We start from the raw sequence: 144,179 nt of genomic DNA on the forward strand, positions 1-144,179 counted from the left end.
CTCTCCTTTGCTTAGTGAACTTTTCCAGTTGTATTTCTTCGTAAACAACAGGATTCCAGAGTAACTTCAGCCTCTAGGTGGACATCAGCAACCTCCAACTGTATCCACGAACAGAAGGAAATGTGAAAGAAACACAATCATGGTGAAAAAGTATAGCACAGCTCTCTGAGGCCTGGGTGCGTCAATAACGATAGGAAGATTTAGTGACAGAATCAGTGGGATGACGAGGCTGATCAATCAAACTGTGTCCTGCAGACTGAGAACCCGTGTTCTTTCCAGTGCCCACGAGACACTTACAAAAATATTTCACTCATTAGGGAACAGGCAGAACAATTTTCCAGTAAACTCCTTCTAATAGAAATGGTGCTTTGACACAGAGCAGTGAAAATAAAGATGAATAAAAGTAAAAAGAAGAACCTCCATCCGTGTGAAAATGAAACATAAACACAAAACACTGCAATCATTTCCGAAGTAACTTTGGAATCAAAGAGAAATTCCAGATTATAATTGCTGATGCTAAAATAACCAGCAATCTGCCCTAGTCGGTTTGGTTACGTGGGTAGAGCTTTGGCCTGTGGACCGAAGTGTCCTGGGTTCAATTCCAGTCAAAGGCACGTACATCTGTTGCAGGCTCAATCCCCAGTCACTGGTCAGGGTGCGTGCAGGAGGCAGCCCATCGATATGTCTCTCTCACATGGATGCTTCTCTCTTTGTCTCTCCTCCCTTGCACTCTCTCTCTCTCTCTCTAAAAAAAGGATAAATATTCTCGGGTGCAGATTAACAACAACAACAAAAACCCCCAAACCCAGAAATCTGAAAACCCTATATATCAAGACTCAGGAGATCTCTCAAAGTTATAATTAAGCAACTTCATGATTCTAAATGCTTTCAATACTAGATAGAAAAGAGAAAGTAAGCTTTTCATTCAAGTTAAAAAGAGCCAAATAAAGTAAACTTAAGAAAAACAGAACAAAAGAATTAATATATAGGAATAAAAATTAATGAATTAAAAACCCTAAGCCCTACATACATCTTAGAACTGGTTCTTTGAAACCCCCAACTAAAGAGAGAACTCACTAGTTAGTCCTGCCGGCCCCGTCTGTTCCCCAGGATGCACATGATCTATGGCACTGCAGGCAGCACAGCCTGGCAGCCCGGGCAGCGCGCATGCTCACACTCCCTCAAGCACCCGGGAAACGCTCCTCAGATGCAAGTGAGTGGACTGGAATGGATTTGGACTAATTATTAAAAAGAAGCTAAACAGAAATTATGGAACTGAAAAGTATAATAGAATAAAAGATTCACTAGAGAGTTTCTACAAAGATTTGAGCAGGCAGAAGGAAATACCAGTGAACTTGAACATAGAGAAATTGGTATTTCCCAATCTGAGGATCAGAAAGAAAAAGGAATAAAGAAAAATGAACAGAGCCTAAGGAACCAATGAGACATCATCAAACAGGCCAAATCAACATACACATTTGAGAGTATCAGAGAAGAAGAGGAGAGGAAGGAAGGAGAGGAAGAGGATGAGGGAGACAGAGTGGGAGGGAGGGGGGAGGAAAGGAGTGAGGGAGGCAGGAAGAGAGAGAAATAATGTCTAGAAACTCTTCACATTTGAAGAAAGACCTGTACCTATAAATTTAAGGAAATTCAAGAGGGAGAAACTTCAAGAGAACCACACTGAGACACATTATAAAACTGTCAAAGGTTAAAGACAAAGAGAAAAGGAGCAAGAGAGAATCAACTTGTCAGATACAAAGAACAGTCAATAAGATTAACAACCAGCATCTTATCAGAAACCATGATGACTAGAAGGCAGTGGGATGACATTTAAAGTAGAGAGAGAGAAATTTATCTAAGATTTTTATATCTGATGAAATGATCCTTCAGAAATGAAAAAGTTAAGACATTTCTAGATAAACAGAATGTAAAAGAGTGTGTCACCATAGAGATGCTGAAGAGAGTGCTTCAGATTAAAATGAAAAAACACTGGCCCTGGCTGGTTTGCTCAGTGATTAGAGCAGTGATGGCGAACCTATGACACATGTGTCAGAGGTGACACGCGAACTCATTTTTTTGGTTGATTTTTCTTTGTTAAATGGCATTTAAATATGTAAAATAAATATCAAAAATATACATCTTTGTTTTACTGTGGTTGCAAAGATCAAAAAATTTCTCTATGTGACACGGCACCAGAGTTAAGTTAGGGTTTTTCATAACGCTGACACGCCGAGCTCAAAGGTTCGCCATCACTGGCCTAGAGCTTCAGCCTGTGGACCAAAGGGTCTCAGGTTCAATTGTGGTCAAGGGCACGCACCTCAGTCGCAGGCTCCTCCTGGCCCGGGCCCTGGTGCTGGCTCGTGCAGGGGGCAGCCCATAGATGTGTTTCTCTCCCATGGATGTTCTCTATGTCTTTCTCTCTCTTTCCCACTCTCTCTTAAAAAATCAGTGGAAAAATACTCTCTAGTAAGAATTAAAAAAAAAAAAATGAAAGAACACTGGAAGGTAACTGAAACTTTTTGAAACTAAAGATCTCCAGTAAATGTAACTATATAGATAAAAATAAAAATTAGTATTTTTATTGCACTTTTGGTGTGTGAATTCTCTATTTCCTATATGATTTAAAAGACGAATATATAAATAATCATAAATCTATATTAATTAGCACACAATGTATAAAGATGTAATTTATGACAATTTATATATAAAGCCTAAGCGACCATTACGACAGAATGACCAGTTGACCAGTTGCTGCCCCCTGGTTGTCAGTGTGCTCCTACAGCCAACCTCCTGTGGCCAGCCAACCTCCCACGGCCCATCCCCCTGTCCCTCCCCCCTTCCCCCTGGCTGGCAGGCCCTGATTGGCCTGGCCCCCATCTGGACTGGGTGCAATGGCCCCCATCGGCCCTGATGGCCCACCAGGTCTAGGGACCCCACCCATGCACGAATTCGTGCACTGGGCCTCTAGTAAGAACATAAAAGGAAGATGGAGTGGGAGAGGACTCGAGTATATATATATATATATATATATATATATATATATATATATATATTATTAAAACTGTCGTAAATTCAAACCAGATTGTTATATACTAAGGGTGTTAATTGTAATCTCGCTGCCAACCACGAAGAATGTAAATGAAAGCCCTGTCTGGGTGGCTCAGTTGGTTGGAGAGTTGTCCTGAGCATCAAAAGTTTGCCAGTTTGATTCCCCGTCAGGGCACACAGCCAGGTTTCGGGGTTCGATCCCTGGTTGGGGTGTGTGCGGGAGACAACCGACTAATTTCTCTCTCACATCAATTTTTCTTTTTCTCCCTCTCATTTCCTCTCTCTAAAATCAATAAAAACATATTTGAAAAGAAACTAAATAAAAACATGCAGAAAGTAAACAAGAGCAGGAAGAAGGTACACTTGAAAACAATCAAGCACAAAAGAAGGTGGTACTGGAGGGATTAAGAAAAATTATACACGACAGAAAAAAAGAGCAGCTTCCACTAAAGACAGTTTGTCAGCATATATAACCCCCAATGCGATCTAACTGTAAGCTGCTTACAATAGACTCCGCAGGCCCAAAGAACACAAATAGGTTAAGAGTGGAAGGAAGGGGGAAAGCTGAGGTGGCTAGACCCCAAACAAAATATATTTTAAATAAAAAATAATTACAAGGAGACAAATAGCAACATAGATCTATACTAACAAAAGGCCAGCCGTCACGACCGGAACGACCAATCGGCCGGTCCCCCCCAGCCCACAGGCTCACGGCTGGGCGGCCCACGGGGAAGCGCGGGCGGCGGGCTCCCAGCCGGCCGGTTCCGCCCAAAGGCACGCGGCGCCCCACTGCGCAGCCTCCGGGGAGCGGACTCGCCGCGGAGAGGCTGGGGGGGGACCCCAACGGGCGGGGACCCCAACGGGCGGGCGGGGACCCCAGCGAGGACCCAGCGCCGGCAGCGCCCTCCGCCTTCCCTGCGGGGAGGGGACGGAGAGCGTCAGCTTTAAAGACCAACGCCCGCCCCAGGGGCACCGCCACCTCCCCTCCACGCCGCTTCCGTCCGCAAGGAACTGCGCAGGCGCCGCCCTGAGCCGATCTGCGATGGGGGCGGGGCTGGGAGGGGCGGGGCGGGGCCTCTGCAGGGAGGGGGGCGGGGCGGGCCTCTGCAGGGAGGGGCGGGGCGGGGCGGGCCTCTGCAGGGGGCGGGGCGGGAAGGGGCGGGGAGGGGCGGGGCCTCTGCAGGGAGGGGGGCGGGGCGGGGCGGGGCGGGCCTCTGCAGGGAGGGGGGCGGGGCGGGCCTCTGCAGGGAGGGGGCGGGGCGGGGCGGGGCGGGGCGGGCCTCTGCAGGGGGGCGGGGCGGGGCGGGGAGGGGCGGGGCGGGCCTCTGCAGGGAGGGGGCGGGGCGGGGCGGGGGCCTCTGCAGGGAGGGGGCGGGGCGGGGCGGGCCTCTGCAGGGGGCGGGGCGGGGCGGGGCGGGGCGGGCCTCTGCAGGGAGGGGGCGGGGCGGGGCGGGGCGGGGCGGGGCGGGCCTCTGCAGGGAGGGGGCGGGGCGGGGCGGGGCGGGGCGGGGCGGGCCTCTGCAGGGAGGGGAGGGCAGGGGCCGGCAGAGCCCTTCCTGGTGGAGTTTCCCGCGTCATTGTTAGGGTTTTGGCTGGTGATGCCTTTGGCTTGAAAGGCGCGCCGCCCCCTCTCCGGGCGGTGCGGGGGGAGGAGTCTGACCGCCCGGCTCTGGAATCCCTCCGCGCCCGCTGTGGGGCCTGGCCTCCCCGGAGCGGGTCCGAGTGTCCGGACCGCTGCGTGGTGGCCGGCAGCGGACGGAGGGGTGGGTCCAGGTGGCGACCGACCACGGGGGAGGTCATGGGAGCGGAAGGCCTCACCGCCTGGCTCTTTCCTCCCTTCCCCGTGGTCGGCTACCCGCTTGCCCGCGCTGGGGCCGGGGGTCCATGCGGCCCTCGGGCCCGGTCAGGGGGGCCTGCGTGGGCTGGCCGCCGGGCCCCATGAAGCATGGCCTGGCCCTGCTGCTGGCGGCCTCGGGCATCGGCTCCCCGGCCCACAGCGGGAGCCCCGGGCCGGGCCCAGTGCAGCGGAGGCGGCAGAGTGGGGCGCGTGCCCTAGCCCGGGGAGGCCGTGTGCTGTAGTGTGCCAGCCTCATGGGCCGGGCCTGCTCCGAGCGGATGCTGCTCTTCCAGAGCCGGGCCGCTCCACCGGCCGCACCCCGTGTGCTGGGCCTGTGCCGCCCAGACGCGCCACTGCGGGAGTCCGGTCTGCCCGCAGGCCGGCTGCGGGTGCTGTGCGGGAGGGCCATCCTGCCTTGCGGCGTGTTCAAGCGGCAGCAGCGGGAGCCGGGCAAGGACTGCGCCCTCCATCTTGCCTTGGGTCCTCCATTTTGGGACAGAGCCATGTGCTTCTTCCCGGAAGATGCCGCTGCTAGCCACACCCAGGATTTCTCTGGACTAACCAATAATGATCAAGGGAAGTGCACGCCATCACTATGACCACATCCTGTACCGACTCGCACCTGGCCAATCGGCGGGGCCCTCAGTCCCCTCTCCGGCCCTCACTCCACCCCCCTATATAACCCCCTGTCCCATCAGGCCTCACTCTCTCGGCCACTGGACTTTCCGCTGTGTCGGTGGGTCTGGTGAACGGTGAGCGCAGGCCGGCTTGCATTAAAAGGACTCTTTGCTTTTGCATCGGACTGACTGGCTCCCTGGGGGTCTTGGGAACCTTGAAATCTGGGCACAACAGGCTGGTGATGCCGGGTGTGAAAGGATTCACAAGGGAGAGAAGAGACAGGTGCAGAGAGAGGGTATTTATTTTACTTCTTTAAGGGGAGCAAAGGGCCAGGTGCCCTTTGATGGCACAGGCACCCCAGGCAGAGCGGGCTGTTCTTTTGTTCGCTGGATGGCTAATGAGGAACCGGGGTGGGTGGCAGCGGCGGGCTGGATTGGGGACTGGCTAACGGGCAAAAGATGGCCCTGATCCCAGGGGCTAGGCCTGGGGACCCTACCTGCACCACTGGGCCAATATATATATTATTGTCTAAAGTTTTACATGTGCCCTTTTTCCCCGTTTGACCCACCCCCACCCCCCACCCCCGTTCAGCCATCCCCACCCTGGGCAAGCTCCATGCCCAGTGTTTGTGTCCATTGGTTATGCTAATAGAAATAGCATCATATATTTATAAAAGTTTTTATTCATCCAGAAGATAGAAAAATTATAAACGTACACACCAAACAACAGAGCCCCCAAATATATGAAAAATATTGACAAATTGAAGAGAGAAATACATAGTTCTACAATAATAACAGGAGGCTTCAATAGCCTACTTTTAATAATAGAACATGGAGGAAAAATAAGAAAATAGAGAACTTGAACAACACTACAAACCATTTAAACCTAATGGATACAACAGAACACTCCATTCAACAACAGAATATACATTCTTCTCAAGAGACCTTGAAACTGTCTCCAGAATAGACCATATTAAACTGTAAAACAATTCTCAATATATTTTAAAAGACTGAAATAATAAAAGTAACTTCTCTAACCACAATTAAATTGAGCTAAAAGTCAATAACAAAAGGAAAACTGAAAAAAAAATAACATAGAAATAACACACTCTTAAACAACCAATGTGTCAAAAAATCTACACTAATAAAAGAGAAAAAATGGTAATTGGCGTACGGCGCTACCCTTTTCATTGGCTAATCAGGGCTATATGCAAATTAACTGCCAACTAAGATTGGCAGTTAACTGCCAACAAAGATGGCGGCTAATTTGCATATGTAGGCACAATGCAGGGAGGTGAAAGGGAAAGCAGGAAGAAGCCCCCTGCCACTGACAGTGATCAGAAACCCAGGGGGGAGCTAAGAGCTGGGGGGCAGGGCAAAGGCGGCCCTGGGGCCCCCTTTGCCCTGCCCCTCAGCCATGATCGGAGAATCAGGCGCCTTTTCTGCCCTGGCCAGTGATAGCAGGAAGTAGGGGTGGAGCCAGCGATGGGAGCTGGGCACGGTCGAAGCTGGCAGTCCCGGGAGCTAGGGGTCCCTTGCCTGGGCCTAAAGCGGAGCCCACGATCGCGGGGCCGCTGCAGCTGCGGGTCCCCGCTGACTGGGCCGGACGCCTAGGCCAGAGGCGTCCTGCAGGGGCAGGGGCGGAGCCCGCGCGATTGCGGCGCCCCCTGCTGCCACTGCAGGTCCCCGCTGCCAGGGCCGGACGCCTAGGCCAGAGGCGTTAGGCCTGGGCAGGGGCAGAGCCTGCAACCGCGGGGAGCTGGGGGTCCCCTGCCCAGGCCTGACACCACTGCTGGAGGCCTCAGGCCTGGTCATGGGGCCGATCCGGTGATTGGTGATCGGAGGGTGATGAGGGTCAACTCCTCTGGCCGAAGCATCAGGCCTGGATGGGGGGCGGAGCCGGGGATTGGGGGGATATGATGGTCCCCTTGCCCAGGCCTGAAGCCTGGGTCAGAGGCGTCAGGCTTGGGCGGGGGGTGGAGCAAGCGATCAGAGGGAGATGGGGGTCTCCTGCCCAGGCATGATTCCTGGACCAGAGGCCTCAGGCCTGGGCGGGGGCCAGAGCCAGTGATCAGGGGGAGATGGGGGTCCCCTGTCCAAGCCTGACACCTCTGGCGGAGGCGTCAGGCCTGGGCAAGGGGCCGATCAGGCGATCGGAGGGTGATGGGGTTTTATGCCTCTGGCCGAGGCATCAGGCCTGGGCAAGGGGCAGAGCCAGCAATCGGAGGGGTCTGGGGGTCCCCTGCCCAGGCCTGATACCTGGGCCAGAGGCACCAGGCCTGGGCTGGGGGCAGAACCAGTGATGGGGGGAAATGAGGGTCCCCTGCCCAGGCCTGACGCCTCTGTCAGAGGCGTCAGGCCTGGGCAAGGGGCCGATCCTGCAATTGGAGGGTGATGGGGGTCAACGCCTGAGTGCTCCCAGTATGTGAGAGGGGGCAGGTTGGGCTGAGGGACACTCCCCCCCACACACACACCCAGTGCACGAATTTCGTGCACCGGGCCCCTAGTATATAATAAACCACTAGAGGAATTATAAAATATTTTGCCATGGATGAAAACAAAAGCACATTATACCAAAACTTATAGGGCATAGTGAAAGCAGGGCTCAGAGTGAAATTTATAGCTGTAAATGCATCCATTAAAAATTAAAAAAAACAAGATTTCAAATCAGCAACCTAAGTTTCCACCTGAAGTAACTATGAAAGTACAGTCAAACCTCGGTTCTTGAATCTCATACAATTCGGTTGTTCACAGAAGAAAATGTGTCCGTTTTCTAACAAAGCTTGAGTTCTTGACCTGACACCCTTTAGTGCTGATGCCTCATCATGGCAAAGAGTGTCTCCATGCCAAAATCAGGGGAGAGAACGTGAGTCAGTTTCCCTCACGTTGTTAACAACTCAGGAAATTGTGCTGTGAATATTTTTGTGTTTATTTCTTTTTTTGTGTGTTTGTTGTTGATGAAATGGACAATTTTAAAACATAAAGAGACCATTAAGTGTGGGTGTGGCTAAGGGTGTAAAAGTGCTCACAAAACAAAGCTCACAGGCAAATGGAAGTGGTAGGAACGCTTGTTTATTTGGATAATGGAATAGCAGCCAGTGACTGCATTTGGGAGGCAGCGATATGTGGGCAAGCTAAGATGCTGCACTCCTGGACTGAGGGCTGAAAGGGATCCATTTAAAGCTAGTAGGGGGTGGTTCCATAAATTTATAGATTAAACAGCACATTAGACATGTACTGTATATGAGAAAGGGTAAAATGGAATCATTTGGGGGTCTGGAATGGATTAATTCAATTTACATTGTTTCTAATGGGAAAAAAGATTCTGTTTTCAAACAAATCTCTTTGAGAACAGCCTTTGGTGATGAATTAAGCTGGAGAACCAGGTGTTCTGCATGGGACCTATCTCACCTGATGCCAGCCTCCACCTGAACCCAGAAGCGGGTGTTCATGTAAAAACATTTAAACCTGAAAGAATTTTTGTGAGTTTATTTGAGCCAAACTGTCAACAATCGCCAGGAAGCAGAATGTCAACAGATTGGAATAATGCTCCAGAGAATGGAGGTTTTTCACCTATTTTTATACATTACAATCAAAGGATGAGCCGTACGTGGGTTACATGAAATCCGCTGGTGATAGATTAGAGAGGCACAAAGCAAATTGGGGAAATCTCTGGGATTATCTAAAAAGTAAAATGATAGATACTTCTTCTACTTAGGTGGTTACAGGATAGTTAACAGTCAACAATTAACATGATAACAATAACAATGAGGGAATTTGTGGTATCTGTTGTGGCAACCAGGGCATTTGGTTGTGCCCTGAGGGGTCAGAAAAAAAGGGAAGTTACAAGTAACCTTGACATTTCAAGGATATGTTATCAAAGATGCAAAAAGACAATAGACTTAGTTAAGGTAAAGATTGACCTTTGTCAGGGAAGATACCAGCTTAGGACGTGACTACCCACCATAAACTGCTTTTAGTTAAAAGTTTTAATTTCAGACCATCCTTGTGGTTACTTTAGGTCTTGGAGTTTGCAAGACGACCACACAGGCCTCCCCTTAGCTGGTCAGGTTAGCATGTGGCCCCTTTTGTCCACACCGGGAAGGAATGCAAGGCTGAGACCCTCTGCCTCAGCCCTGGTCCCAGGAGGTTCACCAGGAGCCCGGCCTCACCACCCCTCTGCAGCTGCTCAGTATGATCTCTCTCCCATCCATCAGGTTGGGGAGATACTGATTCTGAAGGAAATCAGAAACCTTCAGAAGAGCACGTGCCTATTAGTAAGGAAGATGCCCCTCTACCGCCTGCTGAGCAAAATGTGTTAACTGCACTGGTGGCGTGGCCTGTGATTGGCAAGCCCAGGACCTGCTGGCCCTGCCAGGAGCAGCAGCAGCATTTCTGCACATCCCTCTGAAGATATTGTCTCCTCTCCCACATGCCAGCAGTCACTCTCCGTGAGGAGGGGCCAGCCTGGGAGGGTGGCAGGTCTGGGAAGCGCTGGGCTGAGCCATTGCCCGCATGATATCGGGGACTCTGCCTGGAGCTGGAACCAGGTTCATGGAGCCCAGGTGCTGCCTGGACTTGCTGCCTAAAACACAGTCACAAACCCAAACAGGCAGCCAAAATGAGGAGGCAAAGAAACAACCCTCAAATGAAAAAACAAGAGAATTCTCCAGAAGAATAGATAAATGAAATGGAGATAAGAAATTTATCTCATATAGAGTTCAGAATAATGATGGTAAAAATGCATGAGAAAAGAGGAAAACCAAGATGGCAGCATAGGTAAACACCGGAGATTACTGCCTCGAACAACCACTTCAAGAATACAACTAAAAGACGGAACGGACATCATCCAGAACAACAGGAAGGCTGGCTGAGTGGAAATTCTACAACTAGAAGGAAAGAGAAAAGCATACCGAGACTCAGAGGAGGTGCGGTGCGGAAGTAAAGTACAGAGGTACGGAGGCGCATGCGGAGAGGGCTGGCGGCTGAGGACACGGCTGTCTTTTTCAATCAGTAGGGAGTCTCAAGCTCTGAGCTCCAGTTCCGGGCGAGTCTCTGGGGACCCAGACTCATACGGGAGAAACTGGACTGTCTGGCATCAGTCGGAACTCGAGGGCAGCTTTCTCTTGGAGGTGCTTGCAGCAATTGCCGGGACACTGAGAAGCAGGGCCTCTGAGGGCAGCCATAGCTGCTTGCTCAGCCCTGTTGATCCCCTGGCACCCCCGCCCCACACAAGCCGTGTGCCAGCTTTTGCATATGAAAGGCCTGGCCTGGCCCTTTGCAATCTGAAAATTACCTAACAAACTGCAGCTGGCCCAAGGCCCCATGGCAACTTGCATTGCTTCACAGCTGAGCTCCTGCTGGGTAGCCTCAGGCAGAGGCTAGATTAGCACCTCCTTAGAGATCCAAGAGCCAGTGTGCCCGGTGGTCAGAGTGGGACCATCCAGATTACAGTTCCTCGGATCCATAAAGAACACACTCAGGGGCAGACTCAGTGAGCACAAAAGCCCCACTGAAGCAAGTCTTGCCCCGGAGGGGTGTCTCCAGCACAGAAGTTCTCCCACTGCAGACACAGCTGATTCTCACAGCCAATTGGCCTGGAGGTCAATCCCTCCCAGTGATACCTACAACAATCAAGGCTTAACTACAACAAGACTGTACACAAAGCCCACAAGGGGGTGCACCAAGAGTGTCCACCTCAGGTAATTGGGGAGGCTGAGCCACTGGGCCCTATAGGACACCTAGCACAGAAAACCACTCTATCAACACAAGGAAGCAAAAAAATGTGGAGACAAAGAAACAGGACACAAATGACAGAAATGGAGGAAAACAAACTACTGGATATAGAGTTCAAAACCACACTTTTAAGGTTTTTCAAGAACTTTCTAGAAACTGCCGATAAATTTAGTAAGACCCTCAAAAAGTCTGGTGAGACCACCGATAAATGTAGTGAGACCCTCAAGAAATCTAGTGAGATCCTCAAGGTTATGAAAAAGGACCAACTAGAAATTAAGCATACACTGACTGAAATAAAGGATATTATGCCGAGTTCCAACAGCAGACTAGAGGATTGCAAGAATCAAGTCAAAGATTTGAAATACAAAGAAGCAAAAAACACCCAACCAGAAAAGCAAAATGAAAAAAGAATCCAAAAATACGAAGATAGTGTAAGGAGCCTCTGGGACAACTTCAAGCATACCAACATCCAAATTATAGGGGTGCCAGAAGAAGAGAGAGAGCAAGATATTGAAAACCTATTTGAAGAAATAATGACAGAAAACTTCCCCTACCTGGTGAAAGAAATAGACTTACAAGTCCCAGAAGTGCAGAGAACCCCAAACCAAAGGAATCCAAAGAGGACCACACCAAGACACATCATAATTAAAATGCCAAGAGCAAAAGACAAAGAGAGAATCTTAAAAGCAGCAAGAGAAAGACAGTCAGTTATCTACAAGGGAGTACCCATACGACTGTCAGCTGATTTCTCAACAGAAACTTTGCAGGCCAGAAGGGAGTGGCAAGAAATATTCAAAGTGATGAATGCCAAGAACCTACAACCAAGGTTACTTTATTCAGCAAAGCTATCATTCAGAATTGAAGGTCAGATAAAGAGCTTCACAGATAAGGAAAAGCTAAAGGGGTTCATCACCACCAAACCAGTATTATATGAAATGCTGAAAGGTATCCTTTAAGAAGAGGAAGAAGAAGAAAAAGGTAAAGATACAAATTATGAACAACAAATACATATCTTTCAACAAGCGAATCTAAAAATCAAGTGAATAAAAATTCTGATGAACAGAATAAACTGGTGATTATAATAGAATCAGGGGCATAGAAAGGGAGTGGACACACTATTCTTGGGGGGGAAAGGGGTGAGGGGGATGCGGGAAGAGACTGGACAAAAATCGTGCACCTATGGATGAGGACAGTGGGTGAGTGGGGGGGGTGAGGGTGGGGGGGGAACCAGGTGGAGGGGAGCTATGGGGGAAAAAAAGAGGAACAACTGTAATAATCTGAATAATAAAGATTTAATTTAAAAAATGCATGAGAAAAGATATAGCAACTATGTAAACAGAAAAAAATGACATAGAATAAATAAGGAACACATTGGAAGGAATACAGAGCAGATGAGGGGAAGCTGAGGATCAAATCAGTGAATTAGAAGACAGGGTTGAAAAAATACCTCAGAGAACCAAAAAGAAGAAAACAATTAAAAAACAGGAGGATAGCTTAAGGGAGCTGTTGGACAACGTGAAACGTAACGATATTCGAAGAGCAGGAGTTCCAGAAGAGGCAGAAAGGGAGAAAGGAACAGAGAAGGTGTTTGAAGAAATAATGTAATAAAACATCCCTACCTGGTAAAGGAAAAAGTCACACAAGTTCAAGAGACACACAAAGTCCTAAGCAAGAACAACTCAAACAGGCCCACACCCAGACACATCAGAATTAAAATGCCAAAAACTAAAGGCAAAGAGAGAATCTTAAAGGCAGCAGGAGAAAAACAAACTATTACCTACAAAGGAGTTCTCATAAGGTTGACATCTGATTTCTCATCAGAAACTCTACAGGCCAGAAGGGAAAGGCATGAAGTACTCAAGGTAATGGAAAGCAAAAATCTGAGACCAAGTGTCAGGGCCAGCCTGACAGGTTGAGCTGGGCTGAGGCAGGGAGGTGGGAATTGAGAAAAGAAAGAAAGACAGGAAAGCGGGGTCGGGAGGGCTACAGCTCATCGAGGAACTGCAGCAAGTTTATTAACCACACAATGCTATTTATACACAGGACACTGAATAGGAGGTCTGTCAAGAGGAATGTATTCTTTGTTCCTCTTAATCTCTAAGGGAGAGACACAGCAGAAGGACAAATTCTCGGTACAGCAAATCTCAGTAAATAGTTACAGACTTCTTGGTAAGCCATGAAAGGCTATTCTCATTCTACAAAGGTTGCTCTCATTCTACTGATAATTGCCATCCAAACAAGTCTGGGAAAACTGTGTGGGTAAGGGTCCCAGCCTTGCTAGCTCCTTCAGGTGCAAGGACCTTGTCAGCTTACACCTGGTCTCCAACAACCAAGATTACTATATCCAGCAAGGTTATCATTCAAAATAGATGTTCAAATAAAGAGCTTCCCAGACAAAAAAAAGGCTACAGGAGTATATCACTACCAAGCCAGTTGTACAAGAAATGCTAAAGGGACTGCTGTAATGAGAAGAAGAAATAGAGAGAGAAACCTAGGCATAAAGAATTAAAATGGCAATAAATAAATATCTATCAATAATAACCTTAAATGTAAATTGATCAAATGCTCCAATCAAAAGATGTAGAGTAGCTGAATGGATACAAAAACATGACCCAACTACATGCTGTCTACAAGAGATGACCTCAGACCAAAAGACACACACAGGATGAGAGTGAAGGGATGGGCAAAAATTTTCCATGCAAATGGAGAAAGAAAAAAAGCTGGAGTAGCAATACTCATGTGAAAAAATAGACTTCAAAATGAAGGCCATCACAAGACACAACAAAGATCACTACATAATGCTAAAGGGATTGACCCAAATAGAAAATATAAACCTGGTAAACATATATGCACCCAATAAAGGAGCACCTAAATATATAAAAAGGCTTCTAGAGGACATTAAGAGAGAAATCAACAGCAATAGTCATAGTAGGTGACTTTACACTTGGTGACTTCACTGGGTGGATCTTCCAGAAAAAAAATTTAATAAGGAAACAGTGACTCTAAAGGACACACTGGATCAGATGGATTTAATTGACATTTATAGAACATTTCACCCCAAAGCAGCAGAATATACATTCTTTTCAAGTGCACTTGAGTCATTCACAAAGATACACCACATGTTAGGACACAAAACAAGTCTCTACAAGTTCAAGAAGACTGAATTCATATCAAACATCTTCTCAGATCACAGTGGAATGAAATTAGAAATCAACTACAGTAAAAACACCTCAAAACATTCAAGCACATGCAGGCTAAATAGCATGTTATTTTTTTTATTATTTTTTTTTTATTTTTTATTTTTTTATTTTTTTTTAATTAAATCTTTATTGTTCAGATTATTACATTTGTTCTTCTTTTTTTTCCCCCACATAACTCCCCTCCTCCCAGTTCCCGCCCCACCCTCCGCCCTCACTCCCCACCCACTGTCCTCATCCATAGGTGCACGATTTTTGTCCAGTCTCTTCCCACATCTCCCACACCCCTTTCCCCCCCAAGAACAGTCAGTCCATTCCCTTTCTATGTCCCTGATTCTATTATAATCAACAGTTCATTCTGTTCATCAGATTATTTATTCACTTGATTCTTAGATTCACTTGTTGATAGATGCATATTTGTTGTTCATAATTTGTATCTTTACCTTTTTCTTCCTCTTCCTCTTCTTAAAGGATACCTTTCAGCATTTCATATAATCCTGGTTTGGTGGTGATGAACTCCTTTAGCTTTTCCTTATCTGTGAAGCTCTTTATCTGACCTTCAATTCTGAATGATAGCTTTGCTGGATAAAGTAATCTTGGTTGTAGGTTCTTGGTATTCATCACTTTGAATATTTCTTGCCACTCCCTTCTGGCCTGCAAAGTTTCTGTTGAGAAATCAGCTGACAGTCGTATGGGTATTCCCTTGTAGGTAACTGGGTTTCTTTCTCTTGCTGTTTTTAAGATTCTCTCTTTATCTTTTGCTCTTGGCATTTTAATTATGATGTGTCTTGGTGTGGTCCTCTTTGGATTCCTTTTGTTTGGGGTTCTCGCGCTTCTTGGACTTGTAAGTCCATTTCTTTCACCAGGTGGGGGAAGTTTTCTGTCATTATTTCTTCAAATAGGTTTTCAATATCTTGCTCTCTCTCATCTTCTGGCACCCCTATAATTCTGATGTTGGTATGCTTGAAGCTGTCCCAGAGGCTCCTTACACTATCCTCGAAGTTTTGGATTCTTTTTTCATTTTGCTTTTCCGGTTGGATGTTTTTTGCTTCCTCGCATTTCAAATCATTGACTTGATTCTTGCGCTCCTCTGGTCTGCTGTCGGGCGTCTGTATAATATTCGTTATTTCAGTCCGTGTGTGCTTAATTTCTAGTTGGTTCCCCAATATAAGATCGAGGGTCTTATTAGTTTTCGTGTAGATCTCATTGAGTTTATCGGCAGCTTCTAAACAGTTCTTGAGAGACCTTAAAAGTGTGGTTCTGAACTCTATTTCTTCCATTGACAATTTTGTCCTGTTTCTTTGTCTCCGCATTTTGTTATGCTTCCTTGGTGCACCCCTTAGTGGTCTTTGTTTGCAGTCTTATAGATAAATCTTGATTGTTGTAGCTAATTCCAGGGAGGGTTTGACCTCCAGGCCAAGTGGCTATGAGAATCAGCTGTGTCAGCAGTCTAAATAGCATGTTATTAAGTAATGAATGGGTTTCCAATGAGATCAAGAAATAAATCAAATACTTCCTGGAAACAAATGAAAATGAACACACAACAACCCCAAATCTCTGGACACAGCAAAAGCAGTCCTGAGAGGGAAGTTCATAGCACTACAGGCATACCTCAAAAAAGAAGAAAAATCAATAATACGCCATTTAACTCTACAACTTAAAGAATTAGAAAGAGAACAACAAGAAAAGCTCAGAGTAAATAGAAGGAAGGAAATAATAAAAATCAGAGTGGAAATAAATGGCATAAAGACTAAAAAAAAACAAAGGAACACACACACACACACACACACACACACACACACACACAAAACAATACCAGTACAAAAGATGAGTGAAACGAAGAGCTGGTTCTTTGAAAGCATAAATAAGATTGATGAACGGTTAGCCAGATTCATCAAGAAATAGAGAGCACTCAAATAAAATAAACAACAAAAGTGGCAAAGTAACTACTGATGCCACAGAAATGCAAAGAATGGTAAGAAAACAATCATATGCCATCAAGCTGGACAATGTGGCCAAAATGGAAAAATACAACCTCCCAAAACTGAATCAGGAAGAATCTGAAAGCCTAAATACGCCAATAACAACTGATGAAATTAAAGCAATAATAAAAAAAAATCAATAAATCAACAAACAACAAGTGTTGGCGAGGATGTGGAGAAAACCTCATGGTGGGAAACCCATTCACTACACTGCTGGTGGGAATGCAGACTGGTGCAGCCACTGTGGAAAATAGTATGGAGTTTCCTTAAAAAATTAAAAATAGAACTCTCATTTGACTCAGTGATCCCACTTCTAGGAATATATTCCAAGAAATCAGAAACACCAATCAGAAAGAATATATGCACCCCTATGTTCATAGCAGCACAATTTACAATAGCTAAGATCTGGAAACTGCCTCAGTGCCCATCAACAGATGAGTGGATTAAAAAACCGTGGTACCACTACACAATGGAATACTACGCTGCTGTAAAAAAGAAGGAACTCTTGCCATTAGCAACAGCATACATGGGCCTGGAGAGCATTATGTTAAGTGAAATAAGCCAGTCAGAGAAAGGTAAATATCACATGATCTCACTCATTTGTGGATTATAATGAACAAGGTAAACTGATGAACAAAAATAGATACAGAGACAGAGAAGCATTGAACAGACTGACAAACCTAAGGGGAAAAGCAGGGGAGGGTAGGTGGGAAGTAAGAGATCAACCAAAGGACTTCTATGCATGCATATAAGCATAAAGCAATGGACACAGAGAGTAGGGGGGTGAGGGCATGTGCTGGGGGGCAGGAGAGGGTGGGGTGAGGTCAATGGGGGAAGGGGAAAGGAGACATATGTAACACTTTACACAATAAAGAATTTTTTATTTATTTAGTTTGTTTATTTCTTAAGATATATTTTATTGATATTTTACAGAGAGGAAGGGAGAGGAATAGAGAGTTAGAAACATCAATGAGAGAGAAACATCCATCAGCTGCCTCCTGCACACCTCCTACTGGGGATGTGCCCACAACCAAGGTACATGCCCCTGACCGGAATCCAACCTGGGACCTTTCAGTCCACTGGCCAATGCTCTATCCACTGAGCCGAACCACTTAGGGCATAATGAAGAATTTTTTTAATTATATTGGTTTTATTTATTTATTTACTGAAATATTTCTGAGTACTGCCAAGCTTGACCACCCAGTCTTGGTAACTGGAGCTCCTTAGACTGGGAGTCTTCTGGTTGCTTTTGCTTAGATCTTCTTTCTTTTTTTTAATATATTTTTTTTTAATATATTTTTTATTGATTAAGATATTACATATGTGTCCTTGTCCCCACGTTACCCTCTACCCCCCCCCGCCCCCCCCCCGCTCACGCCCTCACCCCCCCGTTGTCCGTGTCCATTGGTTAGGCCTATATGCTTGCATATAAGTCCTTTGGTTGATCTTTCCCCCTTACCCCCACCCTCCCCTACCTTCCCTCCAAGGCCCGACAGTCCAATCAATGCCTCTCCGTCTCTGGATCAGTCCTTGTTCATCAGTTTATGTTGTTCATTATATTCCACAAATAAGTGAGATCCTGTGGTATTTATCTGCTCTCCAGTTCCATCCATGCTGTGGCAAATGGTAAGAGTTCCTTTTTCTTCTTCCTCTTCTTAAAGAATACCTTTCAGCATTTCATATAATGCTGGTTTGGTGGTGATGAACTCCTTTAGCTTTTTCTTATCTGTGAAGCTCTTTATCTGACCTTCTATTCTAAATGATAGCTTTGCTGGATAAAGTAATCTTGGTTGCAGGTTCTTGCTATTCATCACTTTAAATATTTCTTGCCACTCTCTTCCGGCTTGCATGGTTTCTGTTGAGAAATCAGCTGACAGTCGTATGGGTGCTCCCTTGTAGGTAACTGACTGTCTTTCTCTTGCTGCTTTTAAGATTCTCTCTTTGTCTTTTGCTCTTGGCATTTTAATTATGATGTGTCTTGGTGTGGTCCTCTTTGGGTTCCTTTTGTTTGGGGATCTCTGCACTTCAGGGACTTGTAAGTCTATTTCTTTCACCAGGTAGGGGAAGTTTTCTGTCATTATTTCTTCAAATAGGTTTTCAATATCTTGCCCTCTCTCTTCTTCTGGTACCCCTATAATTCTAATGTTGGTACGCTTGAAGCTGTCCCAGAGGCTCCTTACACTATCTTCATATTTTTGGAATCTTTTTTCTTTTTTCTTTTTCGGTTGGGTCTTTTTTGTTTCTTTGTATTTCAAATCTTTGACTTGATTCTTGGGATCCTCTTTTCTGCTGTTGGATCTCTGTATATTATTCTTTATTTCAGTCAGTGTATGCTTAATTTCTAGTTGGTCCTTTTTCATATCCTCGAGAGTCTCACTAGATTTCTTGAGGGTATCACTAAAATTATCGGCGGTTTCCATAAAATTCTTGAAAAACCTTATAAATGTGGCCTTGAACTCTATATCCAGTCATTTGCTTTCCTCCATTTCTGTCATTTGTGACCTGTTTCTTTGTCTCCGCATTTTTTATGCTTCCCTGTGTTGGTAGAGTGGTTTTGTGTGCTAGGTGTCCTGTAGGGCCCAGTGGCTCAGCCTCCCCAGTTACCTGAGGTGGGCACTCTTGGTGCACTCTTGGTGCCTTGATTGTTGTAGGATCACTGGGAGGAATTGACCTCCAGTCCAATTGGCAGTGAGAATCAGCTGTGTCTGCAGTGGGAGAACTTCTGTGCTGAAGACATCCTTATAGGGCAAGACTTGCTTCAGTGGGGCTTTGGTGGTCACTGAGTCTGCCCCCTGAGTGTGTCCCTTATGGATCTGGGGAGTTGTAATCTGGATGGTCCCCCTCTGACCACTGGGTACACTGGCTCTTGGATCTAAGGAGCTGCTAATTTAGCCTCTGACTGAGGTTACACAGCAGGAGCTACCAAGAGAACTGCAGATTCCCCTTCCTTTTTTGGAGTTTGGAGGTGCCCAGATGAGGCCCAGCTGTGAAGCAATGCAAGCCGCTGTGGGGCCTTGGGCCTTCTCTTGGAAGTTCTGGGTCTGTCTGGCCCAGCTGCAGTTAGGTAATTTTCAGGTTGCAAAGCGCCGTGGCATTCATATGCAAAAAACCTCTGCAGCAGCCTGGGTGGGGCGGGGTCTCAGGGAATCAAAGGGCGGAGCAAGCAGCTATGGCTGATCCTCAACCCTGCCCTAAGGGGCCCCACGTCTCAGCGTGGGGGTAATTGCTGCAAGCACCTCTGAGGGAAAGCCCCCCTCAAGTTCCGAGTTCTGCCCGCTGCCAGACAGTCCAGTTTCTCCCCGTATGAGTCCAGCGGTTCCACCTGCATTAATTTATAATATATTTATTTATTTATTTATTTATTTATTTATTTATTTATTTATTTGATTATTTCTCGTAATCCTCGGCCAGGATATCTCTCCCTTGACTTTTAGGGAGACTGGAAAAAAAACGGGAGAGGCAGAGAGAAACATGGATGTGAGGGAGACACCTGGATTGGTTGCCTCCGGCAGGCGCCCCAAGGGGCCAGGGATCCAGCCTGCAAGGGAGGTAAGTGCCCTTGACCCCAATCGAACCCGAGACCCTTCCATCCACAGGCCTGCGCTCTGTCCACTGAGCCAAACCCGCTGGAGCCTCCTCCACTAGCGTCACAGACACATCCCTCCCATCCAGGGGTGCCCTCTGTCAGGCGGGAGACCCCTTTCCCTGATTGGGGGTGGAGGTCGTGGTGGCCGGGGGTGAGGGATCCAAGAGTAGCCCCAGGGGTCCCCCCACCAAACCCTCAACACCGCCAAGGCGAGGAGGGGAGTGGAGGAGGGGAGTGGCCCAGCCGCTCTCCTGGGCCCAGGGTGGGTGTTTGGGGGTGGGGAGGTGGAGTGCTGCAGAGTGGCAGGAAGGGGGGCGGGCGTCCTAGTGGACCTCAGGGCCGGCCCTGCCTTGGCCACGGGGCGGAGCTTGGGCAAGGAAAACAGAAACATCCCAAAGCCCTGTCCCCGCACCCCGCTCCCCGACCTGGTGCTCCGCCACCCGACTCCGCACACCCGCCGCCCCGGCCCGGCCCGGCCCAGATCTCTTTCTTGCACAGCCACCAGCTGTCTCTGGCCCGCCCATCTCCTGAGCTTCGACAAGACGCAGGAGGGCGCCCTCCTTTGGGGGTGCGATTGCCTGAAAGGCGGAAGGGGGTGTCCACCGCCACCGGGTAGGACGAAGCCCCCCGAGGGATGGCACAAAGCGAGGGGCGGCCTGGGCCTTTGGTGGGGCCCGCGGGGTTCCCTTAGCGGTTGGGGAGCTACCTCCGTCCGCAGCACCGGGGGTTCGCTGGGTTCCCCCGGGTGTGGGTGTGGGTGTGGGTGTGGGTGTGGGTCCCCTGTTGCCCCCGCAGAGCACGGAGCGCTTGGGGCTTGCGCGGGGGCGGGAGAAGGGAAGAGACACGCCCCTGCAACGCAGGGCTGCTGTCTGTTGGGCGCGAGACACCATCTCCTAAGTTTGGACGGCGGACGAGGGTGGGCGGGGGCGGGGGAGGGGGCGGGGGTCCAGCTCTGAGAGTAGCCCCGCGGGGGGGGGCGATGGGAGGGTCCCCCCACACCGCCCAAGGGCGGACGGGGCGGGCTCCAAAAAATGGCGATCAAAAGCCTACAGCACCCGGTATTCCCAGGCGGTCTCCCATCCAAGTACTAACCAGGCCCGACCCTGCTTAGCTTCCGAGATCAGACGAGATCGGGCGCGTTCAGGGTGGTATGGCCGTAGACGCGGGAGCCGGCCTCCGGGAGCCTCAAGAGCCCGCGGCGCCGGGGCTCCAGGCCCGCTGAGCCCTGGGCCCCCTGGCTGACCTGGTGCTCCGCTCCCCCCACCCTCTAGCCGGGACTAGATCTGTCCGTGCGGAGCCACCAGCTGCCTCTCATCCACCTTCTGAGCTTCCAGGTGATGCGAGACGCGGGAGAGCCGCTCCCGGGTGGGTGGGGGTGAGGGGGGCCGGGGCGGGGGAGGGAGTGCGATGTCCCGGTGAGCCCGGAAGGGGGCGCCCTCTCCATCTGGGCTCCGCTAGGGAGTCCACTTCACATCCCCATGGCAGCATTGTGTTGGGGAGAATCCAATGGCTAAACACGTCGTTGGGACCAAAGATGTGCATGTGCCTAGGCCGGGTCCAGGGGGAGTGGAGGTGGAGGCCGCCCACCATGTAGGCCCACAGCCAGCCCCAGGTCTGATGCGCCGTGTCCTGGGAGACCCTAGGAGGGGATATGGCCTGGGCGGTCACCCCTTCGTGTCCTCCGTTTCACCCTCTTCCCGGTGGAGACCTAGCCAGGTGGCCCAGGGCGGTGTGCCTCTCCCAGGACCGCAGTGCTGAAGCCCGGGCCTGTTGGAAGCGGCCCTCCAGGCCACATCCCACCCCGTCTAAGGATCTGGCCCTCTCTGAGTTTTTGCATCCGGCACAGGTCACAAGGCCCACGGGTGTGGCCGGTGTGATGTCATATGCAGCGGTCCGGGTCTCTAGAAGATTGTTTCCTGCATCATCCCTCGCGTGTGTGTCGGCGGGGTCCCTGGGAAGGCCCAGGAGGACACAGTGGCTTTGCCAGGACACTAAACCGATCGGACAACACAGGTCTCACTGGGCTCTCCTGAACGCTAGGCCCCTGGTGGCAAGAAGGGGGAGCTGGGGGAGGGGAAAGCTGAGTTGGAGAACTTGGAGTATTTCTGGGGGTGTCAGTCAAAAGCCCAGAGGGCTTTCCGGGCAAGTGTGCTTAAAGGAACACGTACAGGTAATGGAACCCTGCAAACTTGATGTCACTTCCTCAGTGACAGGACAATACAGAAGCTAGAACTCTGGTCCACCAGGCACCACATTGCTGAGACAGGCCCCTATCACCTCACTTGACTGGAGACCTGGGAGAGAGAGCAGGATGCTCTCCACTGGTCTCCAGATGTCCTTGGGGTGTGCCTCTGGAACAGCTGACAGCAAAACTGTTTCCCTCACGCAGACAGTGGCTCTAGTCTCCCTTCTGACGCCTGCTGACCTTGAGCGGTGTGTAGCCTCAGGTAACTTAGGACAGCCTAGCGTTGGCCAATCCCAGGTAGGCCACAACTGGGGGCACTTGAGGGCGTCATATCCGTCCTTGCCACTGTGTGTGCGTGTGTGTGTGTGTGTGTGTGTGTGTGTGTGTGTGTTTGTGCTGGAGTGGAAGAAACTGCAGGAGGGGTGGTTTGCTGGGTCTCTCAAGTGCCTACCTCAGGTCATGGGGGGCATAAGAGGAAGTGAGTGCTGGGGACCAAGGTCCCGTACCCTCTGGAAATCCTAGGGGTTGAGGGCTCATTTTATTCCTTCATGGCTGGAAGTCTATTCAGACAACCCTGTGCACCTGATCAGGGAAAATGACTTCATGGTGGGTTTCCCTACTGTGGTGAGACCCAGGCAATTTTCCAATGGCCCGGACTCCGGGCGTTGCCTTATCAGAGCTCCACCCAGGTGGTCATGGAGACTCAGTTGCACTCATACAACTTCTTCCAATCCTTGTCCGGGAGCTAGAGACCAGAGCACCGGCAGTCGGAGTGGGCCCAGAGTTAAGGGTGGGTACAGAGGGCGCTGTCCCCACGGGACTAAGAGGACCCAGGAGAGCCACATATCAGATCCCCCCCGAGAGTGTTTAGCGGTTCCACCTGCATTTCTTATTTATTTATTTATTTATTTATTTATTTATTTATTTATTTATTTATTTATTTGATTATTTCTCGTAATCCTCGGCCAGGATATCTCTCCCTTGACTTTTAGGGAGACTGGAAAAAAAACGGGAGAGGCAGAGAGAAACATGGATGTGAGGGAGACACCTGGATTGGTTGCCTCCGGCAGGCGCCCCAAGGGGCCAGGGATCCAGCCTGCAAGGGAGGTAAGTGCCCTTGACCCCAATCGAACCCGAGACCCTTCCATCCACAGGCCTGCGCTCTGTCCACTGAGCCAAACCCGCTGGAGCCTCCTCCACTAGCGTCACAGACACATCCCTCCCATCCAGGGGTGCCCTCTGTCAGGCGGGAGACCCCTTTCCCTGATTGGGGGTGGAGGTCGTGGTGGCCGGGGGTGAGGGATCCAAGAGTAGCCCCAGGGGTCCCCCCACCAAACCCTCAACACCGCCAAGGCGAGGAGGGGAGTGGAGGAGGGGAGTGGCCCAGCCGCTCTCCTGGGCCCAGGGTGGGTGTTTGGGGGTGGGGAGGTGGAGTGCTGCAGAGTGGCAGGAAGGGGGGCGGGCGTCCTAGTGGACCTCAGGGCCGGCCCTGCCTTGGCCACGGGGCGGAGCTTGGGCAAGGAAAACAGAAACATCCCAAAGCCCTGTCCCCGCACCCCGCTCCCCGACCTGGTGCTCCGCCACCCGACTCCGCACACCCGCCGCCCCGGCCCGGCCCGGCCCAGATCTCTTTCTTGCACAGCCACCAGCTGTCTCTGGCCCGCCCATCTCCTGAGCTTCGACAAGACGCAGGAGGGCGCCCTCCTTTGGGGGTGCGATTGCCTGAAAGGCGGAAGGGGGTGTCCACCGCCACCGGGTAGGACGAAGCCCCCCGAGGGATGGCACAAAGCGAGGGGCGGCCTGGGCCTTTGGTGGGGCCCGCGGGGTTCCCTTAGCGGTTGGGGAGCTACCTCCGTCCGCAGCACCGGGGGTTCGCTGGGTTCCCCCGGGTGTGGGTGTGGGTGTGGGTGTGGGTGTGGGTCCCCTGTTGCCCCCGCAGAGCACGGAGCGCTTGGGGCTTGCGCGGGGGCGGGAGAAGGGAAGAGACACGCCCCTGCAACGCAGGGCTGCTGTCTGTTGGGCGCGAGACACCATCTCCTAAGTTTGGACGGCGGACGAGGGTGGGCGGGGGCGGGGGAGGGGGCGGGGGTCCAGCTCTGAGAGTAGCCCCGCGGGGGGGGGCGATGGGAGGGTCCCCCCACACCGCCCAAGGGCGGACGGGGCGGGCTCCAAAAAATGGCGATCAAAAGCCTACAGCACCCGGTATTCCCAGGCGGTCTCCCATCCAAGTACTAACCAGGCCCGACCCTGCTTAGCTTCCGAGATCAGACGAGATCGGGCGCGTTCAGGGTGGTATGGCCGTAGACGCGGGAGCCGGCCTCCGGGAGCCTCAAGAGCCCGCGGCGCCGGGGCTCCAGGCCCGCTGAGCCCTGGGCCCCCTGGCTGACCTGGTGCTCCGCTCCCCCCACCCTCTAGCCGGGACTAGATCTGTCCGTGCGGAGCCACCAGCTGCCTCTCATCCACCTTCTGAGCTTCCAGGTGATGCGAGACGCGGGAGAGCCGCTCCCGGGTGGGTGGGGGTGAGGGGGGCCGGGGCGGGGGAGGGAGTGCGATGTCCCGGTGAGCCCGGAAGGGGGCGCCCTCTCCATCTGGGCTCCGCTAGGGAGTCCACTTCACATCCCCATGGCAGCATTGTGTTGGGGAGAATCCAATGGCTAAACACGTCGTTGGGACCAAAGATGTGCATGTGCCTAGGCCGGGTCCAGGGGGAGTGGAGGTGGAGGCCGCCCACCATGTAGGCCCACAGCCAGCCCCAGGTCTGATGCGCCGTGTCCTGGGAGACCCTAGGAGGGGATATGGCCTGGGCGGTCACCCCTTCGTGTCCTCCGTTTCACCCTCTTCCCGGTGGAGACCTAGCCAGGTGGCCCAGGGCGGTGTGCCTCTCCCAGGACCGCAGTGCTGAAGCCCGGGCCTGTTGGAAGCGGCCCTCCAGGCCACATCCCACCCCGTCTAAGGATCTGGCCCTCTCTGAGTTTTTGCATCCGGCACAGGTCACAAGGCCCACGGGTGTGGCCGGTGTGATGTCATATGCAGCGGTCCGGGTCTCTAGAAGATTGTTTCCTGCATCATCCCTCGCGTGTGTGTCGGCGGGGTCCCTGGGAAGGCCCAGGAGGACACAGTGGCTTTGCCAGGACACTAAACCGATCGGACAACACAGGTCTCACTGGGCTCTCCTGAACGCTAGGCCCCTGGTGGCAAGAAGGGGGAGCTGGGGGAGGGGAAAGCTGAGTTGGAGAACTTGGAGTATTTCTGGGGGTGTCAGTCAAAAGCCCAGAGGGCTTTCCGGGCAAGTGTGCTTAAAGGAACACGTACAGGTAATGGAACCCTGCAAACTTGATGTCACTTCCTCAGTGACAGGACAATACAGAAGCTAGAACTCTGGTCCACCAGGCACCACATTGCTGAGACAGGCCCCTATCACCTCACTTGACTGGAGACCTGGGAGAGAGAGCAGGATGCTCTCCACTGGTCTCCAGATGTCCTTGGGGTGTGCCTCTGGAACAGCTGACAGCAAAACTGTTTCCCTCACGCAGACAGTGGCTCTAGTCTCCCTTCTGACGCCTGCTGACCTTGAGCGGTGTGTAGCCTCAGGTAACTTAGGACAGCCTAGCGTTGGCCAATCCCAGGTAGGCCACAACTGGGGGCACTTGAGGGCGTCATATCCGTCCTTGCCACTGTGTGTGCGTGTGTGTGTGTGTGTGTGTGTGTGTGTGTGTGTGTTTGTGCTGGAGTGGAAGAAACTGCAGGAGGGGTGGTTTGCTGGGTCTCTCAAGTGCCTACCTCAGGTCATGGGGGGCATAAGAGGAAGTGAGTGCTGGGGACCAAGGTCCCGTACCCTCTGGAAATCCTAGGGGTTGAGGGCTCATTTTATTCCTTCATGGCTGGAAGTCTATTCAGACAACCCTGTGCACCTGATCAGGGAAAATGACTTCATGGTGGGTTTCCCTACTGTGGTGAGACCCAGGCAATTTTCCAATGGCCCGGACTCCGGGCGTTGCCTTATCAGAGCTCCACCCAGGTGGTCATGGAGACTCAGTTGCACTCATACAACTTCTTCCAATCCTTGTCCGGGAGCTAGAGACCAGAGCACCGGCAGTCGGAGTGGGCCCAGAGTTAAGGGTGGGTACAGAGGGCGCTGTCCCCACGGGACTAAGAGGACCCAGGAGAGCCACATATCAGATCCCCCCCGAGAGTGTTTAGCGGTTCCACCTGCATTTCTTATTTATTTATTTATTTATTTATTTATTTATTTATTTATTTATTTATTTATTTGATTATTTCTCGTAATCCTCGGCCAGGATATCTCTCCCTTGACTTTTAGGGAGACTGGAAAAAAAACGGGAGAGGCAGAGAGAAACATGGATGTGAGGGAGACACCTGGATTGGTTGCCTCCGGCAGGCGCCCCAAGGGGCCAGGGATCCAGCCTGCAAGGGAGGTAAGTGCCCTTGACCCCAATCGAACCCGAGACCCTTCCATCCACAGGCCTGCGCTCTGTCCACTGAGCCAAACCCGCTGGAGCCTCCTCCACTAGCGTCACAGACACATCCCTCCCATCCAGGGGTGCCCTCTGTCAGGCGGGAGACCCCTTTCCCTGATTGGGGGTGGAGGTCGTGGTGGCCGGGGGTGAGGGATCCAAGAGTAGCCCCAGGGGTCCCCCCACCAAACCCTCAACACCGCCAAGGCGAGGAGGGGAGTGGAGGAGGGGAGTGGCCCAGCCGCTCTCCTGGGCCCAGGGTGGGTGTTTGGGGGTGGGGAGGTGGAGTGCTGCAGAGTGGCAGGAAGGGGGGCGGGCGTCCTAGTGGACCTCAGGGCCGGCCCTGCCTTGGCCACGGGGCGGAGCTTGGGCAAGGAAAACAGAAACATCCCAAAGCCCTGTCCCCGCACCCCGCTCCCCGACCTGGTGCTCCGCCACCCGACTCCGCACACCCGCCGCCCCGGCCCGGCCCGGCCCAGATCTCTTTCTTGCACAGCCACCAGCTGTCTCTGGCCCGCCCATCTCCTGAGCTTCGACAAGACGCAGGAGGGCGCCCTCCTTTGGGGGTGCGATTGCCTGAAAGGCGGAAGGGGGTGTCCACCGCCACCGGGTAGGACGAAGCCCCCCGAGGGATGGCACAAAGCGAGGGGCGGCCTGGGCCTTTGGTGGGGCCCGCGGGGTTCCCTTAGCGGTTGGGGAGCTACCTCCGTCCGCAGCACCGGGGGTTCGCTGGGTTCCCCCGGGTGTGGGTGTGGGTGTGGGTGTGGGTGTGGGTCCCCTGTTGCCCCCGCAGAGCACGGAGCGCTTGGGGCTTGCGCGGGGGCGGGAGAAGGGAAGAGACACGCCCCTGCAACGCAGGGCTGCTGTCTGTTGGGCGCGAGACACCATCTCCTAAGTTTGGACGGCGGACGAGGGTGGGCGGGGGCGGGGGAGGGGGCGGGGGTCCAGCTCTGAGAGTAGCCCCGCGGGGGGGGGCGATGGGAGGGTCCCCCCACACCGCCCAAGGGCGGACGGGGCGGGCTCCAAAAAATGGCGATCAAAAGCCTACAGCACCCGGTATTCCCAGGCGGTCTCCCATCCAAGTACTAACCAGGCCCGACCCTGCTTAGCTTCCGAGATCAGACGAGATCGGGCGCGTTCAGGGTGGTATGGCCGTAGACGCGGGAGCCGGCCTCCGGGAGCCTCAAGAGCCCGCGGCGCCGGGGCTCCAGGCCCGCTGAGCCCTGGGCCCCCTGGCTGACCTGGTGCTCCGCTCCCCCCACCCTCTAGCCGGGACTAGATCTGTCCGTGCGGAGCCACCAGCTGCCTCTCATCCACCTTCTGAGCTTCCAGGTGATGCGAGACGCGGGAGAGCCGCTCCCGGGTGGGTGGGGGTGAGGGGGGCCGGGGCGGGGGAGGGAGTGCGATGTCCCGGTGAGCCCGGAAGGGGGCGCCCTCTCCATCTGGGCTCCGCTAGGGAGTCCACTTCACATCCCCATGGCAGCATTGTGTTGGGGAGAATCCAATGGCTAAACACGTCGTTGGGACCAAAGATGTGCATGTGCCTAGGCCGGGTCCAGGGGGAGTGGAGGTGGAGGCCGCCCACCATGTAGGCCCACAGCCAGCCCCAGGTCTGATGCGCCGTGTCCTGGGAGACCCTAGGAGGGGATATGGCCTGGGCGGTCACCCCTTCGTGTCCTCCGTTTCACCCTCTTCCCGGTGGAGACCTAGCCAGGTGGCCCAGGGCGGTGTGCCTCTCCCAGGACCGCAGTGCTGAAGCCCGGGCCTGTTGGAAGCGGCCCTCCAGGCCACATCCCACCCCGTCTAAGGATCTGGCCCTCTCTGAGTTTTTGCATCCGGCACAGGTCACAAGGCCCACGGGTGTGGCCGGTGTGATGTCATATGCAGCGGTCCGGGTCTCTAGAAGATTGTTTCCTGCATCATCCCTCGCGTGTGTGTCGGCGGGGTCCCTGGGAAGGCCCAGGAGGACACAGTGGCTTTGCCAGGACACTAAACCGATCGGACAACACAGGTCTCACTGGGCTCTCCTGAACGCTAGGCCCCTGGTGGCAAGAAGGGGGAGCTGGGGGAGGGGAAAGCTGAGTTGGAGAACTTGGAGTATTTCTGGGGGTGTCAGTCAAAAGCCCAGAGGGCTTTCCGGGCAAGTGTGCTTAAAGGAACACGTACAGGTAATGGAACCCTGCAAACTTGATGTCACTTCCTCAGTGACAGGACAATACAGAAGCTAGAACTCTGGTCCACCAGGCACCACATTGCTGAGACAGGCCCCTATCACCTCACTTGACTGGAGACCTGGGAGAGAGAGCAGGATGCTCTCCACTGGTCTCCAGATGTCCTTGGGGTGTGCCTCTGGAACAGCTGACAGCAAAACTGTTTCCCTCACGCAGACAGTGGCTCTAGTCTCCCTTCTGACGCCTGCTGACCTTGAGCGGTGTGTAGCCTCAGGTAACTTAGGACAGCCTAGCGTTGGCCAATCCCAGGTAGGCCACAACTGGGGGCACTTGAGGGCGTCATATCCGTCCTTGCCACTGTGTGTGCGTGTGTGTGTGTGTGTGTGTGTGTGTGTGTGTGTTTGTGCTGGAGTGGAAGAAACTGCAGGAGGGGTGGTTTGCTGGGTCTCTCAAGTGCCTACCTCAGGTCATGGGGGGCATAAGAGGAAGTGAGTGCTGGGGACCAAGGTCCCGTACCCTCTGGAAATCCTAGGGGTTGAGGGCTCATTTTATTCCTTCATGGCTGGAAGTCTATTCAGACAACCCTGTGCACCTGATCAGGGAAAATGACTTCATGGTGGGTTTCCCTACTGTGGTGAGACCCAGGCAATTTTCCAATGGCCCGGACTCCGGGCGTTGCCTTATCAGAGCTCCACCCAGGTGGTCATGGAGACTCAGTTGCACTCATACAACTTCTTCCAATCCTTGTCCGGGAGCTAGAGACCAGAGCACCGGCAGTCGGAGTGGGCCCAGAGTTAAGGGTGGGTACAGAGGGGGCGCTGTCCCCACCGGACTAAGAGGACCCAGGAGAGCCACATATCAGATCCCCCCCGAGAGTGTTTAGCGGTTCCACCTGCATTTATTTATTTATTTATTTATTTATTTATTTATTTATTTATTTATTTATTTATTTGATTATTTCTCGTAATCCTCGGCCAGGATATCTCTCCCTTGACTTTTAGGGAGACTGGAAAAAAAACGGGAGAGGCAGAGAGAAACATGGATGTGAGGGAGACACCTGGATTGGTTGCCTCCGGCAGGCGCCCCAAGGGGCCAGGGATCCAGCCTGCAAGGGAGGTAAGTGCCCTTGACCCCAATCGAACCCGAGACCCTTCCATCCACAGGCCTGCGCTCTGTCCACTGAGCCAAACCCGCTGGAGCCTCCTCCACTAGCGTCACAGACACATCCCTCCCATCCAGGGGTGCCCTCTGTCAGGCGGGAGACCCCTTTCCCTGATTGGGGGTGGAGGTCGTGGTGGCCGGGGGTGAGGGATCCAAGAGTAGCCCCAGGGGTCCCCCCACCAAACCCTCAACACCGCCAAGGCGAGGAGGGGAGTGGAGGAGGGGAGTGGCCCAGCCGCTCTCCTGGGCCCAGGGTGGGTGTTTGGGGGTGGGGAGGTGGAGTGCTGCAGAGTGGCAGGAAGGGGGGCGGGCGTCCTAGTGGACCTCAGGGCCGGCCCTGCCTTGGCCACGGGGCGGAGCTTGGGCAAGGAAAACAGAAACATCCCAAAGCCCTGTCCCCGCACCCCGCTCCCCGACCTGGTGCTCCGCCACCCGACTCCGCACACCCGCCGCCCCGGCCCGGCCCGGCCCAGATCTCTTTCTTGCACAGCCACCAGCTGTCTCTGGCCCGCCCATCTCCTGAGCTTCGACAAGACGCAGGAGGGCGCCCTCCTTTGGGGGTGCGATTGCCTGAAAGGCGGAAGGGGGTGTCCACCGCCACCGGGTAGGACGAAGCCCCCCGAGGGATGGCACAAAGCGAGGGGCGGCCTGGGCCTTTGGTGGGGCCCGCGGGGTTCCCTTAGCGGTTGGGGAGCTACCTCCGTCCGCAGCACCGGGGGTTCGCTGGGTTCCCCCGGGTGTGGGTGTGGGTGTGGGTGTGGGTGTGGGTCCCCTGTTGCCCCCGCAGAGCACGGAGCGCTTGGGGCTTGCGCGGGGGCGGGAGAAGGGAAGAGACACGCCCCTGCAACGCAGGGCTGCTGTCTGTTGGGCGCGAGACACCATCTCCTAAGTTTGGACGGCGGACGAGGGTGGGCGGGGGCGGGGGAGGGGGCGGGGGTCCAGCTCTGAGAGTAGCCCCGCGGGGGGGGGCGATGGGAGGGTCCCCCCACACCGCCCAAGGGCGGACGGGGCGGGCTCCAAAAAATGGCGATCAAAAGCCTACAGCACCCGGTATTCCCAGGCGGTCTCCCATCCAAGTACTAACCAGGCCCGACCCTGCTTAGCTTCCGAGATCAGACGAGATCGGGCGCGTTCAGGGTGGTATGGCCGTAGACGCGGGAGCCGGCCTCCGGGAGCCTCAAGAGCCCGCGGCGCCGGGGCTCCAGGCCCGCTGAGCCCTGGGCCCCCTGGCTGACCTGGTGCTCCGCTCCCCCCACCCTCTAGCCGGGACTAGATCTGTCCGTGCGGAGCCACCAGCTGCCTCTCATCCACCTTCTGAGCTTCCAGGTGATGCGAGACGCGGGAGAGCCGCTCCCGGGTGGGTGGGGGTGAGGGGGGCCGGGGCGGGGGAGGGAGTGCGATGTCCCGGTGAGCCCGGAAGGGGGCGCCCTCTCCATCTGGGCTCCGCTAGGGAGTCCACTTCACATCCCCATGGCAGCATTGTGTTGGGGAGAATCCAATGGCTAAACACGTCGTTGGGACCAAAGATGTGCATGTGCCTAGGCCGGGTCCAGGGGGAGTGGAGGTGGAGGCCGCCCACCATGTAGGCCCACAGCCAGCCCCAGGTCTGATGCGCCGTGTCCTGGGAGACCCTAGGAGGGGATATGGCCTGGGCGGTCACCCCTTCGTGTCCTCCGTTTCACCCTCTTCCCGGTGGAGACCTAGCCAGGTGGCCCAGGGCGGTGTGCCTCTCCCAGGACCGCAGTGCTGAAGCCCGGGCCTGTTGGAAGCGGCCCTCCAGGCCACATCCCACCCCGTCTAAGGATCTGGCCCTCTCTGAGTTTTTGCATCCGGCACAGGTCACAAGGCCCACGGGTGTGGCCGGTGTGATGTCATATGCAGCGGTCCGGGTCTCTAGAAGATTGTTTCCTGCATCATCCCTCGCGTGTGTGTCGGCGGGGTCCCTGGGAAGGCCCAGGAGGACACAGTGGCTTTGCCAGGACACTAAACCGATCGGACAACACAGGTCTCACTGGGCTCTCCTGCTGAACGCTAGGCCCCTGGTGGCAAGAAGGGGGAGCTGGGGGAGGGGAAAGCTGAGTTGGAGAACTTGGAGTATTTCTGGGGGTGTCAGTCAAAAGCCCAGAGGGCTTTCCGGGCAAGTGTGCTTAAAGGAACACGTACAGGTAATGGAACCCTGCAAACTTGATGTCACTTCCTCAGTGACAGGACAATACAGAAGCTAGAACTCTGGTCCACCAGGCACCACATTGCTGAGACAGGCCCCTATCACCTCACTTGACTGGAGACCTGGGAGAGAGAGCAGGATGCTCTCCACTGGTCTCCAGATGTCCTTGGGGTGTGCCTCTGGAACAGCTGACAGCAAAACTGTTTCCCTCACGCAGACAGTGGCTCTAGTCTCCCTTCTGACGCCTGCTGACCTTGAGCGGTGTGTAGCCTCAGGTAACTTAGGACAGCCTAGCGTTGGCCAATCCCAGGTAGGCCACAACTGGGGGCACTTGAGGGCGTCATATCCGTCCTTGCCACTGTGTGTGCGTGTGTGTGTGTGTGTGTGTGTGTGTGTGTGTGTGTTTGTGCTGGAGTGGAAGAAACTGCAGGAGGGGTGGTTTGCTGGGTCTCTCAAGTGCCTACCTCAGGTCATGGGGGGCATAAGAGGAAGTGAGTGCTGGGGACCAAGGTCCCGTACCCTCTGGAAATCCTAGGGGTTGAGGGCTCATTTTATTCCTTCATGGCTGGAAGTCTATTCAGACAACCCTGTGCACCTGATCAGGGAAAATGACTTCATGGTGGGTTTCCCTACTGTGGTGAGACCCAGGCAATTTTCCAATGGCCCGGACTCCGGGCGTTGCCTTATCAGAGCTCCACCCAGGTGGTCATGGAGACTCAGTTGCACTCATACAACTTCTTCCAATCCTTGTCCGGGAGCTAGAGACCAGAGCACCGGCAGTCGGAGTGGGCCCAGAGTTAAGGGTGGGTACAGAGGGCGCTGTCCCCACGGGACTAAGAGGACCCAGGAGAGCCACATATCAGATCCCCCCCGAGAGTGTTTAGCGGTTCCACCTGCATTTATTATTTATTTATTTATTTATTTATTTATTTATTTATTTATTTATTTATTTGATTATTTCTCGTAATCCTCGGCCAGGATATCTCTCCCTTGACTTTTAGGGAGACTGGAAAAAAAAGGGAGAGGCAGAGAGAAACATGGATGTGAGGGAGACACCTGGATTGGTTGCCTCCGGCAGGCGCCCCAAGGGGCCAGGGATCCAGCCTGCAAGGGAGGTAAGTGCCCTTGACCCCAATCGAACCCGAGACCCTTCCATCCACAGGCCTGCGCTCTGTCCACTGAGCCAAACCCGCTGGAGCCTCCTCCACTAGCGTCACAGACACATCCCTCCCATCCAGGGGTGCCCTCTGTCAGGCGGGAGACCCCTTTCCCTGATTGGGGGTGGAGGTCGTGGTGGCCGGGGGTGAGGGATCCAAGAGTAGCCCCAGGGGTCCCCCCACCAAACCCTCAACACCGCCAAGGCGAGGAGGGGAGTGGAGGAGGGGAGTGGCCCAGCCGCTCTCCTGGGCCCAGGGTGGGTGTTTGGGGGTGGGGAGGTGGAGTGCTGCAGAGTGGCAGGAAGGGGGGCGGGCGTCCTAGTGGACCTCAGGGCCGGCCCTGCCTTGGCCACGGGGCGGAGCTTGGGCAAGGAAAACAGAAACATCCCAAAGCCCTGTCCCCGCACCCCGCTCCCCGACCTGGTGCTCCGCCACCCGACTCCGCACACCCGCCGCCCCGGCCCGGCCCGGCCCAGATCTCTTTCTTGCACAGCCACCAGCTGTCTCTGGCCCGCCCATCTCCTGAGCTTCGACAAGACGCAGGAGGGCGCCCTCCTTTGGGGGTGCGATTGCCTGAAAGGCGGAAGGGGGTGTCCACCGCCACCGGGTAGGACGAAGCCCCCCGAGGGATGGCACAAAGCGAGGGGCGGCCTGGGCCTTTGGTGGGGCCCGCGGGGTTCCCTTAGCGGTTGGGGAGCTACCTCCGTCCGCAGCACCGGGGGTTCGCTGGGTTCCCCCGGGTGTGGGTGTGGGTGTGGGTGTGGGTCCCCTGTTGCCCCCGCAGAGCACGGAGCGCTTGGGGCTTGCGCGGGGGCGGGAGAAGGGAAGAGACACGCCCCTGCAACGCAGGGCTGCTGTCTGTTGGGCGCGAGACACCATCTCCTAAGTTTGGACGGCGGACGAGGGTGGGCGGGGGCGGGGGGCGGGGGTCCAGCTCTGAGAGTAGCCCCGCGGGGGGGGGGCGATGGGAGGGTCCCCCCACACCGCCCAAGGGCGGACGGGGCGGGCTCCAAAAAATGGCGATCAAAAGCCTACAGCACCCGGTATTCCCAGGCGGTCTCCCATCCAAGTACTAACCAGGCCCGACCCTGCTTAGCTTCCGAGATCAGACGAGATCGGGCGCGTTCAGGGTGGTATGGCCGTAGACGCGGGAGCCGGCCTCCGGGAGCCTCAAGAGCCCGCGGCGCCGGGGCTCCAGGCCCGCTGAGCCCTGGGCCCCCTGGCTGACCTGGTGCTCCGCTCCCCCCACCCTCTAGCCGGGACTAGATCTGTCCGTGCGGAGCCACCAGCTGCCTCTCATCCACCTTCTGAGCTTCCAGGTGATGCGAGACGCGGGAGAGCCGCTCCCGGGTGGGTGGGGGTGAGGGGGGCCGGGGCGGGGGAGGGAGTGCGATGTCCCGGTGAGCCCGGAAGGGGGCGCCCTCTCCATCTGGGCTCCGCTAGGGAGTCCACTTCACATCCCCATGGCAGCATTGTGTTGGGGAGAATCCAATGGCTAAACACGTCGTTGGGACCAAAGATGTGCATGTGCCTAGGCCGGGTCCAGGGGGAGTGGAGGTGGAGGCCGCCCACCATGTAGGCCCACAGCCAGCCCCAGGTCTGATGCGCCGTGTCCTGGGAGACCCTAGGAGGGGATATGGCCTGGGCGGTCACCCCTTCGTGTCCTCCGTTTCACCCTCTTCCCGGTGGAGACCTAGCCAGGTGGCCCAGGGCGGTGTGCCTCTCCCAGGACCGCAGTGCTGAAGCCCGGGCCTGTTGGAAGCGGCCCTCCAGGCCACATCCCACCCCGTCTAAGGATCTGGCCCTCTCTGAGTTTTTGCATCCGGCACAGGTCACAAGGCCCACGGGTGTGGCCGGTGTGATGTCATATGCAGCGGTCCGGGTCTCTAGAAGATTGTTTCCTGCATCATCCCTCGCGTGTGTGTCGGCGGGGTCCCTGGGAAGGCCCAGGAGGACACAGTGGCTTTGCCAGGACACTAAACCGATCGGACAACACAGGTCTCACTGGGCTCTCCTGAACGCTAGGCCCCTGGTGGCAAGAAGGGGGAGCTGGGGGAGGGGAAAGCTGAGTTGGAGAACTTGGAGTATTTCTGGGGGTGTCAGTCAAAAGCCCAGAGGGCTTTCCGGGCAAGTGTGCTTAAAGGAACACGTACAGGTAATGGAACCCTGCAAACTTGATGTCACTTCCTCAGTGACAGGACAATACAGAAGCTAGAACTCTGGTCCACCAGGCACCACATTGCTGAGACAGGCCCCTATCACCTCACTTGACTGGAGACCTGGGAGAGAGAGCAGGATGCTCTCCACTGGTCTCCAGATGTCCTTGGGGTGTGCCTCTGGAACAGCTGACAGCAAAACTGTTTCCCTCACGCAGACAGTGGCTCTAGTCTCCCTTCTGACGCCTGCTGACCTTGAGCGGTGTGTAGCCTCAGGTAACTTAGGACAGCCTAGCGTTGGCCAATCCCAGGTAGGCCACAACTGGGGGCACTTGAGGGCGTCATATCCGTCCTTGCCACTGTGTGTGCGTGTGTGTGTGTGTGTGTGTGTGTGTGTGTGTGTGTTTGTGCTGGAGTGGAAGAAACTGCAGGAGGGGTGGTTTGCTGGGTCTCTCAAGTGCCTACCTCAGGTCATGGGGGGCATAAGAGGAAGTGAGTGCTGGGGACCAAGGTCCCGTACCCTCTGGAAATCCTAGGGGTTGAGGGCTCATTTTATTCCTTCATGGCTGGAAGTCTATTCAGACAACCCTGTGCACCTGATCAGGGAAAATGACTTCATGGTGGGTTTCCCTACTGTGGTGAGACCCAGGCAATTTTCCAATGGCCCGGACTCCGGGCGTTGCCTTATCAGAGCTCCACCCAGGTGGTCATGGAGACTCAGTTGCACTCATACAACTTCTTCCAATCCTTGTCCGGGAGCTAGAGACCAGAGCACCGGCAGTCGGAGTGGGCCCAGAGTTAAGGGTGGGTACAGAGGGCGCTGTCCCCACGGGACTAAGAGGACCCAGGAGAGCCACATATCAGATCCCCCCCGAGAGTGTTTAGCGGTTCCACCTGCATTTATTATTTATTTATTTATTTATTTATTTATTTATTTATTTATTTATTTATTTATTTATTTATTTATTTATTTGATTATTTCTCGTAATCCTCGGCCAGGATATCTCTCCCTTGACTTTTAGGGAGACTGGAAAAAAAACGGGAGAGGCAGAGAGAAACATGGATGTGAGGGAGACACCTGGATTGGTTGCCTCCGGCAGGCGCCCCAAGGGGCCAGGGATCCAGCCTGCAAGGGAGGTAAGTGCCCTTGACCCCAATCGAACCCGAGACCCTTCCATCCACAGGCCTGCGCTCTGTCCACTGAGCCAAACCCGCTGGAGCCTCCTCCACTAGCGTCACAGACACATCCCTCCCATCCAGGGGTGCCCTCTGTCAGGCGGGAGACCCCTTTCCCTGATTGGGGGTGGAGGTCGTGGTGGCCGGGGGTGAGGGATCCAAGAGTAGCCCCAGGGGTCCCCCCACCAAACCCTCAACACCGCCAAGGCGAGGAGGGGAGTGGAGGAGGGGAGTGGCCCAGCCGCTCTCCTGGGCCCAGGGTGGGTGTTTGGGGGTGGGGAGGTGGAGTGCTGCAGAGTGGCAGGAAGGGGGGCGGGCGTCCTAGTGGACCTCAGGGCCGGCCCTGCCTTGGCCACGGGGCGGAGCTTGGGCAAGGAAAACAGAAACATCCCAAAGCCCTGTCCCCGCACCCCGCTCCCCGACCTGGTGCTCCGCCACCCGACTCCGCACACCCGCCGCCCCGGCCCGGCCCGGCCCAGATCTCTTTCTTGCACAGCCACCAGCTGTCTCTGGCCCGCCCATCTCCTGAGCTTCGACAAGACGCAGGAGGGCGCCCTCCTTTGGGGGTGCGATTGCCTGAAAGGCGGAAGGGGGTGTCCACCGCCACCGGGTAGGACGAAGCCCCCCGAGGGATGGCACAAAGCGAGGGGCGGCCTGGGCCTTTGGTGGGGCCCGCGGGGTTCCCTTAGCGGTTGGGGAGCTACCTCCGTCCGCAGCACCGGGGGTTCGCTGGGTTCCCCCGGGTGTGGGTGTGGGTGTGGGTGTGGGTGTGGGTCCCCTGTTGCCCCCGCAGAGCACGGAGCGCTTGGGGCTTGCGCGGGGGCGGGAGAAGGGAAGAGACACGCCCCTGCAACGCAGGGCTGCTGTCTGTTGGGCGCGAGACACCATCTCCTAAGTTTGGACGGCGGACGAGGGTGGGCGGGGGCGGGGGCGGGGGCGGGGGTCCAGCTCTGAGAGTAGCCCCGCGGGGGGGGGGGCGATGGGAGGGTCCCCCCACACCGCCCAAGGGCGGACGGGGCGGGCTCCAAAAAATGGCGATCAAAAGCCTACAGCACCCGGTATTCCCAGGCGGTCTCCCATCCAAGTACTAACCAGGCCCGACCCTGCTTAGCTTCCGAGATCAGACGAGATCGGGCGCGTTCAGGGTGGTATGGCCGTAGACGCGGGAGCCGGCCTCCGGGAGCCTCAAGAGCCCGCGGCGCCGGGGCTCCAGGCCCGCTGAGCCCTGGGCCCCCTGGCTGACCTGGTGCTCCGCTCCCCCCACCCTCTAGCCGGGACTAGATCTGTCCGTGCGGAGCCACCAGCTGCCTCTCATCCACCTTCTGAGCTTCCAGGTGATGCGAGACGCGGGAGAGCCGCTCCCGGGTGGGTGGGGGTGAGGGGGGCCGGGGCGGGGGAGGGAGTGCGATGTCCCGGTGAGCCCGGAAGGGGGCGCCCTCTCCATCTGGGCTCCGCTAGGGAGTCCACTTCACATCCCCATGGCAGCATTGTGTTGGGGAGAATCCAATGGCTAAACACGTCGTTGGGACCAAAGATGTGCATGTGCCTAGGCGGGGTCCAGGGGGAGTGGAGGTGGAGGCCGCCCACCATGTAGGCCCACAGCCAGCCCCAGGTCTGATGCGCCGTGTCCTGGGAGACCCTAGGAGGGGATATGGCCTGGGCGGTCACCCCTTCGTGTCCTCCGTTTCACCCTCTTCCCGGTGGAGACCTAGCCAGGTGGCCCAGGGCGGTGTGCCTCTCCCAGGACCGCAGTGCTGAAGCCCGGGCCTGTTGGAAGCGGCCCTCCAGGCCACATCCCACCCCGTCTAAGGATCTGGCCCTCTCTGAGTTTTTGCATCCGGCACAGGTCACAAGGCCCACGGGTGTGGCCGGTGTGATGTCATATGCAGCGGTCCGGGTCCCTAGAAGATTGTTTCCTGCATCATCCCTCGCGTGTGTGTCGGCGGGGTCCCTGGGAAGGCCCAGGAGGACACAGTGGCTTTGCCAGGACACTAAACCGATCGGACAACACAGGTCTCACTGGGCTCTCCTGAACGCTAGGCCCCTGGTGGCAAGAAGGGGGAGCTGGGGGAGGGGAAAGCTGAGTTGGAGAACTTGGAGTATTTCTGGGGGTGTCAGTCAAAAGCCCAGAGGGCTTTCCGGGCAAGTGTGCTTAAAGGAACACGTACAGGTAATGGAACCCTGCAAACTTGATGTCACTTCCTCAGTGACAGGACAATACAGAAGCTAGAACTCTGGTCCACCAGGCACCACATTGCTGAGACAGGCCCCTATCACCTCACTTGACTGGAGACCTGGGAGAGAGAGCAGGATGCTCTCCACTGGTCTCCAGATGTCCTTGGGGTGTGCCTCTGGAACAGCTGACAGCAAAACTGTTTCCCTCACGCAGACAGTGGCTCTAGTCTCCCTTCTGACGCCTGCTGACCTTGAGCGGTGTGTAGCCTCAGGTAACTTAGGACAGCCTAGCGTTGGCCAATCCCAGGTAGGCCACAACTGGGGGCACTTGAGGGCGTCATATCCGTCCTTGCCACTGTGTGCGTGTGTGTGTGTGTGTGTGTGTGTGTGTGTGTGTGTGTGTGTGTTTGTGCTGGAGTGGAAGAAACTGCAGGAGGGGTGGTTTGCTGGGTCTCTCAAGTGCCTACCTCAGGTCATGGGGGGCATAAGAGGAAGTGAGTGCTGGGGACCAAGGTCCCGTACCCTCTGGAAATCCTAGGGGTTGAGGGCTCATTTTATTCCTTCATGGCTGGAAGTCTATTCAGACAACCCTGTGCACCTGATCAGGGAAAATGACTTCATGGTGGGTTTCCCTACTGTGGTGAGACCCAGGCAATTTTCCAATGGCCCGGACACCGGGCGTTGCCTTATCAGAGCTCCACCCAGGTGGTCATGGAGACTCAGTTGCACTCATACAACTTCTTCCAATCCTTGTCCGGGAGCTAGAGACCAGAGCACCGGCAGTCGGAGTGGGCCCAGAGTTAAGGGTGGGTACAGAGGGCGCTGTCCCCACGGGACTAAGAGGACCCAGGAGAGCCACATATCAGATCCCCCCCGAGAGTGTTTAGCGGTTCCACCTGCACTTATTATTTATTTATTCATTTATTTATTCATTTATTCATTCATTTATTTATTTATTTATTTATTTGATTATTTCTCGTAATCCTCGGCCAGGATATCTCTCCCTTGACTTTTAGGGAGACTGGAAAAAAAACGGGAGAGGCAGAGAGAAACATGGATGTGAGGGAGACACCTGGATTGGTTGCCTCCGGCAGGCGCCCCAAGGGGCCAGGGATCCAGCCTGCAAGGGAGGTAAGTGCCCTTGACCCCAATCGAACCCGAGACCCTTCCATCCACAGGCCTGCGCTCTGTCCACTGAGCCAAACCCGCTGGAGCCTCCTCCACTAGCGTCACAGACACATCCCTCCCATCCAGGGGTGCCCTCTGTCAGGCGGGAGACCCCTTTCCCTGATTGGGGGTGGAGGTCGTGGTGGCCGGGGGTGAGGGATCCAAGAGTAGCCCCAGGGGTCCCCCCACCAAACCCTCAACACCGCCAAGGCGAGGAGGGGAGTGGAGGAGGGGAGTGGCCCAGCCGCTCTCCTGGGCCCAGGGTGGGTGTTTGGGGGTGGGGAGGTGGAGTGCTGCAGAGTGGCAGGAAGGGGGGCGGGCGTCCTAGTGGACCTCAGGGCCGGCCCTGCCTTGGCCACGGGGCGGAGCTTGGGCAAGGAAAACAGAAACATCCCAAAGCCCTGTCCCCGCACCCCGCTCCCCGACCTGGTGCTCCGCCACCCGACTCCGCACACCCGCCGCCCCGGCCCGGCCCGGCCCAGATCTCTTTCTTGCACAGCCACCAGCTGTCTCTGGCCCGCCCATCTCCTGAGCTTCGACAAGACGCAGGAGGGCGCCCTCCTTTGGGGGTGCGATTGCCTGAAAGGCGGAAGGGGGTGTCCACCGCCACCGGGTAGGACGAAGCCCCCCGAGGGATGGCACAAAGCGAGGGGCGGCCTGGGCCTTTGGTGGGGCCCGCGGGGTTCCCTTAGCGGTTGGGGAGCTACCTCCGTCCGCAGCACCGGGGGTTCGCTGGGTTCCCCCGGGTGTGGGTGTGGGTGTGGGTGTGGGTGTGGGTCCCCTGTTGCCCCCGCAGAGCACGGAGCGCTTGGGGCTTGCGCGGGGGCGGGAGAAGGGAAGAGACACGCCCCTGCAACGCAGGGCTGCTGTCTGTTGGGCGCGAGACACCATCTCCTAAGTTTGGACGGCGGACGAGGGTGGGCGGGGGCGGGGGAGGGGGCGGGGGTCCAGCTCTGAGAGTAGCCCCGCGGGGGGGGGCGATGGGAGGGTCCCCCCACACCGCCCAAGGGCGGACGGGGCGGGCTCCAAAAAATGGCGATCAAAAGCCTACAGCACCCGGTATTCCCAGGCGGTCTCCCATCCAAGTACTAACCAGGCCCGACCCTGCTTAGCTTCCGAGATCAGACGAGATCGGGCGCGTTCAGGGTGGTATGGCCGTAGACGCGGGAGCCGGCCTCCGGGAGCCTCAAGAGCCCGCGGCGCCGGGGCTCCAGGCCCGCTGAGCCCTGGGCCCCCTGGCTGACCTGGTGCTCCGCTCCCCCCACCCTCTAGCCGGGACTAGATCTGTCCGTGCGGAGCCACCAGCTGCCTCTCATCCACCTTCTGAGCTTCCAGGTGATGCGAGACGCGGGAGAGCCGCTCCCGGGTGGGTGGGGGTGAGGGGGGCCGGGGCGGGGGAGGGAGTGCGATGTCCCGGTGAGCCCGGAAGGGGGCGCCCTCTCCATCTGGGCTCCGCTAGGGAGTCCACTTCACATCCCCATGGCAGCATTGTGTTGGGGAGAATCCAATGGCTAAACACGTCGTTGGGACCAAAGATGTGCATGTGCCTAGGCCGGGTCCAGGGGGAGTGGAGGTGGAGGCCGCCCACCATGTAGGCCCACAGCCAGCCCCAGGTCTGATGCGCCGTGTCCTGGGAGACCCTAGGAGGGGATATGGCCTGGGCGGTCACCCCTTCGTGTCCTCCGTTTCACCCTCTTCCCGGTGGAGACCTAGCCAGGTGGCCCAGGGCGGTGTGCCTCTCCCAGGACCGCAGTGCTGAAGCCCGGGCCTGTTGGAAGCGGCCCTCCAGGCCACATCCCACCCCGTCTAAGGATCTGGCCCTCTCTGAGTTTTTGCATCCGGCACAGGTCACAAGGCCCACGGGTGTGGCCGGTGTGATGTCATATGCAGCGGTCCGGGTCTCTAGAAGATTGTTTCCTGCATCATCCCTCGCGTGTGTGTCGGCGGGGTCCCTGGGAAGGCCCAGGAGGACACAGTGGCTTTGCCAGGACACTAAACCGATCGGACAACACAGGTCTCACTGGGCTCTCCTGAACGCTAGGCCCCTGGTGGCAAGAAGGGGGAGCTGGGGGAGGGGAAAGCTGAGTTGGAGAACTTGGAGTATTTCTGGGGGTGTCAGTCAAAAGCCCAGAGGGCTTTCCGGGCAAGTGTGCTTAAAGGAACACGTACAGGTAATGGAACCCTGCAAACTTGATGTCACTTCCTCAGTGACAGGACAATACAGAAGCTAGAACTCTGGTCCACCAGGCACCACATTGCTGAGACAGGCCCCTATCACCTCACTTGACTGGAGACCTGGGAGAGAGAGCAGGATGCTCTCCACTGGTCTCCAGATGTCCTTGGGGTGTGCCTCTGGAACAGCTGACAGCAAAACTGTTTCCCTCACGCAGACAGTGGCTCTAGTCTCCCTTCTGACGCCTGCTGACCTTGAGCGGTGTGTAGCCTCAGGTAACTTAGGACAGCCTAGCGTTGGCCAATCCCAGGTAGGCCACAACTGGGGGCACTTGAGGGCGTCATATCCGTCCTTGCCACTGTGTGTGCGTGTGTGTGTGTGTGTGTGTGTGTGTGTGTGTGTTTGTGCTGGAGTGGAAGAAACTGCAGGAGGGGTGGTTTGCTGGGTCTCTCAAGTGCCTACCTCAGGTCATGGGGGGCATAAGAGGAAGTGAGTGCTGGGGACCAAGGTCCCGTACCCTCTGGAAATCCTAGGGGTTGAGGGCTCATTTTATTCCTTCATGGCTGGAAGTCTATTCAGACAACCCTGTGCACCTGATCAGGGAAAATGACTTCATGGTGGGTTTCCCTACTGTGGTGAGACCCAGGCAATTTTCCAATGGCCCGGACTCCGGGCGTTGCCTTATCAGAGCTCCACCCAGGTGGTCATGGAGACTCAGTTGCACTCATACAACTTCTTCCAATCCTTGTCCGGGAGCTAGAGACCAGAGCACCGGCAGTCGGAGTGGGCCCAGAGTTAAGGGTGGGTACAGAGGGCGCTGTCCCCACCGGACTAAGAGGACCCAGGAGAGCCACATATCAGATCCCCCCCGAGAGTGTTTAGCGGTTCCACCTGCATTTATTATTTATTTATTTATTTATTTATTTATTTATTTATTTATTTATTTATTTGATTATTTCTCGTAATCCTCGGCCAGGATATCTCTCCCTTGACTTTTAGGGAGACTGGAAAAAAAACGGGAGAGGCAGAGAGAAACATGGATGTGAGGGAGACACCTGGATTGGTTGCCTCCGGCAGGCGCCCCAAGGGGCCAGGGATCCAGCCTGCAAGGGAGGTAAGTGCCCTTGACCCCAATCGAACCCGAGACCCTTCCATCCACAGGCCTGCGCTCTGTCCACTGAGCCAAACCCGCTGGAGCCTCCTCCACTAGCGTCACAGACACATCCCTCCCATCCAGGGGTGCCCTCTGTCAGGCGGGAGACCCCTTTCCCTGATTGGGGGTGGAGGTCGTGGTGGCCGGGGGTGAGGGATCCAAGAGTAGCCCCAGGGGTCCCCCCACCAAACCCTCAACACCGCCAAGGCGAGGAGGGGAGTGGAGGAGGGGAGTGGCCCAGCCGCTCTCCTGGGCCCAGGGTGGGTGTTTGGGGGTGGGGAGGTGGAGTGCTGCAGAGTGGCAGGAAGGGGGGCGGGCGTCCTAGTGGACCTCAGGGCCGGCCCTGCCTTGGCCACGGGGCGGAGCTTGGGCAAGGAAAACAGAAACATCCCAAAGCCCTGTCCCCGCACCCCGCTCCCCGACCTGGTGCTCCGCCACCCGACTCCGCACACCCGCCGCCCCGGCCCGGCCCAGATCTCTTTCTTGCACAGCCACCAGCTGTCTCTGGCCCGCCCATCTCCTGAGCTTCGACAAGACGCAGGAGGGCGCCCTCCTTTGGGGGTGCGATTGCCTGAAAGGCGGAAGGGGGTGTCCACCGCCACCGGGTAGGACGAAGCCCCCCGAGGGATGGCACAAAGCGAGGGGCGGCCTGGGCCTTTGGTGGGGCCCGCGGGGTTCCCTTAGCGGTTGGGGAGCTACCTCCGTCCGCAGCACCGGGGGTTCGCTGGGTTCCCCCGGGTGTGGGTGTGGGTGTGGGTGTGGGTCCCCTGTTGCCCCCGCAGAGCACGGAGCGCTTGGGGCTTGCGCGGGGGCGGGAGAAGGGAAGAGACACGCCCCTGCAACGCAGGGCTGCTGTCTGTTGGGCGCGAGACACCATCTCCTAAGTTTGGACGGCGGACGAGGGTGGGCGGGGGCGGGGGAGGGGGCGGGGGTCCAGCTCTGAGAGTAGCCCCGCGGGGGGGGGCGATGGGAGGGTCCCCCCACACCGCCCAAGGGCGGACGGGGCGGGCTCCAAAAAATGGCGATCAAAAGCCTACAGCACCCGGTATTCCCAGGCGGTCTCCCATCCAAGTACTAACCAGGCCCGACCCTGCTTAGCTTCCGAGATCAGACGAGATCGGGCGCGTTCAGGGTGGTATGGCCGTAGACGCGGGAGCCGGCCTCCGGGAGCCTCAAGAGCCCGCGGCGCCGGGGCTCCAGGCCCGCTGAGCCCTGGGCCCCCTGGCTGACCTGGTGCTCCGCTCCCCCCACCCTCTAGCCGGGACTAGATCTGTCCGTGCGGAGCCACCAGCTGCCTCTCATCCACCTTCTGAGCTTCCAGGTGATGCGAGACGCGGGAGAGCCGCTCCCGGGTGGGTGGGGGTGAGGGGGGCCGGGGCGGGGGAGGGAGTGCGATGTCCCGGTGAGCCCGGAAGGGGGCGCCCTCTCCATCTGGGCTCCGCTAGGGAGTCCACTTCACATCCCCATGGCAGCATTGTGTTGGGGAGAATCCAATGGCTAAACACGTCGTTGGGACCAAAGATGTGCATGTGCCTAGGCCGGGTCCAGGGGGAGTGGAGGTGGAGGCCGCCCACCATGTAGGCCCACAGCCAGCCCCAGGTCTGATGCGCCGTGTCCTGGGAGACCCTAGGAGGGGATATGGCCTGGGCGGTCACCCCTTCGTGTCCTCCGTTTCACCCTCTTCCCGGTGGAGACCTAGCCAGGTGGCCCAGGGCGGTGTGCCTCTCCCAGGACCGCAGTGCTGAAGCCCGGGCCTGTTGGAAGCGGCCCTCCAGGCCACATCCCACCCCGTCTAAGGATCTGGCCCTCTCTGAGTTTTTGCATCCGGCACAGGTCACAAGGCCCACGGGTGTGGCCGGTGTGATGTCATATGCAGCGGTCCGGGTCTCTAGAAGATTGTTTCCTGCATCATCCCTCGCGTGTGTGTCGGCGGGGTCCCTGGGAAGGCCCAGGAGGACACAGTGGCTTTGCCAGGACACTAAACCGATCGGACAACACAGGTCTCACTGGGCTCTCCTGAACGCTAGGCCCCTGGTGGCAAGAAGGGGGAGCTGGGGGAGGGGAAAGCTGAGTTGGAGAACTTGGAGTATTTCTGGGGGTGTCAGTCAAAAGCCCAGAGGGCTTTCCGGGCAAGTGTGCTTAAAGGAACACGTACAGGTAATGGAACCCTGCAAACTTGATGTCACTTCCTCAGTGACAGGACAATACAGAAGCTAGAACTCTGGTCCACCAGGCACCACATTGCTGAGACAGGCCCCTATCACCTCACTTGACTGGAGACCTGGGAGAGAGAGCAGGATGCTCTCCACTGGTCTCCAGATGTCCTTGGGGTGTGCCTCTGGAACAGCTGACAGCAAAACTGTTTCCCTCACGCAGACAGTGGCTCTAGTCTCCCTTCTGACGCCTGCTGACCTTGAGCGGTGTGTAGCCTCAGGTAACTTAGGACAGCCTAGCGTTGGCCAATCCCAGGTAGGCCACAACTGGGGGCACTTGAGGGCGTCATATCCGTCCTTGCCACTGTGTGTGCGTGTGTGTGTGTGTGTGTGTGTGTGTGTGTGTGTGTTTGTGCTGGAGTGGAAGAAACTGCAGGAGGGGTGGTTTGCTGGGTCTCTCAAGTGCCTACCTCAGGTCATGGGGGGCATAAGAGGAAGTGAGTGCTGGGGACCAAGGTCCCGTACCCTCTGGAAATCCTAGGGGTTGAGGGCTCATTTTATTCCTTCATGGCTGGAAGTCTATTCAGACAACCCTGTGCACCTGATCAGGGAAAATGACTTCATGGTGGGTTTCCCTACTGTGGTGAGACCCAGGCAATTTTCCAATGGCCCGGACTCCGGGCGTTGCCTTATCAGAGCTCCACCCAGGTGGTCATGGAGACTCAGTTGCACTCATACAACTTCTTCCAATCCTTGTCCGGGAGCTAGAGACCAGAGCACCGGCAGTCGGAGTGGGCCCAGAGTTAAGGGTGGGTACAGAGGGCGCTGTCCCCACGGGACTAAGAGGACCCAGGAGAGCCACATATCAGATCCCCCCCGAGAGTGTTTAGCGGTTCCACCTGCATTTCTTATTTATTTATTTATTTATTTATTTATTTATTTATTTATTTATTTATTTATTTGATTATTTCTCGTAATCCTCGGCCAGGATATCTCTCCCTTGACTTTTAGGGAGACTGGAAAAAAAACGGGAGAGGCAGAGAGAAACATGGATGTGAGGGAGACACCTGGATTGGTTGCCTCCGGCAGGCGCCCCAAGGGGCCAGGGATCCAGCCTGCAAGGGAGGTAAGTGCCCTTGACCCCAATCGAACCCGAGACCCTTCCATCCACAGGCCTGCGCTCTGTCCACTGAGCCAAACCCGCTGGAGCCTCCTCCACTAGCGTCACAGACACATCCCTCCCATCCAGGGGTGCCCTCTGTCAGGCGGGAGACCCCTTTCCCTGATTGGGGGTGGAGGTCGTGGTGGCCGGGGGTGAGGGATCCAAGAGTAGCCCCAGGGGTCCCCCCACCAAACCCTCAACACCGCCAAGGCGAGGAGGGGAGTGGAGGAGGGGAGTGGCCCAGCCGCTCTCCTGGGCCCAGGGTGGGTGTTTGGGGGTGGGGAGGTGGAGTGCTGCAGAGTGGCAGGAAGGGGGGCGGGCGTCCTAGTGGACCTCAGGGCCGGCCCTGCCTTGGCCACGGGGCGGAGCTTGGGCAAGGAAAACAGAAACATCCCAAAGCCCTGTCCCCGCACCCCGCTCCCCGACCTGGTGCTCCGCCACCCGACTCCGCACACCCGCCGCCCCGGCCCGGCCCGGCCCAGATCTCTTTCTTGCACAGCCACCAGCTGTCTCTGGCCCGCCCATCTCCTGAGCTTCGACAAGACGCAGGAGGGCGCCCTCCTTTGGGGGTGCGATTGCCTGAAAGGCGGAAGGGGGTGTCCACCGCCACCGGGTAGGACGAAGCCCCCCGAGGGATGGCACAAAGCGAGGGGCGGCCTGGGCCTTTGGTGGGGCCCGCGGGGTTCCCTTAGCGGTTGGGGAGCTACCTCCGTCCGCAGCACCGGGGGTTCGCTGGGTTCCCCCGGGTGTGGGTGTGGGTGTGGGTGTGGGTGTGGGTCCCCTGTTGCCCCCGCAGAGCACGGAGCGCTTGGGGCTTGCGCGGGGGCGGGAGAAGGGAAGAGACACGCCCCTGCAACGCAGGGCTGCTGTCTGTTGGGCGCGAGACACCATCTCCTAAGTTTGGACGGCGGACGAGGGTGGGCGGGGGCGGGGGAGGGGGCGGGGGTCCAGCTCTGAGAGTAGCCCCGCGGGGGGGGGCGATGGGAGGGTCCCCCCACACCGCCCAAGGGCGGACGGGGCGGGCTCCAAAAAATGGCGATCAAAAGCCTACAGCACCCGGTATTCCCAGGCGGTCTCCCATCCAAGTACTAACCAGGCCCGACCCTGCTTAGCTTCCGAGATCAGACGAGATCGGGCGCGTTCAGGGTGGTATGGCCGTAGACGCGGGAGCCGGCCTCCGGGAGCCTCAAGAGCCCGCGGCGCCGGGGCTCCAGGCCCGCTGAGCCCTGGGCCCCCTGGCTGACCTGGTGCTCCGCTCCCCCCACCCTCTAGCCGGGACTAGATCTGTCCGTGCGGAGCCACCAGCTGCCTCTCATCCACCTTCTGAGCTTCCAGGTGATGCGAGACGCGGGAGAGCCGCTCCCGGGTGGGTGGGGGTGAGGGGGGCCGGGGCGGGGGAGGGAGTGCGATGTCCCGGTGAGCCCGGAAGGGGGCGCCCTCTCCATCTGGGCTCCGCTAGGGAGTCCACTTCACATCCCCATGGCAGCATTGTGTTGGGGAGAATCCAATGGCTAAACACGTCGTTGGGACCAAAGATGTGCATGTGCCTAGGCCGGGTCCAGGGGGAGTGGAGGTGGAGGCCGCCCACCATGTAGGCCCACAGCCAGCCCCAGGTCTGATGCGCCGTGTCCTGGGAGACCCTAGGAGGGGATATGGCCTGGGCGGTCACCCCTTCGTGTCCTCCGTTTCACCCTCTTCCCGGTGGAGACCTAGCCAGGTGGCCCAGGGCGGTGTGCCTCTCCCAGGACCGCAGTGCTGAAGCCCGGGCCTGTTGGAAGCGGCCCTCCAGGCCACATCCCACCCCGTCTAAGGATCTGGCCCTCTCTGAGTTTTTGCATCCGGCACAGGTCACAAGGCCCACGGGTGTGGCCGGTGTGATGTCATATGCAGCGGTCCGGGTCTCTAGAAGATTGTTTCCTGCATCATCCCTCGCGTGTGTGTCGGCGGGGTCCCTGGGAAGGCCCAGGAGGACACAGTGGCTTTGCCAGGACACTAAACCGATCGGACAACACAGGTCTCACTGGGCTCTCCTGAACGCTAGGCCCCTGGTGGCAAGAAGGGGGAGCTGGGGGAGGGGAAAGCTGAGTTGGAGAACTTGGAGTATTTCTGGGGGTGTCAGTCAAAAGCCCAGAGGGCTTTCCGGGCAAGTGTGCTTAAAGGAACACGTACAGGTAATGGAACCCTGCAAACTTGATGTCACTTCCTCAGTGACAGGACAATACAGAAGCTAGAACTCTGGTCCACCAGGCACCACATTGCTGAGACAGGCCCCTATCACCTCACTTGACTGGAGACCTGGGAGAGAGAGCAGGATGCTCTCCACTGGTCTCCAGATGTCCTTGGGGTGTGCCTCTGGAACAGCTGACAGCAAAACTGTTTCCCTCACGCAGACAGTGGCTCTAGTCTCCCTTCTGACGCCTGCTGACCTTGAGCGGTGTGTAGCCTCAGGTAACTTAGGACAGCCTAGCGTTGGCCAATCCCAGGTAGGCCACAACTGGGGGCACTTGAGGGCGTCATATCCGTCCTTGCCACTGTGTGTGCGTGTGTGTGTGTGTGTGTGTGTGTGTGTGTGTGTGTTTGTGCTGGAGTGGAAGAAACTGCAGGAGGGGTGGTTTGCTGGGTCTCTCAAGTGCCTACCTCAGGTCATGGGGGGCATAAGAGGAAGTGAGTGCTGGGGACCAAGGTCCCGTACCCTCTGGAAATCCTAGGGGTTGAGGGCTCATTTTATTCCTTCATGGCTGGAAGTCTATTCAGACAACCCTGTGCACCTGATCAGGGAAAATGACTTCATGGTGGGTTTCCCTACTGTGGTGAGACCCAGGCAATTTTCCAATGGCCCGGACTCCGGGCGTTGCCTTATCAGAGCTCCACCCAGGTGGTCATGGAGACTCAGTTGCACTCATACAACTTCTTCCAATCCTTGTCCGGGAGCTAGAGACCAGAGCACCGGCAGTCGGAGTGGGCCCAGAGTTAAGGGTGGGTACAGAGGGCGCTGTCCCCACCGGACTAAGAGGACCCAGGAGAGCCACATATCAGATCCCCCCCGAGAGTGTTTAGCGGTTCCACCTGCATTTATTATTTATTTATTTATTTATTTATTTATTTATTTATTTATTTATTTATTTGATTATTTCTCGTAATCCTCGGCCAGGATATCTCTCCCTTGACTTTTAGGGAGACTGGAAAAAAAACGGGAGAGGCAGAGAGAAACATGGATGTGAGGGAGACACCTGGATTGGTTGCCTCCGGCAGGCGCCCCAAGGGGCCAGGGATCCAGCCTGCAAGGGAGGTAAGTGCCCTTGACCCCAATCGAACCCGAGACCCTTCCATCCACAGGCCTGCGCTCTGTCCACTGAGCCAAACCCGCTGGAGCCTCCTCCACTAGCGTCACAGACACATCCCTCCCATCCAGGGGTGCCCTCTGTCAGGCGGGAGACCCCTTTCCCTGATTGGGGGTGGAGGTCGTGGTGGCCGGGGGTGAGGGATCCAAGAGTAGCCCCAGGGGTCCCCCCACCAAACCCTCAACACCGCCAAGGCGAGGAGGGGAGTGGAGGAGGGGAGTGGCCCAGCCGCTCTCCTGGGCCCAGGGTGGGTGTTTGGGGGTGGGGAGGTGGAGTGCTGCAGAGTGGCAGGAAGGGGGGCGGGCGTCCTAGTGGACCTCAGGGCCGGCCCTGCCTTGGCCACGGGGCGGAGCTTGGGCAAGGAAAACAGAAACATCCCAAAGCCCTGTCCCCGCACCCCGCTCCCCGACCTGGTGCTCCGCCACCCGACTCCGCACACCCGCCGCCCCGGCCCGGCCCGGCCCAGATCTCTTTCTTGCACAGCCACCAGCTGTCTCTGGCCCGCCCATCTCCTGAGCTTCGACAAGACGCAGGAGGGCGCCCTCCTTTGGGGGTGCGATTGCCTGAAAGGCGGAAGGGGGTGTCCACCGCCACCGGGTAGGACGAAGCCCCCCGAGGGATGGCACAAAGCGAGGGGCGGCCTGGGCCTTTGGTGGGGCCCGCGGGGTTCCCTTAGCGGTTGGGGAGCTACCTCCGTCCGCAGCACCGGGGGTTCGCTGGGTTCCCCCGGGTGTGGGTGTGGGTGTGGGTGTGGGTGTGGGTCCCCTGTTGCCCCCGCAGAGCACGGAGCGCTTGGGGCTTGCGCGGGGGCGGGAGAAGGGAAGAGACACGCCCCTGCAACGCAGGGCTGCTGTCTGTTGGGCGCGAGACACCATCTCCTAAGTTTGGACGGCGGACGAGGGTGGGCGGGGGCGGGGGAGGGGGCGGGGGTCCAGCTCTGAGAGTAGCCCCGCGGGGGGGGGCGATGGGAGGGTCCCCCCACACCGCCCAAGGGCGGACGGGGCGGGCTCCAAAAAATGGCGATCAAAAGCCTACAGCACCCGGTATTCCCAGGCGGTCTCCCATCCAAGTACTAACCAGGCCCGACCCTGCTTAGCTTCCGAGATCAGACGAGATCGGGCGCGTTCAGGGTGGTATGGCCGTAGACGCGGGAGCCGGCCTCCGGGAGCCTCAAGAGCCCGCGGCGCCGGGGCTCCAGGCCCGCTGAGCCCTGGGCCCCCTGGCTGACCTGGTGCTCCGCTCCCCCCACCCTCTAGCCGGGACTAGATCTGTCCGTGCGGAGCCACCAGCTGCCTCTCATCCACCTTCTGAGCTTCCAGGTGATGCGAGACGCGGGAGAGCCGCTCCCGGGTGGGTGGGGGTGAGGGGGGCCGGGGCGGGGGAGGGAGTGCGATGTCCCGGTGAGCCCGGAAGGGGGCGCCCTCTCCATCTGGGCTCCGCTAGGGAGTCCACTTCACATCCCCATGGCAGCATTGTGTTGGGGAGAATCCAATGGCTAAACACGTCGTTGGGACCAAAGATGTGCATGTGCCTAGGCCGGGTCCAGGGGGAGTGGAGGTGGAGGCCGCCCACCATGTAGGCCCACAGCCAGCCCCAGGTCTGATGCGCCGTGTCCTGGGAGACCCTAGGAGGGGATATGGCCTGGGCGGTCACCCCTTCGTGTCCTCCGTTTCACCCTCTTCCCGGTGGAGACCTAGCCAGGTGGCCCAGGGCGGTGTGCCTCTCCCAGGACCGCAGTGCTGAAGCCCGGGCCTGTTGGAAGCGGCCCTCCAGGCCACATCCCACCCCGTCTAAGGATCTGGCCCTCTCTGAGTTTTTGCATCCGGCACAGGTCACAAGGCCCACGGGTGTGGCCGGTGTGATGTCATATGCAGCGGTCCGGGTCTCTAGAAGATTGTTTCCTGCATCATCCCTCGCGTGTGTGTCGGCGGGGTCCCTGGGAAGGCCCAGGAGGACACAGTGGCTTTGCCAGGACACTAAACCGATCGGACAACACAGGTCTCACTGGGCTCTCCTGAACGCTAGGCCCCTGGTGGCAAGAAGGGGGAGCTGGGGGAGGGGAAAGCTGAGTTGGAGAACTTGGAGTATTTCTGGGGGTGTCAGTCAAAAGCCCAGAGGGCTTTCCGGGCAAGTGTGCTTAAAGGAACACGTACAGGTAATGGAACCCTGCAAACTTGATGTCACTTCCTCAGTGACAGGACAATACAGAAGCTAGAACTCTGGTCCACCAGGCACCACATTGCTGAGACAGGCCCCTATCACCTCACTTGACTGGAGACCTGGGAGAGAGAGCAGGATGCTCTCCACTGGTCTCCAGATGTCCTTGGGGTGTGCCTCTGGAACAGCTGACAGCAAAACTGTTTCCCTCACGCAGACAGTGGCTCTAGTCTCCCTTCTGACGCCTGCTGACCTTGAGCGGTGTGTAGCCTCAGGTAACTTAGGACAGCCTAGCGTTGGCCAATCCCAGGTAGGCCACAACTGGGGGCACTTGAGGGCGTCATATCCGTCCTTGCCACTGTGTGTGCGTGTGTGTGTGTGTGTGTGTGTGTGTGTGTGTGTGTTTGTGCTGGAGTGGAAGAAACTGCAGGAGGGGTGGTTTGCTGGGTCTCTCAAGTGCCTACCTCAGGTCATGGGGGGCATAAGAGGAAGTGAGTGCTGGGGACCAAGGTCCCGTACCCTCTGGAAATCCTAGGGGTTGAGGGCTCATTTTATTCCTTCATGGCTGGAAGTCTATTCAGACAACCCTGTGCACCTGATCAGGGAAAATGACTTCATGGTGGGTTTCCCTACTGTGGTGAGACCCAGGCAATTTTCCAATGGCCCGGACTCCGGGCGTTGCCTTATCAGAGCTCCACCCAGGTGGTCATGGAGACTCAGTTGCACTCATACAACTTCTTCCAATCCTTGTCCGGGAGCTAGAGACCAGAGCACCGGCAGTCGGAGTGGGCCCAGAGTTAAGGGTGGGTACAGAGGGCGCTGTCCCCACGGGACTAAGAGGACCCAGGAGAGCCACATATCAGATCCCCCCCGAGAGTGTTTAGCGGTTCCACCTGCATTTATTATTTATTTATTTATTTATTTATTTATTTATTTATTTATTTATTTATTTATTTGATTATTTCTCGTAATCCTCGGCCAGGATATCTCTCCCTTGACTTTTAGGGAGACTGGAAAAAAAAGGGAGAGGCAGAGAGAAACATGGATGTGAGGGAGACACCTGGATTGGTTGCCTCCGGCAGGCGCCCCAAGGGGCCAGGGATCCAGCCTGCAAGGGAGGTAAGTGCCCTTGACCCCAATCGAACCCGAGACCCTTCCATCCACAGGCCTGCGCTCTGTCCACTGAGCCAAACCCGCTGGAGCCTCCTCCACTAGCGTCACAGACACATCCCTCCCATCCAGGGGTGCCCTCTGTCAGGCGGGAGACCCCTTTCCCTGATTGGGGGTGGAGGTCGTGGTGGCCGGGGGTGAGGGATCCAAGAGTAGCCCCAGGGGTCCCCCCACCAAACCCTCAACACCGCCAAGGCGAGGAGGGGAGTGGAGGAGGGGAGTGGCCCAGCCGCTCTCCTGGGCCCAGGGTGGGTGTTTGGGGGTGGGGAGGTGGAGTGCTGCAGAGTGGCAGGAAGGGGGGCGGGCGTCCTAGTGGACCTCAGGGCCGGCCCTGCCTTGGCCACGGGGCGGAGCTTGGGCAAGGAAAACAGAAACATCCCAAAGCCCTGTCCCCGCACCCCGCTCCCCGACCTGGTGCTCCGCCACCCGACTCCGCACACCCGCCGCCCCGGCCCGGCCCGGCCCAGATCTCTTTCTTGCACAGCCACCAGCTGTCTCTGGCCCGCCCATCTCCTGAGCTTCGACAAGACGCAGGAGGGCGCCCTCCTTTGGGGGTGCGATTGCCTGAAAGGCGGAAGGGGGTGTCCACCGCCACCGGGTAGGACGAAGCCCCCCGAGGGATGGCACAAAGCGAGGGGCGGCCTGGGCCTTTGGTGGGGCCCGCGGGGTTCCCTTAGCGGTTGGGGAGCTACCTCCGTCCGCAGCACCGGGGGTTCGCTGGGTTCCCCCGGGTGTGGGTGTGGGTGTGGGTGTGGGTCCCCTGTTGCCCCCGCAGAGCACGGAGCGCTTGGGGCTTGCGCGGGGGCGGGAGAAGGGAAGAGACACGCCCCTGCAACGCAGGGCTGCTGTCTGTTGGGCGCGAGACACCATCTCCTAAGTTTGGACGGCGGACGAGGGTGGGCGGGGGCGGGGGCGGGGGCGGGGGTCCAGCTCTGAGAGTAGCCCCGCGGGGGGGGCGATGGGAGGGTCCCCCCACACCGCCCAAGGGCGGACGGGGCGGGCTCCAAAAAATGGCGATCAAAAGCCTACAGCACCCGGTATTCCCAGGCGGTCTCCCATCCAAGTACTAACCAGGCCCGACCCTGCTTAGCTTCCGAGATCAGACGAGATCGGGCGCGTTCAGGGTGGTATGGCCGTAGACGCGGGAGCCGGCCTCCGGGAGCCTCAAGAGCCCGCGGCGCCGGGGCTCCAGGCCCGCTGAGCCCTGGGCCCCCTGGCTGACCTGGTGCTCCGCTCCCCCCACCCTCTAGCCGGGACTAGATCTGTCCGTGCGGAGCCACCAGCTGCCTCTCATCCACCTTCTGAGCTTCCAGGTGATGCGAGACGCGGGAGAGCCGCTCCCGGGTGGGTGGGGGTGAGGGGGGCCGGGGCGGGGGAGGGAGTGCGATGTCCCGGTGAGCCCGGAAGGGGGCGCCCTCTCCATCTGGGCTCCGCTAGGGAGTCCACTTCACATCCCCATGGCAGCATTGTGTTGGGGAGAATCCAATGGCTAAACACGTCGTTGGGACCAAAGATGTGCATGTGCCTAGGCCGGGTCCAGGGGGAGTGGAGGTGGAGGCCGCCCACCATGTAGGCCCACAGCCAGCCCCAGGTCTGATGCGCCGTGTCCTGGGAGACCCTAGGAGGGGATATGGCCTGGGCGGTCACCCCTTCGTGTCCTCCGTTTCACCCTCTTCCCGGTGGAGACCTAGCCAGGTGGCCCAGGGCGGTGTGCCTCTCCCAGGACCGCAGTGCTGAAGCCCGGGCCTGTTGGAAGCGGCCCTCCAGGCCACATCCCACCCCGTCTAAGGATCTGGCCCTCTCTGAGTTTTTGCATCCGGCACAGGTCACAAGGCCCACGGGTGTGGCCGGTGTGATGTCATATGCAGCGGTCCGGGTCTCTAGAAGATTGTTTCCTGCATCATCCCTCGCGTGTGTGTCGGCGGGGTCCCTGGGAAGGCCCAGGAGGACACAGTGGCTTTGCCAGGACACTAAACCGATCGGACAACACAGGTCTCACTGGGCTCTCCTGAACGCTAGGCCCCTGGTGGCAAGAAGGGGGAGCTGGGGGAGGGGAAAGCTGAGTTGGAGAACTTGGAGTATTTCTGGGGGTGTCAGTCAAAAGCCCAGAGGGCTTTCCGGGCAAGTGTGCTTAAAGGAACACGTACAGGTAATGGAACCCTGCAAACTTGATGTCACTTCCTCAGTGACAGGACAATACAGAAGCTAGAACTCTGGTCCACCAGGCACCACATTGCTGAGACAGGCCCCTATCACCTCACTTGACTGGAGACCTGGGAGAGAGAGCAGGATGCTCTCCACTGGTCTCCAGATGTCCTTGGGGTGTGCCTCTGGAACAGCTGACAGCAAAACTGTTTCCCTCACGCAGACAGTGGCTCTAGTCTCCCTTCTGACGCCTGCTGACCTTGAGCGGTGTGTAGCCTCAGGTAACTTAGGACAGCCTAGCGTTGGCCAATCCCAGGTAGGCCACAACTGGGGGCACTTGAGGGCGTCATATCCGTCCTTGCCACTGTGTGTGCGTGTGTGTGTGTGTGTGTGTGTGTGTGTGTGTGTGTTTGTGCTGGAGTGGAAGAAACTGCAGGAGGGGTGGTTTGCTGGGTCTCTCAAGTGCCTACCTCAGGTCATGGGGGGCATAAGAGGAAGTGAGTGCTGGGGACCAAGGTCCCGTACCCTCTGGAAATCCTAGGGGTTGAGGGCTCATTTTATTCCTTCATGGCTGGAAGTCTATTCAGACAACCCTGTGCACCTGATCAGGGAAAATGACTTCATGGTGGGTTTCCCTACTGTGGTGAGACCCAGGCAATTTTCCAATGGCCCGGACTCCGGGCGTTGCCTTATCAGAGCTCCACCCAGGTGGTCATGGAGACTCAGTTGCACTCATACAACTTCTTCCAATCCTTGTCCGGGAGCTAGAGACCAGAGCACCGGCAGTCGGAGTGGGCCCAGAGTTAAGGGTGGGTACAGAGGGCGCTGTCCCCACGGGACTAAGAGGACCCAGGAGAGCCACATATCAGATCCCCCCCGAGAGTGTTTAGCGGTTCCACCTGCATTTCTTATTTATTTATTTATTTATTTATTTATTTATTTATTTATTTATTTATTTGATTATTTCTCGTAATCCTCGGCCAGGATATCTCTCCCTTGACTTTTAGGGAGACTGGAAAAAAAACGGGAGAGGCAGAGAGAAACATGGATGTGAGGGAGACACCTGGATTGGTTGCCTCCGGCAGGCGCCCCAAGGGGCCAGGGATCCAGCCTGCAAGGGAGGTAAGTGCCCTTGACCCCAATCGAACCCGAGACCCTTCCATCCACAGGCCTGCGCTCTGTCCACTGAGCCAAACCCGCTGGAGCCTCCTCCACTAGCGTCACAGACACATCCCTCCCATCCAGGGGTGCCCTCTGTCAGGCGGGAGACCCCTTTCCCTGATTGGGGGTGGAGGTCGTGGTGGCCGGGGGTGAGGGATCCAAGAGTAGCCCCAGGGGTCCCCCCACCAAACCCTCAACACCGCCAAGGCGAGGAGGGGAGTGGAGGAGGGGAGTGGCCCAGCCGCTCTCCTGGGCCCAGGGTGGGTGTTTGGGGGTGGGGAGGTGGAGTGCTGCAGAGTGGCAGGAAGGGGGGCGGGCGTCCTAGTGGACCTCAGGGCCGGCCCTGCCTTGGCCACGGGGCGGAGCTTGGGCAAGGAAAACAGAAACATCCCAAAGCCCTGTCCCCGCACCCCGCTCCCCGACCTGGTGCTCCGCCACCCGACTCCGCACACCCGCCGCCCCGGCCCGGCCCGGCCCAGATCTCTTTCTTGCACAGCCACCAGCTGTCTCTGGCCCGCCCATCTCCTGAGCTTCGACAAGACGCAGGAGGGCGCCCTCCTTTGGGGGTGCGATTGCCTGAAAGGCGGAAGGGGGTGTCCACCGCCACCGGGTAGGACGAAGCCCCCCGAGGGATGGCACAAAGCGAGGGGCGGCCTGGGCCTTTGGTGGGGCCCGCGGGGTTCCCTTAGCGGTTGGGGAGCTACCTCCGTCCGCAGCACCGGGGGTTCGCTGGGTTCCCCCGGGTGTGGGTGTGGGTGTGGGTGTGGGTGTGGGTCCCCTGTTGCCCCCGCAGAGCACGGAGCGCTTGGGGCTTGCGCGGGGGCGGGAGAAGGGAAGAGACACGCCCCTGCAACGCAGGGCTGCTGTCTGTTGGGCGCGAGACACCATCTCCTAAGTTTGGACGGCGGACGAGGGTGGGCGGGGGCGGGGGAGGGGGCGGGGGTCCAGCTCTGAGAGTAGCCCCGCGGGGGGGGGCGATGGGAGGGTCCCCCCACACCGCCCAAGGGCGGACGGGGCGGGCTCCAAAAAATGGCGATCAAAAGCCTACAGCACCCGGTATTCCCAGGCGGTCTCCCATCCAAGTACTAACCAGGCCCGACCCTGCTTAGCTTCCGAGATCAGACGAGATCGGGCGCGTTCAGGGTGGTATGGCCGTAGACGCGGGAGCCGGCCTCCGGGAGCCTCAAGAGCCCGCGGCGCCGGGGCTCCAGGCCCGCTGAGCCCTGGGCCCCCTGGCTGACCTGGTGCTCCGCTCCCCCCACCCTCTAGCCGGGACTAGATCTGTCCGTGCGGAGCCACCAGCTGCCTCTCATCCACCTTCTGAGCTTCCAGGTGATGCGAGACGCGGGAGAGCCGCTCCCGGGTGGGTGGGGGTGAGGGGGGCCGGGGCGGGGGAGGGAGTGCGATGTCCCGGTGAGCCCGGAAGGGGGCGCCCTCTCCATCTGGGCTCCGCTAGGGAGTCCACTTCACATCCCCATGGCAGCATTGTGTTGGGGAGAATCCAATGGCTAAACACGTCGTTGGGACCAAAGATGTGCATGTGCCTAGGCCGGGTCCAGGGGGAGTGGAGGTGGAGGCCGCCCACCATGTAGGCCCACAGCCAGCCCCAGGTCTGATGCGCCGTGTCCTGGGAGACCCTAGGAGGGGATATGGCCTGGGCGGTCACCCCTTCGTGTCCTCCGTTTCACCCTCTTCCCGGTGGAGACCTAGCCAGGTGGCCCAGGGCGGTGTGCCTCTCCCAGGACCGCAGTGCTGAAGCCCGGGCCTGTTGGAAGCGGCCCTCCAGGCCACATCCCACCCCGTCTAAGGATCTGGCCCTCTCTGAGTTTTTGCATCCGGCACAGGTCACAAGGCCCACGGGTGTGGCCGGTGTGATGTCATATGCAGCGGTCCGGGTCTCTAGAAGATTGTTTCCTGCATCATCCCTCGCGTGTGTGTCGGCGGGGTCCCTGGGAAGGCCCAGGAGGACACAGTGGCTTTGCCAGGACACTAAACCGATCGGACAACACAGGTCTCACTGGGCTCTCCTGAACGCTAGGCCCCTGGTGGCAAGAAGGGGGAGCTGGGGGAGGGGAAAGCTGAGTTGGAGAACTTGGAGTATTTCTGGGGGTGTCAGTCAAAAGCCCAGAGGGCTTTCCGGGCAAGTGTGCTTAAAGGAACACGTACAGGTAATGGAACCCTGCAAACTTGATGTCACTTCCTCAGTGACAGGACAATACAGAAGCTAGAACTCTGGTCCACCAGGCACCACATTGCTGAGACAGGCCCCTATCACCTCACTTGACTGGAGACCTGGGAGAGAGAGCAGGATGCTCTCCACTGGTCTCCAGATGTCCTTGGGGTGTGCCTCTGGAACAGCTGACAGCAAAACTGTTTCCCTCACGCAGACAGTGGCTCTAGTCTCCCTTCTGACGCCTGCTGACCTTGAGCGGTGTGTAGCCTCAGGTAACTTAGGACAGCCTAGCGTTGGCCAATCCCAGGTAGGCCACAACTGGGGGCACTTGAGGGCGTCATATCCGTCCTTGCCACTGTGTGTGCGTGTGTGTGTGTGTGTGTGTGTGTGTGTGTGTGTGTTTGTGCTGGAGTGGAAGAAACTGCAGGAGGGGTGGTTTGCTGGGTCTCTCAAGTGCCTACCTCAGGTCATGGGGGGCATAAGAGGAAGTGAGTGCTGGGGACCAAGGTCCCGTACCCTCTGGAAATCCTAGGGGTTGAGGGCTCATTTTATTCCTTCATGGCTGGAAGTCTATTCAGACAACCCTGTGCACCTGATCAGGGAAAATGACTTCATGGTGGGTTTCCCTACTGTGGTGAGACCCAGGCAATTTTCCAATGGCCCGGACTCCGGGCGTTGCCTTATCAGAGCTCCACCCAGGTGGTCATGGAGACTCAGTTGCACTCATACAACTTCTTCCAATCCTTGTCCGGGAGCTAGAGACCAGAGCACCGGCAGTCGGAGTGGGCCCAGAGTTAAGGGTGGGTACAGAGGGCGCTGTCCCCACGGGACTAAGAGGACCCAGGAGAGCCACATATCAGATCCCCCCCGAGAGTGTTTAGCGGTTCCACCTGCATTTCTTATTTATTTATTTATTTATTTATTTATTTATTTATTTATTTATTTATTTGATTATTTCTCGTAATCCTCGGCCAGGATATCTCTCCCTTGACTTTTAGGGAGACTGGAAAAAAAACGGGAGAGGCAGAGAGAAACATGGATGTGAGGGAGACACCTGGATTGGTTGCCTCCGGCAGGCGCCCCAAGGGGCCAGGGATCCAGCCTGCAAGGGAGGTAAGTGCCCTTGACCCCAATCGAACCCGAGACCCTTCCATCCACAGGCCTGCGCTCTGTCCACTGAGCCAAACCCGCTGGAGCCTCCTCCACTAGCGTCACAGACACATCCCTCCCATCCAGGGGTGCCCTCTGTCAGGCGGGAGACCCCTTTCCCTGATTGGGGGTGGAGGTCGTGGTGGCCGGGGGTGAGGGATCCAAGAGTAGCCCCAGGGGTCCCCCCACCAAACCCTCAACACCGCCAAGGCGAGGAGGGGAGTGGAGGAGGGGAGTGGCCCAGCCGCTCTCCTGGGCCCAGGGTGGGTGTTTGGGGGTGGGGAGGTGGAGTGCTGCAGAGTGGCAGGAAGGGGGGCGGGCGTCCTAGTGGACCTCAGGGCCGGCCCTGCCTTGGCCACGGGGCGGAGCTTGGGCAAGGAAAACAGAAACATCCCAAAGCCCTGTCCCCGCACCCCGCTCCCCGACCTGGTGCTCCGCCACCCGACTCCGCACACCCGCCGCCCCGGCCCGGCCCGGCCCAGATCTCTTTCTTGCACAGCCACCAGCTGTCTCTGGCCCGCCCATCTCCTGAGCTTCGACAAGACGCAGGAGGGCGCCCTCCTTTGGGGGTGCGATTGCCTGAAAGGCGGAAGGGGGTGTCCACCGCCACCGGGTAGGACGAAGCCCCCCGAGGGATGGCACAAAGCGAGGGGCGGCCTGGGCCTTTGGTGGGGCCCGCGGGGTTCCCTTAGCGGTTGGGGAGCTACCTCCGTCCGCAGCACCGGGGGTTCGCTGGGTTCCCCCGGGTGTGGGTGTGGGTGTGGGTGTGGGTGTGGGTCCCCTGTTGCCCCCGCAGAGCACGGAGCGCTTGGGGCTTGCGCGGGGGCGGGAGAAGGGAAGAGACACGCCCCTGCAACGCAGGGCTGCTGTCTGTTGGGCGCGAGACACCATCTCCTAAGTTTGGACGGCGGACGAGGGTGGGCGGGGGCGGGGGCGGGGGTCCAGCTCTGAGAGTAGCCCCGCGGGGGGGGCGATGGGAGGGTCCCCCCACACCGCCCAAGGGCGGACGGGGCGGGCTCCAAAAAATGGCGATCAAAAGCCTACAGCACCCGGTATTCCCAGGCGGTCTCCCATCCAAGTACTAACCAGGCCCGACCCTGCTTAGCTTCCGAGATCAGACGAGATCGGGCGCGTTCAGGGTGGTATGGCCGTAGACGCGGGAGCCGGCCTCCGGGAGCCTCAAGAGCCCGCGGCGCCGGGGCTCCAGGCCCGCTGAGCCCTGGGCCCCCTGGCTGACCTGGTGCTCCGCTCCCCCCACCCTCTAGCCGGGACTAGATCTGTCCGTGCGGAGCCACCAGCTGCCTCTCATCCACCTTCTGAGCTTCCAGGTGATGCGAGACGCGGGAGAGCCGCTCCCGGGTGGGTGGGGGTGAGGGGGGCCGGGGCGGGGGAGGGAGTGCGATGTCCCGGTGAGCCCGGAAGGGGGCGCCCTCTCCATCTGGGCTCCGCTAGGGAGTCCACTTCACATCCCCATGGCAGCATTGTGTTGGGGAGAATCCAATGGCTAAACACGTCGTTGGGACCAAAGATGTGCATGTGCCTAGGCCGGGTCCAGGGGGAGTGGAGGTGGAGGCCGCCCACCATGTAGGCCCACAGCCAGCCCCAGGTCTGATGCGCCGTGTCCTGGGAGACCCTAGGAGGGGATATGGCCTGGGCGGTCACCCCTTCGTGTCCTCCGTTTCACCCTCTTCCCGGTGGAGACCTAGCCAGGTGGCCCAGGGCGGTGTGCCTCTCCCAGGACCGCAGTGCTGAAGCCCGGGCCTGTTGGAAGCGGCCCTCCAGGCCACATCCCACCCCGTCTAAGGATCTGGCCCTCTCTGAGTTTTTGCATCCGGCACAGGTCACAAGGCCCACGGGTGTGGCCGGTGTGATGTCATATGCAGCGGTCCGGGTCTCTAGAAGATTGTTTCCTGCATCATCCCTCGCGTGTGTGTCGGCGGGGTCCCTGGGAAGGCCCAGGAGGACACAGTGGCTTTGCCAGGACACTAAACCGATCGGACAACACAGGTCTCACTGGGCTCTCCTGAACGCTAGGCCCCTGGTGGCAAGAAGGGGGAGCTGGGGGAGGGGAAAGCTGAGTTGGAGAACTTGGAGTATTTCTGGGGGTGTCAGTCAAAAGCCCAGAGGGCTTTCCGGGCAAGTGTGCTTAAAGGAACACGTACAGGTAATGGAACCCTGCAAACTTGATGTCACTTCCTCAGTGACAGGACAATACAGAAGCTAGAACTCTGGTCCACCAGGCACCACATTGCTGAGACAGGCCCCTATCACCTCACTTGACTGGAGACCTGGGAGAGAGAGCAGGATGCTCTCCACTGGTCTCCAGATGTCCTTGGGGTGTGCCTCTGGAACAGCTGACAGCAAAACTGTTTCCCTCACGCAGACAGTGGCTCTAGTCTCCCTTCTGACGCCTGCTGACCTTGAGCGGTGTGTAGCCTCAGGTAACTTAGGACAGCCTAGCGTTGGCCAATCCCAGGTAGGCCACAACTGGGGGCACTTGAGGGCGTCATATCCGTCCTTGCCACTGTGTGTGCGTGTGTGTGTGTGTGTGTGTGTGTGTGTGTGTGTGTGTGTTTGTGCTGGAGTGGAAGAAACTGCAGGAGGGGTGGTTTGCTGGGTCTCTCAAGTGCCTACCTCAGGTCATGGGGGGCATAAGAGGAAGTGAGTGCTGGGGACCAAGGTCCCGTACCCTCTGGAAATCCTAGGGGTTGAGGGCTCATTTTATTCCTTCATGGCTGGAAGTCTATTCAGACAACCCTGTGCACCTGATCAGGGAAAATGACTTCATGGTGGGTTTCCCTACTGTGGTGAGACCCAGGCAATTTTCCAATGGCCCGGACTCCGGGCGTTGCCTTATCAGAGCTCCACCCAGGTGGTCATGGAGACTCAGTTGCACTCATACAACTTCTTCCAATCCTTGTCCGGGAGCTAGAGACCAGAGCACCGGCAGTCGGAGTGGGCCCAGAGTTAAGGGTGGGTACAGAGGGCGCTGTCCCCACGGGACTAAGAGGACCCAGGAGAGCCACATATCAGATCCCCCCCGAGAGTGTTTAGCGGTTCCACCTGCATTTATTATTTATTTATTTATTTATTTATTTATTTATTTATTTATTTATTTATTTATTTATTTGATTATTTCTCGTAATCCTCGGCCAGGATATCTCTCCCTTGACTTTTAGGGAGACTGGAAAAAAAACGGGAGAGGCAGAGAGAAACATGGATGTGAGGGAGACACCTGGATTGGTTGCCTCCGGCAGGCGCCCCAAGGGGCCAGGGATCCAGCCTGCAAGGGAGGTAAGTGCCCTTGACCCCAATCGAACCCGAGACCCTTCCATCCACAGGCCTGCGCTCTGTCCACTGAGCCAAACCCGCTGGAGCCTCCTCCACTAGCGTCACAGACACATCCCTCCCATCCAGGGGTGCCCTCTGTCAGGCGGGAGACCCCTTTCCCTGATTGGGGGTGGAGGTCGTGGTGGCCGGGGGTGAGGGATCCAAGAGTAGCCCCAGGGGTCCCCCCACCAAACCCTCAACACCGCCAAGGCGAGGAGGGGAGTGGAGGAGGGGAGTGGCCCAGCCGCTCTCCTGGGCCCAGGGTGGGTGTTTGGGGGTGGGGAGGTGGAGTGCTGCAGAGTGGCAGGAAGGGGGGCGGGCGTCCTAGTGGACCTCAGGGTCGGCCCTGCCTTGGCCACGGGGCGGAGCTTGGGCAAGGAAAACAGAAACATCCCAAAGCCCTGTCCCCGCACCCCGCTCCCCGACCTGGTGCTCCGCCACCCGACTCCGCACACCCGCCGCCCCGGCCCGGCCCAGATCTCTTTCTTGCACAGCCACCAGCTGTCTCTGGCCCGCCCATCTCCTGAGCTTCGACAAGACGCAGGAGGGCGCCCTCCTTTGGGGGTGCGATTGCCTGAAAGGCGGAAGGGGGTGTCCACCGCCACCGGGTAGGACGAAGCCCCCCGAGGGATGGCACAAAGCGAGGGGCGGCCTGGGCCTTTGGTGGGGCCCGCGGGGTTCCCTTAGCGGTTGGGGAGCTACCTCCGTCCGCAGCACCGGGGGTTCGCTGGGTTCCCCCGGGTGTGGGTGTGGGTGTGGGTGTGGGTCCCCTGTTGCCCCCGCAGAGCACGGAGCGCTTGGGGCTTGCGCGGGGGCGGGAGAAGGGAAGAGACACGCCCCTGCAACGCAGGGCTGCTGTCTGTTGGGCGCGAGACACCATCTCCTAAGTTTGGACGGCGGACGAGGGTGGGCGGGGGCGGGGGAGGGGGCGGGGGTCCAGCTCTGAGAGTAGCCCCGCGGGGGGGGGCGATGGGAGGGTCCCCCCACACCGCCAAAGGGCGGACGGGGCGGGCTCCAAAAAATGGCGATCAAAAGCCTACAGCACCCGGTATTCCCAGGCGGTCTCCCATCCAAGTACTAACCAGGCCCGACCCTGCTTAGCTTCCGAGATCAGACGAGATCGGGCGCGTTCAGGGTGGTATGGCCGTAGACGCGGGAGCCGGCCTCCGGGAGCCTCAAGAGCCCGCGGCGCCGGGGCTCCAGGCCCGCTGAGCCCTGGGCCCCCTGGCTGACCTGGTGCTCCGCTCCCCCCACCCTCTAGCCGGGACTAGATCTGTCCGTGCGGAGCCACCAGCTGCCTCTCATCCACCTTCTGAGCTTCCAGGTGATGCGAGACGCGGGAGAGCCGCTCCCGGGTGGGTGGGGGTGAGGGGGGCCGGGGCGGGGGAGGGAGTGCGATGTCCCGGTGAGCCCGGAAGGGGGCGCCCTCTCCATCTGGGCTCCGCTAGGGAGTCCACTTCACATCCCCATGGCAGCATTGTGTTGGGGAGAATCCAATGGCTAAACACGTCGTTGGGACCAAAGATGTGCATGTGCCTAGGCGGGGTCCAGGGGGAGTGGAGGTGGAGGCCGCCTAGTAAATACTTCTAATCAAACTGTCTAATTTTGGTAAAACTGTTAAAATACACAATGATAGTTCCCTGAAATGATTAAGAACGTGTAAGAAACACCTCAAGTACACGTAAATAGATTCTTACTACATTTACTGTCGTATTCAATCACGCAGGTTTCCAGTGGAAAGCTGTGAAATGATGAAAATACTGGTAATATTTACATATCCGGGTACTTCCGGTGGCGTTTTCACGGGATTGTGCTTTCAAATATTAAGAGTTCATGATTACAGATCTCAGAATTGGTGTCTAAAGCCTTTGAATGACGAGAATAGTGTTTCTATTTACAATTAAGGAGGATTGGCTTTGGTGTTTTTTTGTGTGAATCTGTAATAATGCTGACGATTCCAATAAATACTTCTAAGCAAACCTTCCAATTGTGGTAAAACTGTTAAAATACACAATGATAGTTCCCAGAAATGATTAAGAACGTGTAAGAAACACCTCAAGTACACGTAAATAAATTCTTACTACATTTACTGTCGTATTCAATCACGCAGGTTTCCAGTGGAAAGCTGTGAAATTGCAAAAATACTGGTAATATTTACAACTCCGGGTATTTCCGGTGGCGTTTTCACGGGACTGTGCTCTCAATTATTAAGAGTTCATGCTCACAGAGCTCAGAATTGGTGTCTAAAGCCTTGGAATGACGAGAATAGTGTTTATGCTTACAATTAAGGAGGATAGGCTTTGGCGTTTTTGTGTGTGAATCTGTTAAAATGGTGACGATTCCGGTAAATACTTCTAAGCAAACTGTCTAATTTTGGTAAAACTGTTAAAATACACAATGATAGTTCCCAGAAATGACTAAGAACGTGTAAGAAACACCTCAAGTACACGTAAATAGATTCTTACTACATTTACTGTCGTATTCAATGACGGAGGTTTCCAGTGGAAAGCTGTGAAATGACAAAAATATTGGTAATATTTACAACTCCAGGTACTTCGGGTGGCGTTTTCACAGGACTGTGCTTTCAAATATTAAGAGTTCATGCTGATGAAGATGGCGGCGATATAGGCAGAGGCGTCCCAGGTCGTGTCCCGGAGCAAATGGAATGAACAGCTGAAACTAGTAACACCCACATCGAATTGGCGAAATTGCTCAGCTGGTGAGAGGGTTTGCAGCGGGGAAGAGCAGAACTCCCCCTGGAAAGGTAAAAAAACCAGGGATTTGGGCAGGAAAGTTTGCCAGACCTCTTAGCCCAGAGAGTCGGAGGGAGACCGCGTGGCAGACAGCCGCGTCCCCTGGGACAGGCACAGCCCCTGATGGGGGAAAGGAGAACCGAGGGATTCCTGGCGCCGCCAGGGAAATTGAGAGCTGGGTTCTGTGACAGCGGAGGACTGAGCCTAAAGGGGGCAGCCTGAAGAGCTGACCTGACCATGCAGTCCCGGTAAGAGAAGAAGCTTACAGAAACCAAGCCTTCCCCGTTTCCGCGGCCGGCGTTTGTTTGTCTGTTTTCACTGAATCCTGTTCATGGGACATTTCGGATACAGACACTCACCTGTGCTGAAGAGAGGGAGAGTGTGCGGAGGAGTGGAATCTGGGGAGAGACTGGGGAGAGAGGGGGAGCCGGGAGAGGTGGCAGCGAATTGAGTGCTGAGACAGCCCTGAGCCCAAGACTGGGGCAGCAATTCTCTCCAGAGAGTGAGGCTCCTCCCCCCGGCCCCCAGGCAAGGAGCACAGCCACACCCAGATTCCACCCTGTACGAGATCAAGAATTAAAATAACCTTATCAGTCCCTGGGAGTTAACAGGGTCTGGCCTATAGAGGGATTTTCAATCCCAGCAACAACATAGCGCCGGTAACTAACTATTACACAGTCAGCTCTGGGCAGTGAACTTCCACTGGAAAGAGAGGCCCTATAGCCCCAGAGGCCAACCCCAGAACACTGCCACCCAGAGGCTGACCCACAAACTGACTCTTTGCTAAACACAAAATAAGGCAGTCTGGGAAATAAATGCGACCTGCTTTAAAATAAGGACTGTGGTTCACAACACAGAGGAACAGTATATCGCAGGGAAACTCAACACTCTCCTGAATACCTGGAAGGTCTAAGGCGAGCCACACTGAAGAATAGAAGAACCGAAGGACCTTCACTACTGCATTTTTTTTTCTTTTTTCACTTTTTAACTAAGAAATCAATTTTTTTTTATTTTTTTTCTGTTCTTTTTTTTTTCTTTTTCCATCACCTGATTTTACCCTTTTAATTACTACCTTCTTATTTTTTAACCAGTATTATTACTGCTACCATTTTACCATTTTTTAAAGTGCCATTTTATTTTCTCTTTATTTTATTTTGGGATTAGTGTTCTCCATCCTATTTTCATTGTTATATTATTGGTTGTTTCTAGTTTGCATTCATATCCAGGGAGCTGTTGCTGGAATTTGTTGGGATTAATGGCTGTTCTATAGGAGTATTCTCCTCATATAAAAAGTCTCTTCCCCTCTTCCACTTCATCTCTCTTTTCGCTCTTTTTTTTTCTTTTCTTTTCTCGCTTTTATTTTCCCCCCTCCTTTTTCCTGATTTCATTTTTGCACTCCTTTTTTTGGTCCCTACTTTTCTTTTCTTTTTTTTCTTTTATCTTTTTCTCTTCCTTCTTCCTTATCCCCTAATTCTCTTAATTCAGGTGGTCACCTTTATTTGGAGTTATTAATATCGTGAATATATTTGTGTAGAGTGCCTGGTACATGGTGCCTTGTTGTGTTGTATTTTGTGCCTTTAAATCAATGCAGCAGACCCAAGCAACAGCAACCTCCTGAGCACCACATCCTCTGATGAGGAACAGCAGCTGTACGTGAAACCTCGCCCCACCAGCCAGAAGAGCCACCACAGCTGTGAACAGCACCCACCAAAGGAGCTGCTGCCAACTGAAGAGCAGCAGCTACCGCAACCGCCCGAAGAGCAACCACAGACCAAGGAGTCACTGCCACCCACTGAACGACTCAACATCTAGATATGTCAGTGAGATCAAACATGGGTAGACAAAGAAACCCCCAAAGGAAAGAGAAGGAGGACTCTCCAGAAAAGCAGCTAAGTAATACAGAGACATGCAACATGACAGATAAAGAATTCAGAATAAGGGTCCTAGAGTGCATAAACCGGATGGAGGAAAAAATCGACAACCTCTTCAAGAAGCAAGAAGAAACAGATGAAAAAATCGATAACATATGGAAGAAGCTAGAAGAAACAGATGAAAAAATCGATAACATATGGAAGAAGCTAGAAGAAACAGATGAAAAAATCAACAACTCAAGTAAGACCCAAGAAGAAATGAAGAGTGATATAGCTGCAATGAAAAACTCCATTGAAAGTATCAACAGTAGACTAGGAGAAGCGGAGAAACGAATTAGTGAATTAGAAGACAAGGAAGCAAAACACACCCAAAATGTACTGCAATTGGAGAAAAAAATTAAAAAACAGGAGGAGAGCCTAAGGGAGCTTTGGGACAACATGAAACGAAACAACATACGAATAATAGGAGTACCAGAACAACAGAAGGATGAACAAGGATTAGAAAACCTACTTGAAGAAATAATATCAGAAAACTTTCCTGAGGTGGGGAAGAAAAAAGTCACACAAGCCCAGAGAGTCCCAAACAAGGTGAACCCGAAAAGACCCACACCAAGACACATCATAATCACCATGGCAAATGTTCAGGACAAAGAGAGAATCTTACAGGCTGCAAGAGAGAGACGGAAAGTTACATACAAGGGATCTCCCATTAGACTGTCAAATGATTTCTCAACAGAAACACATCAGGCCAGAAAAGAATGGACTGAAATTTACAAAGTGATGCAAAGCAAAGGACTGAATCCAAGAATACTCTATCCAGCAAGGCTATCATTCAAACTTGAAGGGGAAATAAGAAGCTTCACAGACAAAAAAGGCTAAGGGAGTTTGTCACCACCAAGCCAGCAATGCAAGGAATGCTAAAGGGACTGGTATAAAAAGAAGAAATAAAAAGCTCAGAAAGAAAACAGCCACACACACACACAAAAAGAAATGGCTACAAACAAGTACCTTTCAATAATAACTTTAAATGTAAATGGACTAAATGCTCCATCCAAAAGACATCGAGTGGCTGAATGGATAAAAAAACATGACCCATACATCTGCTGTCTACAAGAAACCCACCTCATTAGAAGGGACTCACACAGACTGAAAGTGAAAGGATGGAAAAATATCTTTCAGGCAAATGGAAGGGAAAAGAAAGCTGGGGTAGCAATACTTATATCAGACAAAATAGACCTCAAAGTGAAGGCCTTAACAAGAGATAAGGAAGGCCACTTCATAATACTAAAGGGATCAATACAACAAGAAGATATAACCCTGGTAAACATATATGCACCCAATGTAGGAGCACCCAAATTCATAAAAAAACTCCTGGAAGATATCAAAGGAGAGATCGACAACAATACAATCATAGTAGGGACTTTAATACACCATTGACAGCACTGGATAAGTCCTATAGACAAACAATCAGCAAAGATACAGCAATCCTAAATGACTCACTAGATCAGATGGACTTAATAGACATCTTCAGAACACTTCACCCCAAAGCCAGGGAATATACGTTCTTCTCAGGTGCTCATGGGACATCTTCAAAAATAGACCACATATTGGGTCACAAGCAAAGTATCCCCAAATTCAAGAAGATTGAAATCATAAAAAGCATCTTCGCAGACCATGATGGCATAATACTAGAAATAAACTACAATAAAAACAACCCAAAATACTCAAACACCTGGAAGCTGAATAGCATGTTATTAAATATTGACTGGGTTACCAATGAGATCAAAGAAGAAATTAAAAACATCCTGGAAACGAATGACAATGAAAACACAACAATCCAAAACCTATGGGACACAATGAAAGCAGTCCTGAGAGGGAAGTTTATAGCTCTACAGGCCTATTTCAAAAAACAAGAAAAAATGGTAGTAAATCATCTAACTCTACAACTCAAAGAATTAGAAAGAGAGCAACAAGAAAACCCCAGAGTGAGCAGAAGGAAGGAGATAATAAAGATTAGAGCAGAAATAAATGACATAGAGACCAAAAAAACAATACAGAAAATCAATGAAACCAAGAGCTGGTTCTTTGAAAGGATAAACAAGATTGACAAACCTCTAGCCAGACTCACCAAGAAGCAGAGAGAGAGGACCCAAATAAATAAAATCAGAAACGATAGAGGCGAAATAACAACAGACCCCACAGAAATACAAATGATTGTTAAAAAATACTATGGACAGCTCTACTCCAACAAACTAGACAACCTGGAGGAAATGGACAAATTCCTAGAAAAATACAGCATTCCAAAACTCAATCAGGAAGAATCTAAAAATCTCAACAGGCCAATAACTATGGAAGAAATTGAAGCAGTCATCAAAAAGCTTCCATCAAACAAAAGCCCAGGACCAGACGGCTTCACAGGGGAGTTTTACCAAACATTCAAGGAAGAACTAAAACCTATCCTCCTCAGACTACTACAATAAATTCAAGAGGAAGGAACACTTCCAAGCTCATTCTATGAAGCCAGCATCACCCTAATACCAAAACCAGGTAAAGACAACACAATGAAAGAGAATTACAGGCCAATATCCCTCATGAACATAGATGCCAAAATCCTCAACAAAATCTTAGCAAATCGGATCCAGCAGTACATCAGAAAGATCATACACCATGACCAAGTAGGATTTATCCCAGGGATGCAAGGATGGTACAATATCCGCAAATCAATAAACGTGATACATCACATAAACAAATTGAAAGAAAAAAACCACATGGTCATATCAATTGATGCAGAAAAAGCATTTGACAAAATTCAACACCCATTTTTGATAAAAACTCTCAGCAAGGTGGGAGTAGAAGGATCATACCTCAACATAATAAAAGCCATATATGACAGGCCCACAGCCAACATCATACTCAACGGACAAAAACTAACACCATTTCCCCTAAGAACAGAAACAAGACAGGGATGCCCCCTCTCACCACTCCTGTTCAACATAGTACTGGAAGTGTTAGCCATTGCAATTCGGCAAGAAGAAGAAATAAAAGGCATCCAAATTGGAAAAGAGGAAGTAAAACTGTCCTTATTTGTAGACGACATGATATTATACATACAAAACCCTAGAGATTCCATCAAAAAGCTACTAGACTTAATACATGAATTTGGCAATGTAGCAGGATACAAAATTAACCCCAAGAAATCTGAGGCATTTCTATACACCAATAGTGAACTTTCAGAAAGAGAGATTATAAAAACAATCCAGTTTACCATCGCACCAGAAAAATTAAGCTACCTAGGGATAAACTTAACTAAAGAGGTAAAAGACCTCTACTCAGAAAACTACAGGACGTTGAAAAAAGACATAGAGGAAGACATAAACAGATGGAAGAACATACCGTGTTCATGGATTGGTAGAATCAACATCATTAAAATGTCCATACTACCCAAAGCAATCTATAAATTCAACGCACTTCCCATTAAAGTACCAACAGCATACTTCAGAGATCTAGAACGAACTTTCCAAAAATTCATCTGGAATAAAAAAAGACCCCGAATAGCTGCAGCAATCCTGAAAAAGAACAAAGTAGGTGGGATCTCAATACCAGATATCAAGTTGTATTACAAAGCCACTGTTCTCAAAACTGCCTGGTACTGGCACAAGAATAGGCATATAGATCAATGGAATAGAATAGAGAGCCCAGAAATCGGCCCGAACCAATATGCTCAATTAATATTTGACAAAGGAGGCAAGAACATACAATGGAGCCAAGATAGTCTCTTCAATAAATGGTGTTGGGAAAATTGGACAGATATATGCAAGAAAATGAAACTAGAGCACCAACTTACACCATACACAAAAATAAACTCAAAATGGATAAAGGACTTAAATGTACGACAGGATACCATAAAAATTCTAGAAGAATCCAAAGGCAAGAAAATCTCAGACATATGCCGAAGCAATTTCTTCACTGATACAGCTCCTAGGGCACTTGAAACTAAAGAAAAAATGAACAAATGGGACTACATCAAAATAAAAAGCTTCTGCACAGCAAAAGAAACCATCAACAAAACAACGAGAAAACCCACTGTGTGGGAAAACATATTTGCCAATGACATATCTGATAAGGGCCTAATCTCCAAAATTTATAGGGAACTCATACAACTTAACAAAAGGAAGATAAACAATCCAATCAAAAAATGGGCAAAGGACCTAAACAGACACCTTTCAAAAGAGGACATTCAGAAAGCCAAGAGACATATGAAAACATGCTCAAAGTCACTAATCATCCGAGAGATGCAAATCAAAACAACAATGAGGTACCGTCTCACACCTGTCAGACTGGCTATCATCAACAAATCAACAAACGACAAGTGCTGGAGAGGATGTGGAGAAAAAGGAACACTTGTGCACTGCTGGTGGGAATGCAGACTGGTGCAGCCACTATGGAAGACAGTATGGAGTTTCCTTAAAAAACTGAAAATGGAACTCCCATTTGACCCTGTGATCCCACTTCTAGGAATATATCCCAAGAAACCAGAAACACCAATCAGAAAGGATATATGCACCCCTATGTTCATAGCAGCACAATTCACCATAGCTAAGATCTGGAAACAGCCTAAGTGCCCATCAGTAGATGAATGGATTAGAAAACTGTGGTACATCTACACGATGGAATACTATGCTGCTGTAAAAAGGAAGGAACTCTTACCATTTGCAACGTCATGGATGGAACTGGAGAGCATTATGCTAAGAGAAATAAGCCAGTCAAGAAAGGAAAAATACCACATGATCTCACTCATTCATGGACAATAGAGACCATTATAAACTTTTGAACAATAATAGATACAGAGTCAGAGCTGCCTCAAACAGATTGTCAAACTGCAGTGGGAAGGCCGGGGAGTGTTGGGGGGCAGGAGGTAGGGGGTTAAGAGATCAACTAAAGGACTTGTATCCATGCATATAAGCATAACCAATGGACATAAGACACTGGGTGATAGGGGAGGCAAGGGGACTGTCTAGGGCGGGGGGATAAAATGGATACATATGTAATACCCTTTGTAATACTTTAAGCAATAAAAAAAAAATGGTGACGATTCCGGGAAATACTTATAAGCCAACTGTCTAATTTTGGTAAAACTGTTAAAATACACAATGATAGTTCCCAGAAATGATTAAGAACGTGTAAGAAACACCTCAAGTACACGTAAATAGGTTCTTACTACATTTACTGTTGTATTCACTCACGGAGGTTTCCAGTGGAAAGCTGTGAAATGACGAAAATACTGGTAATATTTACAACTCCGGGTACTTAGGTGGAGTTTTCTCGGGACTGTGCTTTCAAATACTAAGTGTTCATGCTTACAGAGCTCAGAATTGGTGTCTGAAGCCTTGGAATGACGAGAATAGTGTTTATGTTTACAATTAAGGCGGATTGGCTTTGGCGTTTTTTTGTGTGAATCAGTTAAAATGGTGACGATTACGGTAAATACTTCTAAGCAAACTGTCTAATTTTGGTAAAACTGTTAAAATACACAATGATAGTACCCAAAAATGATTAAGAACGTGTAAGTAACATCTCAAGTACACGTAAATAGATTCTTACTACATTTACTGTTGTATTCAATCACGGAGGTTTCCAGTGGAAAGCTGTGAAATGACGCAAATACTGGTAATATTTACAACTCCGGGTGCTTCCGGTGGCGTTTTCACGGGACTGTGGTTTCAAATACTAAGTGTTCATGCTTACAGAGCTCAAAATTGGTGTCTAAAGCCTTGGAATGACGAAAATAGTGTTTCTGTTTACAATTAAGGAGGACTGGCTTTGGCGTTTTTTTGTGAGAATCCGTTAAAATGGTGACGATTCCGGTAAATACTTCTAAGCAAACTGTCTAATTTTGGTAAAACTGTTAAAATACACACTGATAGTTCCAAGAAATGATTAAGAACGTGTAACAAACACCTCAAGTAAATGTAAATAGATCCTTACTACATTTACTGTCGTATTCAGTCACGGAAGTTTCCAGTGGAAAGCTGTGAAATGACGAAAATACTGGTAATATTTACAACTCCGGGTACTTCCGGTGGCGTTTTCACGGGACTGTGCTTTCAAATACTAAGTGTTCATGCTTACAGAGCTCAGAATTGGTGTCTGAAGCCTTGGAATGACAAGAATAGTGTTTATGTTTACAATTAAGGAGGATTGGCTTTGGCGTTTTTTTGTGGGAATCAGTTAAAATGGTGACGATTCCAGTAAATACTTCTAAGCAAAATGTCTAATTTTGGTAAAACTGTTAAAATACACAATGATAGTACCAAAAAATGATTAAAAACGTGTAAGAAACACCTCAATTACACGTAAATAGATTCTTACTACATTTACTGTCGTATTCACTCACGGAGGTTTCCAGTGGAAAGCTGTGTAATGACGAAAATACTGGTAATATTTACAACTCCGGGTACTTCCGGTGGCGTTTTCAGGGGACTGTGCTTTCAAATACTAAGTGTTCATGCTTACAGAGCTCAGAATTGGTGTCTGAAGCCTTGGAATGACGAGAATAGTGTTTATGTTTACAATTAAGGAGGATTGGCTTTAGCGTTTTATTGTGGGAATCAGTTAAAATGGTGACGATTCCAGTAAATACTTCTAAGCAAAATGTCTAATTTTGGTAAAACTGTTAAAATACACAATGATAGTACCCAAAAATGATTAAGAACGTGTAAGAAACACCTCAATTACACGTAAATAGATTCTTACTACATTTACTGTCGTATTCACTCACGGAGGTTTCCAGTGGAAAGCTGTGTAATGACGAATATACTGGTAATATTTACAACTCCGGGTACTTCCGGTGGCGTTTTCACGGGACTGTGCTTTCAAATACTAAGTGTTCATGCTTACAGAGCTCAGAATTGGTGTCTGAAGCCTTGGAATGACGAGAATAGTGTTTATGTTTACAATTAAGGAGGATTGGCTTTGGCGTTTTTTTGTGTAAATCCGTTAAAATGGTGACGATACCAGTAAATACTTCTAATCAAACTGTCTAATTTTGGTAAAACTGTTAAAATACACAATGATAGTTCCCAGAAATGATTAAGAACGTGTAAGAAACACCTCAAGTACACGTAAATAGATTCTTACTACATTTACTGTCGTATTCAATCACATATGTTTCCAGTGGAAACCTGTGAAATGACGAAAATACTGGTAATATTTACAACTCCGGGTACTTCCGGTGGCGTTTTCACGGGACTGTGCTTTCAAATACTAAGTGTTCATGCTTACAGAGCTCAGAATTGGTGTCTAAACCCTTGGAATGACGAGAATAGTGTTTTTGTTTACAATTAAGGAGGACTGGCTTTGGCGTTTTTTTGTGTGAATCAGTTAAAATGGCGACGATTCCCGTAAATACTTCTAAGCAAACTGTCTAATTTTGGTAAAACTGTTAAAATACACCATGATATTTCCCAGAAATGATTAAGAACGTGTAAGAAACACCTCAAGTACACGTAAATAGATTCTTAGTTCATTTACCATCGTATTCAATCACGGAGGTTTCCAGTGGAAAGGTGTGAAATAACGAAAATACTTGGAATATTTACAACTCCGGGTACTTCCGGTGGCGTTTTCACGGGACTGTGCTTTCAAATACTAAGTGTTCATGCTTACAGAGCTCAGATTTGGTGTCTAAACCCTTCGAATGATGAGAATAGTGTTTCTGTTTACAATTAAGGAGGACTGGCTTTGGCTTTTTTTGTGTGAATCCGTTAAAATGGTGACGATTTCGGTAAATACTTCTAAGCAAACTGTCTAATTTTGGTAAAACTGTTAAAATACACATTGATAGTACCAAAAATAATTAAGAACGTGTACCAAACACCTCAAGTACACGGAAATAGATTCTTACTACATTTACTGTCGTATTCACTCACGGAGGTTTCCAGTGAAAAGCTGTGAAATGACGCAAATACTGGTAATATTTACAACTCCGGGTACCTCCGGTGGCGTTTTCACGGGACTGTGCTTTCAAATACTAAGTGTTCATGCTTACAGAGCTCAGAATTGGTGTCTGAAGCCTTGGAATGACGAGAATAGTGTTTATGTTTACAATTAAGGAGGATTGGCTTTGGCGTTTTTTTGTGGGAATCAGTTAAAATGGTGACGATTCCAGTAAATACTTCTAAGCAAAGTGTCTAATTTTGGTAAAACTGTTAAAATACACAATGATAGTACCCAAAAATGATTAAGAACGTGTAAGAAACACCTCAATTACACGTAAATAGATTCTTACTACATTTACTGTCGTATTCACTCACGGAGGTTTCCAGTGGAAAGCTGTGTAATGACGAATATACTGGTAATATTTACAACTCCGGGTACTTCCGGTGGCGTTTTCACGGGACTGTGCTTTCAAATACTAAGTGTTCATGCTTACAGAGCTCAGAATTGGTGTCTGAAGCCTTGGAATGACGAGAATAGTGCTTTTGTTTACAATTAAGGAGGACTGGCTTTGGCGTTTTTTTGTGTGAATCCGTTAAAATGGTGACGATTCCGGTAAATACTTCTAAGCAAACTGTCTAATTTCTGTAAAACTGTTAAAATACACAATGATAGTTCCCAGAAATGATTAAGAACGTGTACCAAACACCTCAAGTACACGTAAATAGATTCTTACTACATTTACTGTCGTATTCACTCACGGAGGTTTCCAGTGGAAAGGTGTGAAATGAAGAAAATACTTGGAATATTTACAACTCCGGGTACTTCCGGTGGCGTTTTCACGGGACTGTGCTTTCAAATACTAAGTGTTCATGCTTACAGAGCTCAGATTTGGTGTCTAAACCCTTGGAATGATGAGAATAGTGTTTCTGTTTACAATTAAGGAGGACTGGCTTTGGCGTTTTTTTGTGTGAATCAGTTAAAATGGTGACGATTCCGGTAAATACTTCTAAGCAAACTGTCTAATTTTGGTAAAACTGTTAAAATACACATTGATAGTACCAAAAATAATTAAGAACGCGTACCAAACACCTCAAGTACACGTAAATAGATTCTTACTACATTTACTGTCGTATTCACTCACGGAGGTTTCCAGTGGAAAGGTGTGAAATGAAGAAAATACTGGTAATATTTACAACTCCGGGTGCTTCCGGTGGCGTTTTCACGGGACTGTGCTTTCAAATACTAAGTGTTCATGCTTACAGAGCTCAGAATTGGTGTCTGAAGCCTTGGAATGACGAGAATAGTGTTTATGTTTACAATTAAGGAGGATTGGCTTTGGCGTTTTTTTGTGTGAATCCGTTAAAATGGTGACGATTCTGGTAAATACTTCTAAGCAAACTGTCTAATTTTGGTAAAACTGTTAAAATACACAATGATAGTTCCAAGAAATGATTAAGAACGTGTAACAAACACCTCAAGTACACGTAAATAGATTCTTACTACATTTACTGTCGTATTCACTCACGGAGGTTTCCAGTGGAAAGCTATGAAATGACGAAAATACTGGTAATATTTACAACTCCGGGTACTTCCGGGGACATTTTCACGGGACTGTGCTTTCAAATACTAAGTGTTCATGCTTACAGAGCTCAGAATTGGTGTCTGAACCCTTGGAATGACGAGAATAGTGTTTCTGTTTACAATTAAGGAGGATTGGCTTTGGCGTTTTTTTGTGGGAATCAGTTAAAATGGTGACGATTCCAGTAAATACTTCTAAGCAAAATGTCTAATTTTGGTAAAACTGTTAAAATACACAATGATAGTACCCAAAAATGATTAAGAACGTGTAAGAAACACCTCAATTACACGTAAATAGATTCTTACTACATTTACTGTCGTATTCACTCACGGAGGTTTCCAGTGGAAAGCTGTGTAATGACGAATATACTGGTAATATTTACAACTCCGGGTACTTCCGGTGGCGTTTTCACGGGACTGTGCTTTCAAATACTAAGTGTTCATGCTTACAGAGCTCAGAATTGGTGTCTAAACCCTTGGAATGACGCGAATAGTGCTTTTGTTTACAATTAAGGAGGACTGGCTTTGGCGTTTTTTTGTGTGAATCCGTTAAAATGGTGACGATTCCGGTAAATACTTCTAAGCAAACTGTCTAATTTCTGTAAAACTGTTAAAATACACAATGATAGTTCCCAGAAATGATTAAGAACGTGTAATAAACACCGCAAGTACACGTAAAAAGATTCTTACTACATTTACTGTCGTATTCAATCACGGAGGTTTCCAGTGGAAAGGTGTGAAATGAAGAAAATACTTGGAATATTTACAACTCCGTGTACTTCCGGTGGCGTTTTCACGGGACTGTGCTTTCAAATACTAAGTGTTCATGCTTACAGAGCTCAGATTTGGTGTCTAAACCCTTGGAATGATGAGAATAGTGTTTCTGTTTACAATTAAGGAGGACTGGCTTTGGCGTTTTTTTGTGTGAATCAGTTAAAATGGTGACGATTCCGGTAAATACTTCTAAGCAAACTGTCTAATTTTGGTAAAACTGTTAAAATACACATTGATAGTACCAAAAATAATTAAGAACGTGTACCAAACACCTCAAGTACACGTAAATAGATTCTTACTACATTTACTGTCGTATTCACTCACGGAGGTTTCCAGTGGGAAGCTGTGAAATGACGCAAATACTGGTAATATTTACAACTCCGGGTGCTTCCGGTGGCGTTTTCACGGGACTGTGCTTTCAAATACTAAGTGTTCATGCTTACAGAGCTCAGAATTGGTGTCTGAAGCCTTGGAATGACGAGAATAGTGTTTATGTTTACAATTAAGGAGGATTGGCTTTGGCGTTTTTTTGTGGGAATCAGTTAAAATGGTGACGATTCCGGTAAATACTTCTAAGCAAACTGTCTAATTTTGGTAAAACTGTTAAAATACACAATGATAGTACCCAAAAATGATTAAGAACGTGTAACAAACACCTCAAGTACACGTAAATAGATTCTTACTACATTTACTGTCGTATTCACTCACGGAGGTTTCCAGTGGAAAGCTGTGTAATGACGAATATACTGGTAATATTTACAACTCCGGGTACTTCCGGTGGCGTTTTCACGGGACTGTGCTTTCAAATACTAAGTGTTCATGCTTACAGAGCTCAGAATTGGTGTCTAAACCCTTGGAATGACGCGAATAGTGCTTTTGTTTACAATTAAGGAGGACTGGCTTTGGCGTTTTTTTGTGTGAATCCGTTAAAATGGTGACGATTCCGGTAAATACTTCTAAGCAAACTGTCTAATTTCTGTAAAACTGTTAAAATACACAATGATAGTTCCCAGAAATGATTAAGAACGTGTAATAAACACCGCAAGTACACGTAAAAAGATTCTTACTACATTTACTGTCGTATTCAATCACGGAGGTTTCCAGTGGAAAGGTGTGAAATGAAGAAAATACTTGGAATATTTACAACTCCGTGTACTTCCGGTGGCGTTTTCACGGGACTGTGCTTTCAAATACTAAGTGTTCATGCTTACAGAGCTCAGATTTGGTGTCTAAACCCTTGGAATGATGAGAATAGTGTTTCTGTTTACAATTAAGGAGGACTGGCTTTGGCGTTTTTTTGTGTGAATCAGTTAAAATGGTGACGATTCCGGTAAATACTTCTAAGCAAACTGTCTAATTTTGGTAAAACTGTTAAAATACACATTGATAGTACCAAAAATAATTAAGAACGTGTACCAAACACCTCAAGTACACGTAAATAGATTCTTACTACATTTACTGTCGTATTCACTCACGGAGGTTTCCAGTGGAAAGCTGTGAAATGACGCAAATACTGGTAATATTTACAACTCCGGGTGCTTCCGGTGGCGTTTTCACGGGACTGTGCTTTCAAATACTAAGTGTTCATGCTTACAGAGCTCAGAATTGGTGTCTGAAGCCTTGGAATGACGAGAATAGTGTTTATGTTTACAATTAAGGAGGATTGGCTTTGGCGTTTTTTTGTGGGAATCAGTTAAAATGGTGACGATTCCGGTAAATACTTCTAAGCAAACTGTCTAATTTTGGTAAAACTGTTAAAATACACAATGATAGTACCCAAAAATGATTAAGAACGTGTAACAAACACCTCAAGTACACGTAAATAGATTCTTACTACATTTACTGTCGTATTCACTCACGGAGGTTTCCAGTGGAAAGCTATGAAATGACGAAAATACTGGTAATATTTACAACTCCGGGTACTTCCGGCGGCGTTTTCACGGGACTGTGCTTTCAAATACTAAGTGTTCATGCTTACAGAGCTCAGAATTGGTGTCTGAAGCCTTGGAATGACGAGAATAGTGTTTATGTTTACAATTAAGGAGGATTGGCTTTGGCGTTTTTTTGTGGGAATCAGTTAAAATGGTGACGATTCCAGTAAATACTTCTAAGCAAAATGTCTAATTTTGGTAAAACTGTTAAAATACACAATGATAGTACCCAAAAATGATTAAGAACGTGTAAGAAACACCTCAATTACACGTAAATAGATTCTTACTACATTTACTGTCGTATTCACTCACGGAGGTTTCCAGTGGAAAGCTGTGTAATGACGAATATACTGGTAATATTTACAACTCCGGGTACTTCCGGTGGCGTTTTCACGGGACTGTGCTTTCAAATACTAAGTGTTCATGCTTACAGAGCTCAGAATTGGTGTCTAAACCCTTGGAATGACGCGAATAGTGCTTTTGTTTACAATTAAGGAGGACTGGCTTTGGCGTTTTTTTGTGTGACTCCGTTAAAATGGTGACGATTCCGGTAAATACTTCTAAGCAAACTGTCTAATTTTGGTAAAACTGTTAAAATACACATTGATAGTACCAAAAATAATTAAGAACGTGTACCAAACACCTCAAGTACACGTAAATAGATTCTTACTACATTTACTGTCGTATTCACTCACGGAGGTTTCCAGTGGAAAGCTGTCAAATGACGCAAATACTGGTAATATTTACAACTCCGGGTGCTTCCGGTGTCGTTTTCACGGGACTGTGCTTTCAAATACTAAGTGTTCATGCTTACAGAGCTCAGAATTGGTGTCTGAAGCCTTGGAATGACGAGAATAGTGTTTATGTTTACAATTAAGGAGGATTGGCTTTGGCGTTTTTTTTGTGGGAATCAGTTAAAATGGTGACGATTCCGGTAAATACTTCTAAGCAAACTGTCTAATTTTGGTAAAACTGTTAAAATACACAATGATAGTACCCAAAAATGATTAAGAACGTGTAAGAAACACCTCAAGTACACGTAAATAGATTCTTACTACATTTACTGTTGTATTCAATCACGGAGGTTTCCAGTGGAAAGCTGTGAAATGACGAAAATACTGGTAATATTTACAACTCCGTGTACTTTCGGTGGCGTTTTCACGGGACTGTGCTTTCAAATACTAAGTGTTCATGCTTACAGAGCTCAGAATTGGTGTCTGAAGCCTTGGAATGACGAGAATAGTGTTTATGTTTACAATTAAGGAGGATTGGCTTTGGCGTTTTTTTGTGTGAATCAGTTAAAATGGTGACGATTCCGGTAAATACTTCTAAGCAAACTGTCTAATTTTGGTAAAACTGTTAAAATACACCATGATATTTCCCACAAATGATTAAGAACGTGTAAGAAACACCTCAAGTACACGTAAATAGATTCTTCGTTCATTTACCGTCGTATTCAATCACGGAGGTTTCCAGTGGAAAGGTGTGAAATGAAGAAAATACTTGGAATATTTACAACTCCGGGTACTTCCGGTGGCGTTTTCACGGGACTGTGCTTTCAAATACTAAGTGTTCATGCTTACAGAGCTCAGAATTGGTGTCTGAAGCCTTGGAATGACGAGAATAGTGTTTATGTTTACAATTAAGGAGGATTGGCTTTGGCGTTTTTTTGTGGGAATCAGTTAAAATGGTGAGGATTCCAGTAAATACTTCTAAGCAAACTGTCTAATTTTGGTAAAACTGTTAAAATACACAATGATAGTACCCAAAAATGATTAAGAACGTGTAAGAAACACCTCAAGTACACGTAAATAGATTCTTACTACATTTACTGTTGTATTCAATCACGGAGGTTTCCAGTGGAAAGCTGTGAAATGACGAAAATACTGGTAATATTTACAACTCCGGGTACTTCCGGTGGCGTTTTCAGGGGACTGTGCTTTCAAATACTAAGTGTTCATGCTTACAGAGCTCAGAATTGGTGTCTGAAGCCTTGGAATGACGAGAATAGTGTTTATGTTTACAATTAAGGAGGATTGGCTTTGGCGTTTTTTTGTGGGAATCAGTTAAAATGGTGACGATTCCAGTAAATACTTCTAAGCAAAATGTCTAATTTTGGTAAAACTGTTAAAATACACAATGATAGTACCCAAAAATGATTAAGAACGTGTAAGAAACACCTCAATTACACGTAAATAGATTCTTACTACATTTACTGTCGTATTCACTCACGGAGGTTTCCAGTGGAAAGCTGTGTAATGACGAATATACTGGTAATATTTACAACTCCGGGTACTTCCGGTGGCGTTTTCACGGGACTGTGCTTTCAAATACTAAGTGTTCATGCTTACAGAGCTCAGAATTGGTGTCTAAACCCTTGGAATGACGCGAATAGTGCTTTTGTTTACAATTAAGGAGGACTGGCTTTGGCGTTTTTTTGTGTGAATCCGTTAAAATGGTGACGATTCCGGTAAATACTTCTAAGCAAACTGTCTAATTTCGGTAAAACTGTTAAAATACACAATGATAGTTCCCAGAAATGATTAAGAACGTGTAATAAACACCGCAAGTACACGTAAATAGATTCTTACTACATTTACTGTCGTATTCAATCACATATGTTTCCAGTGGAAACCTGTGAAATGACGAAAATACTGGTAATATTTACAACTCCGGGTACTTCCGGTGGCGTTTTCACGGGACTGTGCTTTCAAATACTAAGTGTTCATGCTTACAGAGCTCAGAATTGGTGTCTAAACCCTTGGAATGATGAGAATAGTGTTTTTGTTTACAATTAAGGAGGACTGGCTTTGGCGTTTTTTTGTGTGAATCCGTTAAAATGGTGACGATTCCGGTAAATACTTCTAAGCAAACTGTGTAATTTCGGTAAAACTGTTAAAATACACAATGATAGTTCCCAGAAATGATTAAGAACGTGTAATAAACACCGCAAGTACACGTAAATAGATTCTTACTACATTTACTGTCGTATTCAATCACATATGTTTCCAGTGGAAACCTGTGAAATGACGAAAATACTGGTAATATTTACAACTCCGGGTACTTCCGGTGGCGTTTTCACGGGACTGTGCTTTCAAATACTAAGTGTTCAGGCTTATAGAGCTCAGAATTGGTGTCTGAAGCCTTGGAATGACGAGAATAGTGTTTATGTTTACAATTAAGGAGGATTGGCTTTGGCGTTTTTTTGTGTGAATCAGTTAAAATGGTGACGATTCCCGTAAATACTTCTAAGCAAACTGTCTAATTTTGGTAAAACTGTTAAAATACACAATGATAGTTCCAAGAAATGATAAAGAACGTGTAACAAACACCTAAAGTACACGTAAATAAATTCTTACTACATTTACTGTCGTATTCACTCACGGAGGTTTCCAGTGGAAAGCTATGAAATGACGAAAATACTGGTAATATTTACAACTCCGGGTACTTCCGGTGGCATTTTCACGGGACTGTGCTTTCAAATACTAAGTGTTCATGCTTACAGAGCTCAGAATTGGTGTCTGAAGCCTTGGAATGACGAGAATAGTGTTTATCTTTACAATTAAGGAGGATTGGCTTTGGCGTTTTTTTGTGGGAATCAGTTAAAATGGTGACGATTCCAGTAAATACTTCTAAGCAAAATGTCTAATTTTGGTAAAACTGTTAAAATACACAATGATAGTACCCAAAAATGATTAAGAACGTGTAAGAAACACCTTAATTACACGTAAATAGATTCTTACTACATTTACTGTCGTATTCACTCACGGAGGTTTCCAGTGGAAAGCTGTGTAATGACGAATATACTGGTAATATTTACAACTCCGGGTACTTCCGGTGGCGTTTTCACGGGACTGTGCTTTCAAATACTAAGTGTTCATGCTTACAGAGCTCAGAATTGGTGTCTAAAGCCTTGGAATGACGCGAATAGTGCTTTTGTTTACAATTAAGGAGGACTGGCTTTGGTGTTTTATTGTGTGAATCCGTTAAAATGGTGACGATTCCGGTAAATACTTCTAAGCAAACTGTCTAATTTCTGTAAAACTCTTAAAATACACAATGATAGTTCCCAGAAATGATTAAGAACGTGTCATAAACACCGGAAGTACACGTAAAAAGATTCTTACTACATTTACTGTCGTATTCAATCACGGAGGTTTCCAGTGGAAAGGTGTGAAATGAAGAAAATACTTGGAATATTTACAACTCCGGGTACTTCCGGTGGCGTTTTCACCGGACTGTGCTTTCAAATACTAAGTGTTCATGCTTACAGAGCTCAGATTTGGTGTCTAAACCCTTGGAATGATGAGAATAGTGTTTCTGTTTACAATTAAGGAGGACTGGCTTTGGCGTTTTTTTGTGTGAATCCGTTAAAATGGTGACGATTCCGGTAAATACTTCTAAGCAAACTGTCTAATTTCGGTAAAACTGTTAAAATACACAATGATAGTTCCCAGAAATGATTAAGAACGTGTAATAAACACCGCAAGTACACGTAAATAGATTCTTACTACATTTACTGTCGTATTCAATCACATATGTTTCCAGTGGAAACCTGTGAAATGACGAAAATACTGGTAATATTTACAACTCCGCGTGCTTCCGGTGTCGTTTTCACGGGACTGTGCTTTCAAATACTAAGTGTTCATGCTTACAGAGCTCAGAATTGGTGTCTGAAGCCTTGGAATGACGAGAATAGTGTTTATGTTTACAATTAAGGAGGATTGGCTTTGGCGTTTTTTTGTGGGAATCAGTTAAAATGGTGACGATTCCGGTAAATACTTCTAAGCAAACTGTCTAATTTTGGTAAAACTGTTAAAATACACAATGATAGTACCCAAAAATGATTAAGAACGTGTAAGAAACACCTCAAGTACACGTAAATAGATTCTTACTACATTTACTGTTGTATTCAATCACGGAGGTTTCCAGTGGAAAGCTGTGAAATGACGAAAATACTGGTAATATTTACAACTCCGTGTACTTCCGGTGGCGTTTTCACGGGACTGTGCTTTCAAATACTAAGTGTTCATGCTTACAGAGCTCAGAATTGGTGTCTGAAGCCTTGGAATGACGAGAATAGTGTTTATGTTTACAATTAAGGAGGATTGGCTTTGGCGTTTTTTTGTGTGAATCAGTTAAAATGGTGACGATTCCGGTAAATACTTCTAAGCAAACTGTCTAATTTTGGTAAAACTGTTAAAATACACCATGATATTTCCCAGAAATGATTAAGAACGTGTAAGAAACACCTCAAGTACACGTAAATAGATTCTTCGTTCATTTACCGTCGTATTCAATCACGGAGGTTTCCAGTGGAAAGGTGTGAAATGAAGAAAATACTTGGAATATTTACAACTCCGGGTACTTCCGGTGGCGTTTTCACGGGACTGTGCTTTCAAATACTAAGTGTTCATGCTTACAGAGCTCAGAATTGCTGTCTGAAGCCTTGGAATGACGAGAATAGTGTTTATGTTTACAATTAAGGAGGATTGGCTTTGGCGTTTTTTTTTGTGTGAATCAGTTAAAATGGTGACGATTCCGGTAAATAATTCGAAGCAAACTGTCTAATTTTGGTAAAACTGTTAATATACACAATGATAGTTCCCAGAAATGATTAAGAACGTGTAATAAAAACCGCAAGTACACGTAAAAAGATTCTTACTACATTTACTGTTGTATTCAATCACATAGGTTTCCAGTGGAAAGCCGTGAAATGACGAAAATACTGGTAATATTTACAACTCTGGGTACTTCCGGTGGCGTTTTCACGGGACTGTGCTTTCAAATACTAAGTGTTCATGCTTACAGAGCTCAGAATTGGTGTCTGAAGCCTTGGAATGACGAGAATAGTGCTTTTGTTTACAATTAAGGAGGACTGGCTTTGGCGTTTTTTTGTGTGAATCCGTTAAAATGGTGACGATTCCGGTAAATACTTCTAAGCAAACTGTCTAATTTCTGTAAAACTGTTAAAATACACAATGATAGTTCCCAGAAATGATTAAGAACGTGTAATAAACACCGCAAGTACACGTAAAAAGATTCTTACTACATTTACTGTCGTATTCAATCACGGAGGTTTCCAGTGGAAAGGTGTGAAATGAAGAAAATACTTGGAATATTTACAACTCCGGGTACTTCCGGTGGCGTTTTCACGGGAATGTGCTTTCAAATACTAAATGTTCATGCTTACAGAGCTCAGATTTGGTGTCTAAACCCTTGGAATGATGAGAATAGTGTTTCTGTTTACAATTAAGGAGGACTGGCTTTGGCGTTTTTTTGTGTGAATCCGTTAAAATGGTGACGATTCCGGTAAATACTTCTAAGCAAACTGTCTAATTTTGGTAAAACTGTTAAAATACACATTGATAGTACCAAAAATAATTAAGAACGTGTACCAAACACCTCAAGTACACGTAAATAGATTCTTACTACATTTACTGTCGTATTCACTCACGGAGGTTTCCAGTGGAAAGCTGTGAAATGACGAAAATACTGGTAATATTTACAACTCCGGGTACTTCCGGTGGCGTTTTCACGGGACTGTGCTTTCAAATACTAAGTGTTCATGCTTACAGAGCTCAGAATTGGTGTCTGAAGCCTTGGAATGACGAGAATAGTGTTTATGTTTACAATTAAGGAGGATTGGCTTTGGCGTTTTTTTGTGTGAATCCGTTAAAATGGTGACGATTCCGGTAAATACTTCTAAGCAAACTGTCTAATTTTGGTAAAACTGTTAAAATACACATTGATAGTACCAAAAATAATTAAGAACGTGTACCAAACACCTCAAGTACACGTAAATAGATTCTTACTACATTTACTGTCGTATTCACTCACGGAGGTTTCCAGTGGAAAGCTGTGAAATGACGAAAATACTGGTAATATTTACAACTCCGGGTACTTCCGGTGGCGTTTTCACGGGACTGTGCTTTCAAATACTAAGTGTTCATGCTTACAGAGCTCAGAATTGGTGTCTGAAGCCTTGGAATGACGAGAATAGTGTTTATGTTTACAATTAAGGAGGATTGGCTTTGGCGTTTTTTTTGTGTGAATCAGTTAAAATGGTGACGATTCCGGTAAATACTTCTAAGCAAACTGTCTAATTTTGGTAAAACTGTTAAAATACACAATGATAGTATCCAAAAATGATTAAGAACGTGTAAGAAACATCTCAAGTACACGTAAATAGATTCTTACTACATTTACTGTTGTATTCAATAACGGAGGTTTCCAGTGGAAAGCTGTGAAATGACGCAAATACTGGTAATATTTACAACTCCGGGTGTTTCCGGTGGCGTTTTCACCGGACTGTGCTTTCAAATACTAAGTGTTCATGCTTACAGAGCTCAGAATTGGTGTCTGAAGCCTTGGAATGACGAGAATAGTGTTTATGTTTACAATTAAGGAGGATTGGCTTTGGCGTTTTTTTGTGGGAATCAGTTAAAATGGTGACGATTCCGGTAAATACTTCTAAGCAAACTGTCTAATTTTGGTAAAACTGTTAAAATACACAATGATAGTACCCAAAAATGATTAGGAACGTGTAAGAAACCCCTCAAGTACACGTAAATAGATTCTTACTACATTTACTGTTGTATTCAATCACGGAGGTTTCCAGTGGAAAGCTGTGAAATGACGAAAATACTGGTAATATTTACAACTCTGGGTACTTCCAGTGGCGTTTTCACGGGACTGTGCTTTCAAATACTAAGTGTTCATGCTTACAGAGCTCAGAATTGGTGTCTGAAGCCTTGGAATGACGAGAATAGTGTTTATGTTTACAATTAATGAGGATTGGCTTTGGCGTTTTTTTGTGTGAATCAGTTACAATGGTGACGATTCCGGTAAATACTTCTAAGCAAACTGTCTAATTTTGGTAAAACTGTTAAAATACACAATGATAGTTCCCAGAAATGATTAAGAACGTGTAAGAAAGACCTCAAGTACACGTAAATAGATTCTTAGTTCATTTACCGTCGTATTCAATCACGGAGGTTTCCAGTGGAAAGGTGTGAAATGAAGAAAATACTTGGAATATTTACAACTCCGGGTACTTCCGGTGGCGTTTTCACGGGACTGTGCTTTCAAATACTAAGTGTTCATGCTTACAGAGCTCAGATTTGGTGTCTAAACCCTTGGAATGATGAGAATAGTGTTTCTGTTTACAATTAAGGAGGACTGGCTTTGGCGTTTTTTTGTGTGAATCCGTTAAAATGGTGACGATTCCGGTAAATACTTCTAAGCAAACTGTCTAATTTTGGTAAAACTGTTAAAATACACATTGATAGTACCAAAAATAATTAAGAACGTGTACCAAACACCTCAAGTACACGTAAATAGATTCTTACTACATTTACTGTCATATTCACTCACGGAGGTTTTCAGTGGAAAGCTGTGAAATGACGAAAATACTGGTAATATTTACAACTCCGGGTACTTCCGGTGGCGTTTTCACGGGACTGTGCTTTCAAATACTAAGTGTTCATGCTTACAGAGCTCAGAATTGGTGTCTGAAGCCTTGGAATGACGAGAATAGTGTTTATGTTTACAATTAAGGAGGATTGGCTTTGGCCTTTTTTTGTGGGAATCAGTTAAAATGGTGACGATTCCGGTAAATACTTCTAAGCAAACTGTCTAATTTTGGTAAAACTGTTAAAATACACATTGATAGTACCAAAAATAATTAAGAACGTGTACCAAACACCTCAAGTACACGTAAATAGATTCTTACTACATTTACTGTCGTATTCACTCACGGAGGTTTCCAGTGGAAAGCTGTGAAATGACGAAAATACTGGTAATATTTACAACTCCGTGTACTTCCGGTGGCGTTTTCACGGGACTGTGCTTTCAAATACTAAGTGTTCATGCTTACAGAGCTCAGAATTGGTGTCTGAAGCCTTGGAATGACGAGAATAGTGTTTATGTTTACAATTAAGGAGGATTGGCTTTGGCGTTTTTTTGTGTGAATCAGTTAAAATGGTGACGATTCCGGTAAATACTTCTAAGCAAACTGTCTAATTTTGGTAAAACTGTTAAAATACACCATGATATTTCCCAGAAATGATTAAGAACGTGTAAGAAACACCTCAAGTACACGTAAATAGATTCTTCGTTCATTTACCGTCGTATTCAATCACGGAGGTTTCCAGTGGAAAGGTGTGAAATGAAGAAAATACTTGGAATATTTACAACTCCGGGTACTTCCGGTGGCGTTTTCACGGGACTGTGCTTTCAAATACTAAGTGTTCATGCTTACAGAGCTCAGAATTGGTGTCTGAAGCCTTGGAATGACGAGAATAGTGTTTATGTTTACAATTAAGGAGGATTGGCTTTGGCGTTTTTTTGTGGGAATCAGTTAAAATGGTGAGGATTCCAGTAAATACTTCTAAGCAAACTGTCTAATTTTGGTAAAACTGTTAAAATACACAATGATAGTACCCAAAAATGATTAAGAACGTGTAAGAAACACCTCAAGTACACGTAAATAGATTCTTACTACATTTACTGTTGTATTCAATCACGGAGGTTTCCAGTGGAAAGCTGTGAAATGACGAAAATACTGGTAATATTTACAACTCCGGGTACTTCCGGTGGCGTTTTCAGGGGACTGTGCTTTCAAATACTAAGTGTTCATGCTTACAGAGCTCAGAATTGGTGTCTGAAGCCTTGGTATGACGAGAATAGTGTTTATGTTTACAATTAAGGAGGATTGGCTTTGGCGTTTTTTTGTGGGAATCAGTTAAAATGGTGACGATTCCAGTAAATACTTCTAAGCAAAATGTCTAATTTTGGTAAAACTGTTAAAATACACAATGATAGTACCCAAAAATGATTAAGAACGTGTAAGAAACACCTCAATTACACGTAAATAGATTCTTACTACATTTACTGTCGTATTCACTCACGGAGGTTTCCAGTGGAAAGCTGTGTAATGACGAATATACTGGTAATATTTACAACTCCGGGTACTTCCGGTGGCGTTTTCACGGGACTGTGCTTTCAAATACTAAGTGTTCATGCTTACAGAGCTCAGAATTGGTGTCTGAAGCCTTGGAATGACGAGAATAGTGTTTATGTTTACAATTAAGGAGGATTGGCTTTGGCGTTTTTTTGTGTGAATCAGTTAAAATGGTGACGATTCCGGTAAATACTTCTAAGCAAACTGTCTAATTTTGGTAAAACTGTTAAAATACACCATGATATTTCCCAGAAATGATTAAGAACGTGTAAGAAACACCTCAAGTACACGTAAATAGATTCTTCGTTCATTTACCGTCGTATTCAATCACGGAGGTTTCCAGTGGAAAGGTGTGAAATGAAGAAAATACTTGGAATATTTACAACTCCGGGTACTTCCGGTGGCGTTTTCACGGGACTGTGCTTTCAAATACTAAGTGTTCATGCTTACAGAGCTCAGAATTGGTGTCTGAAGCCTTGGAATGACGAGAATAGTGTTTATGTTTACAATTAAGGAGGATTGGCTTTGGCGTTTTTTTGTGGGAATCAGTTAAAATGGTGAGGATTCCAGTAAATACTTCTAAGCAAACTGTCTAATTTTGGTAAAACTGTTAAAATACACAATGATAGTATCCAAAAATGATTAAGAACGTGTAAGAAACATCTCAAGTACACGTAAATAGATTCTTACTACATTTACTGTTGTATTCAATCACGGAGGTTTCCAGTGGAAAGCTGTGAAATGACGAAAATACTGGTAATATTTACAACTCCGGGTACTTCCGGTGGCGTTTTCAGGGGACTGTGCTTTCAAATACTAAGTGTTCATGCTTACAGAGCTCAGAATTGGTGTCTGAAGCCTTGGAATGACGAGAATAGTGTTTATGTTTACAATTAAGGAGGATTGGCTTTGGCGTTTTTTTGTGTGAATCAGTTAAAATGGTGACGATTCCGGTAAATACTTCTAAGCAAACTGTCTAATTTTGGTAAAACTGTTAAAATACACAATGATAGTATCCAAAAATGATTAAGAACGTGTAAGAAACATCTCAAGTACACGTAAATAGATTCTTACTACATTTACTGTTGTATTCAATAACGGAGGTTTCCAGTGGAAAGCTGTGAAATGACGCAAATACTGGTAATATTTACAACTCCGGGTGCTTCCGGTGGCGTTTTCACCGGACTGTGCTTTCAAATACTAAGTGTTCATGCTTACAGAGCTCAGAATTGGTGTCTGAAGCCTTGGAATGACGAGAATAGTGTTTATGTTTACAATTAAGGAGGATTGGCTTTGGCGTTTTTTTGTGGGAATCAGTTAAAATGGTGACGATTCCGGTAAATACTTCTAAGCAAACTGTCTAATTTTGGTAAAACTGTTAAAATACACAATGATAGTACCCAAAAATGATTAGGAACGTGTAAGAAACCCCTCAAGTACACGTAAATAGATTCTTACTACATTTACTGTTGTATTCAATCACGGAGGTTTCCAGTGGAAAGCTGTGAAATGACGAAAATACTTGTAATATTTACAACTCTGGGTACTTCCAGTGGCGTTTTCACGGGACTGTGCTTTCAAATACTAAGTGTTCATGCTTACAGAGCTCAGAATTGGTGTCTGAAGCCTTGGAATGACGAGAATAGTGTTTATGTTTACAATTAATGAGGATTGGCTTTGGCGTTTTTTTGTGTGAATCAGTTACAATGGTGACGATTCCGGTAAATACTTCTAAGCAAACTGTCTAATTTTGGTAAAACTGTTAAAATACACAATGATAGTTCCCAGAAATGATTAAGAACGTGTAAGAAAGACCTCAAGTACACGTAAATAGATTCTTAGTTCATTTACCGTCGTATTCAATCACGGAGGTTTCCAGTGGAAAGGTGTGAAATGAAGAAAATACTTGGAATATTTACAACTCCGGGTACTTCCGGTGGCGTTTTCACGGGACTGTGCTTTCAAATACTAAGTGTTCATGCTTACAGAGCTCAGATTTGGTGTCTAAACCCTTGGAATGATGAGAATAGTGTTTCTGTTTACAATTAAGGAGGACTGGCTTTGGCGTTTTTTTGTGTGAATCCGTTAAAATGGTGACGATTCCGGTAAATACTTCTAAGCAAACTGTCTAATTTTGGTAAAACTGTTAAAATACACATTGATAGTACCAAAAATAATTAAGAACGTGTACCAAACACCTCAAGTACACGTAAATAGATTCTTACTACATTTACTGTCATATTCACTCACGGAGGTTTCCAGTGGAAAGCTGTGAAATGACGAAAATACTGGTAATATTTACAACTCCGGGTACTTCCGGTGGCGTTTTCACGGGACTGTGCTTTCAAATACTAAGTGTTCATGCTTACAGAGCTCAGAATTGGTGTCTGAAGCCTTGGAATGACGAGAATAGTGTTTATGTTTACAATTAAGGAGGATTGGCTTTGGCCTTTTTTTGTGGGAATCAGTTAAAATGGTGACGATTCCGGTAAATACTTCTAAGCAAACTGTCTAATTTTGGTAAAACTGTTAAAATACACATTGATAGTACCAAAAATAATTAAGAACGTGTACCAAACACCTCAAGTACACGTAAATAGATTCTTACTACATTTACTGTCGTATTCACTCACGGAGGTTTCCAGTGGAAAGCTGTGAAATGACGAAAATACTGGTAATATTTACAACTCCGGGTACTTCCGGTGGCGTTTTCACGGGACTGTGCTTTCAAATACTAAGTGTTCATGCTTACAGAGCTCAGAATTGGTGTCTGAAGCCTTGGAATGACGAGAATAGTGTTTATGTTTACAATTAAGGAGGATTGGCTTTGGCCTTTTTTTGTGGGAATCAGTTAAAATGGTGACGATTCCGGTAAATACTTCTAAGCAAACTGTCTAATTTTGGTAAAACTGTTAAACTACACATTGATAGTACCAAAAATAATTAAGAACGTGTACCAAACACCTCAAGTACACGTAAATAGATTCTTACTACATTTACTGTCGTATTCACTCACGGAGATTTCCAGTGGAAAGCTGTGAAATGACGGAAATACTGGTAATATTTACAACTCCGGGTGCTTCCGGTGGCGTTTTCACGGGACTGTGCTTTCAAATACTAAGTGTTCATGCTTACAGAGCTCAGAATTGGTGTCTGAAGCCTTGGAATGACGAGAATAGTGTTTATGTTTACAATTAAGGAGGATTGGCTTTGGCGTTTTTTTGTGTGAATCAGTTAAAATGGTGACGATTCCGGTAAATACTTCTAAGCAAACTGTCTAATTTTGGTAAAACTGTTAAAATACACAATGATAGTATCCAAAAATGATTAAGAACGTGTAAGAAACATCTCAAGTACACGTAAATAGATTCTTACTACATTTACTGTTGTATTCAATAACGGAGGTTTCCAGTGGAAAGCTGTGAAATGACGCAAATACTGGTAATATTTACAACTCCGGGTGCTTCCGGTGGCGTTTTCACCGGACTGTGCTTTCAAATACTAAGTGTTCATGCTTACAGAGCTCAGAATTGGTGTCTGAAGCCTTGGAATGACGAGAATAGTGTTTATGTTTACAATTAAGGAGGATTGGCTTTGGCGTTTTTTTGTGGGAATCAGTTAAAATGGTGACGATTCCGGTAAATCCTTCTAAGCAAACTGTCTAATTTTGGTAAAACTGTTAAAATACACAATGATAGTACCCAAAAATGATTAGGAACGTGTAAGAAACCCCTCAAGTACACGTAAATAGATTCTTACTACATTTACTGTTGTATTCAATCACGGAGGTTTCCAGTGGAAAGCTGTGAAATGACGAAAATACTGGTAATATTTAAAACTCTGGGTACTTCCAGTGGCGTTTTCACGGGACTGTGCTTTCAAATACTAAGTGTTCATGCTTACAGAGCTCAGAATTGGTGTCTGAAGCCTTGGAATGACGAGAATAGTGTTTATGTTTACAATTAATGAGGATTGGCTTTGGCGTTTTTTTGTGTGAATCAGTTACAATGGTGACGATTCCGGTAAATACTTCTAAGCAAACTGTCTAATTTTGGTAAAACTGTTAAAATACACAATGATAGTTCCCAGAAATGATTAAGAACGTGTAAGAAAGACCTCAAGTACACGTAAATAGATTCTTAGTTCATTTACCGTCGTATTCAATCACGGAGGTTTCCAGTGGAAAGGTGTGAAATGAAGAAAATACTTGGAATATTTACAACTCCGGGTACTTCCGGTGGCGTTTTCACGGGACTGTGCTTTCAAATACTAAGTGTTCATGCTTACAGAGCTCAGATTTGGTGTCTAAACCCTTGGAATGATGAGAATAGTGTTTCTGTTTACAATTAAGGAGGACTGGCTTTGGCGTTTTTTTGTGTGAATCCGTTAAAATGGTGACGATTCCGGTAAATACTTCTAAGCAAACTGTCTAATTTTGGTAAAACTGTTAAAATACACATTGATAGTACCAAAAATAATTAAGAACGTGTACCAAACACCTCAAGTACACGTAAATAGATTCTTACTACATTTACTGTCATATTCACTCACGGAGGTTTCCAGTGGAAAGCTGTGAAATGACGAAAATACTGGTAATATTTACAACTCCGGGTACGTCCGGTGGCGTTTTCACGGGACTGTGCTTTCAAATACTAAGTGTTCATGCTTACAGAGCTCAGAATTGGTGTCTGAAGCCTTGGAATGACGAGAATAGTGTTTATGTTTACAATTAAGGGGGATTGGCTTTGGCCTTTTTTTGTGGGAATCAGTTAAAATGGTGACGATTCCGGTAAATACTTCTAAGCAAACTGTCTAATTTTGGTAAAACTGTTAAAATACACATTGATAGTACCAAAAATAATTAAGAACGTGTACCAAACACCTCAAGTACACGTAAATAGATTCTTACTACATTTACTGTCGTATTCACTCACGGAGGTTTCCAGTGGAAAGCTGTGAAATGACGAAAATACTGGTAATATTTACAACTCCGGGTACTTCCGGTGGCGTTTTCACGGGACTGTGCTTTCAAATACTAAGTGTTCATGCTTACAGAGCTCAGAATTGGTGTCTGAAGCCTTGGAATGACGAGAATAGTGTTTATGTTTACAATTAAGGAGGATTGGCTTTGGCCTTTTTTTGTGGGAATCAGTTAAAATGGTGACGATTCCGGTAAATACTTCTAAGCAAACTGTCTAATTTTGGTAAAACTGTTAAACTACACATTGATAGTACCAAAAATAATTAAGAACGTGTACCAAACACCTCAAGTACACGTAAATAGATTCTTACTACATTTACTGTCGTATTCACTCACGGAGATTTCCAGTGGAAAGCTGTGAAATGACGGAAATACTGGTAATATTTACAACTCCGGGTGCTTCTGGTGGCGTTTTCACGGGACTGTGCTTTCAAATACTAAGTGTTCATGCTTACAGAGCTCAGAATTGGTGTCTGAAGCCTTGGAATGACGAGAATAGTGTTTATGTTTACAATTAAGGAGGATTGGCTTTGGCGTTTTTTTGTGGGAATCAGTTAAAATGGTGACGATTCCGGTAAATACTTCTAAGCAAACTGTCTAATTTTGGTAAAACTGTTAAAATACACAATGATAGTACCCAAAAATGATTAAGAACGTGTAAGAAACACCTCAAGTACACGTAAATAGATTCTTACTACATTTACTGTTGTATTCAATCACGGAGGTTTCCAGTGGAAAGCTGTGAAATGACGAAAATACTGGAAATATTTACAACTCTGGGTACTTCCAGTGGCGTTTTCACGGGACTGTGCTTTCAAATACTAAGTGTTCATGCTTACAGAGCTCAGAATTGGTGTCTGAAGCCTTGGAATGACGAGAATAGTGTTTATGTTTACAATTAATGAGGATTGGCTTTGGCGTTTTTTTGTGTGAATGCGTTAAAATGGTGACGATTCCGGTAAATACTTCTAAGCAAACTGTCTAATTTTGGTAAAACTGTTAAAATACACATTGATAGTACCAAAAATAATTAAGAACGTGTACCAAACACCTCAAGTACACGTAAATAGATTCTTACTACATTTACTGTTGTATTCAATCACGGAGGTTTCCAGTGGAAAGCTGTGAAATGACGCAAATACTGGTAATATTTACAACTCCGGGTGCTTCTGGTGGCGTTTTCACGGGACTGTGCTTTCAAATACTAAGTGTTCATGCTTACAGAGCTCAGAATTGGTGTCTGAAGCCTTGGAATGACGAGAATAGTGTTTATGTTTACAATTAAGGAGGATTGGCTTTGGCGTTTTTTTGTGGGAATCAGTTAAAATGGTGACGATTCCGGTAAATACTTCTAAGCAAACTGTCTAATTTTGGTAAAACTGTTAAAATACACAATGATAGTACCCAAAAATGATTAAGAACGTGTAAGAAACACCTCAAGTACACGTAAATAGATTCTTACTACATTTACTGTTGTATTCAATCACGGAGGTTTCAAGTGGAAAGCTGTGAAATGACGAAAATACTGGTAATATTTACAACTCCGGGTACTTCCGGTGGCGTTTTCACGGGACTGTGGTTTCAAATACTAAGTGTTCATGCTTACAGAGCTCAAAATTGGTGTCTAAAGCCTTGGAATGACGAGAATAGTGTTTATGTTTACAATTAAGGAGGATTGGCTTTGGCGTTTTTTTGTGTGAATCAGTTAAAATGGTGACGATTCCGGTAAATACTTCTAAGCAAACTGTCTAATTTTGGTAAAACTGTTAAAATACACAATGATAGATCCAAAAATGATTAAGAACGTGTAAGAAACATCTCAAGTACATGTAAATAGATTCTTACTACATATAGTGTTGTATTCAATCACGGAGGTTTCCAGTGGAAAGCTGTGAAATGACGAAAATACTGGTAATATTTACAACTCCGGGTGCTTCCGGTGGCGTTTTCACGGGACTGTGCTTTCAAATACTAAGTGTTCATGCTTACAGAGCTCAGAATTGGTGTCTGAAGCCTTGGAATGACGAGAATAGTGTTTATGTTTACAATTAAGGAGGATTGGCTTTGGCGTTTTTTTGTGGGAATCAGTTAAAATGGTGACGATTCCGGTAAATACTTCTAAGCAAACTGTCTAATTTTGGTAAAACTGTTAAAATACACAATGATAGTACCCAAAAATGATTAAGAACGTGTAAGAAACCCCTCAAGTACACGTAAATAGATTCTTACTACATTTACTGTTGTATTCAATCACGGAGGTTTCCAGTGGAAAGCTGTGAAATGACGAAAATACTGGTAATATTTACAACTCTGGGTACTTCCAGTGGAGTTTTCACGGGACTGTGCTTTCAAATACTAAGTGTTCATGCTTACAGAGCTCAGAATTGGTGTCTGAGGCCTTGGAATGACGAGAATAGTGTTTATGTTTACAATTAATGAGGATTGGCTTTGGCGTTTTTTTGTGTGAATCAGTTACAATGGTGACGATTCCGGAAAATACTTCTAAGCAAACTGTCTAATTTTGGTAAAACTGTTAAAATACACAATGATAGTTCCCAGAAATGATTAAGAACGTGTAAGAAAGACCTCAAGTACACGTAAATAGATTCTTAGTTCATTTACCGTCGTATTCAATCACGGAGGTTTCCAGTGGAAAGGTGTGAAATGAAGAAAATACTTGGAATATTTACAACTCCGGGTACTTCCGGTGGCGTTTTCACGGGACTGTGCTTTCAAATACTAAGTGTTCATGCTTACAGAGCTCAGATTTGGTGTCTAAACCCTTGGAGTGATGAGAATATTGTTTATGTTTACAATTAAGGAGGATTGGCTTTGGCCTTTTTTTGTGGGAATCAGTTAAAATGGTGACGATTCCGGTAAATACTTCTAAGCAAACGGTCTAATTTTGGTAAAACTGTTAAACTACACATTGATAGTACCAAAAATAATTAAGAACGTGTACCAAACACCTCAAGTACAAGTAAATAGATTCTTACTACATTTACTGTCGTATTCACTCACGGAGATTTCCAGTGGAAAGCTGTGAAATGACGGAAATACTGGTAATATTTACAACTCCGGGTGCTTCCGGTGGCGTTTTCACGGGACTGTGCTTTCAAATACTAAGTGTTCATGCTTACAGAGCTCAGAATTGGTGTCTGAAGCCTTGGAATGACGAGAATAGTGTTTATGTTTACAATTAAGGAGGATTGGCTTTGGCGTTTTTTTGTGGGAATCAGTTAAAATGGTGACGATTCCGTTAAATACTTCTAAGCAAACTGTCTAATTTTGGTAAAACTGTTAAAATACACAATGATAGTACCCAAAAATGATTAAGAACGTGTAAGAAACACCTCAAGTACACGTAAATAGATTCTTACTACATTTACTGTTGTATTCAATCACGGAGGTTTCCAGTGGAAAGCTGTGAAATGACGAAAATACTGGAAATATTTACAACTCTGGGTACTTCCAGTGGCGTTTTCACGGGACTGTGCTTTCAAATACTAAGTGTTCATGCTTACAGAGCTCAGAATTGGTGTCTGAAGCCTTGGAATGATGAGAATAGTGTTTATGTTTACAATTAAGGAGGATTGGCTTTGGCGTTTTTTTGTGTGAATCAGTTAAAATGGTGACGATTCCGGTAAATACTTCTAAGCAAACTGTCTAATTTTGGTAACACTGTTAAAATACACAATGATAGTTCCCAGAAATGATTAAGAACGTGTAAGAAACACCTCAAGTACACGTAAATAGATTTTTAGTTCATTTACCGTCGTATTCAATCACGGAGGTTTCCAGTGGAAAGGTGTGAAATGAAGAAAATACTTGGAATATTTACAACTCCGGGTACTTCCGGTGGCGTTTTCACGGGACTGTGCTTTCAAATACTAAGTGTTCATGCTTACAGAGCTCAGATTTCGTGTCTAAACCCTTGGAATGATGATAATAGTGTTTCTGTTTACAATTAAGGAGGACTGGCTTTGGCGTTTTTTTGTGTGAATCCGTTAAAATGGTGACGATTCCGGTAAATACTTCTAAGCAAACTGTCTAATTTTGGTAAAACTGTTAAAATACACATTGATAGTACCAAAAATAATTAAGAACGTGTGCCAAACACCTCAAGTACACGTAAATAGATTCTTACTACATTTACTGTCGTATTCACTCACGGAGGTTTCCAGTGGAAAGCTGTGAAATGACGAAAATACTAGTAATATTTACAACTCCGGGTACTTCCGGTGGCGTTTTCACGGGACTGTGCTTTCAAATACTAAGTGTTCATGCTTACAGAGCTCAGAATTGGTGTCTGAAGCCTTGGAATGACGAGAATAGTGTTTATGTTTACAATTAAGGAGGATTGGCTTTGGCGTTTTTTTGTTTGAATTCGTTAAAATGGTGACGATTCCGGTAAATACTTCTAAGCAAACTGTCTAATTTTGGTAAAACTGTTAAAATACACAATGATAGTATCCAAAAATGATTAAGAACGTGTAAGAAACATCTCAAGTACACGTAAATAGATTCTTACTACATTTACTGTTGTATTCAATCACGGAGGTTTCCAGTGGAAAGCTGTGAAATGACGCAAATACTGGTAATATTTACAACTCCGGGTGCTTCTGGTGGCGTTTTCACGGGACTGTGCTTTCAAATACTAAGTGTTCATGCTTACAGAGCTCAGAATTGGTGTCTGAAGCCTTGGAATGACGAGAATAGTGTTTATGTTTACAATTAAGGAGGATTGGCTTTGGCGTTTTTTTGTGGGAATCAGTTAAAATGGTGACGATTCCGGTAAATACTTCTAAGCAAACTGTCTAATTTTGGTAAAACTGTTAAAATACACAATGATAGTACCCAAAAATGATTAAGAACGTGTAAGAAACACCTCAAGTACACGTAAATAGATTCTTACTACATTTACTGTTGTATTCAATCACGGAGGTTTCCAGTGGAAAGCTGTGAAATGACGAAAATACTGGTAATATTTACAACTCCGGTTACTTCCGGTGGCGTTTTCACGGGACTGTGGTTTCAAATACTAAGTGTTCATGCTTACAGAGCTCAAAATTGGTGTCTAAAGCCTTGGAATGACGAGAATAGTGTTTTTGTTTACAATTAAGGAGGACTGGCTTTGGCGTTTTTTTGTGTGAATCCGTTAAAATGGTGACGATTCCGGTAAATACTTCTAAGCAAACAGTCTAATTTTGGTAAAACTGTTAAAATACACAATGATAGTTCCAAGAAATGATTAAGAACGTGTAACAAACACCTCAAGTACACGTAAATAGATTCTTACTACATTTACTGTCGTATTCACTCACGGAGGTTTCCAGTGGAAAGCTATGAAATGACGAAAATACTTGTAATATTTACAACTCCGGGTACTTCCGGTGGCATTTTCACGGGACTGTGCTTTCAAATACTAAGTGTTCATGCTTACAGAGCTCAGAATTGGTGTCTGAAGCCTTGGAATGACGAGAATAGTGTTTATGTTTACAATTAAGGAGGATTGGCTTTGGCCTTTTTTTGTGGGAATCAGTTAAAATGGTGACGATTCCGGTAAATACTTCTAAGCAAACTGTCTAATTTTGGTAAAACTGTTAAAATACACATTGATAGTACCAAAAATAATTAAGAACGTGTACCAAACACCTCAAGTACACGTAAATAGATTCTTACTACATTTACTGTCGTATTCACTCACGGAGGTTTCCAGTGGAAAGCTGTGAAATGACGAAAATACTGGTAATATTTACAACTCCGGGTACTTCCGGTGGCGTTTTCATGGGACTGTGCTTTCAAATACTAAGTGTTCATGCTTACAGAGCTCAGAATTGGTGTCTGAAGCCTTGGAATGACGAGAATATTGTTTATGTTTACAATTAAGGAGGATTGGCTTTGGCGTTTTTTTGTGGGAATCAGTTAAAATGGTGACGATTCCGGTAAATACTTCTAAGGAAACTGTCTAATTTTGGTAAAACTGTTAAACTACACATTGATAGTACCAAAAATAATTAAGAACGTGTACCAAACACCTCAAGTACACGTAAATAGATTCTTACTACATTTACTGTCGTATTCACTCACGGAGATTTCCAGTGGAAAGCTGTGAAATGACGGAAATACTGGTAATATTTACAACTCCGGGTGCTTCTGGTGGCGTTTTCACGGGACTGTGCTTTCAAATACTAAGTGTTCATGCTTACAGAGCTCAGATTTGGTGTCTGAAGCCTTGGAATGACGAGAATAGTGTTTATGTTTACAATTAAGGAGGATTGGCTTTGGCGTTTTTTTGTGGGAATCAGTTAAAATGGTGACGATTCCGGTAAATACTTCTAAGCAAACTGTCTAATTTTGGTAAAACTGTTAAAATACACAATGATAGTACCCAAAAATGATTAAGAACGTGTAAGAAACACCTCAAGTACACGTAAATAGATTCTTACTACATTTACTGTTGTATTCAATCACGGAGGTTTCCAGTGGAAAGCTGTGAAATGACGAAAATACTGGAAATATTTACAACTCTGGGTACTTCCAGTGGCGTTTTCACGGGACTGTGCTTTCAAATACTAAGTGTTCATGCTTACAGAGCTCAGAATTGGTGTCTGAAGCCTTGGAATGACGAGAATAGTGTTTATGTTTACAATTAAGGAGGATTGGCTTTGGCGTTTTTTTGTGTGAATCAGTTAAAATGGTGACGATTCCGGTAAATACTTCTAAGCAAACTGTCTAATTTTGGTAAAACTGTTAAAATACACCATGATATTTCCCAGAAATGATTAAGAACGTGTAAGAAACACCTCAAGTACACGTAAATAGATTCTTCGTTCATTTACCGTCGTATTCAATCACGGAGGTTTCCAGTGGAAAGGTGTGAAATGAAGAAAATACTTGGAATATTTACAACTCCGGGTACTTCCGGTGGCGTTTTCACGGGACTGTGCTTTCAAATACTAAGTGTTCATGCTTACAGAGCTCAGAATTGCTGTCTGAAGCCTTGGAATGACGAGAATAGTGTTTATGTTTACAATTAAGGAGGATTGGCTTTGGCGTTTTTTTTTGTGTGAATCAGTTAAAATGGTGACGATTCCGGTAAATAATTCTAAGCAAACTGTCTAATTTTGGTAAAACTGTTAATATACACAATGATAGTTCCCAGAAATGATTAAGAACGTGTAATAAAAACCGCAAGTACACGTAAAAAGATTCTTACTACATTTACTGTTGTATTCAATCACATAGGTTTCCAGTGGAAAGCCGTGAAATGACGAAAATACTGGTAATATTTACAACTCTGGGTACTTCCGGTGGCGTTTTCACGGGACTGTGCTTTCAAATACTAAGTGTTCATGCTTACAGAGCTCAGAATTGGTGTCTGAAGCCTTGGAATGACGAGAATAGTGCTTTTGTTTACAATTAAGGAGGACTGGCTTTGGCGTTTTTTTGTGTGAATCCGTTAAAATGGTGACGATTCCGGTAAATACTTCTAAGCAAACTGTCTAATTTCTGTAAAACTGTTAAAATACACAATGATAGTTCCCAGAAATGATTAAGAACGTGTAATAAACACCGCAAGTACACGTAAAAAGATTCTTACTACATTTACTGTCGTATTCAATCACGGAGGTTTCCAGTGGAAAGGTGTGAAATGAAGAAAATACTTGGAATATTTACAACTCCGGGTACTTCCGGTGGCGTTTTCACGGGAATGTGCTTTCAAATACTAAATGTTCATGCTTACAGAGCTCAGATTTGGTGTCTAAACCCTTGGAATGATGAGAATAGTGTTTCTGTTTACAATTAAGGAGGACTGGCTTTGGCGTTTTTTTGTGTGAATCCGTTAAAATGGTGACGATTCCGGTAAATACTTCTAAGCAAACTGTCTAATTTTGGTAAAACTGTTAAAATACACATTGATAGTACCAAAAATAATTAAGAACGTGTACCAAACACCTCAAGTACACGTAAATAGATTCTTACTACATTTACTGTCGTATTCACTCACGGAGGTTTCCAGTGGAAAGCTGTGAAATGACGAAAATACTGGTAATATTTACAACTCCGGGTACTTCCGGTGGCGTTTTCACGGGACTGTGCTTTCAAATACTAAGTGTTCATGCTTACAGAGCTCAGAATTGGTGTCTGAAGCCTTGGAATGACGAGAATAGTGTTTATGTTTACAATTAAGGAGGATTGGCTTTGGCGTTTTTTTGTGTGAATCCGTTAAAATGGTGACGATTCCGGTAAATACTTCTAAGCAAACTGTCTAATTTTGGTAAAACTGTTAAAATACACATTGATAGTACCAAAAATAATTAAGAACGTGTACCAAACACCTCAAGTACACGTAAATAGATTCTTACTACATTTACTGTCGTATTCACTCACGGAGGTTTCCAGTGGAAAGCTGTGAAATGACGAAAATACTGGTAATATTTACAACTCCGGGTACTTCCGGTGGCGTTTTCACGGGACTGTGCTTTCAAATACTAAGTGTTCATGCTTACAGAGCTCAGAATTGGTGTCTGAAGCCTTGGAATGACGAGAATAGTGTTTATGTTTACAATTAAGGAGGATTGGCTTTGGCGTTTTTTTTGTGTGAATCAGTTAAAATGGTGACGATTCCGGTAAATACTTCTAAGCAAACTGTCTAATTTTGGTAAAACTGTTAAAATACACAATGATAGTATCCAAAAATGATTAAGAACGTGTAAGAAACATCTCAAGTACACGTAAATAGATTCTTACTACATTTACTGTTGTATTCAATAACGGAGGTTTCCAGTGGAAAGCTGTGAAATGACGCAAATACTGGTAATATTTACAACTCCGGGTGCTTCCGGTGGCGTTTTCACCGGACTGTGCTTTCAAATACTAAGTGTTCATGCTTACAGAGCTCAGAATTGGTGTCTGAAGCCTTGGAATGACGAGAATAGTGTTTATGTTTACAATTAAGGAGGATTGGCTTTGGCGTTTTTTTGTGGGAATCAGTTAAAATGGTGACGATTCCGGTAAATACTTCTAAGCAAACTGTCTAATTTTGGTAAAACTGTTAAAATACACAATGATAGTACCCAAAAATGATTAGGAACGTGTAAGAAACCCCTCAAGTACACGTAAATAGATTCTTACTACATTTACTGTTGTATTCAATCACGGAGGTTTCCAGTGGAAAGCTGTGAAATGACGAAAATACTGGTAATATTTACAACTCTGGGTACTTCCAGTGGCGTTTTCACGGGACTGTGCTTTCAAATACTAAGTGTTCATGCTTACAGAGCTCAGAATTGGTGTCTGAAGCCTTGGAATGACGAGAATAGTGTTTATGTTTACAATTAATGAGGATTGGCTTTGGCGTTTTTTTGTGTGAATCAGTTACAATGGTGACGATTCCGGTAAATACTTCTAAGCAAACTGTCTAATTTTGGTAAAACTGTTAAAATACACATTGATAGTACCAAAAATAATTAAGAACGTGTACCAAACACCTCAAGTACACGTAAATAGATTCTTAGTTCATTTACCGTCGTATTCAATCACGGAGGTTTCCAGTGGAAAGGTGTGAAATGAAGAAAATACTTGGAATATTTACAACTCCGGGTACTTCCGGTGGCGTTTTCACGGGACTGTGCTTTCAAATACTAAGTGTTCATGCTTACAGAGCTCAGATTTGGTGTCTAAACCCTTGGAATGATGAGAATAGTGTTTCTGTTTACAATTAAGGAGGACTGGCTTTGGCGTTTTTTTGTGTGAATCCGTTAAAATGGTGACGATTCCGGTAAATACTTCTAAGCAAACTGTCTAATTTTGGTAAAACTGTTAAAATACACATTGATAGTACCAAAAATAATTAAGAACGTGTACCAAACACCTCAAGTACACGTAAATAGATTCTTACTACATTTACTGTCATATTCACTCACGGAGGTTTTCAGTGGAAAGCTGTGAAATGACGAAAATACTGGTAATATTTACAACTCCGGGTACTTCCGGTGGCGTTTTCACGGGACTGTGCTTTCAAATACTAAGTGTTCATGCTTACAGAGCTCAGAATTGGTGTCTGAAGCCTTGGAATGACGAGAATAGTGTTTATGTTTACAATTAAGGAGGATTGGCTTTGGCCTTTTTTTGTGGGAATCAGTTAAAATGGTGACGATTCCGGTAAATACTTCTAAGCAAACTGTCTAATTTTGGTAAAACTGTTAAAATACACATTGATAGTACCAAAAATAATTAAGAACGTGTACCAAACACCTCAAGTACACGTAAATAGATTCTTACTACATTTACTGTCGTATTCACTCACGGAGGTTTCCAGTGGAAAGCTGTGAAATGACGAAAATACTGGTAATATTTACAACTCCGTGTACTTCCGGTGGCGTTTTCACGGGACTGTGCTTTCAAATACTAAGTGTTCATGCTTACAGAGCTCAGAATTGGTGTCTGAAGCCTTGGAATGACGAGAATAGTGTTTATGTTTACAATTAAGGAGGATTGGCTTTGGCGTTTTTTTGTGTGAATCAGTTAAAATGGTGACGATTCCGGTAAATACTTCTAAGCAAACTGTCTAATTTTGGTAAAACTGTTAAAATACACCATGATATTTCCCAGAAATGATTAAGAACGTGTAAGAAACACCTCAAGTACACGTAAATAGATTCTTCGTTCATTTACCGTCGTATTCAATCACGGAGGTTTCCAGTGGAAAGGTGTGAAATGAAGAAAATACTTGGAATATTTACAACTCCGGGTACTTCCGGTGGCGTTTTCACGGGACTGTGCTTTCAAATACTAAGTGTTCATGCTTACAGAGCTCAGAATTGGTGTCTGAAGCCTTGGAATGACGAGAATAGTGTTTATGTTTACAATTAAGGAGGATTGGCTTTGGCGTTTTTTTGTGGGAATCAGTTAAAATGGTGAGGATTCCAGTAAATACTTCTAAGCAAACTGTCTAATTTTGGTAAAACTGTTAAAATACACAATGATAGTACCCAAAAATGATTAAGAACGTGTAAGAAACACCTCAAGTACACGTAAATAGATTCTTACTACATTTACTGTTGTATTCAATCACGGAGGTTTCCAGTGGAAAGCTGTGAAATGACGAAAATACTGGTAATATTTACAACTCCGGGTACTTCCGGTGGCGTTTTCAGGGGACTGTGCTTTCAAATACTAAGTGTTCATGCTTACAGAGCTCAGAATTGGTGTCTGAAGCCTTGGTATGACGAGAATAGTGTTTATGTTTACAATTAAGGAGGATTGGCTTTGGCGTTTTTTTGTGGGAATCAGTTAAAATGGTGACGATTCCAGTAAATACTTCTAAGCAAAATGTCTAATTTTGGTAAAACTGTTAAAATACACAATGATAGTACCCAAAAATGATTAAGAACGTGTAAGAAACACCTCAATTACACGTAAATAGATTCTTACTACATTTACTGTCGTATTCACTCACGGAGGTTTCCAGTGGAAAGCTGTGTAATGACGAATATACTGGTAATATTTACAACTCCGGGTACTTCCGGTGGCGTTTTCACGGGACTGTGCTTTCAAATACTAAGTGTTCATGCTTACAGAGCTCAGAATTGGTGTCTGAAGCCTTGGAATGACGAGAATAGTGTTTATGTTTACAATTAAGGAGGATTGGCTTTGGCGTTTTTTTGTGTGAATCAGTTAAAATGGTGACGATTCCGGTAAATACTTCTAAGCAAACTGTCTAATTTTGGTAAAACTGTTAAAATACACCATGATATTTCCCAGAAATGATTAAGAACGTGTAAGAAACACCTCAAGTACACGTAAATAGATTCTTCGTTCATTTACCGTCGTATTCAATCACGGAGGTTTCCAGTGGAAAGGTGTGAAATGAAGAAAATACTTGGAATATTTACAACTCCGGGTACTTCCGGTGGCGTTTTCACGGGACTGTGCTTTCAAATACTAAGTGTTCATGCTTACAGAGCTCAGAATTGGTGTCTGAAGCCTTGGAATGACGAGAATAGTGTTTATGTTTACAATTAAGGAGGATTGGCTTTGGCGTTTTTTTGTGGGAATCAGTTAAAATGGTGAGGATTCCAGTAAATACTTCTAAGCAAACTGTCTAATTTTGGTAAAACTGTTAAAATACACAATGATAGTACCCAAAAATGATTAAGAACGTGTAAGAAACACCTCAAGTACACGTAAATAGATTCTTACTACATTTACTGTTGTATTCAATCACGGAGGTTTCCAGTGGAAAGCTGTGAAATGACGAAAATACTGGTAATATTTACAACTCCGGGTACTTCCGGTGGCGTTTTCAGGGGACTGTGCTTTCAAATACTAAGTGTTCATGCTTACAGAGCTCAGAATTGGTGTCTGAAGCCTTGGAATGACGAGAATAGTGTTTATGTTTACAATTAAGGAGGATTGGCTTTGGCGTTTTTTTGTGTGAATCAGTTAAAATGGTGACGATTCCGGTAAATACTTCTAAGCAAACTGTCTAATTTTGGTAAAACTGTTAAAATACACAATGATAGTATCCAAAAATGATTAAGAACGTGTAAGAAACATCTCAAGTACACGTAAATAGATTCTTACTACATTTACTGTTGTATTCAATAACGGAGGTTTCCAGTGGAAAGCTGTGAAATGACGCAAATACTGGTAATATTTACAACTCCGGGTGCTTCCGGTGGCGTTTTCACCGGACTGTGCTTTCAAATACTAAGTGTTCATGCTTACAGAGCTCAGAATTGGTGTCTGAAGCCTTGGAATGACGAGAATAGTGTTTATGTTTACAATTAAGGAGGATTGGCTTTGGCGTTTTTTTGTGGGAATCAGTTAAAATGGTGACGATTCCGGTAAATACTTCTAAGCAAACTGTCTAATTTTGGTAAAACTGTTAAAATACACAATGATAGTACCCAAAAATGATTAGGAACGTGTAAGAAACCCCTCAAGTACACGTAAATAGATTCTTACTACATTTACTGTTGTATTCAATCACGGAGGTTTCCAGTGGAAAGCTGTGAAATGACGAAAATACTTGTAATATTTACAACTCTGGGTACTTCCAGTGGCGTTTTCACGGGACTGTGCTTTCAAATACTAAGTGTTCATGCTTACAGAGCTCAGAATTGGTGTCTGAAGCCTTGGAATGACGAGAATAGTGTTTATGTTTACAATTAATGAGGATTGGCTTTGGCGTTTTTTTGTGTGAATCAGTTACAATGGTGACGATTCCGGTAAATACTTCTAAGCAAACTGTCTAATTTTGGTAAAACTGTTAAAATACACAATGATAGTTCCCAGAAATGATTAAGAACGTGTAAGAAAGACCTCAAGTACACGTAAATAGATTCTTAGTTCATTTACCGTCGTATTCAATCACGGAGGTTTCCAGTGGAAAGGTGTGAAATGAAGAAAATACTTGGAATATTTACAACTCCGGGTACTTCCGGTGGCGTTTTCACGGGACTGTGCTTTCAAATACTAAGTGTTCATGCTTACAGAGCTCAGATTTGGTGTCTAAACCCTTGGAATGATGAGAATAGTGTTTCTGTTTACAATTAAGGAGGACTGGCTTTGGCGTTTTTTTGTGTGAATCCGTTAAAATGGTGACGATTCCGGTAAATACTTCTAAGCAAACTGTCTAATTTTGGTAAAACTGTTAAAATACACATTGATAGTACCAAAAATAATTAAGAACGTGTACCAAACACCTCAAGTACACGTAAATAGATTCTTACTACATTTACTGTCATATTCACTCACGGAGGTTTCCAGTGGAAAGCTGTGAAATGACGAAAATACTGGTAATATTTACAACTCCGGGTACTTCCGGTGGCGTTTTCACGGGACTGTGCTTTCAAATACTAAGTGTTCATGCTTACAGAGCTCAGAATTGGTGTCTGAAGCCTTGGAATGACGAGAATAGTGTTTATGTTTACAATTAAGGAGGATTGGCTTTGGCCTTTTTTTGTGGGAATCAGTTAAAATGGTGACGATTCCGGTAAATACTTCTAAGCAAACTGTCTAATTTTGGTAAAACTGTTAAAATACACATTGATAGTACCAAAAATAATTAAGAACGTGTACCAAACACCTCAAGTACACGTAAATAGATTCTTACTACATTTACTGTCGTATTCACTCACGGAGGTTTCCAGTGGAAAGCTGTGAAATGACGAAAATACTGGTAATATTTACAACTCCGGGTACTTCCGGTGGCGTTTTCACGGGACTGTGCTTTCAAATACTAAGTGTTCATGCTTACAGAGCTCAGAATTGGTGTCTGAAGCCTTGGAATGACGAGAATAGTGTTTATGTTTACAATTAAGGAGGATTGGCTTTGGCCTTTTTTTGTGGGAATCAGTTAAAATGGTGACGATTCCGGTAAATACTTCTAAGCAAACTGTCTAATTTTGGTAAAACTGTTAAACTACACATTGATAGTACCAAAAATAATTAAGAACGTGTACCAAACACCTCAAGTACACGTAAATAGATTCTTACTACATTTACTGTCGTATTCACTCACGGAGATTTCCAGTGGAAAGCTGTGAAATGACGGAAATACTGGTAATATTTACAACTCCGGGTGCTTCCGGTGGCGTTTTCACGGGACTGTGCTTTCAAATACTAAGTGTTCATGCTTACAGAGCTCAGAATTGGTGTCTGAAGCCTTGGAATGACGAGAATAGTGTTTATGTTTACAATTAAGGAGGATTGGCTTTGGCGTTTTTTTGTGTGAATCAGTTAAAATGGTGACGATTCCGGTAAATACTTCTAAGCAAACTGTCTAATTTTGGTAAAACTGTTAAAATACACAATGATAGTATCCAAAAATGATTAAGAACGTGTAAGAAACATCTCAAGTACACGTAAATAGATTCTTACTACATTTACTGTTGTATTCAATAACGGAGGTTTCCAGTGGAAAGCTGTGAAATGACGCAAATACTGGTAATATTTACAACTCCGGGTGCTTCCGGTGGCGTTTTCACCGGACTGTGCTTTCAAATACTAAGTGTTCATGCTTACAGAGCTCAGAATTGGTGTCTGAAGCCTTGGAATGACGAGAATAGTGTTTATGTTTACAATTAAGGAGGATTGGCTTTGGCCTTTTTTTGTGGGAATCAGTTAAAATGGTGACGATTCCGGTAAATACTTCTAAGCAAACTGTCTAATTTTGGTAAAACTGTTAAAATACACATTGATAGTACCAAAAATAATTAAGAACGTGTACCAAACACCTCAAGTACACGTAAATAGATTCTTACTACATTTACTGTCGTATTCACTCACGGAGGTTTCCAGTGGAAAGCTGTGAAATGACGAAAATACTGGTAATATTTACAACTCCGTGTACTTCCGGTGGCGTTTTCACGGGACTGTGCTTTCAAATACTAAGTGTTCATGCTTACAGAGCTCAGAATTGGTGTCTGAAGCCTTGGAATGACGAGAATAGTGTTTATGTTTACAATTAAGGAGGATTGGCTTTGGCGTTTTTTTGTGTGAATCAGTTAAAATGGTGACGATTCCGGTAAATACTTCTAAGCAAACTGTCTAATTTTGGTAAAACTGTTAAAATACACCATGATATTTCCCAGAAATGATTAAGAACGTGTAAGAAACACCTCAAGTACACGTAAATAGATTCTTCGTTCATTTACCGTCGTATTCAATCACGGAGGTTTCCAGTGGAAAGGTGTGAAATGAAGAAAATACTTGGAATATTTACAACTCCGGGTACTTCCGGTGGCGTTTTCACGGGACTGTGCTTTCAAATACTAAGTGTTCATGCTTACAGAGCTCAGAATTGGTGTCTGAAGCCTTGGAATGACGAGAATAGTGTTTATGTTTACAATTAAGGAGGATTGGCTTTGGCGTTTTTTTGTGGGAATCATTTAAAATGGTGAGGATTCCAGTAAATACTTCTAAGCAAACTGTCTAATTTTGGTAAAACTGTTAAAATACACAATGATAGTACCCAAAAATGATTAAGAACGTGTAAGAAACACCTCAAGTACACGTAAATAGATTCTTACTACATTTACTGTTGTATTCAATCACGGAGGTTTCCAGTGGAAAGCTGTGAAATGACGAAAATACTGGTAATATTTACAACTCCGGGTACTTCCGGTGGCGTTTTCAGGGGACTGTGCTTTCAAATACTAAGTGTTCATGCTTACAGAGCTCAGAATTGGTGTCTGAAGCCTTGGTATGACGAGAATAGTGTTTATGTTTACAATTAAGGAGGATTGGCTTTGGCGTTTTTTTGTGGGAATCAGTTAAAATGGTGACGATTCCAGTAAATACTTCTAAGCAAAATGTCTAATTTTGGTAAAACTGTTAAAATACACAATGATAGTACCCAAAAATGATTAAGAACGTGTAAGAAACACCTCAATTACACGTAAATAGATTCTTACTACATTTACTGTCGTATTCACTCACGGAGGTTTCCAGTGGAAAGCTGTGTAATGACGAATATACTGGTAATATTTACAACTCCGGGTACTTCCGGTGGCGTTTTCACGGGACTGTGCTTTCAAATACTAAGTGTTCATGCTTACAGAGCTCAGAATTGGTGTCTGAAGCCTTGGAATGACGAGAATAGTGTTTATGTTTACAATTAAGGAGGATTGGCTTTGGCGTTTTTTTGTGTGAATCAGTTAAAATGGTGACGATTCCGGTAAATACTTCTAAGCAAACTGTCTAATTTTGGTAAAACTGTTAAAATACACCATGATATTTCCCAGAAATGATTAAGAACGTGTAAGAAACACCTCAAGTACACGTAAATAGATTCTTCGTTCATTTACCGTCGTATTCAATCACGGAGGTTTCCAGTGGAAAGGTGTGAAATGAAGAAAATACTTGGAATATTTACAACTCCGGGTACTTCCGGTGGCGTTTTCACGGGACTGTGCTTTCAAATACTAAGTGTTCATGCTTACAGAGCTCAGAATTGGTGTCTGAAGCCTTGGAATGACGAGAATAGTGTTTATGTTTACAATTAAGGAGGATTGGCTTTGGCGTTTTTTTGTGGGAATCAGTTAAAATGGTGAGGATTCCAGTAAATACTTCTAAGCAAACTGTCTAATTTTGGTAAAACTGTTAAAATACACAATGATAGTACCCAAAAATGATTAAGAACGTGTAAGAAACACCTCAAGTACACGTAAATAGATTCTTACTACATTTACTGTTGTATTCAATCACGGAGGTTTCCAGTGGAAAGCTGTGAAATGACGAAAATACTGGTAATATTTACAACTCCGGGTACTTCCGGTGGCGTTTTCAGGGGACTGTGCTTTCAAATACTAAGTGTTCATGCTTACAGAGCTCAGAATTGGTGTCTGAAGCCTTGGAATGACGAGAATAGTGTTTATGTTTACAATTAAGGAGGATTGGCTTTGGCGTTTTTTTGTGTGAATCAGTTAAAATGGTGACGATTCCGGTAAATACTTCTAAGCAAACTGTCTAATTTTGGTAAAACTGTTAAAATACACAATGATAGTATCCAAAAATGATTAAGAACGTGTAAGAAACATCTCAAGTACACGTAAATAGATTCTTACTACATTTACTGTTGTATTCAATAACGGAGGTTTCCAGTGGAAAGCTGTGAAATGACGCAAATACTGGTAATATTTACAACTCCGGGTGCTTCCGGTGGCGTTTTCACCGGACTGTGCTTTCAAATACTAAGTGTTCATGCTTACAGAGCTCAGAATTGGTGTCTGAAGCCTTGGAATGACGAGAATAGTGTTTATGTTTACAATTAAGGAGGATTGGCTTTGGCGTTTTTTTGTGGGAATCAGTTAAAATGGTGACGATTCCGGTAAATACTTCTAAGCAAACTGTCTAATTTTGGTAAAACTGTTAAAATACACAATGATAGTACCCAAAAATGATTAGGAACGTGTAAGAAACCCCTCAAGTACACGTAAATAGATTCTTACTACATTTACTGTTGTATTCAATCACGGAGGTTTCCAGTGGAAAGCTGTGAAATGACGAAAATACTTGTAATATTTACAACTCTGGGTACTTCCAGTGGCGTTTTCACGGGACTGTGCTTTCAAATACTAAGTGTTCATGCTTACAGAGCTCAGAATTGGTGTCTGAAGCCTTGGAATGACGAGAATAGTGTTTTTGTTTACAATTAATGAGGATTGGCTTTGGCGTTTTTTTGTGTGAATCAGTTACAATGGTGACGATTCCGGTAAATACTTCTAAGCAAACTGTCTAATTTTGGTAAAACTGTTAAAATACACAATGATAGTTCCCAGAAATGATTAAGAACGTGTAAGAAAGACCTCAAGTACACGTAAATAGATTCTTAGTTCATTTACCGTCGTATTCAATCACGGAGGTTTCCAGTGGAAAGGTGTGAAATGAAGAAAATACTTGGAATATTTACAACTCCGGGTACTTCCGGTGGCGTTTTCACGGGACTGTGCTTTCAAATACTAAGTGTTCATGCTTACAGAGCTCAGAATTGGTGTCTGAAGCCTTGGAATGACGAGAATAGTGTTTATGTTTACAATTAAGGAGGATTGGCTTTGGCCTTTTTTTGTGGGAATCAGTTAAAATGGTGACGATTCCGGTAAATACTTCTAAGCAAACTGTCTAATTTTGGTAAAACTGTTAAAATACACATTGATAGTACCAAAAATAATTAAGAACGTGTACCAAACACCTCAAGTACACGTAAATAGATTCTTACTACATTTACTGTCGTATTCACTCACGGAGGTTTCCAGTGGAAAGCTGTGAAATGACGAAAATACTGGTAATATTTACAACTCCGGGTACTTCCGGTGGCGTTTTCACGGGACTGTGCTTTCAAATACTAAGTGTTCATGCTTACAGAGCTCAGAATTGGTGTCTGAAGCCTTGGAATGACGAGAATAGTGTTTATGTTTACAATTAAGGAGGATTGGCTTTGGCGTTTTTTTGTGTGAATCAGTTAAAATGGTGACGATTCCGGTAAATACTTCTAAGCAAACTGTCTAATTTTGGTAAAACTGTTAAAATACACCATGATATTTCCCAGAAATGATTAAGAACGTGTAAGAAACACCTCAAGTACACGTAAATAGATTCTTCGTTCATTTACCGTCGTATTCAATCACGGAGGTTTCCAGTGGAAAGGTGTGAAATGAAGAAAATACTTGGAATATTTACAACTCCGGGTACTTCCGGTGGCGTTTTCACGGGACTGTGCTTTCAAATACTAAGTGTTCATGCTTACAGAGCTCAGAATTGGTGTCTGAAGCCTTGGAATGACGAGAATAGTGTTTATGTTTACAATTAAGGAGGATTGGCTTTGGCGTTTTTTTGTGGGAATCATTTAAAATGGTGAGGATTCCAGTAAATACTTCTAAGCAAACTGTCTAATTTTGGTAAAACTGTTAAAATACACAATGATAGTACCCAAAAATGATTAAGAACGTGTAAGAAACACCTCAAGTACACGTAAATAGATTCTTACTACATTTACTGTTGTATTCAATCACGGAGGTTTCCAGTGGAAAGCTGTGAAATGACGAAAATACTGGTAATATTTACAACTCCGGGTACTTCCGGTGGCGTTTTCAGGGGACTGTGCTTTCAAATACTAAGTGTTCATGCTTACAGAGCTCAGAATTGGTGTCTGAAGCCTTGGTATGACGAGAATAGTGTTTATGTTTACAATTAAGGAGGATTGGCTTTGGCGTTTTTTTGTGGGAATCAGTTAAAATGGTGACGATTCCAGTAAATACTTCTAAGCAAAATGTCTAATTTTGGTAAAACTGTTAAAATACACAATGATAGTACCCAAAAATGATTAAGAACGTGTAAGAAACACCTCAATTACACGTAAATAGATTCTTACTACATTTACTGTCGTATTCACTCACGGAGGTTTCCAGTGGAAAGCTGTGTAATGACGAATATACTGGTAATATTTACAACTCCGGGTACTTCCGGTGGCGTTTTCACGGGACTGTGCTTTCAAATACTAAGTGTTCATGCTTACAGAGCTCAGAATTGGTGTCTGAAGCCTTGGAATGACGAGAATAGTGTTTATGTTTACAATTAAGGAGGATTGGCTTTGGCGTTTTTTTGTGTGAATCAGTTAAAATGGTGACGATTCCGGTAAATACTTCTAAGCAAACTGTCTAATTTTGGTAAAACTGTTAAAATACACCATGATATTTCCCAGAAATGATTAAGAACGTGTAAGAAACACCTCAAGTACACGTAAATAGATTCTTCGTTCATTTACCGTCGTATTCAATCACGGAGGTTTCCAGTGGAAAGGTGTGAAATGAAGAAAATACTTGGAATATTTACAACTCCGGGTACTTCCGGTGGCGTTTTCACGGGACTGTGCTTTCAAATACTAAGTGTTCATGCTTACAGAGCTCAGAATTGGTGTCTGAAGCCTTGGAATGACGAGAATAGTGTTTATGTTTACAATTAAGGAGGATTGGCTTTGGCGTTTTTTTGTGGGAATCAGTTAAAATGGTGAGGATTCCAGTAAATACTTCTAAGCAAACTGTCTAATTTTGGTAAAACTGTTAAAATACACAATGATAGTACCCAAAAATGATTAAGAACGTGTAAGAAACACCTCAAGTACACGTAAATAGATTCTTACTACATTTACTGTTGTATTCAATCACGGAGGTTTCCAGTGGAAAGCTGTGAAATGACGAAAATACTGGTAATATTTACAACTCCGGGTACTTCCGGTGGCGTTTTCAGGGGACTGTGCTTTCAAATACTAAGTGTTCATGCTTACAGAGCTCAGAATTGGTGTCTGAAGCCTTGGAATGACGAGAATAGTGTTTATGTTTACAATTAAGGAGGATTGGCTTTGGCGTTTTTTTGTGTGAATCAGTTAAAATGGTGACGATTCCGGTAAATACTTCTAAGCAAACTGTCTAATTTTGGTAAAACTGTTAAAATACACAATGATAGTATCCAAAAATGATTAAGAACGTGTAAGAAACATCTCAAGTACACGTAAATAGATTCTTACTACATTTACTGTTGTATTCAATAACGGAGGTTTCCAGTGGAAAGCTGTGAAATGACGCAAATACTGGTAATATTTACAACTCCGGGTGCTTCCGGTGGCGTTTTCACCGGACTGTGCTTTCAAATACTAAGTGTTCATGCTTACAGAGCTCAGAATTGGTGTCTGAAGCCTTGGAATGACGAGAATAGTGTTTATGTTTACAATTAAGGAGGATTGGCTTTGGCGTTTTTTTGTGGGAATCAGTTAAAATGGTGACGATTCCGGTAAATACTTCTAAGCAAACTGTCTAATTTTGGTAAAACTGTTAAAATACACAATGATAGTACCCAAAAATGATTAGGAACGTGTAAGAAACCCCTCAAGTACACGTAAATAGATTCTTACTACATTTACTGTTGTATTCAATCACGGAGGTTTCCAGTGGAAAGCTGTGAAATGACGAAAATACTTGTAATATTTACAACTCTGTGTACTTCCAGTGGCGTTTTCACGGGACTGTGCTTTCAAATACTAAGTGTTCATGCTTACAGAGCTCAGAATTGGTGTCTGAAGCCTTGGAATGACGAGAATAGTGTTTATGTTTACAATTAATGAGGATTGGCTTTGGCGTTTTTTTGTGTGAATCAGTTACAATGGTGACGATTCCGGTAAATACTTCTAAGCAAACTGTCTAATTTTGGTAAAACTGTTAAAATACACAATGATAGTTCCCAGAAATGATTAAGAACGTGTAAGAAAGACCTCAAGTACACGTAAATAGATTCTTAGTTCATTTACCGTCGTATTGAATCACGGAGGTTTCCAGTGGAAAGGTGTGAAATGAAGAAAATACTTGGAATATTTACAACTCCGGGTACTTCCGGTGGCGTTTTCACGGGACTGTGCTTTCAAATACTAAGTGTTCATGCTTACAGAGCTCAGATTTGGTGTCTAAACCCTTGGAATGATGAGAATAGTGTTTCTGTTTACAATTAAGGAGGACTGGCTTTGGCGTTTTTTTGTGTGAATCCGTTAAAATGGTGACGATTCCGGTAAATACTTCTAAGCAAACTGTCTAATTTTGGTAAAACTGTTAAAATACACATTGATAGTACCAAAAATAATTAAGAACGTGTACCAAACACCTCAAGTACACGTAAATAGATTCTTACTACATTTACTGTCATATTCACTCACGGAGGTTTCCAGTGGAAAGCTGTGAAATGACGAAAATACTGGTAATATTTACAACTCCGGGTACTTCCGGTGGCGTTTTCACGGGACTGTGCTTTCAAATACTAAGTGTTCATGCTTACAGAGCTCAGAATTGGTGTCTGAAGCCTTGGAATGACGAGAATAGTGTTTATGTTTACAATTAAGGAGGATTGGCTTTGGCCTTTTTTTGTGGGAATCAGTTAAAATGGTGACGATTCCGGTAAATACTTCTAAGCAAACTGTCTAATTTTGGTAAAACTGTTAAAATACACATTGATAGTACCAAAAATAATTAAGAACGTGTACCAAACACCTCAAGTACACGTAAATAGATTCTTACTACATTTACTGTCGTATTCACTCACGGAGGTTTCCAGTGGAAAGCTGTGAAATGACGAAAATACTGGTAATATTTACAACTCCGGGTACTTCCGGTGGCGTTTTCACGGGACTGTGCTTTCAAATACTAAGTGTTCATGCTTACAGAGCTCAGAATTGGTGTCTGAAGCCTTGGAATGACGAGAATAGTGTTTATGTTTACAATTAAGGAGGATTGGCTTTGGCCTTTTTTTGTGGGAATCAGTTAAAATGGTGACGATTCCGGTAAATACTTCTAAGCAAACTGTCTAATTTTGGTAAAACTGTTAAACTACACATTGATAGTACCAAAAATAATTAAGAACGTGTACCAAACACCTCAAGTACACGTAAATAGATTCTTACTACATTTACTGTCGTATTCACTCACGGAGATTTCCAGTGGAAAGCTGTGAAATGACGGAAATACTGGTAATATTTACAACTCCGGGTGCTTCCGGTGGCGTTTTCACGGGACTGTGCTTTCAAATACTAAGTGTTCATGCTTACAGAGCTCAGAATTGGTGTCTGAAGCCTTGGAATGACGAGAATAGTGTTTATGTTTACAATTAAGGAGGATTGGCTTTGGCGTTTTTTTGTGTGAATCAGTTAAAATGGTGACGATTCCGGTAAATACTTCTAAGCAAACTGTCTAATTTTGGTAAAACTGTTAAAATACACAATGATAGTATCCAAAAATGATTAAGAACGTGTAAGAAACATCTCAAGTACACGTAAATAGATTCTTACTACATTTACTGTTGTATTCAATAACGGAGGTTTCCAGTGGAAAGCTGTGAAATGACGCAAATACTGGTAATATTTACAACTCCGGGTGCTTCCGGTGGCGTTTTCACCGGACTGTGCTTTCAAATACTAAGTGTTCATGCTTACAGAGCTCAGAATTGGTGTCTGAAGCCTTGGAATGACGAGAATAGTGTTTATGTTTACAATTAAGGAGGATTGGCTTTGGCCTTTTTTTGTGGGAATCAGTTAAAATGGTGACGATTCCGGTAAATACTTCTAAGCAAACTGTCTAATTTTGGTAAAACTGTTAAAATACACATTGATAGTACCAAAAATAATTAAGAACGTGTACCAAACACCTCAAGTACACGTAAATAGATTCTTACTACATTTACTGTCGTATTCACTCACGGAGGTTTCCAGTGGAAAGCTGTGAAATGACGAAAATACTGGTAATATTTACAACTCCGTGTACTTCCGGTGGCGTTTTCACGGGACTGTGCTTTCAAATACTAAGTGTTCATGCTTACAGAGCTCAGAATTGGTGTCTGAAGCCTTGGAATGACGAGAATAGTGTTTATGTTTACAATTAAGGAGGATTGGCTTTGGCGTTTTTTTGTGTGAATCAGTTAAAATGGTGACGATTCCGGTAAATACTTCTAAGCAAACTGTCTAATTTTGGTAAAACTGTTAAAATACACCATGATATTTCCCAGAAATGATTAAGAACGTGTAAGAAACACCTCAAGTACACGTAAATAGATTCTTCGTTCATTTACCGTCGTATTCAATCACGGAGGTTTCCAGTGGAAAGGTGTGAAATGAAGAAAATACTTGGAATATTTACAACTCCGGGTACTTCCGGTGGCGTTTTCACGGGACTGTGCTTTCAAATACTAAGTGTTCATGCTTACAGAGCTCAGAATTGGTGTCTGAAGCCTTGGAATGACGAGAATAGTGTTTATGTTTACAATTAAGGAGGATTGGCTTTGGCGTTTTTTTGTGGGAATCATTTAAAATGGTGAGGATTCCAGTAAATACTTCTAAGCAAACTGTCTAATTTTGGTAAAACTGTTAAAATACACAATGATAGTACCCAAAAATGATTAAGAACGTGTAAGAAACACCTCAAGTACACGTAAATAGATTCTTACTACATTTACTGTTGTATTCAATCACGGAGGTTTCCAGTGGAAAGCTGTGAAATGACGAAAATACTGGTAATATTTACAACTCCGGGTACTTCCGGTGGCGTTTTCAGGGGACTGTGCTTTCAAATACTAAGTGTTCATGCTTACAGAGCTCAGAATTGGTGTCTGAAGCCTTGGTATGACGAGAATAGTGTTTATGTTTACAATTAAGGAGGATTGGCTTTGGCGTTTTTTTGTGGGAATCAGTTAAAATGGTGACGATTCCAGTAAATACTTCTAAGCAAAATGTCTAATTTTGGTAAAACTGTTAAAATACACAATGATAGTACCCAAAAATGATTAAGAACGTGTAAGAAACACCTCAATTACACGTAAATAGATTCTTACTACATTTACTGTCGTATTCACTCACGGAGGTTTCCAGTGGAAAGCTGTGTAATGACGAATATACTGGTAATATTTACAACTCCGGGTACTTCCGGTGGCGTTTTCACGGGACTGTGCTTTCAAATACTAAGTGTTCATGCTTACAGAGCTCAGAATTGGTGTCTGAAGCCTTGGAATGACGAGAATAGTGTTTATGTTTACAATTAAGGAGGATTGGCTTTGGCGTTTTTTTGTGTGAATCAGTTAAAATGGTGACGATTCCGGTAAATACTTCTAAGCAAACTGTCTAATTTTGGTAAAACTGTTAAAATACACCATGATATTTCCCAGAAATGATTAAGAACGTGTAAGAAACACCTCAAGTACACGTAAATAGATTCTTCGTTCATTTACCGTCGTATTCAATCACGGAGGTTTCCAGTGGAAAGGTGTGAAATGAAGAAAATACTTGGAATATTTACAACTCCGGGTACTTCCGGTGGCGTTTTCACGGGACTGTGCTTTCAAATACTAAGTGTTCATGCTTACAGAGCTCAGAATTGGTGTCTGAAGCCTTGGAATGACGAGAATAGTGTTTATGTTTACAATTAAGGAGGATTGGCTTTGGCGTTTTTTTGTGGGAATCAGTTAAAATGGTGAGGATTCCAGTAAATACTTCTAAGCAAACTGTCTAATTTTGGTAAAACTGTTAAAATACACAATGATAGTACCCAAAAATGATTAAGAACGTGTAAGAAACACCTCAAGTACACGTAAATAGATTCTTACTACATTTACTGTTGTATTCAATCACGGAGGTTTCCAGTGGAAAGCTGTGAAATGACGAAAATACTGGTAATATTTACAACTCCGGGTACTTCCGGTGGCGTTTTCAGGGGACTGTGCTTTCAAATACTAAGTGTTCATGCTTACAGAGCTCAGAATTGGTGTCTGAAGCCTTGGAATGACGAGAATAGTGTTTATGTTTACAATTAAGGAGGATTGGCTTTGGCGTTTTTTTGTGTGAATCAGTTACAATGGTGACGATTCCGGTAAATACTTCTAAGCAAACTGTCTAATTTTGGTAAAACTGTTAAAATACACAATGATAGTATCCAAAAATGATTAAGAACGTGTAAGAAACATCTCAAGTACACGTAAATAGATTCTTACTACATTTACTGTTGTATTCAATAACGGAGGTTTCCAGTGGAAAGCTGTGAAATGACGCAAATACTGGTAATATTTACAACTCCGGGTGCTTCCGGTGGCGTTTTCACCGGACTGTGCTTTCAAATACTAAGTGTTCATGCTTACAGAGCTCAGAATTGGTGTCTGAAGCCTTGGAATGACGAGAATAGTGTTTATGTTTACAATTAAGGAGGATTGGCTTTGGCGTTTTTTTGTGGGAATCAGTTAAAATGGTGACGATTCCGGTAAATACTTCTAAGCAAACTGTCTAATTTTGGTAAAACTGTTAAAATACACAATGATAGTACCCAAAAATGATTAGGAACGTGTAAGAAACCCCTCAAGTACACGTAAATAGATTCTTACTACATTTACTGTTGTATTCAATCACGGAGGTTTCCAGTGGAAAGCTGTGAAATGACGAAAATACTTGTAATATTTACAACTCTGGGTACTTCCAGTGGCGTTTTCACGGGACTGTGCTTTCAAATACTAAGTGTTCATGCTTACAGAGCTCAGAATTGGTGTCTGAAGCCTTGGAATGACGAGAATAGTGTTTTTGTTTACAATTAATGAGGATTGGCTTTGGCGTTTTTTTGTGTGAATCAGTTACAATGGTGACGATTCCGGTAAATACTTCTAAGCAAACTGTCTAATTTTGGTAAAACTGTTAAAATACACAATGATAGTTCCCAGAAATGATTAAGAACGTGTAAGAAAGACCTCAAGTACACGTAAATAGATTCTTAGTTCATTTACCGTCGTATTCAATCACGGAGGTTTCCAGTGGAAAGGTGTGAAATGAAGAAAATACTTGGAATATTTACAACTCCGGGTACTTCCGGTGGCGTTTTCACGGGACTGTGCTTTCAAATACTAAGTGTTCATGCTTACAGAGCTCAGAATTGGTGTCTGAAGCCTTGGAATGACGAGAATAGTGTTTATGTTTACAATTAAGGAGGATTGGCTTTGGCCTTTTTTTGTGGGAATCAGTTAAAATGGTGACGATTCCGGTAAATACTTCTAAGCAAACTGTCTAATTTTGGTAAAACTGTTAAAATACACATTGATAGTACCAAAAATAATTAAGAACGTGTACCAAACACCTCAAGTACACGTAAATAGATTCTTACTACATTTACTGTCGTATTCACTCACGGAGGTTTCCAGTGGAAAGCTGTGAAATGACGAAAATACTGGTAATATTTACAACTCCGGGTACTTCCGGTGGCGTTTTCACGGGACTGTGCTTTCAAATACTAAGTGTTCATGCTTACAGAGCTCAGAATTGGTGTCTGAAGCCTTGGAATGACGAGAATAGTGTTTATGTTTACAATTAAGGAGGATTGGCTTTGGCGTTTTTTTGTGTGAATCAGTTAAAATGGTGACGATTCCGGTAAATACTTCTAAGCAAACTGTCTAATTTTGGTAAAACTGTTAAAATACACCATGATATTTCCCAGAAATGATTAAGAACGTGTAAGAAACACCTCAAGTACACGTAAATAGATTCTTCGTTCATTTACCGTCGTATTCAATCACGGAGGTTTCCAGTGGAAAGGTGTGAAATGAAGAAAATACTTGGAATATTTACAACTCCGGGTACTTCCGGTGGCGTTTTCACGGGACTGTGCTTTCAAATACTAAGTGTTCATGCTTACAGAGCTCAGAATTGGTGTCTGAAGCCTTGGAATGACGAGAATAGTGTTTATGTTTACAATTAAGGAGGATTGGCTTTGGCGTTTTTTTGTGGGAATCATTTAAAATGGTGAGGATTCCAGTAAATACTTCTAAGCAAACTGTCTAATTTTGGTAAAACTGTTAAAATACACAATGATAGTACCCAAAAATGATTAAGAACGTGTAAGAAACACCTCAAGTACACGTAAATAGATTCTTACTACATTTACTGTTGTATTCAATCACGGAGGTTTCCAGTGGAAAGCTGTGAAATGACGAAAATACTGGTAATATTTACAACTCCGGGTACTTCCGGTGGCGTTTTCAGGGGACTGTGCTTTCAAATACTAAGTGTTCATGCTTACAGAGCTCAGAATTGGTGTCTGAAGCCTTGGTATGACGAGAATAGTGTTTATGTTTACAATTAAGGAGGATTGGCTTTGGCGTTTTTTTGTGGGAATCAGTTAAAATGGTGACGATTCCAGTAAATACTTCTAAGCAAAATGTCTAATTTTGGTAAAACTGTTAAAATACACAATGATAGTACCCAAAAATGATTAAGAACGTGTAAGAAACACCTCAATTACACGTAAATAGATTCTTACTACATTTACTGTCGTATTCACTCACGGAGGTTTCCAGTGGAAAGCTGTGTAATGACGAATATACTGGTAATATTTACAACTCCGGGTACTTCCGGTGGCGTTTTCACGGGACTGTGCTTTCAAATACTAAGTGTTCATGCTTACAGAGCTCAGAATTGGTGTCTGAAGCCTTGGAATGACGAGAATAGTGTTTATGTTTACAATTAAGGAGGATTGGCTTTGGCGTTTTTTTGTGTGAATCAGTTAAAATGGTGACGATTCCGGTAAATACTTCTAAGCAAACTGTCTAATTTTGGTAAAACTGTTAAAATACACCATGATATTTCCCAGAAATGATTAAGAACGTGTAAGAAACACCTCAAGTACACGTAAATAGATTCTTCGTTCATTTACCGTCGTATTCAATCACGGAGGTTTCCAGTGGAAAGGTGTGAAATGAAGAAAATACTTGGAATATTTACAACTCCGGGTACTTCCGGTGGCGTTTTCACGGGACTGTGCTTTCAAATACTAAGTGTTCATGCTTACAGAGCTCAGAATTGGTGTCTGAAGCCTTGGAATGACGAGAATAGTGTTTATGTTTACAATTAAGGAGGATTGGCTTTGGCGTTTTTTTGTGGGAATCAGTTAAAATGGTGAGGATTCCAGTAAATACTTCTAAGCAAACTGTCTAATTTTGGTAAAACTGTTAAAATACACAATGATAGTACCCAAAAATGATTAAGAACGTGTAAGAAACACCTCAAGTACACGTAAATAGATTCTTACTACATTTACTGTTGTATTCAATCACGGAGGTTTCCAGTGGAAAGCTGTGAAATGACGAAAATACTGGTAATATTTACAACTCCGGGTACTTCCGGTGGCGTTTTCAGGGGACTGTGCTTTCAAATACTAAGTGTTCATGCTTACAGAGCTCAGAATTGGTGTCTGAAGCCTTGGAATGACGAGAATAGTGTTTATGTTTACAATTAAGGAGGATTGGCTTTGGCGTTTTTTTGTGTGAATCAGTTAAAATGGTGACGATTCCGGTAAATACTTCTAAGCAAACTGTCTAATTTTGGTAAAACTGTTAAAATACACAATGATAGTATCCAAAAATGATTAAGAACGTGTAAGAAACATCTCAAGTACACGTAAATAGATTCTTACTACATTTACTGTTGTATTCAATAACGGAGGTTTCCAGTGGAAAGCTGTGAAATGACGCAAATACTGGTAATATTTACAACTCCGGGTGCTTCCGGTGGCGTTTTCACCGGACTGTGCTTTCAAATACTAAGTGTTCATGCTTACAGAGCTCAGAATTGGTGTCTGAAGCCTTGGAATGACGAGAATAGTGTTTATGTTTACAATTAAGGAGGATTGGCTTTGGCGTTTTTTTGTGGGAATCAGTTAAAATGGTGACGATTCCGGTAAATACTTCTAAGCAAACTGTCTAATTTTGGTAAAACTGTTAAAATACACAATGATAGTACCCAAAAATGATTAGGAACGTGTAAGAAACCCCTCAAGTACACGTAAATAGATTCTTACTACATTTACTGTTGTATTCAATCACGGAGGTTTCCAGTGGAAAGCTGTGAAATGACGAAAATACTTGTAATATTTACAACTCTGGGTACTTCCAGTGGCGTTTTCACGGGACTGTGCTTTCAAATACTAAGTGTTCATGCTTACAGAGCTCAGAATTGGTGTCTGAAGCCTTGGAATGACGAGAATAGTGTTTTTGTTTACAATTAATGAGGATTGGCTTTGGCGTTTTTTTGTGTGAATCAGTTACAATGGTGACGATTCCGGTAAATACTTCTAAGCAAACTGTCTAATTTTGGTAAAACTGTTAAAATACACAATGATAGTTCCCAGAAATGATTAAGAACGTGTAAGAAAGACCTCAAGTACACGTAAATAGATTCTTAGTTCATTTACCGTCGTATTCAATCACGGAGGTTTCCAGTGGAAAGGTGTGAAATGAAGAAAATACTTGGAATATTTACAACTCCGGGTACTTCCGGTGGCGTTTTCACGGGACTGTGCTTTCAAATACTAAGTGTTCATGCTTACAGAGCTCAGAATTGGTGTCTGAAGCCTTGGAATGACGAGAATAGTGTTTATGTTTACAATTAAGGAGGATTGGCTTTGGCCTTTTTTTGTGGGAATCAGTTAAAATGGTGACGATTCCGGTAAATACTTCTAAGCAAACTGTCTAATTTTGGTAAAACTGTTAAAATACACATTGATAGTACCAAAAATAATTAAGAACGTGTACCAAACACCTCAAGTACACGTAAATAGATTCTTACTACATTTACTGTCGTATTCACTCACGGAGGTTTCCAGTGGAAAGCTGTGAAATGACGAAAATACTGGTAATATTTACAACTCCGGGTACTTCCGGTGGCGTTTTCACGGGACTGTGCTTTCAAATACTAAGTGTTCATGCTTACAGAGCTCAGAATTGGTGTCTGAAGCCTTGGAATGACGAGAATAGTGTTTATGTTTACAATTAAGGAGGATTGGCTTTGGCCTTTTTTTGTGGGAATCAGTTAAAATGGTGACGATTCCGGTAAATACTTCTAAGCAAACTGTCTAATTTTGGTAAAACTGTTAAACTACACATTGATAGTACCAAAAATAATTAAGAACGTGTACCAAACACCTCAAGTACACGTAAATAGATTCTTACTACATTTACTGTCGTATTCACTCACGGAGATTTCCAGTGGAAAGCTGTGAAATGACGGAAATACTGGTAATATTTACAACTCCGGGTGCTTCCGGTGGCGTTTTCACGGGACTGTGCTTTCAAATACTAAGTGTTCATGCTTACAGAGCTCAGAATTGGTGTCTGAAGCCTTGGAATGACGAGAATAGTGTTTATGTTTACAATTAAGGAGGATTGGCTTTGGCGTTTTTTTGTGTGAATCAGTTAAAATGGTGACGATTCCGGTAAATACTTCTAAGCAAACTGTCTAATTTTGGTAAAACTGTTAAAATACACAATGATAGTATCCAAAAATGATTAAGAACGTGTAAGAAACATCTCAAGTACACGTAAATAGATTCTTACTACATTTACTGTTGTATTCAATAACGGAGGTTTCCAGTGGAAAGCTGTGAAATGACGCAAATACTGGTAATATTTACAACTCCGGGTGCTTCCGGTGGCGTTTTCACCGGACTGTGCTTTCAAATACTAAGTGTTCATGCTTACAGAGCTCAGAATTGGTGTCTGAAGCCTTGGAATGACGAGAATAGTGTTTATGTTTACAATTAAGGAGGATTGGCTTTGGCGTTTTTTTGTGGGAATCAGTTAAAATGGTGACGATTCCGGTAAATCCTTCTAAGCAAACTGTCTAATTTTGGTAAAACTGTTAAAATACACAATGATAGTACCCAAAAATGATTAGGAACGTGTAAGAAACCCCTCAAGTACACGTAAATAGATTCTTACTACATTTACTGTTGTATTCAATCACGGAGGTTTCCAGTGGAAAGCTGTGAAATGACGAAAATACTGGTAATATTTACAACTCTGGGTACTTCCAGTGGCGTTTTCACGGGACTGTGCTTTCAAATACTAAGTGTTCATGCTTACAGAGCTCAGAATTGGTGTCTGAAGCCTTGGAATGACGAGAATAGTGTTTATGTTTACAATTAATGAGGATTGGCTTTGGCGTTTTTTTGTGTGAATCAGTTACAATGGTGACGATTCCGGTAAATACTTCTAAGCAAACTGTCTAATTTTGGTAAAACTGTTAAAATACACAATGATAGTTCCCAGAAATGATTAAGAACGTGTAAGAAAGACCTCAAGTACACGTAAATAGATTCTTAGTTCATTTACCGTCGTATTCAATCACGGAGGTTTCCAGTGGAAAGGTGTGAAATGAAGAAAATACTTGGAATATTTACAACTCCGGGTACTTCCGGTGGCGTTTTCACGGGACTGTGCTTTCAAATACTAAGTGTTCATGCTTACAGAGCTCAGATTTGGTGTCTAAACCCTTGGAATGATGAGAATAGTGTTTCTGTTTACAATTAAGGAGGACTGGCTTTGGCGTTTTTTTGTGTGAATCCGTTAAAATGGTGACGATTCCGGTAAATACTTCTAAGCAAACTGTCTAATTTTGGTAAAACTGTTAAAATACACATTGATAGTACCAAAAATAATTAAGAACGTGTACCAAACACCTCAAGTACACGTAAATAGATTCTTACTACATTTACTGTCATATTCACTCACGGAGGTTTCCAGTGGAAAGCTGTGAAATGACGAAAATACTGGTAATATTTACAACTCCGGGTACGTCCGGTGGCGTTTTCACGGGACTGTGCTTTCAAATACTAAGTGTTCATGCTTACAGAGCTCAGAATTGGTGTCTGAAGCCTTGGAATGACGAGAATAGTGTTTATGTTTACAATTAAGGGGGATTGGCTTTGGCCTTTTTTTGTGGGAATCAGTTAAAATGGTGACGATTCCGGTAAATACTTCTAAGCAAACTGTCTAATTTTGGTAAAACTGTTAAAATACACATTGATAGTACCAAAAATAATTAAGAACGTGTACCAAACACCTCAAGTACACGTAAATAGATTCTTACTACATTTACTGTCGTATTCACTCACGGAGGTTTCCAGTGGAAAGCTGTGAAATGACGAAAATACTGGTAATATTTACAACTCCGGGTACTTCCGGTGGCGTTTTCACGGGACTGTGCTTTCAAATACTAAGTGTTCATGCTTACAGAGCTCAGAATTGGTGTCTGAAGCCTTGGAATGACGAGAATAGTGTTTATGTTTACAATTAAGGAGGATTGGCTTTGGCCTTTTTTTGTGGGAATCAGTTAAAATGGTGACGATTCCGGTAAATACTTCTAAGCAAACTGTCTAATTTTGGTAAAACTGTTAAACTACACATTGATAGTACCAAAAATAATTAAGAACGTGTACCAAACACCTCAAGTACACGTAAATAGATTCTTACTACATTTACTGTCGTATTCACTCACGGAGATTTCCAGTGGAAAGCTGTGAAATGACGGAAATACTGGTAATATTTACAACTCCGGGTGCTTCTGGTGGCGTTTTCACGGGACTGTGCTTTCAAATACTAAGTGTTCATGCTTACAGAGCTCAGAATTGGTGTCTGAAGCCTTGGAATGACGAGAATAGTGTTTATGTTTACAATTAAGGAGGATTGGCTTTGGCGTTTTTTTGTGGGAATCAGTTAAAATGGTGACGATTCCGGTAAATACTTCTAAGCAAACTGTCTAATTTTGGTAAAACTGTTAAAATACACAATGATAGTACCCAAAAATGATTAAGAACGTGTAAGAAACACCTCAAGTACACGTAAATAGATTCTTACTACATTTACTGTTGTATTCAATCACGGAGGTTTCCAGTGGAAAGCTGTGAAATGACGAAAATACTGGAAATATTTACAACTCTGGGTACTTCCAGTGGCGTTTTCACGGGACTGTGCTTTCAAATACTAAGTGTTCATGCTTACAGAGCTCAGAATTGGTGTCTGAAGCCTTGGAATGACGAGAATAGTGTTTATGTTTACAATTAATGAGGATTGGCTTTGGCGTTTTTTTGTGTGAATGCGTTAAAATGGTGACGATTCCGGTAAATACTTCTAAGCAAACTGTCTAATTTTGGTAAAACTGTTAAAATACACATTGATAGTACCAAAAATAATTAAGAACGTGTACCAAACACCTCAAGTACACGTAAATAGATTCTTACTACATTTACTGTTGTATTCAATCACGGAGGTTTCCAGTGGAAAGCTGTGAAATGACGCAAATACTGGTAATATTTACAACTCCGGGTGCTTCTGGTGGCGTTTTCACGGGACTGTGCTTTCAAATACTAAGTGTTCATGCTTACAGAGCTCAGAATTGGTGTCTGAAGCCTTGGAATGACGAGAATAGTGTTTATGTTTACAATTAAGGAGGATTGGCTTTGGCGTTTTTTTGTGGGAATCAGTTAAAATGGTGACGATTCCGGTAAATACTTCTAAGCAAACTGTCTAATTTTGGTAAAACTGTTAAAATACACAATGATAGTACCCAAAAATGATTAAGAACGTGTAAGAAACACCTCAAGTACACGTAAATAGATTCTTACTACATTTACTGTTGTATTCAATCACGGAGGTTTCAAGTGGAAAGCTGTGAAATGACGAAAATACTGGTAATATTTACAACTCCGGGTACTTCCGGTGGCGTTTTCACGGGACTGTGGTTTCAAATACTAAGTGTTCATGCTTACAGAGCTCAAAATTGGTGTCTAAAGCCTTGGAATGACGAGAATAGTGTTTATGTTTACAATTAAGGAGGATTGGCTTTGGCGTTTTTTTGTGTGAATCAGTTAAAATGGTGACGATTCCGGTAAATACTTCTAAGCAAACTGTCTAATTTTGGTAAAACTGTTAAAATACACAATGATAGATCCAAAAATGATTAAGAACGTGTAAGAAACATCTCAAGTACATGTAAATAGATTCTTACTACATATAGTGTTGTATTCAATCACGGAGGTTTCCAGTGGAAAGCTGTGAAATGACGAAAATACTGGTAATATTTACAACTCCGGGTGCTTCCGGTGGCGTTTTCACGGGACTGTGCTTTCAAATACTAAGTGTTCATGCTTACAGAGCTCAGAATTGGTGTCTGAAGCCTTGGAATGACGAGAATAGTGTTTATGTTTACAATTAAGGAGGATTGGCTTTGGCGTTTTTTTGTGGGAATCAGTTAAAATGGTGACGATTCCGGTAAATACTTCTAAGCAAACTGTCTAATTTTGGTAAAACTGTTAAAATACACAATGATAGTACCCAAAAATGATTAAGAACGTGTAAGAAACCCCTCAAGTACACGTAAATAGATTCTTACTACATTTACTGTTGTATTCAATCACGGAGGTTTCCAGTGGAAAGCTGTGAAATGACGAAAATACTGGTAATATTTACAACTCTGGGTACTTCCAGTGGAGTTTTCACGGGACTGTGCTTTCAAATACTAAGTGTTCATGCTTACAGAGCTCAGAATTGGTGTCTGAGGCCTTGGAATGACGAGAATAGTGTTTATGTTTACAATTAATGAGGATTGGCTTTGGCGTTTTTTTGTGTGAATCAGTTACAATGGTGACGATTCCGGAAAATACTTCTAAGCAAACTGTCTAATTTTGGTAAAACTGTTAAAATACACAATGATAGTTCCCAGAAATGATTAAGAACGTGTAAGAAAGACCTCAAGTACACGTAAATAGATTCTTAGTTCATTTACCGTCGTATTCAATCACGGAGGTTTCCAGTGGAAAGGTGTGAAATGAAGAAAATACTTGGAATATTTACAACTCCGGGTACTTCCGGTGGCGTTTTCACGGGACTGTGCTTTCAAATACTAAGTGTTCATGCTTACAGAGCTCAGATTTGGTGTCTAAACCCTTGGAGTGATGAGAATATTGTTTATGTTTACAATTAAGGAGGATTGGCTTTGGCCTTTTTTTGTGGGAATCAGTTAAAATGGTGACGATTCCGGTAAATACTTCTAAGCAAACGGTCTAATTTTGGTAAAACTGTTAAACTACACATTGATAGTACCAAAAATAATTAAGAACGTGTACCAAACACCTCAAGTACAAGTAAATAGATTCTTACTACATTTACTGTCGTATTCACTCACGGAGATTTCCAGTGGAAAGCTGTGAAATGACGGAAATACTGGTAATATTTACAACTCCGGGTGCTTCCGGTGGCGTTTTCACGGGACTGTGCTTTCAAATACTAAGTGTTCATGCTTACAGAGCTCAGAATTGGTGTCTGAAGCCTTGGAATGACGAGAATAGTGTTTATGTTTACAATTAAGGAGGATTGGCTTTGGCGTTTTTTTGTGGGAATCAGTTAAAATGGTGACGATTCCGTTAAATACTTCTAAGCAAACTGTCTAATTTTGGTAAAACTGTTAAAATACACAATGATAGTACCCAAAAATGATTAAGAACGTGTAAGAAACACCTCAAGTACACGTAAATAGATTCTTACTACATTTACTGTTGTATTCAATCACGGAGGTTTCCAGTGGAAAGCTGTGAAATGACGAAAATACTGGAAATATTTACAACTCTGGGTACTTCCAGTGGCGTTTTCACGGGACTGTGCTTTCAAATACTAAGTGTTCATGCTTACAGAGCTCAGAATTGGTGTCTGAAGCCTTGGAATGATGAGAATAGTGTTTATGTTTACAATTAAGGAGGATTGGCTTTGGCGTTTTTTTGTGTGAATCAGTTAAAATGGTGACGATTCCGGTAAATACTTCTAAGCAAACTGTCTAATTTTGGTAACACTGTTAAAATACACAATGATAGTTCCCAGAAATGATTAAGAACGTGTAAGAAACACCTCAAGTACACGTAAATAGATTTTTAGTTCATTTACCGTCGTATTCAATCACGGAGGTTTCCAGTGGAAAGGTGTGAAATGAAGAAAATACTTGGAATATTTACAACTCCGGGTACTTCCGGTGGCGTTTTCACGGGACTGTGCTTTCAAATACTAAGTGTTCATGCTTACAGAGCTCAGATTTCGTGTCTAAACCCTTGGAATGATGATAATAGTGTTTCTGTTTACAATTAAGGAGGACTGGCTTTGGCGTTTTTTTGTGTGAATCCGTTAAAATGGTGACGATTCCGGTAAATACTTCTAAGCAAACTGTCTAATTTTGGTAAAACTGTTAAAATACACATTGATAGTACCAAAAATAATTAAGAACGTGTGCCAAACACCTCAAGTACACGTAAATAGATTCTTACTACATTTACTGTCGTATTCACTCACGGAGGTTTCCAGTGGAAAGCTGTGAAATGACGAAAATACTAGTAATATTTACAACTCCGGGTACTTCCGGTGGCGTTTTCACGGGACTGTGCTTTCAAATACTAAGTGTTCATGCTTACAGAGCTCAGAATTGGTGTCTGAAGCCTTGGAATGACGAGAATAGTGTTTATGTTTACAATTAAGGAGGATTGGCTTTGGCGTTTTTTTGTTTGAATTCGTTAAAATGGTGACGATTCCGGTAAATACTTCTAAGCAAACTGTCTAATTTTGGTAAAACTGTTAAAATACACAATGATAGTATCCAAAAATGATTAAGAACGTGTAAGAAACATCTCAAGTACACGTAAATAGATTCTTACTACATTTACTGTTGTATTCAATCACGGAGGTTTCCAGTGGAAAGCTGTGAAATGACGCAAATACTGGTAATATTTACAACTCCGGGTGCTTCTGGTGGCGTTTTCACGGGACTGTGCTTTCAAATACTAAGTGTTCATGCTTACAGAGCTCAGAATTGGTGTCTGAAGCCTTGGAATGACGAGAATAGTGTTTATGTTTACAATTAAGGAGGATTGGCTTTGGCGTTTTTTTGTGGGAATCAGTTAAAATGGTGACGATTCCGGTAAATACTTCTAAGCAAACTGTCTAATTTTGGTAAAACTGTTAAAATACACAATGATAGTACCCAAAAATGATTAAGAACGTGTAAGAAACACCTCAAGTACACGTAAATAGATTCTTACTACATTTACTGTTGTATTCAATCACGGAGGTTTCCAGTGGAAAGCTGTGAAATGACGAAAATACTGGTAATATTTACAACTCCGGTTACTTCCGGTGGCGTTTTCACGGGACTGTGGTTTCAAATACTAAGTGTTCATGCTTACAGAGCTCAAAATTGGTGTCTAAAGCCTTGGAATGACGAGAATAGTGTTTTTGTTTACAATTAAGGAGGACTGGCTTTGGCGTTTTTTTGTGTGAATCCGTTAAAATGGTGACGATTCCGGTAAATACTTCTAAGCAAACAGTCTAATTTTGGTAAAACTGTTAAAATACACAATGATAGTTCCAAGAAATGATTAAGAACGTGTAACAAACACCTCAAGTACACGTAAATAGATTCTTACTACATTTACTGTCGTATTCACTCACGGAGGTTTCCAGTGGAAAGCTATGAAATGACGAAAATACTTGTAATATTTACAACTCCGGGTACTTCCGGTGGCATTTTCACGGGACTGTGCTTTCAAATACTAAGTGTTCATGCTTACAGAGCTCAGAATTGGTGTCTGAAGCCTTGGAATGACGAGAATAGTGTTTATGTTTACAATTAAGGAGGATTGGCTTTGGCCTTTTTTTGTGGGAATCAGTTAAAATGGTGACGATTCCGGTAAATACTTCTAAGCAAACTGTCTAATTTTGGTAAAACTGTTAAAATACACATTGATAGTACCAAAAATAATTAAGAACGTGTACCAAACACCTCAAGTACACGTAAATAGATTCTTACTACATTTACTGTCGTATTCACTCACGGAGGTTTCCAGTGGAAAGCTGTGAAATGACGAAAATACTGGTAATATTTACAACTCCGGGTACTTCCGGTGGCGTTTTCATGGGACTGTGCTTTCAAATACTAAGTGTTCATGCTTACAGAGCTCAGAATTGGTGTCTGAAGCCTTGGAATGACGAGAATATTGTTTATGTTTACAATTAAGGAGGATTGGCTTTGGCGTTTTTTTGTGGGAATCAGTTAAAATGGTGACGATTCCGGTAAATACTTCTAAGGAAACTGTCTAATTTTGGTAAAACTGTTAAACTACACATTGATAGTACCAAAAATAATTAAGAACGTGTACCAAACACCTCAAGTACACGTAAATAGATTCTTACTACATTTACTGTCGTATTCACTCACGGAGATTTCCAGTGGAAAGCTGTGAAATGACGGAAATACTGGTAATATTTACAACTCCGGGTGCTTCTGGTGGCGTTTTCACGGGACTGTGCTTTCAAATACTAAGTGTTCATGCTTACAGAGCTCAGAATTGGTGTCTGAAGCCTTGGAATGACGAGAATAGTGTTTATGTTTACAATTAAGGAGGATTGGCTTTGGCGTTTTTTTGTGGGAATCAGTTAAAATGGTGACGATTCCGGTAAATACTTCTAAGCAAACTGTCTAATTTTGGTAAAACTGTTAAAATACACAATGATAGTACCCAAAAATGATTAAGAACGTGTAAGAAACACCTCAAGTACACGTAAATAGATTCTTACTACATTTACTGTTGTATTCAATCACGGAGGTTTCCAGTGGAAAGCTGTGAAATGACGAAAATACTGGAAATATTTACAACTCTGGGTACTTCCAGTGGCGTTTTCACGGGACTGTGCTTTCAAATACTAAGTGTTCATGCTTACAGAGCTCAGAATTGGTGTCTGAAGCCTTGGAATGACGAGAATAGTGTTTATGTTTACAATTAATGAGGATTGGCTTTGGCGTTTTTTTGTGTGAATCCGTTAAAATGGTGACGATTCCGGTAAATACTTCTAAGCAAACTGTCTAATTTTGGTAAAACTGTTAAAATACACATTGATAGTACCAAAAATAATTAAGAACGTGTACCAAACACCTCAAGTACACGTAAATAGATTCTTACTACATTTACTGTTGTATTCAATCACGGAGGTTTCCAGTGGAAAGCTGTGAAATGACGCAAATACTGGTAATATTTACAACTCCGGGTGCTTCTGGTGGCGTTTTCATGGGACTGTGCTTTCAAATACTAAGTGTTCATGCTTACAGAGCTCAGAATTGGTGTCTGAAGCCTTGGAATGACGAGAATAGTGTTTATGTTTACAATTAAGGAGGATTGGCTTTGGCGTTTTTTTGTGGGAATCAGTTAAAATGGTGACGATTCCAGTAAATACTTCTAAGCAAACTGTCTAATTTTGGTAAAACTGTTAAAATACACAATGATAGTACCCAAAAATGATTAAGAACGTGTAAGAAACACCTCAATTACACGTAAATAGATTCTTACTACATTTACTGTCGTATTCACTCACGGAGGTTTCCAGTGGAAAGCTGTGTAATGACGAATATACTGGTAATATTTACAACTCCGGGTACTTCCGGTGGCGTTTTCACGGGACTGTGCTTTCAAATACTAAGTGTTCATGCTTACAGAGCTCAGAATTGGTGTCTGAAGCCTTGGAATGACGAGAATAGTGTTTATGTTTACAATTAAGGAGGATTGGCTTTGGCGTTTTTTTGTGTGAATCAGTTAAAATGGTGACGATTCCGGTAAATACTTCTAAGCAAACTGTCTAATTTTGGTAAAACTGTTAAAATACACAATGATAGTATCCAAAAATGATTAAGAACGTGTAAGAAACATCTCAAGTACACGTAAATAGATTCTTACTACATATAGTGTTGTATTCAATCACGGAGGTTTCCAGTGGAAAGCTGTGAAATGACGAAAATACTGGTAATATTTACAACTCCGGGTGCTTCCGGTGGCGTTTTCACGGGACTGTGCTTTCAAATACTAAGTGTTCATGCTTACAGAGCTCAGAATTGGTGTCTGAAGCCTTGGAATGACGAGAATAGTGTTTATGTTTACAATTAAGGAGGATTGGCTTTGGCGTTTTTTTGTGGGAATCAGTTAAAATGGTGACGATTCCGGTAAATACTTCTAAGCAAACTGTCTAATTTTGGTAAAACTGTTAAAATACAGAATGATAGTACCCAAAAATGATTAAGAACGTGTAAGAAACCCCTCAAGTACACGTAAATAGATTCTTACTACATTTACTGTTGTATTCAATCACGGAGGTTTCCAGTGGAAAGCTGTGAAATGACGAAAATACTGGTAATATTTACAACTCTGGGTACTTCCAGTGGCGTTTTCACGGGACTGTGGTTTCAAATACTAAGTGTTCATGCTTACAGAGCTCAAAATTGGTGTCTAAAGCCTTGGAATGACGAGAATAGTGTTTTTGTTTACAATTAAGGAGGACTGGCTTTGGCGTTTTTTTGTGTGAATCCGTTAAAATGGTGACGATTCCGGTAAATACTTCTAAGCAAACAGTCTAATTTTGGTAAAACTGTTAAAATACACAATGATAGTTCCAAGAAATGATTAAGAACGTGTAACAAACACCTCAAGTACACGTAAATAGATTCTTACTACATTTACTGTCGTATTCACTCACGGAGGTTTCCAGTGGAAAGCTATGAAATGACGAAAATACTTGTAATATTTACAACTCCGGGTACTTCCGGTGGCATTTTCACGGGACTGTGCTTTCAAATACTAAGTGTTCATGCTTACAGAGCTCAGAATTGGTGTCTGAAGCCTTGGAATGACGAGAATAGTGTTTATGTTTACAATTAAGGAGGATTGGCTTTGGCCTTTTTTTGTGGGAATCAGTTAAAATGGTGACGATTCCGGTAAATACTTCTAAGCAAACTGTCTAATTTTGGTAAAACTGTTAAAATACACATTGATAGTACCAAAAATAATTAAGAACGTGTACCAAACACCTCAAGTACACGTAAATAGATTCTTACTACATTTACTGTCGTATTCACTCACGGAGGTTTCCAGTGGAAAGCTGTGAAATGACGAAAATACTGGTAATATTTACAACTCCGGGTACTTCCGGTGGCGTTTTCATGGGACTGTGCTTTCAAATACTAAGTGTTCATGCTTACAGAGCTCAGAATTGGTGTCTGAAGCCTTGGAATGACGAGAATATTGTTTATGTTTACAATTAAGGAGGATTGGCTTTGGCGTTTTTTTGTGGGAATCAGTTAAAATGGTGACGATTCCGGTAAATACTTCTAAGGAAACTGTCTAATTTTGGTAAAACTGTTAAACTACACATTGATAGTACCAAAAATAATTAAGAACGTGTACCAAACACCTCAAGTACACGTAAATAGATTCTTACTACATTTACTGTCGTATTCACTCACGGAGATTTCCAGTGGAAAGCTGTGAAATGACGGAAATACTGGTAATATTTACAACTCCGGGTGCTTCTGGTGGCGTTTTCACGGGACTGTGCTTTCAAATACTAAGTGTTCATGCTTACAGAGCTCAGAATTGGTGTCTGAAGCCTTGGAATGACGAGAATAGTGTTTATGTTTACAATTAAGGAGGATTGGCTTTGGCGTTTTTTTGTGGGAATCAGTTAAAATGGTGACGATTCCGGTAAATACTTCTAAGCAAACTGTCTAATTTTGGTAAAACTGTTAAAATACACAATGATAGTACCCAAAAATGATTAAGAACGTGTAAGAAACACCTCAAGTACACGTAAATAGATTCTTACTACATTTACTGTTGTATTCAATCACGGAGGTTTCCAGTGGAAAGCTGTGAAATGACGAAAATACTGGAAATATTTACAACTCTGGGTACTTCCAGTGGCGTTTTCACGGGACTGTGCTTTCAAATACTAAGTGTTCATGCTTACAGAGCTCAGAATTGGTGTCTGAAGCCTTGGAATGACGAGAATAGTGTTTATGTTTACAATTAATGAGGATTGGCTTTGGCGTTTTTTTGTGTGAATCCGTTAAAATGGTGACGATTCCGGTAAATACTTCTAAGCAAACTGTCTAATTTTGGTAAAACTGTTAAAATACACATTGATAGTACCAAAAATAATTAAGAACGTGTACCAAACACCTCAAGTACACGTAAATAGATTCTTACTACATTTACTGTTGTATTCAATCACGGAGGTTTCCAGTGGAAAGCTGTGAAATGACGCAAATACTGGTAATATTTACAACTCCGGGTGCTTCTGGTGGCGTTTTCATGGGACTGTGCTTTCAAATACTAAGTGTTCATGCTTACAGAGCTCAGAATTGGTGTCTGAAGCCTTGGAATGACGAGAATAGTGTTTATGTTTACAATTAAGGAGGATTGGCTTTGGCGTTTTTTTGTGGGAATCAGTTAAAATGGTGACGATTCCAGTAAATACTTCTAAGCAAACTGTCTAATTTTGGTAAAACTGTTAAAATACACAATGATAGTACCCAAAAATGATTAAGAACGTGTAAGAAACACCTCAATTACACGTAAATAGATTCTTACTACATTTACTGTCGTATTCACTCACGGAGGTTTCCAGTGGAAAGCTGTGTAATGACGAATATACTGGTAATATTTACAACTCCGGGTACTTCCGGTGGCGTTTTCACGGGACTGTGCTTTCAAATACTAAGTGTTCATGCTTACAGAGCTCAGAATTGGTGTCTGAAGCCTTGGAATGACGAGAATAGTGTTTATGTTTACAATTAAGGAGGATTGGCTTTGGCGTTTTTTTGTGTGAATCAGTTAAAATGGTGACGATTCCGGTAAATACTTCTAAGCAAACTGTCTAATTTTGGTAAAACTGTTAAAATACACAATGATAGTATCCAAAAATGATTAAGAACGTGTAAGAAACATCTCAAGTACACGTAAATAGATTCTTACTACATATAGTGTTGTATTCAATCACGGAGGTTTCCAGTGGAAAGCTGTGAAATGACGAAAATACTGGTAATATTTACAACTCCGGGTGCTTCCGGTGGCGTTTTCACGGGACTGTGCTTTCAAATACTAAGTGTTCATGCTTACAGAGCTCAGAATTGGTGTCTGAAGCCTTGGAATGACGAGAATAGTGTTTATGTTTACAATTAAGGAGGATTGGCTTTGGCGTTTTTTTGTGGGAATCAGTTAAAATGGTGACGATTCCGGTAAATACTTCTAAGCAAACTGTCTAATTTTGGTAAAACTGTTAAAATACAGAATGATAGTACCCAAAAATGATTAAGAACGTGTAAGAAACCCCTCAAGTACACGTAAATAGATTCTTACTACATTTACTGTTGTATTCAATCACGGAGGTTTCCAGTGGAAAGCTGTGAAATGACGAAAATACTGGTAATATTTACAACTCTGGGTACTTCCAGTGGCGTTTTCACGGGACTGTGCTTTCAAATACTAAGTGTTCATGCTTACAGAGCTCAGAATTGGTGTCTGAAGCCTTGGAATGACGAGAATAGTGTTTATGTTTACAATTAATGAGGATTGGCTTTGGCGTTTTTTTGTGTGAATCAGTTACAATGGTGACGATTCCGGAAAATACTTCTAAGCAAACTGTCTAATTTTGGTAAAACTGTTAAAATACACAATGATAGTTCCCAGAAATGATTAAGAACGTGTAAGAAAGACCTCAAGTACACGTAAATAGATTCTTAGTTCATTTACCGTCGTATTCAATCACGGAGGTTTCCAGTGGAAAGGTGTGAAATGAAGAAAATACTTGGAATATTAACAACTCCGTGTACTTCCGGTGGCGTTTTCACGGGACTGTGCTTTCAAATACTAAGTGTTCATGCTTACAGAGCTCAGATTTGGTGTCTAAACCCTTGGAATGATGAGAATATTGTTTCTGTTTACAATTAAGGAGGACTGGCTTTGGCGTTTTTTTGTGTGAATCCGTTAAAATGGTGACGATTCCGGTAAATACTTCTAAGCAAACTGTCTAATTTTGGTAAAACTGTTAAAATACTCATTGATAGTACCAAAAATAATTAAGAACGTGTACCAAACACCTCAAGTACACGTAAATAGATTCTTACTACATTTACTGTCGTATTCACTCACGGAGGTTTCCAGTGGAAAGCTGTGAAATGACGAAAATACTGGTAATATTTACAACTCCGGGTACTTCCGGTGGCGTTTTCACGGGACTGTGCTTTCAAATACTAAGTGTTCATGCTTACAGAGCTCAGAATTGGTGTCTGAAGCCTTGGAATGACGAGAATAGTGTTTATGTTTACAATTAAGGAGGATTGGCTTTGGCCTTTTTTTGTGTGAATCAGTTAAAATGGTGACGATTCCGGTAAATACTTCTAAGCAAACTGTCTAATTTTGGTAAAACTGTTAAACTACACATTGATAGTACCAAAAATAATTAAGAACGTGTACCAAACACCTCAAGTACACGTAAATAGATTCTTACTACATTTACTGTCGTATTCACTCACGGAGATTTCCAGTGGAAAGCTGTGAAATGACGGAAATACTGGTAATATTTACAACTCCGGGTGCTTCCGGTGGCGTTTTCACGGGACTGTGCTTTCAAATACTAAGTGTTCATGCTTACAGAGCTCAGAATTGGTGTCTGAAGCCTTGGAATGACGAGAATAGTGTTTATGTTTACAATTAAGGAGGATTGGCTTTGGCGTTTTTTTGTGGGAATCAGTTAAAATGGTGACGATTCCGTTAAATACTTCTAAGCAAACTGTCTAATTTTGGTAAAACTGTTAAAATACACAATGATAGTACCCAAAAATGATTAAGAACGTGTAAGAAACACCTCAAGTACACGTAAATAGATTCTTACTACATTTACTGTTGTATTCAATCACGGAGGTTTCCAGTGGAAAGCTGTGAAATGACGAAAATACTGGAAATATTTACAACTCTGGGTACTTCCAGTGGCGTTTTCACGGGACTGTGCTTTCAAATACTAAGTGTTCATGCTTACAGAGCTCAGAATTGGTGTCTGAAGCCTTGGAATGAGAGAATAGTGTTTATGTTTACAATTAAGGAGGATTGGCTTTGGCGTTTTTTTGTGTGAATCAGTTAAAATGGTGACGATTCCTGTAAATACTTCAAGGCAAACTGTCTAATTTTGGTAACACTGTTAAAATACACAATGATAGTTCCCAGAAATGATTAAGAACGTGTAAGAAACACCTCAAGTACACGTAAATAGATTTTTAGTTCATTTACCGTCGTATTCAATCACGGAGGTTTCCAGTGGAAAGGTGTGAAATGAAGAAAATACTTGGAATATTTACAACTCCGGGTACTTCCGGTGGCGTTTTCACGGGACAGTGCTTTCAAATACTAAGTGTTCATGCTTACAGAGCTCAGAATTGGTGTCTGAAGCCTTGGAATGACGAGAATATTGTTTATGTTTACAATTAAGGAGGATTGGCTTTGGCGTTTTTTTGTGGGAATCAGTTAAAATGGTGACGATTCCGGTAAATACTTCTAAGGAAACTGTCTAATTTTGGTAAAACTGTTAAACTACACATTGATAGTACCAAAAATAATTAAGAACGTGTACCAAACACCTCAAGTACACGTAAATAGATTCTTACTACATTTACTGTCGTATTCACTCACGGAGATTTCCAGTGGAAAGCTGTGAAATGACGGAAATACTGGTAATATTTACAACTCCGGGTGCTTCTGGTGGCGTTTTCACGGGACTGTGCTTTCAAATACTAAGTGTTCATGCTTACAGAGCTCAGAATTGGTGTCTGAAGCCTTGGAATGACGAGAATAGTGTTTATGTTTACAATTAAGGAGGATTGGCTTTGGCGTTTTTTTGTGGGAATCAGTTAAAATGGTGACGATTCCGGTAAATACTTCTAAGCAAACTGTCTAATTTTGGTAAAACTGTTAAAATACACAATGATAGTACCCAAAAATGATTAAGAACGTGTAAGAAACACCTCAAGTACACGTAAATAGATTCTTACTACATTTACTGTTGTATTCAATCACGGAGGTTTCCAGTGGAAAGCTGTGAAATGACGAAAATACTGGAAATATTTACAACTCTGGGTACTTCCAGTGGCGTTTTCACGGGACTGTGCTTTCAAATACTAAGTGTTCATGCTTACAGAGCTCAGAATTGGTGTCTGAAGCCTTGGAATGACGAGAATAGTGTTTATGTTTACAATTAATGAGGATTGGCTTTGGCGTTTTTTTGTGTGAATCCGTTAAAATGGTGACGATTCCGGTAAATACTTCTAAGCAAACTGTCTAATTTTGGTAAAACTGTTAAAATACACATTGATAGTACCAAAAATAATTAAGAACGTGTACCAAACACCTCAAGTACACGTAAATAGATTCTTACTACATTTACTGTTGTATTCAATCACGGAGGTTTCCAGTGGAAAGCTGTGAAATGACGCAAATACTGGTAATATTTACAACTCCGGGTGCTTCTGGTGGCGTTTTCATGGGACTGTGCTTTCAAATACTAAGTGTTCATGCTTACAGAGCTCAGAATTGGTGTCTGAAGCCTTGGAATGACGAGAATAGTGTTTATGTTTACAATTAAGGAGGATTGGCTTTGGCGTTTTTTTGTGGGAATCAGTTAAAATGGTGACGATTCCAGTAAATACTTCTAAGCAAACTGTCTAATTTTGGTAAAACTGTTAAAATACACAATGATAGTACCCAAAAATGATTAAGAACGTGTAAGAAACACCTCAATTACACGTAAATAGATTCTTACTACATTTACTGTCGTATTCACTCACGGAGGTTTCCAGTGGAAAGCTGTGTAATGACGAATATACTGGTAATATTTACAACTCCGGGTACTTCCGGTGGCGTTTTCACGGGACTGTGCTTTCAAATACTAAGTGTTCATGCTTACAGAGCTCAGAATTGGTGTCTGAAGCCTTGGAATGACGAGAATAGTGTTTATGTTTACAATTAAGGAGGATTGGCTTTGGCGTTTTTTTGTGTGAATCAGTTAAAATGGTGACGATTCCGGTAAATACTTCTAAGCAAACTGTCTAATTTTGGTAAAACTGTTAAAATACACAATGATAGTATCCAAAAATGATTAAGAACGTGTAAGAAACATCTCAAGTACACGTAAATAGATTCTTACTACATATAGTGTTGTATTCAATCACGGAGGTTTCCAGTGGAAAGCTGTGAAATGACGAAAATACTGGTAATATTTACAACTCCGGGTGCTTCCGGTGGCGTTTTCACGGGACTGTGCTTTCAAATACTAAGTGTTCATGCTTACAGAGCTCAGAATTGGTGTCTGAAGCCTTGGAATGACGAGAATAGTGTTTATGTTTACAATTAAGGAGGATTGGCTTTGGCGTTTTTTTGTGGGAATCAGTTAAAATGGTGACGATTCCGGTAAATACTTCTAAGCAAACTGTCTAATTTTGGTAAAACTGTTAAAATACAGAATGATAGTACCCAAAAATGATTAAGAACGTGTAAGAAACCCCTCAAGTACACGTAAATAGATTCTTACTACATTTACTGTTGTATTCAATCACGGAGGTTTCCAGTGGAAAGCTGTGAAATGACGAAAATACTGGTAATATTTACAACTCTGGGTACTTCCAGTGGCGTTTTCACGGGACTGTGCTTTCAAATACTAAGTGTTCATGCTTACAGAGCTCAGAATTGGTGTCTGAAGCCTTGGAATGACGAGAATAGTGTTTATGTTTACAATTAATGAGGATTGGCTTTGGCGTTTTTTTGTGTGAATCAGTTACAATGGTGACGATTCCGGAAAATACTTCTAAGCAAACTGTCTAATTTTGGTAAAACTGTTAAAATACACAATGATAGTTCCCAGAAATGATTAAGAACGTGTAAGAAAGACCTCAAGTACACGTAAATAGATTCTTAGTTCATTTACCGTCGTATTCAATCACGGAGGTTTCCAGTGGAAAGGTGTGAAATGAAGAAAATACTTGGAATATTAACAACTCCGTGTACTTCCGGTGGCGTTTTCACGGGACTGTGCTTTCAAATACTAAGTGTTCATGCTTACAGAGCTCAGATTTGGTGTCTAAACCCTTGGAATGATGAGAATATTGTTTCTGTTTACAATTAAGGAGGACTGGCTTTGGCGTTTTTTTGTGTGAATCCGTTAAAATGGTGACGATTCCGGTAAATACTTCTAAGCAAACTGTCTAATTTTGGTAAAACTGTTAAAATACTCATTGATAGTACCAAAAATAATTAAGAACGTGTACCAAACACCTCAAGTACACGTAAATAGATTCTTACTACATTTACTGTCGTATTCACTCACGGAGGTTTCCAGTGGAAAGCTGTGAAATGACGAAAATACTGGTAATATTTACAACTCCGGGTAC

The 144,179-nt window shown here is 46.5% G+C and overlaps 14 non-coding genes across 14 annotated transcripts; all 14 read right to left on the reverse strand.

The window, feature by feature from the left end:
* Nucleotides 1–21,046: 21,046 nt before the first annotated feature.
* On the reverse strand, nt 21,047–21,165 carry LOC132238898 (5S ribosomal RNA). Its single transcript, XR_009453874.1, has one exon. It is a non-coding gene; the product is annotated as a 5S ribosomal RNA (ribosomal RNA).
* Nucleotides 21,166–24,375: 3,210 nt separating this feature from the next.
* Nucleotides 24,376–24,494, reverse strand: LOC132238987 (5S ribosomal RNA). The gene has a single exon (XR_009453949.1). It is a non-coding gene; the product is annotated as a 5S ribosomal RNA (ribosomal RNA).
* A 3,210-nt stretch (nt 24,495–27,704) lies between these two features.
* LOC132238994 (5S ribosomal RNA) lies at nt 27,705–27,823 on the reverse strand. Its single transcript, XR_009453953.1, has one exon. It is a non-coding gene; the product is annotated as a 5S ribosomal RNA (ribosomal RNA).
* Nucleotides 27,824–31,030: 3,207 nt separating this feature from the next.
* On the reverse strand, nt 31,031–31,149 carry LOC132239006 (5S ribosomal RNA). The gene has a single exon (XR_009453956.1). It is a non-coding gene; the product is annotated as a 5S ribosomal RNA (ribosomal RNA).
* A 3,198-nt stretch (nt 31,150–34,347) lies between these two features.
* LOC132239017 (5S ribosomal RNA) lies at nt 34,348–34,466 on the reverse strand. Its single transcript, XR_009453958.1, has one exon. It is a non-coding gene; the product is annotated as a 5S ribosomal RNA (ribosomal RNA).
* Nucleotides 34,467–37,694: 3,228 nt separating this feature from the next.
* Nucleotides 37,695–37,813, reverse strand: LOC132238904 (5S ribosomal RNA). Its single transcript, XR_009453880.1, has one exon. It is a non-coding gene; the product is annotated as a 5S ribosomal RNA (ribosomal RNA).
* Nucleotides 37,814–41,037: 3,224 nt separating this feature from the next.
* LOC132238915 (5S ribosomal RNA) lies at nt 41,038–41,156 on the reverse strand. The gene has a single exon (XR_009453891.1). It is a non-coding gene; the product is annotated as a 5S ribosomal RNA (ribosomal RNA).
* A 3,193-nt stretch (nt 41,157–44,349) lies between these two features.
* Nucleotides 44,350–44,468, reverse strand: LOC132238926 (5S ribosomal RNA). The gene has a single exon (XR_009453898.1). It is a non-coding gene; the product is annotated as a 5S ribosomal RNA (ribosomal RNA).
* Nucleotides 44,469–47,678: 3,210 nt separating this feature from the next.
* LOC132238938 (5S ribosomal RNA) lies at nt 47,679–47,797 on the reverse strand. The gene has a single exon (XR_009453906.1). It is a non-coding gene; the product is annotated as a 5S ribosomal RNA (ribosomal RNA).
* A 3,206-nt stretch (nt 47,798–51,003) lies between these two features.
* Nucleotides 51,004–51,122, reverse strand: LOC132238949 (5S ribosomal RNA). The gene has a single exon (XR_009453916.1). It is a non-coding gene; the product is annotated as a 5S ribosomal RNA (ribosomal RNA).
* Nucleotides 51,123–54,324: 3,202 nt separating this feature from the next.
* Nucleotides 54,325–54,443, reverse strand: LOC132238961 (5S ribosomal RNA). The gene has a single exon (XR_009453926.1). It is a non-coding gene; the product is annotated as a 5S ribosomal RNA (ribosomal RNA).
* Nucleotides 54,444–57,649: 3,206 nt separating this feature from the next.
* Nucleotides 57,650–57,768, reverse strand: LOC132238973 (5S ribosomal RNA). The gene has a single exon (XR_009453936.1). It is a non-coding gene; the product is annotated as a 5S ribosomal RNA (ribosomal RNA).
* A 3,199-nt stretch (nt 57,769–60,967) lies between these two features.
* Nucleotides 60,968–61,086, reverse strand: LOC132238984 (5S ribosomal RNA). The gene has a single exon (XR_009453946.1). It is a non-coding gene; the product is annotated as a 5S ribosomal RNA (ribosomal RNA).
* A 3,207-nt stretch (nt 61,087–64,293) lies between these two features.
* On the reverse strand, nt 64,294–64,412 carry LOC132238986 (5S ribosomal RNA). Its single transcript, XR_009453948.1, has one exon. It is a non-coding gene; the product is annotated as a 5S ribosomal RNA (ribosomal RNA).
* Nucleotides 64,413–144,179: the final 79,767 nt, after the last annotated feature.

This window comes from Myotis daubentonii, chromosome 7, assembly GCF_963259705.1.
Source record: "Myotis daubentonii chromosome 7, mMyoDau2.1, whole genome shotgun sequence".
NCBI lineage: Eukaryota > Metazoa > Chordata > Mammalia > Chiroptera > Vespertilionidae > Myotis > Myotis daubentonii.